The sequence below is a fragment of the Narcine bancroftii genome, chromosome 2 (assembly GCF_036971445.1).
Source record: "Narcine bancroftii isolate sNarBan1 chromosome 2, sNarBan1.hap1, whole genome shotgun sequence".
Classification (NCBI taxonomy): domain Eukaryota; kingdom Metazoa; phylum Chordata; class Chondrichthyes; order Torpediniformes; family Narcinidae; genus Narcine; species Narcine bancroftii.
Window position 1 is genome coordinate 76,621,072 of NC_091470.1, and position 144,179 is coordinate 76,765,250.

The 144,179-nt window shown below is 43.7% G+C and overlaps 1 protein-coding gene across 1 annotated transcript; it reads right to left on the reverse strand.

The window, feature by feature from the left end:
* Positions 1-5,891: 5,891 nt before the first annotated feature.
* Positions 5,892-102,327, reverse strand: ltk (leukocyte receptor tyrosine kinase). Its single transcript, XM_069915493.1, has 21 exons — positions 102,150-102,327; positions 101,692-101,802; positions 95,796-95,885; positions 84,724-84,898; positions 83,830-83,980; positions 80,937-81,068; positions 79,663-79,819; positions 74,997-75,179; positions 73,640-73,738; positions 71,904-72,056; positions 67,700-67,810; positions 39,954-40,140; positions 22,201-22,291; positions 20,509-20,573; positions 19,321-19,450; positions 18,313-18,410; positions 17,743-17,835; positions 15,803-15,904; positions 14,017-14,151; positions 8,564-8,654; positions 5,892-6,674 (listed from the first exon to the last, which is right to left on the reverse strand). The coding sequence occupies exons 1-21, from the start codon at positions 102,325-102,327 to the stop codon at positions 5,892-5,894; spliced, it is 3,315 nt and encodes a 1,104-aa protein (XP_069771594.1).
* Between the last annotated feature and the right edge of the window lie 41,852 nt (positions 102,328-144,179).

Genomic DNA, 144,179 nt, shown 5'->3' on the forward strand with positions numbered 1-144,179 from the left:
TTCAGATTTACCTGCCATAATATCTACCATCCACTAACTTCCTCTCCTGCTGCTCCAGTTCCCACTCCCTCTGCCATTCACAACAGTCCAGAGTAGAACTTCCCCGAGAAGGTATTGGTTCTTCTCCAGTTTAGATGTAACCTGACCGTCTTGTAAAAGTGCCCTGGAAGAGAGCTCAATGACCTGAAGCTCTCTCTCCTGCAACAGCCTTAGCCATATATTGAACTGCACCGTCTTCCTATTTCTTGCCTCACTAGCTTATGTAGTAATCCTGAGATCACAACCATGAAACACATTGCCTTTAACTTGCCCCCTGAACTCAATCTGAAGGACCACATCTCCCTTCCTACCTTTGCTATTAATATGGACCACAACCTCTAGCTGCTCTCCTTCCCATCTCAGAATGTTCTCTACCCGCTCACAGACACCCTTGACCCTGACAGCAGGGTGGCAACACATAATTCTGGAGTCTTGCTTGCAGCCGCATATTGCCTGTCTGTGTCCCTAATAATGGAATCTCCTCCTAGTATCACTCCATTCTTCCCTGCTGATGATCCGAACCAGTTGCGGTGCCACTGACCTGGCGGCTACTGCCTTCTGACAGGTCATGCCCGAGAGTACCCAAAGCAGTTTCTTTGTAACTGAGTGGAATGGCCACAGGGGAATTCTGCACTGTCTGCCTTCTTCCTTTACTTTTCCTAGTGGTTACCCACCTACCCGTGCAAGGACTTTACATGTGGCTGTAACTGCAATCTATGATTCTCTCAGCTTCACGAATGACCCTGAGTTTGTCCATCTCCAGCTCCAATTGCTGGACAAGTTCAGTAAGGGTCCACAACTGGATGCCCTTCCCACTAGGATAGTCACCAGGGGCGCTGCAAGTCTCCCTGATTTTGCACATCATGCAGGAGGAGCATTCCTGACGGACATCCTGATTACACTGTCTGACAAGTAAAACAAAAGACCTAACCTGCCCCTTAATGAACCTCTGCTCAGTCTTGAGCCAAAGATCCAGCAATTACCCTCAGTCACTGCCCTTCGACCTCAGACAGAGCTACTCCAACATTGCTACTCCTTATTCAGTGCCCTGAAGGAGGCAAGTGTGCCAAACATATTCTTCACCATCTTGTCTACCTGCATTGTACATGCAAGTTTCTTCGTTTGACAAAACTCCCCAGGGCCCCCCATTCACTGTGTCAGTCTTTCCCTCATTTAATCCACCAAAGTGCAACAGCTTACACTTGCCCGAATTAAATTTCACTTGGCTCATTTTCCCAGCTCATTTGTGATGATTTATAACTTTCTTCAGTGACCATATGCCATCAATTTTAGTGTCAGCCGCAAACTTACTAATCATGCTTAATGACTTTGTCTTCTAAGTTGTTGATATAGATGACTAAGGGCAGAAGGCAAAGGCCACAGCATTGATCCATGAGGCACACCAATGGCCACATGCCTATGACGATAACAACCCTCCATTACACCCGCTGGCTCCTACAGTCAAAGCCAATTTGTGTCCAATTGGCCACCACGCCCTGGATCCCATTCGATCTCACCTTTCAGACCAGCTTACAAAGCCAAAACTCTTGTTAAAGTCCAAACAGACAAATTCGAATTATACTTGGCCATCCAAGTTCCAATTTCTCAGAATCTCCTCCAGTCACTCAACCTTGGCTTGCATCAAGTTCACTGACTTTTACTTCCCTGGCTTATCCTTGCATGCTAATTCAATGCCTGGGTACTATGCTGCCATGAGCTTTGTTCCTTGGATGCTGGAACTGATGGCAAGCTCAGTGTTCACCATTCTTTCCTGGCCAACCGTGCAACATCGATGGTCTTGAACTCCAGCAGTCCATGTGGTAAAGATGCTCCCGCTCTGGTGTCAGGTGGAAGAATCAGGATCCTGATCAAGCGATAATGAAAGAATAGAATCTAATATCAAAATTAGAATGATTGTGTGAGGTGGAAGGGTAAAGAGAATCCCAGTGTGCCTATGTACCTTCCTCCTTTCTATCAAGACTGTGAAAATAATACTTTATTGGTATAGTTGCACTATTAAATTCTGTAAATATCGAAACTCCCCTCAAGTCTTTATACTATGAACTCAAATCAGAATAGTCCGGGTAAGTAAATAGATTGTACTCTCCAGTGTTATGTTCTCTCTGTTCCAATTATCTTTTGATGTACCATGTTACTCCTGTGTTAACCCTCACACTTCAAGAGTGTCTTAAACTTTGAACTGATGTAGGAATGCTGAATTTTGCTTATTGTTTATCTGGGCTTGTGATGCTGAGGTCAATTGGATAAGTACCCGCTACTATTCTGACTCACTCCAGTGGGGTAAGTTGAGCAGATCTGCCACCCTATAGTCCCAACCTGTGCTATAAAATCAGTTGTCAAGAAGCTTTCAAAGGAATTTGTGGTTTCTTGCTATTAAGCTTTAATAAAATTTCTACTTGTAAATTAAAACAATGCAGTTTTTGAAACATTCTGTCTAGAGATTATCAAGAAGAAATACATACCTCAAATAAACCAGCTTGTGTTAATACTGTACAGCGATTGTGACTTCTTTTTGCAAAATAAGCACTTGGACAGTAGCATAGACTACTGTATTCATAATAACATGGAAACATAACATGGAAAATACATTGTGTGGGTGAGGCCATTCACACGCTACAATACATTTATTTTGACCAATCAGAATCCAGCTCTGGCTGCACATCATGCTTGCATTCTGGGCCCCCATCTCGCATTTCAGACTAACCAGTAACCCAGATTCCAGACAACTTGGCTTGGCTGGACAATCAGATGGCAAATTATTGATGTTTTACAGTATTTTAGGCCAATTTTGCAAATATTTTCATGATAGTGGAGTGGGGATTAGCACCCTATGCAGCATGTTAAGCATGCCAAAGGAGGGTGAACACCAATTTGTTTGGCATTGTTTTATGCTACAAGAATAACTTAATCCAACTACAACTTTTAACACTAAGCATGTTGGTTATCTAGTAAACTCTATCAGTGACAAGATTCTTATAAATTGTAACCATAACTATTATTTTAAAAGCACTTCACAGTGTTTCAACTACCTCACACATGTCAAACTCAGGCCCGCGAGCCAAATTTGGCCCGTGATATAATTATATTTGGCCCGCAAGATCATATCAAATATGTATTAGAGCTGGCCCGCGCCAGTATAGCGCATGCACAGCTAATATTACAAATCCCAGAATGCTTTGCAAAGGCATTGGTGCCGGCTCGTCAGCCCGCTAGTCGCCCCCACCTCCTCTGTTTATTTTCACTAGCATCTGTGACCTGTCGCCTAACTCACATGTAATAAACCCCTTATGAAAAATGGCCAAACGAAAGACAGAAAACAGGACCTTTCAAGACAGGTGGGAGGCAGAATATATGTTCATCATTTAAAAAGACAAACCTGTTTGTCATTGAAGCACGTTGTTATTTTTTTGACTTGTTGGCTTGTGAAAAAAAAATACATTTAAAAGGAGCTTAAAGGCTATAGAGAAATATTATTTATTGAATATTTTATTTCTCATTTGTTAATGCTTCTTCTGGAAAGAGTTTAACCAAAACTATTATTAAACATTTATTTTAATAAGAAAAAGTTTAACATTACATATGTTGAAAGAAGAGAAAACATGCAGATGTTGTTGAAAATTTTCAATAAATATTTAGTTTGGCCCACGACTTAGTCCAAGTTTTTAATTTTGGCCCTCTGTGAATTTGAGTTTGACACCCCTGAACTACCTAATACAGCTTTTAGAGATTCTATTATTAGCATCCAAGATACATATGAGCAACACAGTTTTTATTGAATTCTCAGCAGTGATTTCCCCTCCTACCTACCCTCTTCAGTCTAATCTAAAAGCCATTCAAGGCCCAAGGAACAAATGTGATAGAAAACATGGTGTTAACTCACCAGAGCTGTTCCAAATTCAGAACTATGAGCAAACATTATCGAGCAATTAAAATAAAACTTGCTCAATGCTTTCATCTTTGTTTTAATTGGTTACAAAAGGGCTGGAAATGGAAAAGGATGGCTGCTTGATGCAGGTTGCAATTTTGGGTACAACTCACTTTGCCCATTGTCGGTCAGCCACGGAACATTTCCTTCACCCCTGGTAGAAGCCAAAGCTTCTGGAAAGAATCTGCCATCTTTGCTTCCAACTCAGAAGAAGACAACAGAAGGATCTCAGGAATGGCAATTAAAGGGTCTGCAGTGTCACCATAATGTCCTGCAATCTTCATCGCTACAGTTCACAAGCTTAGCTGAATGCATTTCTGAACTTAATCTACCACAAAAGATACACAAGTCGGCCAATCCATCCTCCTCTTTAATTAGCTGAAACATATTCTATTTTACATATTCACCAATTCTCCTTTTATTATTTTTCCACTTACCCAGAGGTAACTTACATTGTCCATGAACCTACTTGTACAACTTGGGGATGTGACGATCTGATTCAAACACTTCCATTGCCCATGAGCCTACTTGCACAACTTGGGGATGTGACGATCCGATTCAAACACTTCCATTGCCCATGAGCCTACTTGCACAACTTGGGGATGTGACGATCCGATTCAAACACTTCCATTGCCCATGAGCCTACTTGCACAACTTGGGGATGTGACGATCCAATTCAAACACTTTGGGTAGGAATTCTTTATTCTGTAAGAAGCCTCAATCAGAGCCATCATGCTTTAATCTCCTGTTCTAACATTGGCATCTCTGGAAGAGATTAATCTTTCCTCTTTAAGCAATTTCTTTAGTTAGCTTTAGTTACCAGGAGCATGTCTCATACAAGGCATTGATCATGTCCTCCAATTACTCTCGACCAAACTGGCACATTGTGTCAGCTAAAACTGACCAACCTAAAACAATGTCCTTCTCCTCAACATAGACCTCTGGTGGGAGGTGCTCCTGTCCCGATGTTGGCTCAGCTTTCACTGGCACGTGGCAAAAGAAGATGAAGCTAACAAACTAAGTTAGTGCCCCCAATGCTGAGTCAAATAGTTCCCAGATGTTAACTTCTCAGAAAGGGAGTCTTCAACCAAAAATTAGAAAATAGTCAAAGTTCTCGACCTTGAGAGAACAAGAAGCAAATTACATTTCTTTCAGAGAAGGTATAATGTTTGTTTCCATTCCTGATTCAATTCGCTTAAACCATCTTTTCGTTTCACTTCTGTTCTTAAATGACTGATGATTATATGAGCGTTTACCATGGTGCTCTAACTGCATTTAATGCAAGCTTCAGATTCATGCGCCTCACAAAGACCTTAAGGACACTATTTTAAAATTGGTCTTTGCCATTGGGAATGATTTGGATTATATGATTGCTGATTGGGATGTTGATCTGAAATTGCAGTCTGGATGAGTAAGTGATTAGGTTTCTCCCAAAAATGTGGGTTTTAGGAATTCAATCATCAGTTCTTGCCCCCAATCTTGGGAGATGGCTAGAGATTTCTGTCATTTTAAATTTCATCCCCAGCATGGATTTGAATTATGCGAGATGGATTCTTTGAAGGGAACTTGCAGAGGGGGGGAGGGGGGGTGGGTTGGGGAGGGGATGGGGTTGGTTAGTGGGGTGGGGATCAGGGTGGTGGTGAGTTGGGGGGACTCAGGGTTGCCAGGCAAGAATGATTTCAAAGTCCATAATGTTCTCAGTAGCCAAAATAAAAATCAATATGGTGATAATTATCTGACTGGGATCAAATGGCCTTTCAATCTACCTTGAGCTCAATCAAATTTAGGGACCTGAGTGAGTGGCTATTGTACAATTTGGATGCAGTGACCAATATAAAGGGTATCTTTTACTTCTGTGTTCTGACAGAACTTGGTCAGTGAATGCGATGTTGTACATGAGTAGCTTTTACACCGGGGTGATGCTGAGGTCTTCAGACAGCGAGAGACCAGAGTCGCGATCCCTTATCACCTTCACTGGATTGTGGGGGCATTGCATTTCCTTATCCAAAGGGAGAATTTTCTGTCTGGGATCACCCTCATTCATCACATCCACTGACAGCTGCTCCCCATCCACGTCGCTGGCCACACCGTCGTAAGCGTAGTTGATGTTCCCACATGGGAAGCTTTGAAGTTTGGCCAGTGACAGCCCTCCTATTTCCAATGGTGGGTAGTGACTTACAGGGGAAGGGGTCTCCCTGGAGCTCGGAGGGGAACTGCCGTTGCAATCCAGTCCTGAATCCTCATGCTCAAATGTGGCTGAACACTTCTCCTCACCCTCTACCTCTGTGGCAGATGTGCTGAAGCTCTCAGAGATCCAGGAGCCGTAAGTAGGGTTCCACAATGTTTTGGAGTGCTTTCGCAACCTCTGCCCCAGTTGAGGCTCAGCCTGGGGACAGCCATCAGCCTCAGGATCTTGACGAAGCCAACGTTTGCCGAACGGGTCCGCTTGAAAACTGGCCTCCACGTCACCCACCAACCTGTCTCTCTTCAATAACTCCCGAGGGCGATGAAGCTTTGGCCTAGAGTGCAGAAATTCGGGCATCAGAATGGGAATTTGGGGTGCAAGGCTTGGGCTGACCTTCAGGGCTGTCAAACCATTGGAGCTGTTAGGTTGATTCACTGTAATTCCATCTTCTTCAGTGCAGGGACCATGTTCAATAGGGAGGAGTGTGTTCACAATGTCCGGATCCTAAATCCAACACACAATGCAACAGAACTCAATACATCTTTTAAACTCCATTCTCCCCTCCTCTGAAAATCCTATACCCCCACCTTCCAGAAGAAACATTAAATGCAGTTCCCAAAGCAATGTAAAATACAGTATCGCACAGGCGCTATTTTATAGCAGAGAAGGGTGGAAGGAAACCAGAGTGCCCAGAGTAAACTCGCATAGACACAGGGGAATGTACAAACTCCTTACAGACAGTGCTGGTCGCTGATGCTGTAGCAGCATTCTACTAACCGCTACGCTCAAGATGCCTTATTGTGGGATAGTTGCTGGGTAGGTTTGCACAAAACCAGCCAAGAGTGAATGGGTTATCTCAGCATTATCAGTATTATCTCAGTGGAGCATTGGTGGAAATACGATGACATTATTGTTAAGCCGATGAATTCATATATCACTAACATACTAAATGGATTTTGAATCTTCTCAAACCATACACCAATGATTGGATATAATACCATTACTGGTGCATGGTGGTTCCATTAATGACTTTACTTCATTAGAGAGAAGAGAATGTTGTTGGAAGAGACCGATCAAGTTAGTACCACTGACTCATTCTGTATTAACCACCAAACTATTCTTTTTCTTATGGGATGCTCAGGCTACCAATAAATGTTAATCCAACTCAGCAAGCAAACTGCAGCAGATGCTGGACATCTAAAATAAAACAGAACGATGGAACTACTCAACAGGCTGGCAATATCTGTGGAGAGAGAAAAATCACAGTCTACATTCAGATCAATGGCCTTTCACACACAGCCACTCACCCAATGGAAGGTCATTGAGTTGAACCCCTTTTGATCCTCAGAGATGCTTCCTGACTCAAGAGGATTTCCTGCTTACCTTTCTATCCAAGACTCTTATTCAGGCCTGAAAGGTCAGCCAAGTTCTGTTTCTATGCCCTGCAGGTTTTAAGAATTTCTTGTATGAACAGAAACCATTATTCAGTAAGGTGCCTAGGCTGTGGTTACCTGAACCAGTATCCACCTAGTCACAGCTCCTATTCTAGCAAGGATTCAGACTCTGATCCTTTTGCTAATTCCTTTTCCACTTTGAATTTGCTGTCTTTGGAACAAATGTGTTTTTTTAAAAATTGTTCTCAAAGAATATTACATCCCAGACTTATCAACCAGGCCAAGGAATAAGACACTAATGTCCAGATCCCCAACAAATTTAACAATTCCTTTCTCTGAGCAAAGCCTAGTCCTGACAAGTTCATTCTTCATCTATAAATAACAACAATTACAGCGCGGAAACAGGCCATCTCGACCCTTCTAGTCCATACCGAACCAAGTACTCTCCTCTAGTCCCACCTATCTGCACCCTGCCCATAACCCTCCATTCCCCACCCATCCATATACCTATCTAATTTTTCCGTAAATGACAAAATGGACCGTTACCACTAATTCTCCCGGAAGCTCCCCCCTCATGTGAAGAAGTTCCCCCCTCATGTTACTTCTAAACATTTTCCCCTTAACTCTTAATTCATGACCTCTTATTTCAATCTCTCCAACCATCAAGGGAAAAAGCCTATCCACAACAACTCTCTCTATACCCTTCATAATCTTGATCAACAATCCACTTTAATCACCCGTTTCCACCAAGGCCAGCTCAAGGCTGGCTTTTCTTGGTTAGATGGTTGCAGTCTGGATCAGTCTGTAGAAGAAGGCCCTGTGATACATTTTTGCAAAAGGGAAGTTCGATGACTATTTGAGAAAGAGTGGAAGAGCTTTATCAGTCTGCTTCCTGTGGTAATGGAGGAGCTACTGCAGTCATTTTGGACACAGATGCTTCTTCCCCTACAGCCAAAGTTTCTTTGAAAGTCTCCATTAAATACATCCACAGCTCCTTACCTGGGTGCAGTAGTTAATTCTTTCCAAAATGGTGGAAAAATCAGGGCGGTGTTCAGGTTTATGTTGCCAGCACTGGGTCATGATACGATATCTAAAGGAAGGTCACTAAATTAGTTCATCCAATCTCCACTTGCTTTTCACCAAAAATCGCGTGCAAAGAAGACCTGCAATTTTTAACAGTACCTTTCACGACGTCACAGTAACTGGGAGTGGTTAACACCAATGAAATACTTTTGAAGTGGATTTTACATTGAGTAGAGGAGTAAGGACTTTTTACTGTAATTATATTGACCCTTGGGAGATCACATCTGGAGAACGTGTACAGTTTAGTCTCCTGAGGGAGAGAAATAAGTACACGCTGCAGAGGGTGCACAACGACGATTTCATCAAGCAGTTCCAAGGATGGTGGGTTTGGCACACTAGGAGAAGTCAAGTAGGTTCTGGAGACACACAAGAGCCCGCAGATGCTGGAATACACAGCAAAAAACATTCTGCTGGAGGTACACAGGATCGAGCAGCTCCAGTGGTGTAAAAAGAACAGTCAATGTTTTTGGGCCAGAATCCTTGAGAAAAATGAGATGTGACCACATTGAAATTTAGAAAATTCTTACAGACCTCGATAGGCTGGGTGGAGGAAGGGGGTCCCCTTTAGCTGAGGAATCTACAACTGGGGTATCACAGTGATGGGAAAATCTAGCACTACCTGTGTGTTCTCCCCATGCCTACATGAGTATACTCCACTTTCCTCTCACCACCCAAAACATACCAGGTCGTAGGTTCATTCGGGTGTAATTGGGAGTCATGGGTTGAAATGACTGGAATCAACTTAGTCTACTGTGAATAAAACTTTTTAAAATGACATCTTAAAAAGTTAGAGAAAGACTGGGATGATGAGAAAATCCAAGAGGGAACCTCTGGAATTCTCAATCCTGAAGAGCTGTGGAGTATCATTCATTGAGCTCACTCAAAATGTCACTGGATAGATCCAAAAATATTATGTGGGGGCAGTCTGTGAAAATGGTGTTGAGGCAGAAGATCAGCTATGATCTTGATGTGTGGTGGAGCAGGCTTGAATGCCCATTTAGGATATAATGTAGAAAATACAACGGACAAATCTTACACAGCTGCTTTCCACACACACCAATGCGGTAATACCGTTTCAGTGATAAATCTCTTGGTGCCTGCCACATTGACCACCGCCAGTGGGCTGATAACGCCTCAAACCGTGCATCTTGGCGCCTCACAGTTTGGCGGGCAGCAACCTCCTTTGAAGAAGACCGCAGAGCCCACCTCACTGACAAAAGGCAAAGGAGGAAAAACCCAACACCCAACCCCAACCAACCAATTTTCCCTTGCAACCGCTGCAATCGTGTCTGCCTGTCCCGCATCGGACTTGTCAGCCACAAACGAGCCTGCAGCTGACGTGGACTTTTTACCCCCTCCATAAATCTTCGTCCGCGAAGCCAAGCCAAAGATAATACTGGAAAGGTAAATCTTGGCCAAATCACTTCAGTCAGCTTCTCTGCTAATTTTTGTTTCGTGACCTTCTACCATTTAGTTCTCCTGAAGACAAAGATTGCACTTTAGTTAACCTTCATCCAAAAGCTAACACACCCAACAATCCAGCAGTCCCTTGGTCCTGTAATGTCTGTTTTTGTTAAGAGTACTGTCAATAAAATCTGTGGACTCAGAGGAAATGGAGTGGCCAATGAAACATTCTAATACTGTGTCGGTTTTGTTTTCTGTCCTCGTCTCCAGACTCTTGACATTTCCATTTCCTCAGCTCAAGTGACCATTTTTCACCCATAAATGTCTGTGTTATCCTTGAGAGGAAGCATCATTCAGCTTCTGCAGTATCCCACAGAGGTCACTAGGCAAATTCAAAAGCTGAAATTCCTCATTTTTTTAAATCAGCGAAGATTGCAGTGGGACCTTTAACATTTACTTAAGGGAGAGAAGAAGGTCATTTGGCTCACTGGGTCTATGCTGGCTCACAGAGCAATCCTATTCCCCCACTAATTTTCCCTGTAATGTATTCTCTCAGATTCCCATTAACTCCCCCCATATTCTACCATTCATATACACTAGGAGAAATTTACAAATTAACCCAGAAAGCCCATATGCCATTGAAATGTTGGAGGAACCTGGAACATACAAAGTAATACTACAGTCACATAGAGAACATACAAACTCCACAGAGAAGAACCATGGGTAACAAAGACGGTGACAATGACAGGCCTCAATGACTACCTCTCTGTAGCACTGATCCCCACCATTATGAAATGTGTCGAGCGTTGGGTGATGGAACGCATCAAAGCACACCCCCCATCGACCCATTTCAATTCCATTCCACTGACAATGTTATAGCCCTGTTCCTTCACTCTGTCCTGACCCATCAATAGGTGAGGCTGCTGTTCACTGACTTCAGCTCAGCATTTAATACAATCATTCCCCAGAGGTTGGTGGAAAGCTGTCTTTACTGAGACTCAACACCCATCTCTGTACCTGGATTTTTGACTTCCTAATGGACACAGTCTGCCCGAGTCGGTGGCAGAAGGTCGAGCACCATCCTGCTGAGCACTGGCACACCTCAGGGCTAAGTACTCAGTTCACTCCAGTTCACGCGACTGACCCATGACTGCATAGCCAGATCCATCTCCACCAGAGACATCAAGTTTGCAGATGACGCAACAGTCATTGGCCTCGTCAACAACAACGAGTCGCTGGAAAATCTCGTGATACGGTCCGAGAGTAATAACCTGAGTCGCAACGTGGACAAGATGAGGGAGATGATCACGGACTTCAGGAGGATCAGGATCACTTCCACTGCACAATAATAACTCAGTAATAGAGAGCATCAAGTTCCTTGGAGTCCACTTAACTAGTGACCCATCATGGACACACATCTCACTTGTCAGGATGGCACCATAGCAACTCCATTTCCTGAGAAGACTGAAGTGGGCAAGGCTACCGGCCACCATCATGTCACCCTTCTGCTGAAGAGCATCCGGGCTGGCTGCATCACAGTGTGGTGTGGTTCTGCTGTGAAATGGATCGGAAGTCATCCTCAGGACCATAAGGGTGGCATAAGGCAGTCTCCCTCCCTCCCATCGACAAGAACTACCAGGCTCGTAGTCTGAAGAGGACCCATACACAGCATCTTTCAGCTACTCCCATCAGGAAAAAGATACAGGAGTATCAAACCCAGCACCACCAGGCTGAGAAACAATTACTTCTCACTGACGGTGATAATGCTGAACCATCAAAAAAAAGAGAAAATGCTGAACGACCAAAGGAACTGCTCACACTAACCATCCGAGACTCTCATATTTACAAAACAATGTTTATTTATTTGCATGGACACTTGCTCTGTATATGTATTGTTTGTCTGTGTGTGTGTTATGCCTGCTTGGGCGTCTGCATCTTTTGCACTGAGGACCAGAGTACTGTTTCATCGGGTTGTACTTGTGCAATTGGATGATAATAAACTTGACATAACGCAGTTAGCTTAAACTGAATGGCCTCTGACCCATGTGTGCCCCTGTCCTGCCCTATATTCATCCTGTTGTAATCAGCTCATCTTCCATTTTAAACTGTTGCATATCTTCTTGGAGAAAGCTGGCAGTGAGTTGGAGGTGCTGGGCCAAGAAATATCATTGGGCATCAGTAAAAAGCATCAGGAAACACTAGATATGGGTCCACAGTTCGGCAGCAGAGTGCGAAGGGTTCAAGTTCCAGTTGTATTGGGAAAGGAGAGTTGCACACAGGCAGGGTAAGGTAAGTGATTGCATTTTGCCCAGGGTTCCCAGGCAACTTACAAAGGGAATTTGTGATCATGTTGCATGATCCATGATTGTCGGAAGAGTCTGTGGGTCCCCTGGAGGGGTTGGCATCATGGAGTACAGGGATGGGTGGCATCAGCTTTCTTTTCTGGGGTCTGTCTGGTTTAGTGATGTTCGGGATACTGTGACTGACACTGATGCAGTAGCTTGGAATCAACCCTTCTGCACTCCCTTCGGTCATTTTCTTACCCTCCTCAGCCTACTCAGCAGCTCATCGATGCCTTTAAATTCCTATCTTCCAACGTGCAGGGAAAACTGATGAAGCACAAGAGCTATGGAAGCTGGAATCTTGAGTGAATAAAGAAAACCTGGAGGGATTCGCCAGGTCAGTCAGCATCTGAGGATAGAAATAGATGCTGAGTGACCTGTTGAGTTCCCCAGACCTTTCTTGGGTCACACAGGGAAAGCCTTGCTGAGGAGCATCTGTTGCAAGTCGTATCTCTGGCTTGATGATCATGGGCTCAACTGACAAGGAATGCAGTCCACACTGAATTAGGTCGCACAGGCTTGTGGGCCAAAAGGGCCTGTTACCCTCCTGCATTTCTACATTCAATGAAGTTTAGCAGGTAGCATAATAATCAACAAATAAACAACAGCATAGGGATAATGTTGCAAGAAGTCAAATTGTGCAGGGAACAGAGAAAAGTACATGGGCATTATCTTCTGCCAGTAAGTGATCCATTTAAGAATTTATCCATATCTAGTATTTTTCTTTTGTATGACTTGGGCATTGCAGCCCATCGAGTATATGTCAACTCACACAGGGACTCCATTCACTTACTATAATTCCTATTCTCCCCACAATCCCATAAACTCCCCCCAAATGCTACCACCTATGGTCGGTTTATAGACGCCAAGCCACAAACAACACAACATTTATGGTCCATTTTGCCCCTATGAGCTCTGTCAGTGTTTCAGGAACATAGGTTTACATATTTGAGGATTACTAACTCTCCGTTTACTGGTGTTTACTGATCATTGACGGAGTTCCTGGTTTACAAACCGCTTTCATTTGCTGACAGGATGAGAAGGACTTTAGTACACGTTGGTGATCAGAAAAATCTGAGTGTGTGAATGACATTATGAAAATTCTTTACATGATAATATTGATTCATAATCATCATTGATTTGGTATTAAATATCATTCAGCAATATTCCTCATCTCATTTCATCCATGTTTTTAAAATAATGTAGACATACAGTACGGTAACAGGTCATTTCGGCCCACGAGTCCATGCCGCTCAATTTACACCCAATTAACCTACACCCCGGTACGTTTTTGTACAATGAGAGAAAACCAGAGACCCTGGAGAAAACACACGCAGACACAGGGAAAACATACAAACTCCTTATAGACAATGTGGGGCATGAACCCTGGCCCAGTCCCAATCGCTGGCGCTGTAAAGGCGTTGTGCTAACCGCTACTCGAACTGTGCCACCATTTCTTTTGCATTGATCCTGGATTAAATGACATTACCTTTTTGATTCTGGTTTCATACACATCAATTGTCTTTCAAGGACAGTTTCTGATGACTGATTGGAAATGTTGCTGTATTTAATGTTGGACATCATCCAAATCTGCCATCGCTCGGCTTCATTTGGATTACTTACACTGGTCCAGGACAGTTCTTAGGGGGATCCATTCTTCCTCCATTTGTCACAAACTCTAAAACTTCCTGATTGCTCTTGCATGGATACGGCATGTATCCAAGTGACAAAATCTCCCATAGCAACACTCCGAATGACCTTAAGGGACATTTACAAGCAAAAAAGAATTTGCATTGATATAACATAACTCAATGTGTTTCACAACCAATTCATTGCCAATAAGAAATAAATGCTGGAAATACTCAGCAAGTTGGACAGGATTTGTGAGAAAGGGGCAGATTTAAGATCACAAGTCAAAGTTAACACTGTCTATTTTTTTCGAGCCAGACCTTTCAGGTGAGTGGGTTGTCATTTTGTAAAAGAATCAAATTCTCGGAAGGAATTCAGATCAAGGATGTGGGGGGTGGGGAGAATAGATGAGCTGGGGGAGTGGGGCTTACTGGAGGTCAGGGAGAAAGATGGTTTGGTAGATCGGATGGGGATAATGTGAGAGTTCGATGATACTAGAGATGTTTTGAAAAAGGTTGAGGCTGCACTGATGAAAAACTGGGCACTTAGAATTAAAAATGGAATGAATTCAAAAGAAGGTCGGCAGCCTCATTGTAAGTGTTACCTCATTCCTGGAAGTTGATTGGCTTCTTCACTCACATCTCACCTCCTTGAAAATCAAAGAACTGATCTGTTCTTGCACATTCGTTGAGTTTTGGCCTCCAACATAACCCCAAACAAACCTACATTTTTGGAGGTTAGATTTGGCATTCAACATGTGACAGTGCTAATGTGTGATATGCCCATTTTAACATAACACCTAGCATTCTGTGGACAAAAGAATTACCCCGTTCAACTCTATTAAACCTCTCCCCCACACCTTAAATGCGTGTCCTCTTGACCCGTGGTTCTCAACCTTTTTCTTTCCACTCACACACCACTTTAAGTAATCTCTAAGCCATCGGTGCTCTGTGATTAGTCAGGGGTTGCTTAAGGAGGTATTTGAGTGGAGAGACCTAATTGTTACTGAAATATTTTGCTGGAGAAAAATTGTCATTGGCCCATTTCCCTTAGAGTTATGAAACTGTCCACGTAATGAGTCAATGAGGTACTATTAAAACAATGGTTCTCAACCTTTTTCTTTCCACCCACAGACCACCTTAAACAATCCCTTACTAATCACAGAGCACTGGTGACATGGAAATACTTAAAGTGGTCTGTGAATGGAAAGAAAAAGGTTGAGAACCACAGTTCTCTGACATTTTTTTTACGTCAGAAAAAGATTCTGAATGTCTACCCAATCAATACCTCTCATATCGTTATAAGCTCCTATCAGGCCACCCTTCAGCCTCCAGTACTCCAGAGAAAACAACCCATTGGTCCAACCTCTCTTAGAGCCTGTAGTATCTAATGCAGCTAGTATCCTGATAATGACTGTATGCATCTAGTTATTGGTTGCCTGTCCATTACTTGTGCTTAGAAATGTAACTGCATCTAATAAAGTTATAGGATGAAGCAGAATGAGCAATAAACATTCCTACTGACATACTAGAGAGACAATGTTAAGTTGTTGCGGACAATATTTTGCAGTGAGAGAGGTAAACCTTCAGTGTTCGTTGAGCTACTATTGGTTTTCTTTTTATTTTGGGAGGTGCAAGAACTTGAGTGTGTCCGACCAACTTGAAGGCATCTTTAACCTTTCAGGAGTGAGAATTTCTGCAAAGAACCCACTCTATTTCTGCCTCAGCTGGTTAGATGCTGAGCAACCTGCCATGAGCGTTACCAGAGTCTGCTGCATTACCAGGTGTCCGTCTTTGAAGTGAAGATTCCTTCAAGGAAAGCTTCAGGTGGCATCCACTTGACTGGCAACATGGCACGTCCACCTTTCCTGTAGTAACTCGCCCTAGAGAGAGAAAAATATTGAGTTCAAGATCATGTAAGAAGACTTACATCTGGATATTAGGCTGAGCTTTGTGAGTTAACTGCTTTTTACAACAATCACTGCTCTACCTCCTAGGGAAAGCAGTCAACATGTTAAAGATTCATCCCACTTTGGTCACACTCTCTTTTCCCACCTCCTGTTGGACAGAAGATGCAGACTCTCCAGGACATTGCCTGATTGGAAAGATGTTAAGCTGTGGATATTTTCCCAGCAGGCTGAAGGGTAACCTGGCAGAAGTATTCACGGCTATGAGAAGAGCCAGTATTCACTCCATCAATGACATCCACATGAGGTGGTGTCTTAAGAAAGCAGCCTCTATCCACAAGGACCCCCACCATCCAGGCCATGCCCTCTTCACTCAGCTACCACTGGGAAAAAGGTACAGGAGCCCGAAGATGAGCTCTCAGTGGCACAAGAACAGCTTCTTCACTGCTGCCATCAGATTCCTGAATAATCAATAAACCACAGACACTGCCTCACTTTGACTTTTTCTTGCACTTATTTATTTATTTTGTAAGGTGATTTATATAAATGGCGAGGCCAAATTTGGAATATTCTGTGCAGTTTTTGTCACCTACCTACAGGAAACATCAATAAGAGAGAAAGAGTCCAGAGATTTACAGGTTAGGACTTTATTTCGTGGAGCATAAAAGAATGAGGGGAGATTTGATCGAGGCATTTAAAAGAGCTGCCCTAGTTTTCTCCCTCCAAACCAGCCTTGGAACCGGGACAGCAGCATGTGAAAATGTTCCTGTGTTTTTGGTGATTAAAGCCTTTAATCACTCACTTCAAGTCTGCTTGTGGTTATTGATCGCACCACATGTAGATAGGCTTTTTCCACTGAGGGAAGGTGAGATACAAACCAGAGAGCATGGGTTAAGAGTTAAAATGGAAAAGTTTAAGGGGAACGTGAGGGGGAATGTCTTCACGCAGAGAGTGGTGGGAGTGTGGAATGAGATGCCAGCTGAGGAGGTGAATGTGGGCTCAATTTGCTGCTTCGTTATAACTTGCTGAGCTTTTAGATAAGATTGAATGTATAGAGGGAAGGCCAGTCAGTGCTTTGTAATATATGTACTTAAAGTATGTCTAAAGTAATAAAGGTTTCAGCAGTTGAACGAAGAAGGGAATCAGGCAATAATACTGAGCTGGAGATAGACTGCCTTAGCTACAGCATGGATTTGTGACCATCAGGGTTACACTCCTCTGACTGTTGCCTGGGACATAGGATCGAATCAGTAGCTAGAGAATGGAGTATGCGGGAAAAGGAATGAATGGTGCTCCTGAGGAAATTTCTGCTCATGCAGAATATTGGACGAGATTGACAAGTTGAAGAGAGCAGAGTGGCGGGGCACAAAGCCAACTACATCCGAGTCTGAGTTTCAGATAGTACTACCAGTGACAATCCGAAAAGGCCATGGATGAATGCTCCAGCCAGATCACAGACAATGGTTCCTATGTGGGAAGCAAAGCCATTACATAAAATTATTTGACTACAACTGGATAGATATTAGCATAAACCAGTAAATATGTTCCCAGGCCAAAAGAAAGTGTAGAAGGAGAATGATTTGATCAACCATGTCAAAGTCTAACACTGTCACATTGTGAGTGATTGTCAGTTGGGTTTGTACATAAAAAGGGAAATGACACAATGATGTGGTGCCCAATCATAGGGTGCCAGTAGTTACACTGTAATATCAAGGTATGACTATATTAACATTATAGGGTGGGCTGGGCTCGCAGTCATCTAACTCAGAACTAATTCAGTTCGTGTCACACACAAGAGAAAGTCAATGATGTACCTGTAAATGTCTCGAGCCATCCCAAAGTCTCCAATTTTAGCAGCTCGCATGGGTCCGATGCAGGTTAATAAACAATTCCTTGCTGCAATGTCCCTGAAAGGAACCAGTTGCAAAACAAGAGCTAGTTAAATCTGACACCAACATTTGTGTGTAATCACTGCAATATCAATAACTAAAGGACAGATAAAGATCACAGACATAACAAACATAATGAGGAAAATGTGGATTAATGGCAGAAGTACAACAATAATTACAGACTCAACAACCATAAATATTAAAAGTTAGACATCATTGCCAAAGGACCAAGAAGGAATCACTCCAGCATAAGCAATGAACACAGCGGTCACAATGATGTGAATCGTTACATCCACAGCACAAACAATGATCTTCTTTTAAGTTGTTTCTCTCTTCCAGGCTGGTCTTTTGGGATTTGAGGTGGCAATATTGAAATTGTGAACTGTTCACAGATGTGCAAGTGGTGACTGTTGGGATGGGCGTTGCATTCCTTCCACCGCTTATGTCGAGCAGTCCAGTGCAAGGAACTGACTTCAAGCTGACTTCATTACCAACCTGTGAATGAAATGGTTGTCTTCCAGATATTTGCAACCACAGGCTATATCCTTAGCCATGCTCAGAAGATCCAGCATTGTCAATGTGGATGTGTGTGCCTGAAATGCAAACATGAATGGCACTGGTGTGAGATGGTTCACAGTTTGGGTTGGCTGAGGATTAAAAAAAACTTTTAAATATTTCCCAGCATGTCAACCATGAACTGTTTAGGAATTTAGACAAATTTATTTGTAGCAACAACTAGGAATCGATTAACTGTACAACGATTTGAGGAAATAATGATGCATTAGTTACATAGATACTTGATTCATTTCTAAAGAAATAGAAAATGAAAATCAGGGAAGGATGTTTATGTTCAGAACACATTCACAAAAGGATAGAAGGCATTGGAGAAGGTGCAAATAAAATTGACAAGGAATAGTTCGAAAGACGAGAACATCTGAACAGGCTGGGTCCATTGAAAGGAAAAGATACAGAGACCTGCCCCATGACTTCACAGTGACGAAAGGGGGTTGACTGAATAGAAATACAGATGTTTACTTTTGTGGAGGAGGTCAAAACCAGATTAATGGAAGTGTTATGTAACAGCAACTGCAACGTGTACACTGCTTGTGAAGAACAAACTGCTATTTAGTGTGTTAATTGTGTGGATTGGTTTTGAAACTGATTTTTGTTCAGTGATTGTAAAGCATCACTGAATAGTGTGTAGAGTTGAAGGTCATCTTCCTGTTTCTGTATTCCTTTGGTGATCCAATGCATCATTGCTAACGAAATCCTTGTCAAAGCTTGATCTTAATACATTGGCTTACTATTATAGAGAAAGTAATTTACCTTGATTGATGATGTCACATGAGGCATTGGGGGTAGGGGAGAAATGGTTTTTATGTATTAACTGGCCACATTTGTGTTTGTCTGTCTGCTGCTCTTGCCTGGATGAAATCTGTCACCTTTTCAGCCTTGAGTAGGAACCACATATGAAACATTATGAACATTAGTTTTTGTGCTTACTGCTTTAGGCCTGTTTTCTCTCAGAAACGTCTTCATGTCTCCCCCGGACATGAGTTCCAGTAGGATAAATCGAGGCAGGGCTTGGAGACTCACACCAATACACTGGACAATGTTCTGATGGTTAAACTTGCTATTAAGGAGCATAAGGAAATAACATAAAAATACAAAAGGCATTAAAATATAAAAGGAATATGAGAAGAGATAAAGTGTCTCAGGAACTAGCTATAAGGTACTGTTAATGAAGGGGAAGAATTAAAGATTCAATGGAATTTATAACTATTATTTCTGTATAAAATGCTGATAGATAGCTTATGAATACATCCATATAAGTCCTTTCTTGCCATTGATATGCAATAAAAAGATTGAAATTTACAGTTATTAGCAAAAGAAATTGGCATGGTTGACGTAGCAGTTAGCGCAATGCCTTTGCAGCGCCAGCGATCAGGTTCAGACTGGGGTTCGAGTCCCGCGCTGTTGGTAAGGAATTGGTACATTCTCCTCATGTCCAGATGGGTTTTCTCCGAAGTCTCCAGTTTCCTCCCACCGCTCAAAACGTATCGAGAGTGTCGGTTAATGGAGTGCAAATTTGGCGCACGGACTTGTAGGCCGAAATGGCCTGTCATTGTGCTGTATGCCTAAATTTTTTTAAAAATTAATTTTACAAATTTAACCAGATGGAAGACGAGAACCACAACAGGCAGTGATGTTTGGGTCTACTTTGCTTTTTAAAGATGTTGGAGCCTGATTCTCAAAAAGGGAACTTGGTATCAGTCTAAAAAAAGGAAACAAATTGAGAGAACAGGAAGATGAGAGACTTTCTGTCAAGGCAGAAAGTGTTGGGGAGAAAATTGAGTAAACAGTCCAGTCTGAGTTATGGAACAAACTAAATTTGGGAGGGAAGTTAATAGTCTGTGAGGAATGGCATTCCCGATATGATATTCTTAAATAGAGGGTGCGTTTAGTGAAGCTTCACTCACAATCCCCAGTCTGACTGGATGAAAGAGACCAGGCTGAACAAGAGGGAAGCAGGGCTGAATGTTTACCCTCCTCTTTATACTTACCCTTTCATCCAATTTACCTTTTACTTATTAATGATAGTCACCGACTAAAATGTGAAATGTGCTACTTCTGACCTGGCTTAAACATCCAAGGGATCAGTATGTACCCAAGAAAGTTTGTCACTGTTACCTGATAATTAAAGCCTCCATTAAGAAATCCATTTCATCTTGTTCGGAGCAGATTTCCGGAAGAGTCTGTGATTGGTGTAGGAATATATCACCATTTAAATATTGTGAGTACAAGAACTTAATGACAGCACATGCCCCATTTGCATCCCTTTCTTAGATTTGTTGATTTCTTTAGTTTGCAAAAACCTACTATGATCAACCTTGAATACAATGAAGCATCTATATTCACTGCATGGAATAATTTCAAAGGGGTCAGTAAATATCTAAATCCTAAATTTGTTCGTTGAGATTAGTACACACCAATACTAGACCCGTTCACTTGCATCTGTCCCACGTCTTGGCCATTCAAGTGCTTGATAAGATGCTTCTTAAATGTTGCAAGAGGACCAACTTCCACTACCTCCTCAGTCAACACTTCCCCGATTCCACCACCCTCTTTGTGAAAAAAATCCCCCTCATCTTCCCTCTGAACCTCCATCTCATCTTAAGCCTATGCCTTCTGGTGTTAGATGCCCCAACCAGACAAGGAAATAAAATATATACTGGCTACCTATCAGCCTCATAATGATTTATATTTATTTCTACTCTTTAGTTGAAGAAAACATCCTTCCAGCACCCACCCTGATCAGCGCACATAGAATCTGTAACAAACAGATCATCTCATTTAAAAAAATGTTAAAGTATATACTTTCATTCTCCTCATTCTCTCCTCAAAGGACAGGCCTCTCATTCTTAGAATTAATCTTATAAATCTTCTTTGTGGTGTATCCAAAAAAAGTATAACCCTAAATAAGAACGCAAACCCAATAGCCAGCAATACCACACGTCGTCTCACCAAGGCAACATTCTCCCCTTGCCACATGGATCACTTACCTTGCTGAGCTTGATGTTTGTGCACAAAACAACATACAAATTCCTTTGATTATTAAAATTTATGAAAAAAAATCTCTCCTTCTTGCTGTGGGAGGAGGTAGGGGGACAGGTACATGGATAGGAAAAGTGTGAAGGGTTACAGGTCTAATGGGGGCAAATGGGATTCGTGTCAATCAGAGACGAGGGGTGGCGAGAGGGTTCCAATCTATGTACATTTATTTGATTTTATGTTATGGGCTGTAAATAGCTAACTTAATAGTCCTTGTAATGTTCAGTTAGATCAGTGGTTCTCAACCTTTCTCTTTCCACTCACATACCACTTTAAGTATTCCCTATGCCATCAGTGTCCTGTGATTAGTAAGGGATTGCTTAAGGTAGTATGTGGGTAGAAAGAAAAAGTTTGAAAACCACCGTTTTAATCGTACCTCATTGACTCATTATGAGCACAGTTTCATAATTCCAAAGGAAATGGGCCAGTGACAATTTTTCTCAAACAAAATATTTAAGTAACAATTGAGTCTAGAGCAGTGATTCTCAACCTTCCCTTCCCACTCAGATTCCACCTTAAGCAATCCCTTACTGATCACGGAGTACCGATGGCATAGGGAATACTTAAAGTGGTTTGTGAGAAGAAAAAGTTTGAGAACCACTGGGTTGGATCCTACTAATCCAAAAATGAATTTCTTACTAATTTTCATTAACCAACCCCCAATCCATTCAAAAGTATTACCCATAATCTGATTAATCCCAATCCTGTTTTTAAAACCCGATTGCCCATCCTTCAATCAAAAAATAGAAATTGGAAAGGCCCATCACTAACCTTAATCGCCACTTGTAAAGGGACAGATTCACCACCAATTCCAACCACGTGGCCCTCATAAACTTCACCAAAAGCACCATGACCAAGAGCCCTAAGATACAGAATGTGAACAAATGCTGGCTGTTGTAAAATGGACCATGTTATCAAGTTGCATTTCACCTTTATTGTTCAACACTTCTCAGAATGGATAACAAAACGTTGATGACCATGGATGCTGACCATGGTCTTTCAGCGGCTCATTGTTTGCTGAGTATTTTGGGAGGTGATCGATCAATTCTGGTCTTGCAGAGTCCATCAAAGGATTCTCAGGGCTCAGTCATCCTCTACAACTGAAATGATGTCCAAGTGACTTGAAAGGTGGTCACATAAGATGAGTTGTTAACAGATGTAGTAAGTGCTTTTGAGAAGAGTTTATACTAATTGCAGCAAGAAATGTATTGCCTATCATAAAACCAACTTTAATTTCTGCCTTTGCAATTTTTAATTTATTTGTGCATTCAATTTCCCTTAACATGAATTTAAATTTTGTACAAAATATTTGGGGCATCCAACTGAACTTTTGCTGAAGGCACCTGGCATTGTTCTCCTGTGAAATGAAAAGGGTTTAAGTTCATGAAGGTTTCTGATGGTGGGAGAAGGGAGAAACTGTTTCTGCTCTTAGGTTGATAGGACAGTTAAGAAGGCCTATGGGATGCTGGGCTTCATTAATAGGGGGATTGAGTTCAGGACTAGAGAGGGCAAATTGCAACTCTACAAATCTACACTTATGATCAGTTCTGGTCACCTCATTAAAGCAAGGATGTGGAAGCTACAGAGAGGGTGCAGAGGAGATTTACTAGGATGCTGCCTGGATTGGGAAACAAGTCTTATGAAGCAAGGTTAGCAGAGCTGGTGCTTTGGAGGGTAGAAGGATGAGAAGAGACTTGATAGAGGTCTACATGATTATGAGAGGCAAAGATAAGGTGGACAGCCAGCACTTGTTTCCCAAGGCAAGATCACCAAACATGAGAGGACATGGGTACTAAATGAAGGGAGGAAAGTTTAAGGGAGACATCAGGGGCAAGTTTTTTTTTTACACACAGAGAGTTGTAGGTACATGGAATGCCTTGCCAGGGATGCTGGGGAAGCTGAAACACTGGGGCATGTAAGAGACTCATAGACAGACACATAGATGGAAAGAAAATAGAGGGTTATGGGGTAGGGAGGGTTTAGATTTTTTTTAGAATATATGGGTAGGCAACACATTGAGGGCTGAAGGGCCTGTACTGTGCTGTATTGTTTAATGTTCTATGTATATGAATGGGAAGGCTATGGTCTGGGTGCAGGTCATTGGGTCAAAGCAGAATAATAGTTCAGCACAGTCTAGATGGGCTGAAGGGCCTGTTTCTATGCAGTAGTGTTCTATAGTTCTTTTGTTTTATGGATCTGGTAATGAGTAGTCAAAGGCTGAATGTAAGTTGCACTGGTTTGGGGTTTGGGGAAAGGGAGTTGCACTGGTTTGGGGGTCATGGGGGAAGGGAGTTGCCATGGTTTGAGGACTGGGGAAGGGAGTGGAAGTGGTATGAGGTTAATGTAAAGGTGAGTTGAACTGGTTTGGGAGTTGGGGAAGGGGGTTGCAGTGGTTTTGGGAGTTGGGGAAGAGGGTTGCACTGGAATTAGGATTAATGAGAAGGTGAGATGCACTGGTTTGGGAGATGGGGAAGGGGGTTTCAGTGGTTTGGGAGTTGGGGAAGGGAGTTGTGCTGGTTTGGGAGTTGGGAAAGGGGGGTTGCAGTGGTTTTGGGAGTTGGGGAAAGGGGCTTCACAGGTTTGAGAGTTAGGGAAGGGGGTTTCAGTGGTTTGGGAGTTGGGGAAGGGAGTTGCGCTGGTTTGGGAGTTGGGAAAGGGGGGTTGCAGTGGTTTTGGGAGTTGGGGAATGGGGCTGCACTGGTTTGGGGATTGGGGAAGGGGCTGCAATAGTTTGGGAGTTGGGGAAGGGAACTGCACTGGTTTGGGAGTTGGGGAAGGGGGCTGCAATGGTTTGGGAGTTGGGGAAGGGGGCTGCAATGGTTTTGGAGTTTGGGAAGGGGGCTGCATTGATTTGGGAGTTGGGGAAGGGGGCTGCACTGGTTTGGGATTGGGGAAGGGGTTGCACTAGTTTGGGAGTTGGGGAAAAGGCTGCACTGGTTTGGGAGTTAGGGAAGGGGCTGCACTGGTTTGGGGGTTGGGGAAGGGGGCTGCACTGGATTGGGAGTTGGGGAAGGGGGCTGCACTGGTTTGGGTGTTGGGGAAGGGGGTTGCACACGTATGGGGGTTAATGTGAAGGTCAGTTGCACTGGTTTGGGAGATGGGGAAGGGGGTTGCAGTGGTTTGGGGAGTTAGTACGAAGTGGGCTGCACTGGTTTGGGAGCTGGGGAAGGGAACTGCACTGGTTTGGGAGATGGGGAATGGAGCTGCACTGGTTTGGGTGTTGGGGAAGGGGGCTGCACTGTTTTGGGAGTTGGAGAAGGGGGCTGCACTGGTGTGGGAGTTGGGGAAGGGGGCTTCACTGGTTTGGGAGTTGGGTAGGGAGCTACTCTGGCCTGGGAGTTGGGGAAGGGGCTACACTAGTTTGGGAGTTGGGGAAAGGGGCTGCACTGGTTTGGGAGTTAGGGAAGGGGGTTGCACTGGTATGGGGGTTAATGTGAAGGTGAGTGGCACTGGTTTGGGGGGTGGGGCAGGGGGTTGCAGTGGTTTGGGGAATGGGGAAGGGGCTCCACTGGTTTGAGGGTTGGGGAAGGGGGCTGCACTGGTTTGGGAGTAGGGGAAGGGGCTGCACTGGTTTGGGAGTTGGGGAAAGGGGCTGCACTGGTTTCGGAGTTGGGGAAGGGGGCAGCAAAGGATTGGGAGTTGGGGAAGGGAGTTGCATTGGTTTGGGAGTTGGGGAAGGGAGTTGAACTGGTTTGGGTGTTGGGAAGGGAGTTGCACTGGTTTGGGAGTTGGGGAAGGGAGTTGCACTGGTTTGAGGGTTAAGGTGAAGGTGATTTTCACTGGTTTGAAGGTTAGTGTGAAGGTGAGTTGCATTCGTTTGGTGGTTAGTGTGAAGATGAATTGCACTGTTTTGAGGGTTGGGGAAGGGGGTTGCACTGGTTTGGGAGTTGGGGAAGGGGGTTGCACAGGTATGGGGGTTAATGTGAAGGTGAGTGGCACTGGTTTGGGGCGTGGGGCAGGGAGTTGTAGTGGTTTGGGGAATGGGGAAGGGGCTCCACTGGTTTGAGGGTTGGGGAAGGAGGTTGCACTGGTTGGGAGTTGGGGGAGGGAGCTGTACTGTTTTGGCAGTTGGGGAAGGGGGTTGCACAGGTTTGGAGGATAGTGTGAAGGGGGCTGCACTGGTTTAGGAGTTGGGGAAGGAGGTTGCAGTGGTTTTGGGAGTTGGGGAAGGGGGTTGAACTGGTATGGGGGTGAATGAGAAGGTGAGTTGCACTGGTTTGGGAGATGGGGAAGGGGTTTCAGTGGTTTGGGAGTTGGGGAAGGGGGTTGCACTGGTTTGGGAGTTGGAGAAGGGGCTGCACTGGTTTGGGAGTTGGGGAATGGGGCTGCACTGGTTTGGGAGTTGGGGAAGGGGCTGCATTGGATTGGGAGTTGGGGAAGGGAGCTGCACTGGTTTGGGAGTTGGGGAATGGGGCTGCTCTGGTTTGGGGGTTGGGGAAGGGGCTGCAATAGTTTGGGAGTTGGGGAAGGGGGCTGCACTGGTTTGGGAGTTGGGGAAGGGGGTTGCACACATATGGGGGTTAATGTGAAGGTCAGTTGCACTGGTTTGGGAGATGGGGAAGGGGGTGGCAGTGGTTTGGGGAGTTAGTATGAAGTGGGCTGCACTGGTTTGGGAGCTGTGGTAGGGAACTGCACTGGTTTGGGAGTTGGGGAAGGGAGCTGCAATGGTTTGGGTGTTGGAGAAGGGGGCTGCACTGGTGTGGGAGTTGGGGAAGTGGGCTGCACTGGTTTGGGAGCTGGGGAAGGGTGCTGCACTGATTTGGGAGTTGGGGATGGGGCTGCACTGGTTTGGGGATTGGGGAAAGGGCTGCACTGGTTTGGGGGTTGGGGAAGGGGCTACACTGGTTTGGGAGTTGGGGAAGGGGGTTGCACAGGTATGGGGGTTAATTTGAAGGTGAGTTGCATTGGTTTGAGAGATGGGGAAGGGTGTTTCAGTGTTTTGGGGAGTTAGTATGAAGTGGGCTGCACTGGTTTGGGAGTTGGGGAAGGGAGCTGCACTGGATTGGGAGTTGGGGAAGGGGGCTGCACTGGTTTGGGAGTTGGGGAAGGGGGTTGCACACGTATGGGGTTAATGTGAAGGTCAGTTGCACTGGTTTGGGAGATGGGGAAGGGGGTTGCTGTGGTTTGGGGAGTTAGTACGAATTGGGCTGCACTGGTTTGGGAGCTGGGGAAGGGAACTGCACTGGTTTGGGAGTTGGGGAAGGGAGCTGCACTGGTTTGGGTGTTGAGGAAGGGGGCTGCACTGTTTTGGGAGTTGGAGAAGGGGGCTGCACTGGTGTGGGAGCTGGGGAAGGGGGCTTCACTGGTTTGGGAGTTGGGGAAGGGAGCTACACTGGCCTGGGAGTTGGGGAAGGGGCTACACTAGTTTGGGAGTTGGGGAAAGGGGCTGCACTGGTTTGGGAGTTAGGGAAGGGGGTTGCACTGGTATGGGGGTTAATGTGAAGGTGAGTGGCACTGGTCTGGGGGGTGGGGCAGGGGGTTGCAGTGGTTTGGTTAATGGGGAAGGGGCTCCACTGGTTTGAGGGTTGGGGAAGAGGGCTGCACTGGTTTGGGAGTAGGGGAAGGGGCTGCACTGGTTTGGGAGTTGGGGAAAGGGGCTGCACTGGTTTCGGAGTTGGGGAAGGGGGCAGCAAAGGATTGGGAGTTGGGGTAGGGAGTTGCATTGGTTTGGGAGTTGGGGAAGGGAGTTGAACTGGTTTGGGTGTTGGGAAGGGAGTTGCACTGGTTTGAGGGTTAAGGTGAAGGTGATTTTCACTGGTTTGAAGGTTAGTGTGAAGGTGAGTTGCATTCGTTTGGCGGTTAGTGTGAAGATGAATTGCACTGTTTTGAGGGTTGGGGAAGGGGGTTGCACTGGTTTGGGAGTTGGGGAAGGGGGTTGCACAGGTATGGGGGTTAATGTGAAGGTGAGTGGCACTGGTTTGGGGGGTGGGGCAGGGGGTTGTAATGGTTTGGGGAATGGGGAAGGGGCTCCACTGGTTTGAGGGTTGGGGAAGGGGGTTGCACTGGTTGGGAGTTGGGGAAGGGAGCTGTACTGTTTTGGCAGTTGGGGAAGGGGGTTGCACAGGTTTGGAGGTTAGTGTGAAGGGGGCTGCACTGGTTTAGGAGTTGGGGAAGGAGGTTGCAGTGGTTTTGGGAGTTGAGGAAGGGGGTAGAACTGGTATGGGGGTGAATGAGAAGGTGAGTTGCACTGGTTTGGGAGATGGGGAAGGGGTTTCAGTGGTTTGGGAGTTGGGGAAGGGGGTTGCACTGGTTTGGGAGTTGGAGAAGGAGCTGCACTGGTTTGGGAGTTGGGGAAGGGGGCTGCACTGGTTTGGGAGTTGGGGAAGGGGCTGCATTGGATTGGGAGTTGGGGAAGGGAGCTGCATTGGTTTGGGAGTTGGGGAATGGGGCTGCACTGGTTTGGGGGTTGGGGAAGGGGCTGCAATAGTTTGGGAGTTGGGGAAGGGGGCTGCACTGGTTTGGGGGTTGGGGAAGGGGGTTGCACACATATGGGGGTTAATGTGAAGGTCAGTTGCACTGGTTTGGGAGATGGGGAAGGGGGTGGCAGTGGTTTGGGGAGTTAGTATGAAGTGGGCTGCACTGGTTTGGGAGCTGGGGTAGGGAACTGCACTGGTTTGGGAGTTGGGGAAGGGAGCTGCAATGGTTTGGGTGTTGGAGAAGGGGGCTGCACTGGTGTGGGAGTTGGGGAAGTGGGCTGCACTGGTTTGGGAGCTGGGGAAGGGTGCTGCACTGATTTGGGAGTTGGGGAAGGGGATTGAACTGGTATGGGGGTGAATGAGAAGGTGAGTTGCACTGGTTTGGGAGATGGGGAAGGGGTTTCAGTGGTTTGGGAGTTGGGGAAGGGGGTTGCACTGGTTTGGGAGTTGGAGAAGGGGCTGCACTGGTTTGGGAGTTGGGGAAGGGGGCTGCACTGGTTTGGGAGTTGGGGAAGGGGCTGCATTGGATTGGGAGTTGGGGAAGGGAGCTGCACTGGTTTGGGAGTTGGGGAATGGGGCTGCACTGGTTTGGGGGTTGGGGAAGGGGCTGCAATAGTTTGGGAGTTGGGGAAGGGGGCTGCACTGGTTTGGGAGTTGGGGAAGGGGGTTGCACACATATGGGGGTTAATGTGAAGGTCAGTAGCACTGGTTTGGGAGATGGGGAAGGGGGTGGCAGTGGTTTGGGGAGTTAGTATGAAGTGGGCTGCACTGGTTTGGGAGCTGGGGTAGGGAACTGCACTGGTTTGGGAGTTGGGGAAGGGAGCTGCAATGGTTTGGGTGTTGGAGAAGGGGGCTGCACTGGTGTGGGAGTTGGGGAAGTGGGCTGCACTGGTTTGGGAGCTGGGGAAAGGTGCTGCACTGATTTGGGAGTTGGGGATGGGGCTGCACTGGTTTGGGGATTGGGGAAAGGGCTGCACTGGTTTGGGGGTTGGGGAAGGGGCTACACTGGTTTGGGAGTTGGGGAAGGGGGTTGCACAGGTATGGGGGTTAATTTGAAGGTGAGTTGCATTGGTTTGGGAGATGGGGAAGGGTGTTTCAGTGTTTTGGGGAGTTAGTATGAAGTGTGCTGCACGGGTTTGGGAGTTGGGGAAGGGAGCTGCACTGGTTTGGGAGTTGGGGAAGGGAGCTGCACTGGTTTGGGAGTTGGGGAAGTGGGTGCACTGGTTTTGGAGTTGGGGAAGGGGGCTGGACTGGTTTGCGAGTCGGAGAAGGGGGCTGCACTGGTTTGGTAGTTGGGGAAGGGGGCTGCACTGGTGTGGGAGTTGGAGAAGGGGGCTGCACTGGTTTGTCCAATTGGAGGCCGGTGACCAGTGGAGTTCCTCAAGGTTCGGTCCTGGGTCCACTATTATTTGTTATATATATTAATGATCTCGATGTAGGGGTAGAGAATTGGATAAGCAAGTTTCCGGATGACACAAAGATTGGTGGTGTTGTGGACAGTGAGGTAGATTACCGTAGATTAAAAGGTGATTTAGGAAGGCTGGAGGTGTGGGCTGAGAAATGGCTGATGGAATTTAATACAAATAAATGTGAGGTGCTACTTTGGAAAGGCAAATTTAAATAGGTCATATACATTGAATGGTAGACAGTTGAGGAATGCAGAGCAACAAAGGGATTTAGGAGTTATGGTAAATAGTACCCTCAAGGCTGATACTCAGGTAGATGGTGTGGTGAAGAAATTTGGAATGTTGGCCTTCATAAATCGGAGTATTGAATTCAAGAGTAGGGAGGTTATGATGAAATTGGTGAGATCAAATTTGGAGTACTGTGTACAGTTTTGGTCACCAAATTATAGGAAAGATATAAACAAAATAGAGAGAGTGCAGAGAAGGTTCACGAGAATGTTGAGAGGATTTCAGGGTCTGAGTTACAGGGAAAGGTTGTGCAGACTGGGGCTTTTTTCTCTGGAGCGTAGAAGATTGAGAGGGGACTTGATAGAGGTGTTTAAGATTTTAAAAGGGACAGAGAGAGTAAATGTGGATAGGCTTTTTCAATTAAGAAAGGGGGAGATTCAAACTAGAGGACATGGTTTAAGATTGAAGGGGGAAAATTATAAGGGGAACATGATGGGAAATTTCTTGACGCAGAGGGTGGTAGGGATGTGGAATGAAGTTCCGGCAGACGTGGTCGAGGCGGGATCATTGGTAACATTTAAGGAAAGACTGGATCGTTACATGGATAGGAGGGGACTAGAGGGGTATGGACCGGGTGCTGGTCAGTGGAACTAGGAGGGTGGGGATTTGCAACGGCATGGACTAGTAGGGCCGAACTGGCCTGTTCTGTGCTGTAAGTGGTTATATGGTTATATGGTTTGGGAGTTGGGGAAGGGAGTTGCACTTTTTGGGAGCTGGGGAAGGGAGTTGCACTGGTTTGGTAGTTGGGGAAGGGAGTTGCACTGGGAAGGGGGGGCACTGGTTTGGGAGATGGGGAAGGTGTTTCAGTGGTTTTGGATTTGGGGAAGGGGGTTGCACTGGTTTGGGAGTTGGAGAAGGGGCTGCACTGGTTTGGGAGTTGGGGAAGGGGGCTGCACTGGTTTGGGAGTTGGGGAAGGGGGCTGCACTGGTTTGGGAGCTGGGGAAGGGAGTTGCACTGGTTTGGGAGTTGGGGAAGGGAGTTGCACTGGGAAGGGGGGTGCACTGGTTTGGGAGATGGGGAAGGTGTTTCAGTGGTTTTGGACTTGGGGAAGGGGGTTGCACTGGTTTGGGAGTTGGAGAAGGGGCTGCACTGGTTTGAGCATTTGGGGAAAGGAGTTGCACTGGTTTGAAAGTTGGGGAAGGGAGTTGCACTGTTTTGGGAGTTGTGGAAGGGAGTTGCACGGGTTTGGGAGTTGGGGAAGGGGGCTGCACTGGTTTGGGAGCTGGGGAAGGGAGTTGCACTGGTTTGGGAGTTGGGGAAGGGAGTTGCACTGGGAAGGGGGGGGTGCACTGGTTTGGGAGATGGGGAAGGTGTTTCAGTGGTTTTGGACTTGGGGAAGGGGGTTGCACTGGTTTGGGAGTTGGAGAAGGGGCTGCACTGGTTTGAGCATTTGGGGAAAGGAGTTGCACTGGTTTGAAAGTTGGGGAAGGGAGTTGCACTGTTTTGGGAGTTGTGGAAGGGAGTTGCACGGGTTTGGGAGTTGGGGAAGGGGGCTGCACTGGTTTGGGAGTTGGGGAAGGTGCTGCATTGGATTGGGAGTTGGGGAAGGGAGCTGCACTGGTTTGGGAGTTGGGGAATGGGGCTGCACTGGTTTGGGGGTTGGGGAAGGGACTGCAATAGTTTTGGAGTTGGGGAAGGGGCTGCACTGGTTTGGGAGTTGGGGAAGGGAGTTGCACACGTATGGGGGTTAATGTGAAGGTCAGTTGCACTGGTTTGGGAGATGGGGAATGGGGTGGGAGTGGTTTGGGGAGTTAGTATGAAGTGGGCTGCACTGGTTTGGGAGCTGGGGTAGGGAACTGCACTGGTTTGGGAGTTGGGGAAGGGAGCTGCAATGGTTTGGGTGTTGGAGAAGGGGGCTGCACTGGTGTGGGAGTTGGGGAAGTGGGCTGCACTGGTTTGGGAGCTGGGGAAGGGTGCTACACTGATTTGGGAGTTGGGGAAGGGGATTGAACTGGTATGGGGGTGAATGAGAAGGTGAGTTGCACTGGTTTGGGAGATGGGGAAGGGGTTTCAGTGGTTTGGGAGTTGGGGAAGGGGGTTGCACTGGTTTGGGAGTTGGAGAAGGGGCTGCACTGGTTTGGGAGTTGGGGAAGGGGGCTGCACTGGTTTGGGAGTTGGGGAAGGGGCTGCATTGGATTGGGAGTTGGGGAAGGGAGCTGCACTGGTTTGGGAGTTGGGGAATGGGGCTGCACTGGTTTGGGGGTTGGGGAAGGGGCTGCAATAGTTTGGGAGTTGGGGAAGGGGGCTGCACTGGTTTGGGAGTTGGGGAAGGGGGTTGCACACATATGGGGGTTAATGTGAAGGTCAGTAGCACTGGTTTGGGAGATGGGGAAGGGGGTGGCAGTGGTTTGGGGAGTTAGTATGAAGTGGGCTGCACTGGTTTGGGAGCTGGGGTAGGGAACTGCACTGGTTTGGGAGTTGGGGAAGGGAGCTGCAATGGTTTGGGTGTTGGAGAAGGGGGCTGCACTGGTGTGGGAGTTGGGGAAGTGGGCTGCACTGGTTTGGGAGCTGGGGAAAGGTGCTGCACTGATTTGGGAGTTGGGGATGGGGCTGCACTGGTTTGGGGATTGGGGAAAGGGCTGCACTGGTTTGGGGGTTGGGGAAGGGGCTACACTGGTTTGGGAGTTGGGGAAGGGGGTTGCACAGGTATGGGGGTTAATTTGAAGGTGAGTTGCATTGGTTTGGGAGATGGGGAAGGGTGTTTCAGTGTTTTGGGGAGTTAGTATGAAGTGTGCTGCACGGGTTTGGGAGTTGGGGAAGGGAGCTGCACTGGTTTGGGAGTTGGGGAAGTGGGTGCACTGGTTTTGGAGTTGGGGAAGGGGGCTGGACTGGTTTGCGAGTCGGAGAAGGGGGCTGCACTGGTTTGGTAGTTGGGGAAGGGGGCTGCACTGGTGTGGGAGTTGGAGAAGGGGGCTGCACTGGTTTGTCCAATTGGAGGCCGGTGACCAGTGGAGTTCCTCAAGGTTCGGTCCTGGGTCCACTATTATTTGTTATATATATTAATGATCTCGATGTAGGGGTAGAGAATTGGATAAGCAAGTTTCCGGATGACACAAAGATTGGTGGTGTTGTGGACAGTGAGGTAGATTACCGTAGATTAAAAGGTGATTTAGGAAGGCTGGAGGTGTGGGCTGAGAAATGGCTGATGGAATTTAATACAAATAAATGTGAGGTGCTACTTTGGAAAGGCAAATTTAAATAGGTCATATACATTGAATGGTAGACAGTTGAGGAATGCAGAGCAACAAAGGGATTTAGGAGTTATGGTAAATAGTACCCTCAAGGCTGATACTCAGGTAGATGGTGTGGTGAAGAAATTTGGAATGTTGGCCTTCATAAATCGGAGTATTGAATTCAAGAGTAGGGAGGTTATGATGAAATTGGTGAGATCAAATTTGGAGTACTGTGTACAGTTTTGGTCACCAAATTATAGGAAAGATATAAACAAAATAGAGAGAGTGCAGAGAAGGTTCACGAGAATGTTGAGAGGATTTCAGGGTCTGAGTTACAGGGAAAGGTTGTGCAGACTGGGGCTTTTTTCTCTGGAGCGTAGAAGATTGAGAGGGGACTTGATAGAGGTGTTTAAGATTTTAAAAGGGACAGAGAGAGTAAATGTGGATAGGCTTTTTCAATTAAGAAAGGGGGAGATTCAAACTAGAGGACATGGTTTAAGATTGAAGGGGGAAAATTATAAGGGGAACATGATGGGAAATTTCTTGACGCAGAGGGTGGTAGGGATGTGGAATGAAGTTCCGGCAGACGTGGTCGAGGCGGGATCATTGGTAACATTTAAGGAAAGACTGGATCGTTACATGGATAGGAGGGGACTAGAGGGGTATGGACCGGGTGCTGGTCAGTGGAACTAGGAGGGTGGGGATTTGCAACGGCATGGACTAGTAGGGCCGAACTGGCCTGTTCTGTGCTGTAAGTGGTTATATGGTTATATGGTTTGGGAGTTGGGGAAGGGAGTTGCACTTTTTGGGAGCTGGGGAAGGGAGTTGCACTGGTTTGGTAGTTGGGGAAGGGAGTTGCACTGGGAAGGGGGGGGCACTGGTTTGGGAGATGGGGAAGGTGTTTCAGTGGTTTTGGATTTGGGGAAGGGGGTTGCACTGGTTTGGGAGTTGGAGAAGGGGCTGCACTGGTTTGGGAGTTGGGGAAGGGGGCTGCACTGGTTTGGGAGTTGGGGAAGGGGGCTGCACTGGTTTGGGAGCTGGGGAAGGGAGTTGCACTGGTTTGGGAGTTGGGGAAGGGAGTTGCACTGGGAAGGGGGGTGCACTGGTTTGGGAGATGGGGAAGGTGTTTCAGTGGTTTTGGACTTGGGGAAGGGGGTTGCACTGGTTTGGGAGTTGGAGAAGGGGCTGCACTGGTTTGAGCATTTGGGGAAAGGAGTTGCACTGGTTTGAAAGTTGGGGAAGGGAGTTGCACTGTTTTGGGAGTTGTGGAAGGGAGTTGCACGGGTTTGGGAGTTGGGGAAGGGGGCTGCACTGGTTTGGGAGTTGGGGAAGGTGCTGCATTGGATTGGGAGTTGGGGAAGGGAGCTGCACTGGTTTGGGAGTTGGGGAATGGGGCTGCACTGGTTTGGAGGTTGGGGAAGGGGCTGCAATAGTTTTGGAGTTGGGGAAGGGGGCTGCACTGGTTTGGGAGTTGGGGAAGGGAGTTGCACACGTATGGGGGTTAATGTGAAGGTCAGTTGCACTGGTTTGGGAGATGGGGAAGGGGGTGGGAGTGGTTTGGGGAGTTAGTATGAAGTGGGCTGCACTGGTTTGGTAGCTGGGGTAGGGAACTGCACTGGTTTGGGAGTTGGGGAAGGGAGCTGCACTGTTTTGGGTGTTGGAGAAGGGGGCTGCACTGGTGTGGGAGTTGGGGAAGTGGGCTGCACTGGTTTGGGAGCTGGGGAAGGGTGCTGCACTGATTTGGGAGTTGGGGATGGGGCTGCACTGGTTTGGGGATTGGCGAAAGGGCTGCACTGGTTTGGGGGTTGGGGAAGGGTCTACACTGGTTTGGGAGTTGGGGAAGGGAGCTACACTGGTTTGGGAGTTAGGGAAGGGGGTTGCACTGGTTTGGGAGTTGGTGAAGGGGTCTGCACTGGTTTGGGAGTTAGGGAAGGGGGTTGCACAGGTATGGGGGTTAATGTGAAGGTGAGTTGCACTGGTTTGGGGATTAGTGTGAAGGTGAGTTGCACTGGTTTGAGGGCTGGGGAAGGGGTTTGCACTGGTTTGAGCATTTGGGGAAGGGGGCTGCACTGGTTTGGGAGTTGGGGTAGGGGGTTTCACAGGTATGGGGGTTAATGTGAAGGTGAGTTGCACTGGTTTGGGGATTAGTGTGAAGGTGAGTTGCACTGGTTTGAGGGTTGGGGAAGGGGTTTGCACTGGTTTGAGCATTTGGGGAAGGGGGCTGCACTGGTTTGGGAGTTGGGGTAGGGGGTTTCACAGGTATGGGGGTTAATGTGAAGGTGAGTTGCACTGGTTTGGGAGATGGGGAAGGGGGTTGCAGTCATTTGGGGAATTAGTATGAAGTGGGTTGCACTGGTTTGGGAGCTGGGGAAGGGTGCTGCACTGGTTTGGGAGTAGGGGAAGGGGGCTGCACTGGATTGGGAATTGGGGAAGGGGCTGTACTGGATTAGGAGTTGGGGAAGGGTGCTGCACGGGTTTGGGAGTTGGGGAAAGGGGCTGCACTGGATTGGGAGTTGGGGAAAGGGGCTGCACTGGTTTGGGAGTTGGGGAAACAGGCTGCACTGGTTTGGGAGTTGGGGAAGGGGCTGCACTGGTTTGGGAGTTGGGAAAGGGGGCTACACTGGTTTGGGTGTTGGGGAAGGGAGTTGCACTGGTTTGGCAGTTGGGGAAGTGGGTTGCACAGGTTTGGAGGTTAGTGTGAAGGGGGCTGCACTGGTTTGGGAGTTGGGGAAGGGGGCTGCATTGGTTTGGAGTTGGGGAAGGGGGCTGTACTAGTTTGGGAGTTGGAGAAGGGGTCTGCACTGGATTGGGAGTTAGGGAAGGGGGCTGCTTTGGTTTGTTAGTTGGGGATGGGGGCTGCACTGGTTTGGGAGTTGGGGAAGTGGGTGCACTGGTTTTGGAGTTGGGGAAGAGGGCTGCACTTGTTTGCGAGTCGGGGAAGGGGGCTGCATTGGTTTGGAATTGGGGAAGGGGGCTGTACTAGTTTGGGAGTTGGAGAAGCGGGCTGCACTGGATTGGGAGTTAGGGAAGGGGCTGCACTGGTTTGGGAGTTGGGGAAGGGGGCTACACTGGTTTGGGTGTTGGGGAAGGGAGTTGCACTGGTTGGGAGTTGGGGAAGGGAGCTGCACTGGTTTGGCAGTTGAGGAAGTGGGTTGCACAGGTTTGGAGGTTAGTGTGAAGGGTGCTGCACTGGTTTGGGAGTTGGGGAAGGGGGCTGCATTGGTTTGGAGTTGGGGAAGGGGGCTGTACTAGTTTGGGAGTTGGAGAAGGGGTCTGCACTGGATTGGGTGTTAGGGAAGGGGGTTGCTTTGGTTTGTAATTTGGGGAAGGGGGCTGCACTGGTTTGGGAGTTGGGGAAGAGGGCTGCACTGGTTTGCGAGTCGGGGAAGGGGGCTGCATTGGTTTGGAGTTGGGGAAGGGGGCTGTACTAGTTTGGGAGTTGGAGAAGCGGGCTGCACTGGATTGGGAGTTAGGGAAGGGGGCTGCTTTGGTTTGGAAGTTGGGGAAGGGGGCTGCACTGGTTTGGGAGTTGGGGAAGTGGGTGCACTGGTTTTGGAGTCGGGGAAGGGGGCTGCACTGGTTTGCGAGTCGGAGAAGGGGGCTGCACTGGTTTGTCCAATTGGAGGCCGGTGACCAGTGGAGTTCCTCAGGGTTCGGTCCTGGGTCCACTATTATTTGTTATATATATTAATGATCTGGATGTAGGGGTAGAGAATTGGATAAGCAAGTTTCCGGATGACACAAAGATTGGTGGTGTTGTGGACAGTGAGGTAGATTACCGTAGATTAAAAGGTGATTTAGGAAGGCTGGAGGTGTGGGCTGAGAAATGGCTGATGGAATTTAATACAAATAAATGTGAGGTGCTACTTTGGAAAGGCAAATTTAAATAGGTCATATACATTGAATGGTAGACAATTGAGGAGTGCAGAGCAACAAAGGGATTTAGGAGTTATGGTAAATAGTACCCTCAAGGCTGATACTCAGGTAGATGGTGTGGTGAAGAAATTTGGAATGTTGGCCTTCATAAATCGGAGTATTGAATTCAAGAGTAGGGAGGTTATGATGAAATTGGTGAGATCAAATTTGGAGTACTGTGTACAGTTTTGGTCACCAAATTATAGGAAAGATATAAACAAAATAGAGAGAGTGCAGAGAAGGTTCACGAGAATGTTGAGAGGATTTCAGGGTCTGAGTTACAGGGAAAGGTTGTGCAGACTGGGGCTTTTTTCTCTGGAGCGTAGAAGATTGAGAGGGGACTTGATAGAGGTGTTTAAGATTTTAAAAGGGACAGACAGAGTAAATGTGGATAGGCTTTTTCAATTAAGAAAGGGGGAGATTCAAACTAGAGGACATGGTTTAAGATTGAAGGGGGAAAATTATAAGGGGAACATGAGGGGAAATTTCTTGACGCAGAGGGTGGTAGGGATGTGGAATGAAGTTCCGGCAGACGTGGTCGAGGCGGGATCATTGGTAACATTTAAGGAAAGACTGGATCGTTACATGGATAGGAGGGGACTAGAGGGGTATGGACCGGGTGCTGGTCAGTGGAACTAGGAGGGTAGGGATTTGCTACGGCATGGACTAGTAGGGCCGAACTGGCCTGTTCTGTGCTGTAAGTGGTTATATGGTTATATGGTTTGGGAGTTGGGGAAGGGAGTTGCACTGGTTTGGGAGTTGGGGAAGGGAGTTGCACTGGGAAGGGAGTTGCACTGGCTTGGGAGCTGGGGAAGGGAGTTGCACTGGTTTGGGAGTTGGGGAAGGGAGTTGCACTGGGAAGGGGGTTGCACTGGTTTGGGAGTTGGGGAAGGGAGTTGCACTGGTTTGGGAGTCGGGGAAGGGAGTTGCACTGGTTTGGGAGTTGGGGAAGGGAGTTGCACTGGTTTGAGGGTTAATGTGAAGGTGATTTGCATTGGTTTGAAGGTTAGTGTGAAGGTGAGCTGCACTGGTTTGGGGGTTAGTGTGAAGATGAATTGCACTGGTTTGGGGATTACTGTGAAGGTGAATTGCACTGTTTTGAGGGTTGAGGAAGGGCGTTGCACTGGTTTGAGCATTTGGGGAAAGGAGTTGCACTGGTTTGAAAGTTGGGGAAGGGAGTTGCACTGTTTTGGGAGTTGTGGAAGGGAGTTGCACGGGTTTGGGAGTTGGGGAAGGGGCTGCACTGGTTTGGGAGTTGGGGAAAGGGGGTTGCACTGGTTAGGGAAGGGAGTTGCACTGGTTTAGAGTTGGGGAAGGGAGTTGCACTGGTTTGGTAGTTGGGGAAGGTGAGTTACAGTGGGTTGGGTTGTGTATAAGGGAGAAGCGGAACTGAAACTGGGTTGTGGGAAAACGTTAGATCCACTGGGTTAGGGAAAGGTGAGTAGTGGTCGGATGCGGGCTATAGGGAAGGTAAGTAGCACTGGGTTGGGGGTGAGAGGAAAGGTATTTTGCAGTGGGTTTAGGATTGGGGCAAAGTAGAGTTTCACTGGGATGTCAAAGGGATGGTTTGGAGGAATATAAATTATAGTGGTTTGGGAGTTGGTGGAAGGATAGTTGAACTGGGTTGGGAGAATGTGAGTTGCACTGGGTTGAGGGTCAAGGAGAAGGTGATTTGCAATGTGTTTGGGATTGGGGCAAGGCGATGTACTGGGTTGGGGAAGGAGAGTTGCACTGGTTTGGAGGTTGTGGCATGTCTGGTGCCAAGGGGAAGCATTAACGGGCATTGCCCATCCACATTAGTTCTTGTGTCCCCCTCCCGCAGTACAAGCATTGCTAGTATCATGTGCTTTCATCTCCACATGATGTAATCATGCACATTTGTCTGTTACATTGGAGGAAGGGGGAAAGTATGTTGGTGGCACACGGAGGAGGCTCATGGCAGATGTGGTACACTCCTCCCCCACCCCCGAGTGAGTTTTCGAATGGCAGATTGTGCCCTCCTCCCTCGCAGTTACCTTAATGCCCTGCAATTAGACTTGTTCTGATCTCACCTCTGGGTTGTGGGGTGGTGAGTGGCACTAGGTTCTGCATTGGGATTAAGTGGAAGGTAGTTTTCACTGTGATGGGGGTTGGGGAAGGGAGTTGCACTGGGGTGGAGAAGGGAAGGGACGTATCTATGCAAAATAGTGCCTATGGCAGGGGAGTCCAAAATAATCACCGACAAGGAAGACTCACGAGACCTGGCCTTGGTGGAAGCCATGTTGTATTTGGCATTGTATAATTGAGAGTGAACGCTAGGATGAGGAAGGAGGATGAGTGAACTGATCATAGAAGAAACGGAGGTGTTCCTTGTATGTCTAGGGTAGAGGCGCTAGGGGGTGGGGCCTCCTTCAAGTGCTGGCCCAGGCATGTGCCATGCCTGCCGTAGATATGCCACTGGGAAAGGGGAGTTGCACTGGGTTGGGGAGGGGAAGGGAGGTGGTTGCACTGGACTGGGTTAGTTGGAAGGTAGGTTTTACTGGGTTAATGGTTGAGTGAGGGGAAGGGGAGTTGTACTGGGCTTGGGGTTAGTTGGTAGGTACGTTTCACTGGGTTAGGGGTTGAGGGAGTGGAAGGGGAGATGCACTGGGTTGGGGGTTGGGAAAGTGGAGTTGATTGGGGTTGGGGCAAGGAGAGTTGGACTGGGTTGGGAATTATGGGAAGAGGAGTGGCACTGGATCAGGGGTAGGGGAAGGTAAGTTGCAGTGGGTTAGGGGTGGGGCAAGGAGCATTGCACTGGGTTGGGGATTGAGGGGAGTTGCACTGGACTTGTGGTTAGTTGGTAGGTTTCACTTGCCCTTTTTCCACTGGCATCCCAGTTAATTGGCCATGCAGTGCCCCAGGATAGGAAGCCATTTGTGCTATTTCCAGTGCGTCACCTTTAATTGGGTCACTGACTGCTTTTCCACTGAACACACACATCCCCGGGGATCAGAGTGTTCTACCTTCAACTGGAAATGGGTCACTTTCTGCTGTCCCTTTTTCACTGGTTTTGTCAGCCGAGCAAGGGTCGAGGCCATCATTTGGACCCTATTCCAGTTAATTCCCTGTTCATTCCTGGGACAATATGCCAGTGGAAACAAAGGGGGTGAGGTGGGGGGATGTGCTGCTGTGATCAGTTGTGCAATGCCTGACAGATGGAGGAAATAGGTTAAATGACTTCCAACAAGAATGAAAACGAAAGTCTATGAAGAAAGCACTAGATGGGATGAGCCCCATTGGACATGGGTCAGATGGGGTGGTGCTGGAGAAGTTGGTGATTCGTGGCAGGTCTTGTGTCACCCACCTCAGCAAGGAGATGTTTCTCCTGGGCACCTCCCTGAGCTCATTGAGCGATGCCACCTTGCCAGCGAAGCAGTAGTTCGGGTTGTAGTCGGTCATGATGGTCGAAGTCCTGATCTTGCTCAGCTTGTACTCTGAGGTCTGCAGCTTCACCCTCACTGCCGCCAACCTGTTGTTCGTGCGGTAGTAAACTGCCATGGAAACAACAGAACGACCAATCAGGTATTCCACCGCTGTGACGTGCACAGTGAGCAGCTCACACAGGCCAATTGGTAGACTCAATTCTTACACGCATGATGTGAGCCATACAGTGGGCAAGGGTTGCAGGATGCATTGCCCATGTGCTGCAGTGCTGGGCATGTGTCCACGTTTAATATATAACAGTGACTTCGCTTCAAACCAGCTTCACTGGCTCGAAGAACTCTTGGATATCTCTTTCAACACAAATAAGAACAGATCCCTGAATCCTCTCCTCTGTGAACCCAGCAACGCACTGGTTGAAATTGTCCGTGGACATCAGGGCCTCTGATTCAGACTCCATCAACCAACATCACAAGAGAAGAAAACTGACTCTGTGAGTATTGGTTATTGTTATTTTCTGGGACCCATGAATGTTGCACTCCCTTCACAACAGCAGTGGATATACTTCAAATGCACTTCATGAAAATGAGATGATTTGAGCAAATCTGAGATGGTCATTGCTGTTGTTCTTGCAAGCATTTTTCTTTAACTTTTCATCTCAATGTTTAGTAACAATATTATGATAAACTGATAAAGATCTAAATTAATAAAAATCATTGTGGCTGAAGCACAAGAACAAAACTTATCAAAATAAAAGAAGACCCCCTTTGTCCCTCATGGCATTCAGCAAGATCTTAAAAATCTGCCTAGCCTTGTAAGGAAAAATCACTGAGATAACTTCTCCTTGATCTCTCAAGTGCACAGACCCAGTTTGTTATCTGCCCCAGAATCATAAACGGAGCTCCAGTTTGGTTGATCAAAGTTCTTACAAATAAACGAATGCTGTGCATCCATTATTGGAGGTGGCCTGAATACCCAGATAAACACAATTTATTGGGAAAAAAAATAATTTCCATTTTCTCTTGCAACATTTTTTGTTTCCACTTGAATTTAGGAGAGGCAGCTCCAACAAGTGGGCCAGACAGAGCTCCAAAAGAGGCCCAATATCAGTAGGAAAGAGGAGAGAAAGCCAGCGTTTGGTCCACAAGAGGAGAGGGGAAACAGTGATGGGTGAGCATTAGAGCGGATGTGTTCCGAGTTCTGCTCTGCTCTTCATTCCAGACTTGACGTTATAGTGAGGATTTTGGAAACTGATTGCTTGCACATTTCTTTATGACAATAAGAGGGCATTGAGCTTAAACTGGCTCTCAGATCAATTCCCCCATTTACCTCTCTGCTCTCTGCTCTTTTTTTCTTGCCCATCCATCCACCCCTTTGATTCTCCTGCCACTTACCTCCATTGATGGGAACTTAAAGTAGCCATTGAAATCGTGCCTTTGGAACACGAGGGCACCCAACATCACAGAGAGAACAGGCCAACTCCATGCAGAAGCCACTCGATTAGCTCTAGGTTGTGGGGTGGTGAGTAGCAGATGTTGAACACCATTCAGCACCTCTGGAATTGGTCTGAAATACTTGGACATTGCTCAGTGTCTGAGTGAGTGCTCAAGCCATGTACTTTTTTTTTTAAGAGGGATAGAGGCGGTGAAAGAGAGCATGAGAGAGGGAGGAAGAGAGAAAAGGAGATAGAGGGAGGTTGATGGAGGAAATAGAGTGAGAGGGAGAGCAGAAGAGGGAAAGAGTAAGAAAAGTAGAAAAATAGAGTCGTTAGGCACTACCAGTAACCACCAAGACTAGGTTGAGGGAATGATAGGCTTTAATATACAGAAGAACCTTGCTAGCCCAGATCTAGGTATAGGAATGGAGGGAAGGGAGAGATGGCTCGACCTTTATGGCCCAGGACCATGGGGGAGGAGTCATAGGGTATGAGTCATCAGTGGGCGGACCAGCTCCATATATACAGTAGTCAACCATAACTATATACAATGGAGGAAACACATCACCACAGGAGTGTATTCAAACTCTACCCCATGCTCAATCTCGAGAGCATTAGTGGGCCATGGTCCATACCGAAAATGGAATTTCTGCAGTTTCTCAATTCAACTCTGGTCAACTCATGGCAAGATGGCGTAGGAAGAAGACATGTGAAACCACCACTCCCCAGCTGAATAATTAATACCCAAAAAATAGAGTCATTTAAAACATTTAAAATTTTTTCTGAAAAAGTTTAAGAGTTAAGCACAGCAATAATGAAGGGAACAAAAGCACAACCTTGGAAGATATATTATAAAAGAGTTGAAAGTGCAGAAGAACTGAGGCCTACCTTTCGGAAGAAAGTCTGATCAGCTCATTTAATTTTAATTTAGAGTTACAGCACAGTAACAGGCCCTTCTGGCCCACGAGTCTGTGCTGCCCAAATACACCAATTAACCTACAAACCCCGTACATCTTTGGAGGCTGGGCAGAAATTGGAGCCACCGGAAGAAATCCACTCGGGCACGAGAACAAACCAACTCCTTTCAAACAATGCCGGATCGGAGCAAGGGTTACTCGTGCTGTAATTGCTCAGCTAAACATGTCACCCATAAACTTGTGAACTTGAGAAAAGTCAAGTCAATGCTCCACATCATTATTAACGTTGGTGGATACCAACTTAAATTCTGTGTCTTAATCCTACACATTTGTGGGTTAACTGCGTGGCCCGTGAATTGTTCTTTCCATAATTTACATCCTCAATCTTGGTTGCTTTCTCTGTGGAAAGTATCGAGGACGGGAATTAAACTGAAGATTCATCGTGAGTTGGCTGAAGAGGAAGACTTCAGGAGGAGGTAACAAGTTGAACTGCAGGAATCACCAAGACACCTTGCTCCAAGAATTAATTGGTTGGATAGACAAGAGATTGGATTCCTTTATTATCATGTAATAAAAAGTGTAATATTACACTGATTTTACTTTTGCCTGCTGTAAGGCAGACAGATTCGCCATCGACAGAAATTGCCTGAAGCACCGCTTGCGTTCAGAGAAAAAGCAAGAGAGTCTCCCCAGAGTCACCGAGTGTCCGTAGATTCGCCTCCAGCACTGCTGCAGCCCTCGCAGCCACACAGAGCCCAGTCCAAACCATCAGCAGCCTGAGGTCTAGATCAGAATCTCCGACACAATCAGGAAACCATCTGGGCCCTCGGCACCTCCTCGCATCCTGGTTTCAATACCAAGTCTCGAGCAAATCTGCTGCCTGCTGTGAATCCCTTGATCACAGTCACCAGCAGCCCATAGCCTGTGCGGGTTTCTTGCCTTGAGTTGCCCACAGGCCGCCCCCTGTGTTCTTCTGCCGCATCTAGGTAAATAGCTCACTGGTCTGCCGGCATGGATCGTTTTCTTTGCTTCTCCTTCTCAAATGGCGGGGGATGGGGGTGTGTGTTCTCCCTGTTTTTTAGTGCCCCGTGCCAGACCTCCACTTCCTGGAGTCTGCAACCCCTTGTGGCTGCTGCTAGTCACAGGCGCATACTCAGCGGTCACAGAATTTTTAAATAAAATCACTGTGGGCTCCATTACCAAGCCATTTAAAGCCTGAACAGAGCTGATGGCTTTCAGACTGGGTGGTGGGACCCAGCAGGAGCACTGTGCCTCTGCCCCCTGATCTTCGAAGGTCCACACCAGTTACACAGATAGCACAGAGTACCCCATTTAGCCCTGAGAACCTCTTCTGCCAGCTAATTTGTCCTTGAACCTGTGTGGTGTGGACTGAGATGATGCATTTACCTGTATCACACCTTGCAATGGTGACCATTTTAAAAAATTCTTGCATTATCTGATGTACTATTCAGAGGTTGACTCGCCTGGATAGCTTTTTTTAAAGCTGTATCTCAGCATAGATGAGAATAAACAAATCAATTCAAATGTTTTCTGCCCTCACTTTTCCCAACCCTCACAAAAGAAATCAACTCCCTGATGAAGGATATTTGGCCCATCATGACCACTTTGACCAAAATTGGTGCAACTCAGATTGCTCAAACATGCCCATTCAGGAACACAAAGTATGTTGATGGCTGATGGTGATGAAGCAGTTTTAGGGGGTGTAGCCATGCAAAGGACTTAGATGGGCGTGTTTTGTTTGAGCTCTCCGTGAAGATTACTAAATAGATGGTCAAAACTTGAAAATCAAGAATTTCTTCATCAAAAATGGATAAAACTAGTTCGAAGAAGCCAAGGCAGCTGAGAACAAAGATTGAAGAAACTCCTATTCAACGGGTAATATTGGGTGAAAAGTCCGAGAGGGAGCGGTGCAAAAATGGCAACAGGACTGGAAGAACCAGGTAAAACTGGGGAGTCGGGTCAAGAGCTGAGCATCATACTGGAAAAAATGGAGAATTTGAGTAATTGATTCTTGATGAGAGACATGATGGAGAAAATGACCAAAATAAAAGAGATTGCTGAAGACCTAATGGAGAGAATAGGTCGAGCAGAAGTTGAATTGATGAAAACACATAAAAACCTTGAGGCTTTGGGAAAAAAAAGCCAAAGAATGGGAGTTGGATAAACAAGGACTTCTGGACAAAACTGACCATATGGGGAACTTCAGTCGATGGAACAATGTCCGAATTATAAGATTAAAGGAAGGAATCAAGGGAAGAGACCCCGTGAACCAGTTTGGAAAATGGATCCCTCAAGTGTTGGAGAAGACAAATTTTGAGAAAAACTACATATCGAGTGAGATCATTGGAACCAGAAGAGCTGGCGACCAGAGATCAAGACCAGTTCTGGTGAGACTTTCAAGCTACCAAGAATGGGAGATAATTCTGGGAGCAGCATATGACTACTCTAAGCAGAATAATGGCCTGCCCGAGGTTGATCACGAAAAGGTATTATTTTTTCAAGACTTTAGCCTATCCTTGAAGAAACAGAGAAAAGAATTTGAAGATGTGGAAAGACAACTACGTGCTTAAAAACCTGAAATACTCAATGAGAAAAGTCAAGTCAATGCTCCACATCATTATTAACGTTGGTGGATACCAACTTAAATTCAAACCCTACGAGTTTGAGGGTCGAAGTAGCCAAAGGGAACTAGCGATTTTTCAAGTCCAAGAACAAGGTGGAAGAATTTCTGCAAAGTTTGTAAAAAAGATTATGTTTCCATTTTTAATGGAACTAAGTAAAAGTAGTAACTTTTAAAAATTTTTGTTAAACCTTGTATTTATTGTTTTAAAGTAAAGTGTATGGAAATATTCACGGAGAACTCAGTAAAGAAAAAAAATCTGGGAAAAGTGGAAGCAGGGTGGAGACTCTGATCTAAAGGGGAGAATGGCACCTGGAGAGGAGCATCAAAAAAAATGGTGCTAAAGGGAGGGATTCCTCCCTTGAAAGATTCCGCAGCTCCATGTATAACTGCTATAATTACAATGCTACTGCAGAAAGGTAGAGACCCATTAAAAACCTCATCATACAGACCAATATCACTTCTGAATGCAGACTATAAAATTATAGCAAAGGCACTAGCCAATAGACTGGGTGAGTATTTACCAAAATTAATACAGCCAGATCAGGTGGGATTTGTTAAGGAAGACATTGTACAAACAGCTTGGGTGGATTATTCAATACAATACATATGGCAAAATCAAAGTTGAATCCAAACATAGCTATTTACCTAGATGCAGAAAAGGCATCTGATCAATTAGAATTGTCTTTCTAATTTAAAACTTCGAAAAAATTTAGTGTAGGTAGAAAATTTATAAAGTGGATAAAAACTCTATCATAGGCCACAAGCTAAAATTATAACTAATAACCATCTATTTTTCCCTTGAGTAGATCGAGTAGACAGCGGTGTCCCCTATAATCAGCATTATACATCCCAGCTATTGAACCCCTGGAAGAGATTATAAGAAGAGATTTGGATATTAAGGGCTTCACAGTTGGTCAGGAAGAACATAAAATTAGTTTATTTGCTGATGATGTTATTATAAATGTCTGACCCGGCTGAATCGCTGATAAGACTTCAAACATTATTTGAAAAATATGGAAGAATATCAGGATATAAAATAAATATGGATAAAAGTGAGATAATGCCATTGGAGAACTTTGATTATGAAAGATATCAAAAAGATGGTAGATTTAAATAGAAGAAAGATGGAATTAATTATTTTGGAATAATGACAGATAATAATTTACAGAACTTATATAAGATTAATCATACCCCACTATTATAAAAAGTAGACAAAATCTATAGAAATGGAAAGATCTGTCAATTACATTAACAGGAAGAGTAAATTGCATAAAAATGAAGGTAATGCCAAGACTACATTATCCCTTTCAATTGTTGCCCATTGTACTAACTAAAATTTTCTTTTAAATTATTACATATTCCTATGGAATAACAAAGTACCAAGAATTTCACTGGAAAAGTTAACATGAGACTATAAACTCAGAGGACTTAGACTTCCAGTTTTTAAGTATTATCTATCAGCACCAAGCAAGATTCTATCATCTTTCTTCTAGAAGAGTCCCCCTTCATGGATTCAAATGGGACTGAATTCAGCAAAAGAGGAGAGAATCAATGATTTTATTTATAAATGGAATGATAAGCCAATAACAAAAAAAATGGACAATCCTATATTAATATAGGATGATTAGAATATGGCAAGAAATAAATGAATGTATCAGGAAAAAAAAACAGGTACATCACTGAGGACACTCACGTCTCCAGAATGGAGGACCATCGCCTTCCCAAGATCGTGTTATATGGCGAGCTCTCCACTGGCCACCGTGACAGAGGTGCACCAAAGAAAAGGTACAAGGACTGCCTAAAGAAATCTCTTGGTGCCTGCCACATTGACCACCGCCAGTGGGCTGATAACGCCTCAAACCGTGCCTCTTGGCGCCTCACAGTTTGGCGGGCAGCAACCTCCTTTGAAGAAGACCGCAGAGCCCACCTCACTGACAAAAGGCAAAGGAGGAAAAACCCAACACCCAACCCCAACCAACCAATTTTCCCCTGCAACTGCTGCAATCGTGTCTGCCTGTCCCGCATCGGACTTGTCAGCCACAAACGAGCCTGCAGCTGAAGTGGACTTTTTACCCCCTCCATAAATCTTCGTCCGCGAAGCCAAAGACAAAGACTACTGCTGATAAATCTGGGTAACAAAATATTGAATGCATGGTATGATAAAGGAATAAGATATGTCGATGATTGTTATATGGAAAGATCTTTTATGTCTTTTGAACAATTAAGAAATAAGTATGGAGTAGCTAATGGGAGGGACATCCTTTTGCTTTCTCCAGTTAAGATCATTCTTAAGAGAAAGATGGGGACCAAACTTGGCCCCACCTGAAATTAGTGAGATGGAATGAATGATTTGGCTGGAGAACACACCTAAATTTATATCTAGGATGTACTTTGCTCTCCAAAATTAAAACGTGAAACCAGATTTACAGAGATCGAGAGAGAGAGAGAGATGGGAGTTGGATTTAGGAGTTGCAATAATGGAAAGATGCTGGTCTGATGTGTGGATAGCATGACGACAATTATAAATGCAAGGTACGGATTAGTGCAACATAATTTTTAACATCAATTGAACCTCACACCACAGAAATTACATAAATCAAAATCTAAAATATTGGAGATGTGTTTTAGATGTGGAATAGAAATAGGAACATTTGTATGTGCTAGGTGGTTGTGTGTGAAGGTGAGTCCTTTCTGGCAGGAAACTATTTTAACAAATGAAATTTGGAATTTGGAATTCCAACAAGGATAACGGGTGGGCTTCGCGGATGACCTGGAGCTTCATCTTTTGGGCAAATTCATTGAAATAAGTAATAAACTAAGTAAATTCCAAATTTCATTTGTTAAAATAGTTTTAGCTGTGGCTAAGAAATATGTTGGGATAATCTGGAAATTTGACTCCCCTCTACAGATAGAATGATGAAAGACAGAGATGAACATTTGAATACTTATGGAAAAAAAACATACATAATATAAAGAACAAATATGATGAACTTATAAAAATATGGCAACATTATTTGGATTACATAGGAGCCCAAATATAATTTTTTTTAAAAAGCGCTATTATTAGAAAAATAAGTGATCTCCCCAATGGAGGCATTCCTTTTTTAAACCCAACTGTAAGCCCTGACGGTGTACGGATTTATACTGTGAAGAGGATGTGGGGAGGGTGGTGGAAGGGATTGTTTGAAAATGGAAAAATATGATATGTATATTTATGGGAAAAAACAAAATTAAAATATAAAAAAAAGAAGCAGTATTATTTCATGTAAACCTGCACCTCAGTTCCATTTACATGCCCTTGGAAGTTTTACCAGAAAAATCCATTGACCATGGGCATGAAGGCTCTAACTCCAGCTTGACTTCAGAGGAGAAAATTTTAGTACAGCATTGTCCAGAATGTTAAAAATGCTGGCTGAATTTGCTCCTGAACATATTGTTCATTATTTCTTTTGTTCTTGGCACCATCATGTTGATTTAATCACTAATTCCCCTGACCAAAACGAAAGCACATGATATTAATGACAGGATTCCTGAAGCCGACATGATTAGAATGCGCAATCTGCTCTCGGTATCTCTGCATCCCGGTAGAATTGGAATAACTTTTCCAAAGTAAAATCACATGAGCCTACTTATCTCTAATGCCTCTCTCTTACCACCCCGCCCTCTCCTGCCACTGCCCTAATTGGTGCTGCTAGGACCTAGGTCAAGTATGTTTAGGCCATTCTTGTCATGCCAGAGGTCTGCAAATAGGATTAAAACAGACAAGTTCCGAGTCAATGCAAAAGGCACAACAAATATTGAAGGCATCAGTTGGTCTGAGACTCGGGAACAGCTCTGAGAGAGTCTTGATCCCTTGTATGAGATTAAAGCAAAGTCCCGGCTGTCTCGCTGGTGAAAGATCCCCATACTGGTTTCGAAGTAAGTTCATTCTCCCTAAATATCCTGAACAATATTTATCACTCAAGCAACAGTTGAAAGGAAAGTTATTATAACATTATCAGGTGGTAAACCTTGTGCACAATTGGATGTGCTAATTTCTCCATAAAACTATTTCTATACTTTAAAAGAGTGCATTTTACTCACTGTAAAAAGTGCTCTGAAAAGTGACAAGAGCGAGTAATGAGATATGAACCATCACACTCATGAACAGTGAGGTATCATACTAAAGAAAAATCTAAAGGTATGTACTGAAACATAAATCATCCTTTTCAACCTGTCAGTGGGTAACAAGGATCAAGTTTAAGAGGCCTATCCTTCACACTCAACTCACCCATTTTAAGAGACAACCGGAGTCTTCTAATTTCTATTAGGTGGCCAATGAATATTTTGATCTGGAAGGGAGGACCAACTCCTGATCCACAAGTCTCTGGCAGGTAAACTTGAGTTGATATTAGAAAATGTTTTAAAAAAAAGTAGAGGGAAATGAGATCAACTGACGGAGGTTTACTCATGGTAATTTATGCATTTTTAGCAAAAATAAATGACTGAGCATAGTGATATGGATAGAGGCTTATTTATTAAGAACACAGAAGATTATTCAGCCCATTGTGTTAATATTGGCCCCTGCAGTGCAGAGCATCAATTCCATTTTCCTTCTGGTTTCCCCCCGTTGCCCTGATTTATTCTCTCTTACACATGGCTGTCAGCTCCACGTGATTCTTCTTCCAACCACTTACCTACACTAGGGTGACATTTACAATAGCCTGCAAATCTTTGAGATCTGGGAGTAAAAATGATGTACCTGGTGAAAAACCCACATGATCGCAGGGAAAATGTGAAAACTCCAAAAAGACATATTTCTAAACATATTCCCACCTCCCCCAGCCTTGGCCTACCCATTGCAATCTGATTGGTTCTTCAACCCCTGACCATCCACAACCTGGCTTCTAAAGTTCCGGTTCTAAAGTTCAGAGTCAATAATGAACACACTGAGTACGTTTTCCCCCATGTCCAAACAACTGTGGTTTGCACTGAGGGACAGAAGAATGCTGGTGCCTGCTTCCATGTCCACCAGAATTTCGATGCGCACATCTCCTTTGCCCACTGTGCCTCATTAGTATCGTGGCGAGAGAGCAAATAATCAACTCATTATTGTGAACAAGTTGCTTGGTGGTACAGTATAGTACCCTGTATCCGAAACGCTTGAGATTAGATGTTTTTTGTTTTTTTGGTCGGTTTTCGGAACGAACAAAGCAGCAGAGTAGCATCAGCAGAATATCTGTACCAGCAGTTAAACAGCAGCAATAAACAACAGCAGGCTTTTTGAGCGCCAACATGACGCCACAAGTGTAAAATTTACATGAAATCATGTTTCACACCTACATCGCTGTCCAGTTTTGCCAACAGCTTGACTTTCTGTCCTATAGATAAGCAGAAACACTTCACCTCTTTTTCATATTGCTGTCATCCATAGTGGTATCTGTAGGCCTTTTTGCCATTTTCAACTATATCTTTGGACATCAGAGCTCTGTTGTTATCAAAATGGCACCAACAGAGCCCCATAAGGGCAAGTCAAGTGTTGAATTTTTTTCAACTTGTGACATCACGTCAGTGCTATAAGTTTTTTTTTCCGGTTTTTTTGATCTTTCCTGTTTTCGGATCTTCGGATACAGGGTACTCGACCTGTATTACCCTGCATCCTCCTCTTCCTCCTGTCATCCTCCAGTTGTTCATCCCAATTAAATTAGGTCAAAACACTGGACCTCCCTGCACCTCCCTCCCTTTGCCTCTTCACTTTTCTTCTCCAAACATGGCTTGACCCACCCTAACTATTCCTTATGTGGCTCAGGATCACATTTGGACCTTTACACTGTGATGATCACCTGATCCCAATTCCCTCCAACTCCAGCATTTGCAAATAGACTGCAGAGATATGGTGGCTTAATAAACAATCAGAGATGGTGAAAGGCATTGTGTAGAGAAATAATCACTGTATTTGAGTGGAGAGCTCCAGCTACTGCAAATGGATTAGGTAAAGAGATGGATGTAGTTTTTGGATGGGGAGATAATTATGTCCCCATTTTTATTGCAGGTAAATGTATGGTTCTGCTCACTGGGTAAATACTATTTTTTTTGTGTGTTTTCCCATCCAAATGAACAATATACACAGATTAATTTATTGTGAATACATCTTTTACCTCATTCATTCATTAAGTCTTCTTGCCATGGATAATATTTTAAATATCTCAGTAATAACACTGTAGCATCTAATTAATTAACAAAGGTTCCAAATGCTCCACTCCAAAAGCTTTTTGTATCTGGCATCTAAATGAATTGAATTCGAGTGCTTATTCTAGTTTGGCTGCAAAGAACGACCCTGATGATAGATTGAGCTTGCAGGTTTATATAGGAATTGAACAAATTCTTTTTTTATTTTTACAAATCATCGATGAAATTGCACAAACTCCCTTCAGTCGAGGAGGAACAGAGCTCGTGCCTTCACCCAGAAACATCCTCTCTGAATTTTGCAGGTTGCTTTATACGTATTGAGTTTTTACTTCTTAATAATTGATTGTTTAAATGTCCTTGGATGTTAATGTAGGAGGTGCAATTAGTAAGTATGCAGATGACATGGAGGTTGGTGGTGTTGTGGATAGTAATGAAAGTTGTCGTATGTAGGATTTAGATCAGACGGGAAGTTGGGCAGAGTGTTGCAGATGGAATTTAATTGTGACACAAGTGAGGCGATCCATTTTGGGAAATCAAATAAGGGTAGAGCAAAAACAGTAAATGGTAGGGCACTATAGAAAGTTGATGGACAGTTGGACCTTGGGCCTCAAGATCATAGTTCAATGAAAGTGGCGACAGAGGGATAGGATGTTAAGGATTGCCTTGATAGATTGTAGCAGAGAATTTAAAAGTTGGAATGGTAAGTTTCAACTTTATAAAACATGGTTAAACAACATTTAAAATATTATCTAGAATTCTGGATGCCACACTACAAGAAGGATGTGGGTCCATTAGAGAGAGTGCAGAGGAGATTCACCAAGATGTTGCTTGATTTAGAGGACATTAGTTATGGGTAGAGGTTGAATAAGATGAGCTTGTTTTCCCTGATCGAGGTATATTAAATGATTATGAGGCATAGACAGGATAGAGATAGTTAGAATGAGTTTTTTAAACCCTTGAAAAGAGTATCAAAAAGAACAGGGCATAAGTCTAGGAAGGAGTTGTAAAGGGGATTAGAGGGGAAAGTTCTTGTACAATGACTGATACCTGGAATTTGCAGCCAGAGGAGGTGATGGAGACCAATACAATCACTACATTCAAGAGACAGTTGACAGACACGTAAATAGCAAGGCTTAAAAGAATACAGATCTAGTTAGGAAAATGGGGTTTGCAATAGATGGGCAAAAGGCTTGGCATGGACTTGATGGGCCAAAGGGTCTAGTGCTGTGCTCTGCAGCTCTATGGCTGTTACTCCACTTCATATTTTCCCTTGAACTTGCCAAGAGTACCCATGGCTTTTAAGGAATTTGGATAAGGTGTTGATTGAGTGGACAAAATATCCTGGGTGTCGAGCTCATGTTGTTGGAGCTGCGCTCATCCAAATAGAAGGAGTTACCAAAACCATGGAGAGAGGTAAAAGGGCTTTTCAAATGTATAGCAAACTTCAACAATCCCTTCAGAGCTAATTTTTCTTCTGAAGTATATTTATCATTCTAATTCAGGAAACACATCAGCTGTTTTGAACTCAAGAGGATCTCATAATTAGCATTGAAGTAAGGGCCTGGATGATCCAATCATGTTAACCTTTTTACACTCACAGACCACCCTATATAACCATTTTCTGACTACAGACCACCAATAATAAACCCATGGCCTGACAATGGAGCTGGGGAGGGGAGGTGGCGAGAAGTGGTGAGTTTGAGCCTCTTTCAAAACCAGCGGAGGGAAAATTTTTGCTTTGATGGTCAGTTACTTTAAAATTTTTCATTTCTTTTTAAAAAAAAATCAAATTTACAACTTTGCTGTACACATTACTTGTTTATATTTGTCCTTGCTGCATCACCACGGCCCACCTTAAACAAATCCACACACTACCAGAGGTCTGCAGACCAAAGGTTGAGAAATTCTGCCAAAATGCAATGAGTTGAAGAATAAATATGTGGCTGGACATTGAAAGATTTCCACTGCTCATCAAATATAATCTAAGATGTCTCCTAAAAGGGCAGACCAAGTTAACAATAATGAAGAAAAGAGCTGGAATTTACAACAGAGCACCTCTTCCTCTGTACTGCATTAAATCGTTAATGGTGGCAAGGGAACTAGAACCCTCAATGTCCTGACTGAGGTGGTAACACGAGCTGACACCAGTACAGCCTCAGGAGAAATCCTGTCATATTCATTTTCTCCCTGGCTAGCAAGAGTCATTGTTGCTTATGGACATTTCATCGACCAGCAACTAAACCTGTTGTGTAGGATTCATACTTTTCCAGGTCATCCAGAGAAGAGAATTCAAACGAATCTTTGCCTTTCTCCACAGTTATTAACCTGGCGACCATTTATTCAATATTTTCATTTGTGGTGAGTTGAACTGGCTCTGTTTTCTTTCTATGATTATGTATGATAATTGGGCTGTAAGATGAGATCGGAGTGATCGGCGTGGTTTAGCTATATCTGTAGGTTTTTTTTTAAGTTTTTTTTAATTCAGATTTGTTTTTTCTTCTTTTTTGGGGTTTTTTTTTCTCTTTTTTCATATATTGTTATTAATTATATCTTTTTTTTTAGAGATAGTTCACACCCTAAACTGATCAAAATTTTTTTTTATGATATATTTTTATTCTGTAATATTATTGTTTAATATCTCTGTATTAATTCATTACTTACTATGTATTTTTTTTATATCTCTTTGAACTGTATGTGTTTATAAATTATAATAATAATAAAAAGATTGAAAAAGAAAAAAAGAAAGCCTTTCTCCACAGTTATTAGGATGCTCAGGAAAGGCACTTGTCTCACTTCCCCTGAACATCATCAGGAGATGCTTGGGTTCAGAAAGTCTCCAGGAGAGAGAGAGGGGTCGGCGATGGCATATTAAATCAGCCGAAAGCAGCAATACTAATGAGGAAAAAAATTGCAGCTTTATCTTACCTGGTTGCCATGGAGATCCTCTTTCTAAGATTCTAAAGAGTATCACCCTACCAGATCTCCTTAACATGATTCAGGGAAAGGTTTAGATTTCTTTTTAAAAATTGCACTTTGGAGATCTGTTTACAGCTTCAATGGACCTGAGCCACCTTCGCTTATTTGTTTCACCGCAAGAATATTTTCTATTTGTTGATTGGCAGGCCTCCCACCAAATCACAGGCGCTGATGGCTGAGAGGAAATGGGACCAGAAGCTGAGCAGATGCGTTGGCAGCAGGCATCTGGTTACAGGGGCAGTGGAGGCAGCTGCATCGAAGGAGGAGGCATGATCCTCGACAACTCTCTGTGTCTGAAGGAACCTTGCTTTCTTTTCTCCTTTAATTTTGGTTTTTTGGAAAATGGCACCTGGACAACTCTTTGCTTGCTTTCAAATGGCATGCAGGAGAAAACTTCTCATTGTATCTCAGTATGCATGACAATAATTAATAAATATCTGGATCAATTTGGAATGTACTTTTGGATAAAAGCCATAAAGTGTTTTTAATTTGATTTCTTTCAGATGTACCAAAAAAATAGTTTTACTGCTTCTCAACTATATTTCAATCCAGTAACAGTTCTGGAAGCAGTAAAATTCCATGATATTTTTGAACAAGACATTTTAAAGGTCAACGCACAGAAATACTGGAGGAATTCAGTCAGTCTTGCAGCATCTACAGGAAGATCCTGATGTTTTAGGCCTGAGCCCTTCCTTCAAGGTATAAGCAAAAAGCAGGCAGGTGTCTGAATGAAGGCTGGGGTAAGAAAGGAGGGGGGGGTGGTGAAGGAGTCCAGACCAGCAGGAGTTCATTGAATTAGAGGAAAGGTGCGAATTAATCTTGGTTCTGTGAAAGGAGACAGAGGGAACAAGGAAGAGAGAGAGAGACAAAACTAGAGGAAAGGAGACAGGGGACAAAGATGGTGGTGGGGGGGGAGGTGGTTTAATGGAAACCAGAGAAGTCTATGTTAATACCATCCAGTTGGAGGGGGACCAGACAGAATTTGCTGTCCCTCTTATTTGAAGGGTAGCCTCAGTCTGGCAGTGCATGGGACCATGGACAGACATATCAGCAGGGAAATGGGATGGGAAATTGAAATGGGTGGCCACCCTCCAAAAACAGATGTCATTAACATCGGCCTCCACTTTCCACCCCACCCGGCACCACACCATCTCTCTCCTTTCCTCTAGTTCTCTCTCTCTCTCTTCCCTGTCTCCTTTCACGAAGCCAAAAATCAATTTTCACCTCTCCTCTTATCATATCCAATTAACACCTTTTGCCCAAACACCTCCACCCCCCACTTCTCCCCCCCTTTCTTTCTCAGTCTTTATTGAGACACCTGCTTCCTTTTTGCTTAAGCCTTGAAGAAGGGCTCAGGCCCGAAACATCAGTAATTTATCTTTACCTCCTCTGGACACTGAGAGACCAGCCGGTTTGTTTATACTACAATCACAGCATCTGTGGACTTCCGTGTTTCACTCCACTTTTAAAGATCCAAACCAATTCAGAGAAATAGCAGCTGCTGAAACAATGGTGCAGTAGATGGTGTGGCTTTTTCTCAGTTCCAGTTACCTGGGCACCAACCTGACTTCTGGTACTATCTGTTGTGAAGTTTGCATGTTCTCCCTGTTTCCCCGAGGTGCACAAGTTTCATCCCACATTCGGAAAGCATTGTGCATGTCAGCAGGTTAATCAGTTACTGTAAATTAGCTGTCATGGCAGAGAGCTGGACTGGAGTTGGTGGAGAATAGGCTTCAGGAAAATATGTGGGGGATTGGGATTGATGCGAGTGCTCTGTGAGTTAACAGAGATTAAAATGAGCCGAATGGCCTCCTTCTATCCAATAGGAGAAAGCAAAGGGTCATATTATCAGCTCTCAGAATGCTGGTTGACCTCGGGTTAGGGAAGCACCTGGGATACTGAGATGCCTGGAATAAACCTGCCAATCAAGAAAACTATGACCACTATCCAGTGTACACAGGAAATAACAATCTACAGTTCCTCTGGGAATACCAGTGCAAACAACAGGAAGGCCATCAGACAAGTACAGTGAGAATTCTGTGGCCCCTCCAGTGGGGTTCACCGAAACTCACTTCCAATTGCTAACCATTCTTCTTTCTTTGGCTTGGCTTCGCGGATGAAGATTTATGGAGGGGGTAAATGTCCACGTCAGCTGCAGGCTCGTTTGTGGCTGACAAGTCCGATGCGGGACAGGCAGACACGGTTGCAGGGGAAAATTGGTGGGTTGGGGTTGGGTGTTGGGTTTTTCCTCCTTTGCCTTTTGTCAGTGAGGTGTGCTCTGTGGTCTTCTTCAAAGGAGGTTGCTGCCCGCCGAACTGTGAGGCGCCAAGATGCACGGTTTGAGGCGATATCAGCCCACTGGCGATGGTCAATATGGCAGGCACCAAGAGATTTCTTTAGGCAGTCCTTGTACCTCTTCTTTGGTGCACCTCTGTCACGGTGGCCAGTGGAGAGCTCGCCATATAACACAATCTTGGGAAGGCGATGGTCCTCCATTCTGGAGACGTAACCCACCCAGCGCAGCTGGATCTTCAGCAGCGTGGACTCAATGCTGTCGACCTCAGCCATCTCGAGTATTCCGACGTTAGGGATGAAAGCGCTCCAATGAATGTTGAGGATGGAGCGGAGACAATGCTGGTGGAAGCGTTCTAGGAGCCGTAGGTGATGCCGGTAGAGGACCCATGATTCGGAGCCGAACAGGAGTGTGGGTATGACAACGGCTCTGTATACGCTAATCTTTGTGAGGTTTTTCAGTTGGTTGTTTTTCCAGACTCTTTTGTGTAGTCTTCCAAAGGCGCTATTTGCCTTGGCGAGTCTGTTGTCTATCTTGTTGTCGATCCTTGCATCTGATGAAATGGTGCAGCCGAGATGGGTAAACTGGTTGACCGTTTTGAGTTTTGTGTGCCCGATGGAGATGTGGGGGGGCTGGTAGTCATGGTGGGGAGCTGGCTGATGGAGGACCTCAGTTTTCTTCAGGCTGACTTCCAGGCCAAACATTTTGGCAGTTTCCGCAAAACAGGACGTCAAGCGCTGAAGAGCTGGCTCTGAATGGGCAACTAAAGCGGCATCATCTGCAAAGAGTAGTTCACGGACAAGTTTCTCTTGTGTCTTGGTGTGAGCTGGCAGGCGCCTCAGATTGAAGAGACTGCCATCCGTGCGGTACCGGATGTAAACAGCGTCTTCATTGTTGAGGTCTTTCCATTACACCACCAGTTACAGTCCAGCTCACAGCTAGTCAAAAAAATGCAAATAAATAAAATGCATCTCAGCGAAGACAAGGAATAGAAAACAAAATGAACCCAGATGAAACTGACCTCACTTCCAGTTGTCTGAAAACTTCTAAAGGCAGATTTCCATGATGAATTTCACCTACTCCATCAGTTCCAATTCAAAGTGGCATCCTGATCTAGGGCGTCAAGGCTATGGGCTTTCAGTTAAAGTTTAGAGTATAACGTTGCATTAATGGAAATAAAATAATTTATCCACCTCACTGTGAGCTGGGAGGCACAAACATTAAACTTAGTCTTGGCTGGAACTTCTTTACATTAATGAGTTGCCAGTCCTTGAGATATCACTGAACATTTCAACGATCCAAAGGACAGTAAAATTGCATTTAATTTTCACATGTTTGCCACAGCATAGCATGCTATTAAATTTCTAGTTGCACTTCAGTTGAATTCAAGAGATTGACACACACCCAGAATAGCCTTATCTCAAAGGGAAAACTAGTCTAATGCAATACAAGATGGTTTAAGAGCTGATCCAATCAATTAGAGCAATTCCCCAATATATAGCAGTAAACAGGAGAAATGCTGACCCCCAGGCTAGATATTATGTGTATAGTAAGTTATCTGACTGCTAAGTGAGGCAGAGCTCAGTACCACATTGTTTTCATGTTAAAGAAACATGCTGAGAAGAGTTGTGGGAGGGTAATGGGATTGTTAATCTACTGGGAATCAACAATGCTAATAAGTATTTAGTATTCATGTCTGAATCAGAAGAGGTTTGACTGAACTGCAAGATTCTTCACGGTCAAATGGACTGCCAGCACTTGACTGGAGGCCAAGCGTAACATTACAAGTTTATTGAGAGTTAACATCTTCCAGGCAAGTTGGATAGAAAATTGTGGCACAAATTTACAAAAGTCCATTTCATGTCAGGCCTCTAGCTACGGAGCAGATTGAAAAATGGGGAACTTACCTTTCAGACAGCAGCCCTAAAAGGTTGCTCCAGCATGCCATTCACATCCAGAGGCACCTCATAGTGTCCTCCAGATCCGATGGAGTCGGGGCGACTGGTGCCATAGCACCACCATCATAAATACGTGGCAGAGCAATGGTTGTCTTCCCAAGCCATAATCCCCCAGGCAGCTGGAACCACTCAATGGTTCCCAGAACAGTTCCAGCTGCTTGGGGGATTATGGGTAGGAAAGACGGCTATTACTCTGACACATTTTGAGCCAAAAGCGGCCCAGTGTGGCTGTCCCAGACTATACTGGCCACCTCCTGATGGCATCCAGTGTCCTGCCAGCCCCCGTTGCCCCATCAGTCCCTGCTGACAGCTCCCACTGCCCCTGACTTGGAGGGAGAGGGGTGCATGGGGAAATGGGTCATGGGCTGAAAGCACCATCAGCCCGCCCCTAAACAGCTATTTAGCGTGGCTGTACATTCAGATTGATCGGCAGAGGGCTGTTCTGCAGAGATTATCCCTCTCGAAGAGGGGTTGGAATATACGGCATGGAGACCATCTCTCCACATTTGGAAAGGATGGGTATCTGAATAGGCTTAAAGTCTCTGTCCAAACAAGTGTACTAAATGGTAGAGCTGGCTACAATTATGGCATTTAAAGGACAGTATGTGGATGGAAAGTGTAAGAGGGATATGAGCCAAGCACAGCATTTAGGACCTATTCAGATGAACAACTTGGTGGCATGGACAAGTTGGGCCAAAGGCCTTGTATTGCTCTATGACTCTAAGAATCTGCAACACCACCACCAAACTCTGATGCCATGAAAAGTACTTTAACAATTAAATCCCCTTAAATATGATTGAATTTATTGGAAGGTGAATCTTGAAATATGATAGTGTGACTCAGCAAAGTTGTTTCTATAACCCTTGCAGTTTGATTCTCCCCTCACTCATTAAATTTCTGCACTTTTCTAGCCTGGCTCAGGAAAACTTAGAAATCTACCCTTGGCCTTTCACCTCCATCTGACATTGTCACTTCCTGATTTTTGAATCCGACCCTTCAGATCAAAACTATATGTCTTGCATGAAAGTTTGACCTGGTAACAATGGAGCCTGCTTCCTGAAGTTCACAGATTTAAACAAAATTAAGCCAGTGCGCAGCACACGGATGTAAGAAAAATAAACCCATCCAGTTCTTGCACCAGAAACAAGCAGGATAGGATAGCTTTTAGGTAAAAAGGACAAAGCTTGTTGAAAGATCTGCTACATTCAGGAATAAAAGGCTACAATGTGGTTGAACTGTGTAAAGGAGTCATTTAAAGCTACAATGACTGAGGTAAAATATTGACACCATACTTACCTGAATCTAGGGCTGAGAGGAGCAGAGACATCCAAGGTGGGGATTCTGACCCATTCCCTTCCCAAATGAAGCCTACTAAACCACATTCCCCACTCAACACAACTTAGTACTGGTACATTAGAATTTAAATAATTGCACCAGACACAAGGAACATTTTCTAGTGAACCTTTATTTGCCTCATCTAATAGGCACAATGCACACTTGACAATGTATCACAGGCTCTGTAGGAATTCACTGCAGATTAAAATTTCTAAAGCCAGCTGAATGAAGTTCAGATTTACATATTGTGGAGCCAAAGTTTAAACAGGCCAAAGAATTAGTATTGAACTATAAAAGATGGTTTACCTTGGTTTAAAAACTTAAAGAATTGATCAGTCAGGATAAATGGCTAATTCAATTGAATCCTTTTACATTGAGGTGGAAGGTGTAAGGATGTTTTAGTAGGCAGTTAATAGTATTGATTTCAAATAGAACAGCAAAATTGTTAAAGATGATAAAAATTGTGATGGAAAAGACAATGATGTTGATGAAAAAATCACTGTGGTGATGCCAAAGGCAGTAGTGATGATGTCAAAGGCAGTAGTGATGATGTCAAAGGCAGTAGTGATGATGCCAAAGGCAGTAGTGATGATGTCAAAGGCAGTAGTGATGATGTCAAAAGCAGTAGTGATGATGTCAAAGGCAGTAGTGATGATATCAAAGGCAGTAGTGATGATGTCAAAAGCAGTAGTGATGATATCAAAGGCAGTAGTGATGATGTCAAAAGCAGTAGTGATGATATCAAAGGCAGTAGTGATGATGTCAAAGGCAGTAGTGATGATATCAAAGGCAGTAGTGATGATGTCAAAAGCAGTAGTGATGATATCAAAGGCAGTAGTGATGATATCAAAGGCAGTAGTGATGATGTCAAAAGCAGTAGTGATGATATCAAAGGCAGTAGTGATGATGTCAAAAGCAGTAGTGATGATATCAAAGGCAGTAGTGATGATGTCAAAGGCAGTAGTGATGATATCAAAGGCAGTAGTGATGATATCAAAGGCAGTAGTGATGATGTCAAAGGCAGTAGTGATGATGTCAAAGGCAGTAGTGATGATGTCAAAAGCAGTAGTGATGATGTCAAAGGCAGTAGTGATGATGTCAAAGGCAGTAGTGATGATATCAAAGGCAGTAGTGATGATGTCAAAGGCAGTAGTGATGATGTCAAAGGCAGTAGTGATGATATCAAAGGCAGTAGTGATGATAAAAGCAGTAGTGATGATGTCAAAGGCAGTAGTGATGATGTCAAAGGCAGTAGTGATGATGTCAAAGGCAGTAGTGATGATGTCAAAGGCAGTAGTGATGATGTCAAAGGCAGTAGTGATGATGTCAAAAGCAGTAGTGATGATATCAAAGGCAGTAGTGATGATGTCAAAGGCAGTAGTGATGATGTAAAAGGCAGTAGTGATGATGTCAAAAGCAGTAGTGATGATATCAAAGGCAGTAGTGATGATGTCAAAGGCAGTAGTGATGACATCAAAGGCAGTAGTGATGATGTCAAAGGCAGTAGTGATGATGTCAAAAGCAGTAGTGATGATATCAAAGGCAGTAGTGATGATGTCAAAGGCAGTAGTGATGATGTAAAAGGCAGTAGTGATGATGTCAAAAGCAGTAGTGATGATATCAAAGGCAGTAGTGATGATGTCAAAGGCAGTAGTGATGACATCAAAGGCAGTAGTGATGATGTGAAAGGCAGTAGTGATGATGTCAAAAGCAGTAGTGATGATATCAAAAGCAGTAGTGATGATGTCAAAAGCAGTAGTGATGATCTCAAAGGCAGTAGTGATGATGTCAAAGGCAGTAGTGATGATGTCAAAGGCAGTAGTGATGATGTCAAAGGCAGTAGTGATAATGTCAAAGGCAGTAGTGATGATGTCAAAGGAAGTAGTGATGATGTCAAAGGCAGTAGTGATGATGTCAAAGGCAGTAGTGATGATGTCAAAAGCAGTAGTGATGATGTCAAAGGCAGTAGTGATGATGTCAAAGGCAGTAGTGATGATGTCAAAGGCAGTAGTGATAATGTCAAAGGCAGTAGTGATGATGTCAAAGGAAGTAGTGATGATGTCAAAGGCAGTAGTGATGATGTCAAAGGCAGTAGTGATGATGTCAAAAGCAGTAGTGATGATGGCAAAAGCAATGTAACAATAGGGTACTGTCATGTTCTGGCTGCAAACACTCCATGATGACAAACCAGAAAAAAACCATTAGCTGAAGCAATAGGGGCCACAATGTGGTCAGTAATACTTCCTGCCTTGTTCTCGCACATTCTCAATGTTTTAAGTCAATGACCACTGAGGTGTATGACAATTAAATGGTAAATTAGCATTTAATAATGCTAAGAGACCAGAGCAATATGAAGGATCGGGCTAGAAGTGAAGAGTAATAATAGTTAAATAGAACATATTTGTGTTCATTTTGTTTATATATTATAAATGGGGATATTTTACATGGAGATTATATCAGAATATTAATTTCTATTGTATGTTATAATTCTGTTGAAGCTTCTGCAAAAGGAGGCCATTCAGGCATGTAGACTACCACATCTGGCCTGGCTCACTTCGCCCCATTCCTCTGCTTCTTCCCTGGAATTTTTTTTTCCTTTAATACATCAACTTTCCTTTTGACAGATGGTACATTAACAAATGCCCAGTTGGCTCGGAGTGCTGTTAATGTGAGGTTGGTTCTCTCCAAGACTCGAGCATATATCTTGGACCACATTTCAATGGACCACTGAGGATGTTAAGTGAAGATCCCATCCATTGTTCCTGTGATTCAAATTTAGCCACAAGTTTCTTCAACTATTACTTGAGGAATATTTGGAACATGGCAAGGATAAGATCAGCCCATTCATTGTTAGCGTCATGTTGTGCAGGAATGGATTATCATATCTAACAGTACCCATAACACTCAGGCAGTCTCTTGGCTACTCAGTGCTTAAAGCTTCCATTCATACTTGAAGTACCATTACAAAATGTTAAAGATTACTTACTACAAGGAGAACAACAACTTGCATTTTTAGTGTGTTTTAAATGCCAGAAAATATCCTGAGGCACTTCACAGGAATATTATTAAACATTTAAGGAGAAAATGACATAGATGATCAAAAGCTTGGGCAGAACAGTGGAAATGTTAAAGGAGGACATTTCAGAGCTCAGCACCTTCAGAGCCACTGGCATGGCCATCAGTAATGGAATAGATAAACTTGGAGATGCCCAGAAATAGAGGAGCATTGAGGACTGTAGGGCTGAAAATGGTTGGAGAGGATGGGAGTAGGGTGAAATCAAGGATCTGAATTTTAAAACAGAGGTTAATCAAGGGCCAGTGTTGGTGATCTGATCTCTTTGAGAGGAGACAGGCATTTGAATGCAAAGGGCACAAAATACTTTGAGGCATCCCTTAACTACGTCAGCCAAGGAGAATGGGCATCGGATCACTGGATCAGAAATGAGGTGACAGAGCTATGATCTTGAGCTGTTGAGACAGGGATGGAAGAAGGCACTGTTTTGGAGGTGGAGAGATGAAGGTAAATGAGCAGATGGGGAATTAGAGTTTCAACCTGTCCAAGTCTGTTGCAAGAGTGATATGGAGGCAGTGAATGGAAAATGGAGTTTGTTGAACAATATAAATCATAGAATCATTTGAAATGATTCACATTAAAATGAAACACAGGAGGCTAATCAGTTCATCCTGCCTGGTCTAGTCAAATACAACCATCTAACCTAATCCCACTTCCCAGCTCTAGGTCATTGACCCAGCAGGACACGACTCTTCAAGTTCATATCCAAGTGCTGTGTAAATTAGTTGTGTGTTTCTGCCACAACCTCCCTTTCAGAGATTCAGATGTTAGCACCTTCACCATCCCTGTAATCTCTTCCTATTGATCTGATCCTTGACCCCTGTAAAATGATCCCCCTTTGCCTCTCTGTTGCATTTTGTGAAGTGGAACCAAAGTTGAAGGCTTCATTCTCCAACTCTGCCATTTCCGGGTCTGACCAATTAAAGACAGTGGTGAGAGGAAGTGGTGAGTTGAAGCTGGTTGAGGAAAACAATGTGTTTCTGGTTGAGGGGCAGCATGCAAATGTGAAAAGGAAGGAAGATAATGTAGGAGAAGAAAGAGTTGCCATTAAAGGTGACTCTCTGCCTACAAGAAGATCATTAGGAATAGAACCAGCCAAGGCTGGTCCACTGCAGCTAAGAAACAATATGCTGGAGAAAAAGAGCATAGTCAACCAAGGTAGATCAAAAAGAACAGGGAGAGAGAAGCAACTCTATTCTGACACAGCCATTGCCCATGAATACCCTTAGATTTCAACTGCAGTAGAGTGTAGTTTCCCTTCTCCCTCTCACTCAAGGTAAATTCCCTTTATACCTACAGGAGAAAATTACCAAAGAATTCAATTGAGAATTTGTTATTTTGAACTCTCTGGAACAAGTGTGTTATGTTTTGCACAAGTCACTCAAGTCATATTGAAGCCAAGTTAGCATGGTTATAAAATTCAGGAGACTCTTTCAGGATCAAATGGTGCTCGTTTTCAGTGTTCATTCAGTGTTCAAGTTGCTTGAAAGGGGGTCTCTTTGTTCAGAATCATTGTTTCTGATAAGTTTGCAACCTGCCTCTTTTAAGTCTTGCTGGTGATATTTTGACATTGGTTACAAACTCAATGGCTGTTCTAATTAGCCACTAATATGTTCAATGGCTCCAAAGTTCTGCACCAGAATGTGATAGTTCCAGACAGTTGATTTAATATCATATAAAGTTGAAAGAAGTTAAACTGCTATGTTTAAAAGCATTCTTTGACAAAGTCAATCCAATGCCACAGATCAAAGGATGAAGCAAATGCCAATCCTTAGGAACCCATTAAGGAATTCTTTTGGAGTCATGGTTGGATCGGGAGAAAGGAGCAGCATATCATCCTCACTCCCCTTTTGAAAGCTTGTGCCAATCTGCAGGATCTGGGAAGGGACATGAGATCATGGACAAGGACAGTTATGTGGTTGTAGGAAGAATGTAGTGATGGGCAGAGGCAAGATTCTCTGGTAGTTCAGCAAAGGTTGCAATTCAGAGGGAAATACAATAGAAGGATTCATTCCAACCATCATCTTGCTACTGTGTGGATCATAGGAGCTTTTAATCAAGAGGAATCATACAGGAGAAAAGAAAAGAGAAAGGCACATTCTTCATAGTTATGGAATGTCTCAAATTTTGCACCCTTTGCACCATATTTGAAATGTAACCTCAGATGTAATGTAGAAATACCTGTGCTTACCTCTGCATTCACTAGATTTCCTGGTGTGAGAGAAGGGCTAACTTCCCAGTCTAAGGTGACAGGAATCTGCAACCTTAAAGCTCCAAGCACAAAGTCCAAAATGAAAAATGTCAGGTTGCAACTCTCGTCCAATAAACTGAGCCAAAGATAGATCTTGCTGGAACAAAGAGGCACAACTCAAGCTGACACTTTTGGGCAATAGATGAAGAAACAAACATGCAAAGCTCTGCATTGCAGCTGATACAGGGCAGCGACTCCTTGCAATGTAACAGCCATGTTAGTTTACAGGGATTCAAGAGTAAATATTCTACAGCATCTCCATATATTCAAATAATATCGACACAAGCTATGAAATGAAAGAGCTACAGAAATAGCATCATGAGTAACAAATGTTGATTCATAATCAACTGCACAAAGAATGAAATGCAAGATTCAATGTTGCTCACATATATTTATAGCAATTCAATAGTGAAGGGATATCTCAGTGAATTTAATCATGAAATAGGTAGGCCGTGAAGACCAGGCAAGTCCTGTGCTCTATTATTAATCTGTGCTGATATTATGTATTTTAAAGTTAAAGAAGTTAGAGGGTGGAAAGTGATAGTTTCATCTCATGTTGACTTTGAAGTTATCCCTGTTGGGCCACTCTTAAGGAGAATGAGATCAGAGTTAAGTCCCAGCTGGGACCTCAGTTTTTCACGGTGTTTGTTGCTATTGAACAGATGGTGTGAACTTGGCTTTCCATATACAGGGAGTTATGGGCAGCCGTACGTGGGTCTCAGTTGAATAACACCCAAATGGGAAGTCAACATGGGCACCAGAGGAGAAGGGTAGGTATTACACAAAGGAGGAAATAAATGCAAGCTCTGGGAAGCAGGCAGAAAGATTACACTTGAAGGATCCTAGCAAAACTGATGTTGAGTGGAATAAAGAAGCCACCATTAAGAATTAGTTGGAAGGTAGGGGGGAAAGGACAAGATAACTGCTGAAATGTGACTAATAATGCACCTCAGGTTGAGGCATCTTACTGGATTTTTTGAATGACTTGAAAGAATAGAGTTTTATCCGAGAATGCTGAAAACACAAAGCTCAATGGCAGAAAGTTACACAGGGGCCTTGAAAGATCAAGGTAGTGGGGAAAACAGATGAGTTTCAATGCATGGGTAGTCTCACTGGACCACAGAGGATCTGATCCGCACATATTCAAAATGACAAGGACCCTGAAATCGTGGAAGACCAGAGATCAAGAGGTCCTGTGCAAAAGCTGGCGGCCTGCATAAAAAATACAGGATAACAGAATGATGTCAAGAGGATTGGGACCGAAAGAAGGAATGGTAGTCTTCAAATTACAACTGAGCTATTTAGAACGCTGTCTGATGTCACACAAAAACCGTTGACATCACCCTCCCTCCCCTCCCACCCCCCAAATAGTTCAACTATCCTTCAAAACTAGGTATGATAGATTCATGATGGGGAAACATTAAGCATTATGCAACCAAGATTAGATTGAATTAAGGTGCAGATGAGCCATTATCCAATGATTTCATGGCTACACATAACTGAGGCGCAGAACCACTTTGTCCTATCCCTATATCCTACAATAGATCAAGTACTTTATACTTTAATAAGAGTCATTTTTAAGGAATTTTTCTGGGATACATATTCAAAATCTTAAATGGAAAAGTCAGATTATTGTTTTAAAATAAATCAAGTAAGTGTAATCAGCAAGGACAAAGTTTGTGAAAGTTAAGTTTAAAATGACCACAACATGCTTGTATTGATCAACCAGGCAGAGTAGAATGAGCAAATACATGATATTTAATTTTTCAGATGGATGGTATGAAAAATATAGAGGGATAAGTTTCATTGTACCCGTCATCCTATCCTGGGTCAGTTCTTGTCTGAGCACCATTTTTGTCCATCACCTCTCTGCTCACTGACCCTGGTTCATCAGTGCCTACACATCAGCATCTTCAAAGCTGCAACAGCCAAGACCACGGCACTCCTCCAATTGTGGTCTCTTGTCCTCTAGTAGCAGTGCAGGAAGTTGTCAGGACCCAATTCCTCGTATCGCTTGCTTAAGTCTCTCCTCCTCTCTGCCTCTCCCTCCCTTTTATACTCAAAACCAATTTCTTTGATGGAGTATTTGATTACATCTAAAGCAGTCCCCTTTGTTTCAGTGAGGCTTAACTGACACATGCCTGTGAAAACTACAGGGATAATTCAGCATGTTAAAGGTGCTTTGTTAAGCAAGTTGTTGTCCTACTTGCTGCTGAGCTAGCATTTTATAAACTTCGAGAAATACAGACTGGGTTTGCCAAGACTGCAATATTTAGGAAACCAACACAGATATAGATAAGTATATGGTTGCAGAACTGCAGAACAAGCAGTGAACGGTTTTATAGGCAGGACCACACAACACTGATATTCACACTGATACAACTGGCATTATTGAGTTTCTTCACTAGTTTGTTTCAGATATGGAGGGGCAAATGGAGGCAGTAAATTTGGTAATTAGATGTTTTCAAAGAAGAATTAATGACACACCATGAGGCACTATTGGGAAAAGCAACTATAGATAGCAATATTAACAACAAAAAATGTTCTCCTGAGCTTATAGCTTGTGAAATGTCGGTTGAGAAGGAAGCTGTGCAGTACAAAGTTTAATGAAATTCTTACTGAGAGCAAGTCCAGCACAGGTTAGAACTACTCCAGTAATAATGGTGGACGTAACCACAGCAATTATGAAGGAGGAAGGAAGACGGCCTGCTGGGATGACACTTCCAGGAACTGTGAATAAAGAAACAGAAAGCAATTAAGACTTGATTCACTTACAACCCTTCTCATTTAGTTTAGTGCACAGACACTCTGTTTATAGTGTAAAGGCAGGAGAGAGCAAATTGCAATCTGCTGGAGGAACTTAACAGGTCGAATAGCATCATTGGAAGAAAAAAAGAATGGTCAACATTTCGGGCTGGAACGAATCATCAAGGCTGATTCTTTTTCTCCCACTGATGCTGTTCGACCCATTAAGTTCCTCCAGAAGAATGTGCTTTGCTCCAGATTCCAGCAGCTGCAGTCTTCATGTATGTCTAAGGATGGCTAGAAACTGTCAATTAATTGTCAAATGCCTTAGGTCAATGGTGCATCACTTCCTCAGAACTGATCATCTCCTCTAAAAAGCCCTGACTTCAGGGAGACAATCTGGTAATCCGAGAGTAAATTGGAGTGGAACTGAATGGTCACACAGGAGAGAGGCCCAGTGTTACACTAATGGACGGGGTGGGGGGGGGGGGGAGAGAGGGAGAAGGTGATAATATGATATCAGCAGCATTAGGAAGAGGTTAGATTGCTTGTTGTGGAGTTGGGGGTGAATCTCAGTAGCTAGTGAGTGAGGGGGGCATAGAACTTGTGGACAGGCAAAAGAATGTGGTAGTCATGGTAGAGGGTTGAGGGTCCAAAGAAGTGTTAATTACCTTAAAGAGGTACCCAAATTAGATTCACAGCACCCACTCCCCTCAAGTCGCCAAGACCACCTGCATGAATGGCTGGTGAACAGCACATGACATACATGTGCAATTAAAAAAGATAGGCAAGTATGTATGCATTGGATGTGACTACACTTATCTGAGACCATTGCATTGGTAGCAGAGAGGACTTTATGCATTACACTGACCACACTGAACATCCTGCCCACCATGCTGAGCCTACAGAACATCTACTGATTTCACTAACATTGCAAAGCACCTCATCTACATCTAACCACCATCAGTACTCATCTATCTTCAACTATGTCCAGAGCACTGCATGCATTTCACTTACTCTACAATTCCTTTCATGACAATGTCTTTGTAGAGAGCACCATCCATTGAAGAAAATTGCTTTCATTGTAATGGCCACATCGAGAACATCCTTTCTAGTACACCAAACATACAGAAATTTTCACCATTACTCTGACCAGATGGAACATGCTACCCATAACATTGTCCATTCAAACATAACATTCAGAACACGCCATCCATTACCCTGACCAGACACAACTTGCCATCCACTAAAGTGACCATTAAAGTGACTTTTACCATGCAACTCGCAAAAATAAAATGGGACCATACTGTTGAAAAAAGGTTTAACCTGCAGTCAGGGACAACGGTGTATCAGGCCTCTTGACCTCTGACTTTCAGGTTGGATGCTTATAACCAAAAGAAACTTGATTCCCAGTGTAAAACCACAGTAAATGATGTCAACAGTAATGTATGAATTTCAACCTCACTGAACAACTCACTTTTGCTCACCCTGTTTTTTTAAATATTCCCTTGAAATTGCGCTATCCAAAGGACTGTCTGCACTCCTTGTTGCTCACAGATCAGTGACCTCCTTCAACCTGAAACACTGCCTCACCTGTGCACCTGCTCATGGAAGTCAAGGCTGCAAGTCACCCTCAGTTTTTTAAGTCTCAGAATTCTCCAGGATGCCATTACTGTCCTTTGCCATACCCCACTGCTCTGTGAGGAAGATTACCCAGCTCAAAGAAAGAAGACTTAATTTCAATTTGCGGCTTTTATTTCCAAGGTCTGTCATTAATGCAGGTTCAGCATAAGATCAGTTGTAGTACTGACCCAGAGAAGTCCACTGTACATTCCTTTCCAATTGAGCAAAGTAACCTTTCACTTTGTTACCTGTTACCGAGTCAATTTTCTCTCCACCCAGTCATACAGCTGTCTATCCTTGCAGCTCATGTTAATCTTTGGCCTTCAGTTTTGTTGACAAGTCTATCATAAGGCATGTTATCAATTGCCTTTTGGAAGTCCACATCTTCCATATTAATCACACATTTTTTTTCCAATAATACAGCATGGTAGAAGGTCCTTTCAGCCCATGCCACCCAATTAACCAACCAAACCCTGTACAATTGTGCAGGATGGAAGAAAACCCATGCAAGGCACAGGGAGAATGTACAAACCCCTTACAATGGCAGATTAGAACCCAGATCACTGGTGTTATAATCACATTGCGGTAACCTCTACGCTAACCGTGCCACCCGTCAATCTTCATCATCAATTTTCTCTGTTACTTCAGAGAAAATAAAACCTCATCAAGATCTTTCACAGAATGATGCTGACTGGTTTTCCCTACTCAATCCACAGGTCCAAGTGACTGTTAATCTTGTTCTTGACTACAGTTTCGAGAACTTTCTCCACCATTGGTCTGTACTTACTAATTTAGGCTTCCACCCCTTTTTGTACAACTGTGTAACATGGGCAATTTTCCGTCCTCAGTAACCATCAATGAGTTTGGAAGGTTTCACTGGACAATGAAGATTTTGCTTCCTGAATATTTTTGACTGTATTTCATGGACTTTGGAATGATGATCATGAAAATCACTTTTAAAATTTCCTATTGCATACCATTTTTTTAGAATTAAAAAAAAAATTCCAGTCATATTTTAAGTCGACTACGACCATATGAAACCATTAAGTTAAACGTCATTGAAAATTCATTTTCTGCATTGGCATTTGGACTTCTTCCCTGCCGATCTTGGTGCAGTCACTGATGAACATGGTGAGAAGTTACACCAGGACATTGCAACTATGGAAAAGTGGTATCGGGGCAACTGGAATCTATCAATGCTGGCCAACTATTGTTGAACACTGACATGAGAGGCATCAGATGCTGAGTACAAATGAAAATCAGCAGCAAAACATTTTTAGGTCAGTTGAACTAATGCAATGTGTCAGCATCATTATGGGATTAAACATGCTAAATTCAATAAAAGTTAATTTAATGTTTCTCCAACTTCCTACGTGATACAGCAGATCTGAAGTTACCTTTGTGTTCAGCATGAAGTTGTCTAGCATAATCCCTAACATTTTTTTCAAAAGCAAACCTATTTAAAAATTTGTTGTCCAGTGTTATCGACAGATCCTCTTTTACAAGAACACAAGAAAATAGTAGAAGGAGTCGACCTCTTGACCGCTCAAAACCTGCCCCACCATTTACTATGATCATGGCTGATCTATGCGGGTCTCAATTCTTCTTTTGTGTCAGATATGCAATACCCTTCATTCCACATTCTTTCGAATATTTATCTCACTCCTCTTGAAATATATTAAAATGATTTAGCCACCACCATCATTGACAGCAGAGAATTTGCAAAGATTCACTACCCCTCAAGAGAGAAAAATATTTCTGCCAACCTCAGTTTTAAATGACTGGACCCTCATTTTGTAGGTTTGTCCCCTTCTTCCTGCCTCTCCTACATTTTTAAAAATCTTCTGAACAGGTGATTTGACCTTTTAAAGTCTAACTAGTTTTTTCTATTTTCTCCTTATGTCAATTTTTATTCCATCCAGAATCTACCACATCCTCCCTGGTCCCTAATCCCTAGTTTATGGGCACCTTGATTAATTCTTCCACAAATTTTCTCCTCGGCATCTAAATTCACAAGGAAAGTTGAAGCATTTCTGGAAAGCTTACAGTGTCTTTAGTGAACATTAAAAAAAGAGAGTAGGGAAGATATAATGTATTTTAAAAATTAAATTAAATTGCGATAAACATCATGGTAACAGGCCATTTTAGCCCACGAGTCCAATTTACACCGAATTAAGGAGGAAACCGGTGCCCCCAGGGAAAACCCACGCAGGCACAGACAGAATGTACCAAGCCCTTCCAGAGAGTGCGGGATTCAAACCCTGGTCCTGATCGCTGGCGTTGTAAAGGCATTGCGCTAACCGCTACGCCGACTGTGCCATCCCTAACAGCAAGAAAGCAACTTCTGGCCTCCAACATCACTCATAGGCCTTCAAAATGGACAAGTGAGGACTACATTAATTACACTAATCATACACATTTCTGCAAGACACCAGACTCCATGATCCATTCCTACCTGTGCAGCTAATGTCATCTTGGGCTAAAGTTTTGCCCCCCGGACACAGGCACAATATTTTCTTGGAGTCTTTATCACGTATGCAGTTGTCTGACTCACAATGACTGCAGTTGATATGGGTACGTATTTCAGCCTCTCCATGACTTTCCATTGCTGTAACCACAGAAGGGGAACATTAATTGTGGCTTTTGGCAGGACATTACATTGAAGGGAAAAAAAGAAAATTACCATATTTGACAGCAAATAAGACCCACTTTTTTCCCCTAAAAATATCCCTCAGGTCTTGTATGTGAAGTTGAAATTACCAGTAGCATGTTCACCGGCCACAGTTCCCCAGCAGACCCTGTGCACAGCTCCTGTTCGCCGGCCGCAGTTTCTCGGTGGGTCCTGTGCACAGTTCCTGTTCGCTGGCCACAGTATCCCGGAGGACCCTGCGTGCAGTGGGCACTGGGCATTGAACATTGCTGGGGAGAAGTGGTGGCAGATGAGCCGGTCACGATACTGGGTGGTGTGTGCTGTGTCTGGAGGCATGGACAGCACTGTGGCCGCACTGCTGCTTTAGCAGAGAGGGAAGGAGTCTTGGGTGACCAAAGGAGCATGGTTGCTGTGAAAAGCACAGCGTTTGCTACTGGGAGAGGGTCCATGTGATATTAAGAGTGAAAACTACGATTCTGATCTACTGTGTGAAATTAAACTGCTTTATTTTGAAGTGTTTTACAGTGGCTTGAACAAGTGGGTCGAGGAATTGAGAGACATTTATCCATAAATACACTAAAAAAAAATTAATATTCCCTGCTGAAATGGGGGGTCTTATATGCCATCAAATATGGTATTTAAATTGCATTGAAAATCCAGCTGTGGTAAAAAAAAACCTTAGATAGAGCAAGTTATACTGAGCCTTTGTTTTGGAGGAATACAGTGGCACTGAGGGTAGAGCTGCTGCTTCACAGCGCAGGAGATCTGGATTGAATCCTGACCTGGGGTGATGTCAGTGTGGAGTTTTCTCCAGATGCTCAAGATTTATGCCCCCCCCCCCCCCCCGAGATGTGTGGGTTTGTAGGTTTATTTGCAACTTTCAACCACCCCTTGTGCAGATGTGTAGTCAGAGAATCTGGTTGGAATAAATGGGCAGGAGAAAGAGAATTGGTTAACAGGACAAATAAGTAGGTTTGGTAAGAATGGTCTGCAACCTGCATAGACTTGAAGGGGCAAAATCAATGTTAGCGTATATGAACATTATCTTCACAAAAAAGCACAAAGGGCCAAAAGTGTTTTCAATATTCTATACAAATTTGTCATTCCTGAGTGAACTAGCAAACTGGAAAGTCTCCTCTTGGGAGGCCGAGATGTAAACTATCCTCAAAATTAGAATCATTCCATTTGGAAAAAAATTCGAGGGGGGGGGGGGTTTCTTGGTACAAATAAGAAGAAGTCTCTTTTAAAATTAATTTAAAACCTCTAATCAAGATCTTTGATGTAGGATGGTGAATAGAATGACGCTATCAATCAACCATGAACTGCAGTTTTGAAATCAGTAGTGGGCCCACTCCCTTTGATTCAACCATTGGGTTTGAATTTTTCTTTAGTCTCTGAATTATAATCACTCTTCAGGTCAAATCCTTGAATGCTGATACCAAGCCAACGTGAAAGATGCCAAATAAGTTATTTTTACAAGTGCAAGGCCATTGAAAGAAATGCTTGTTCCAACACAATGGCAACCCATCTTTTCACTTCACCTGCTAATGGATGGAGGTAAATCTCTCCCACTTGATTCACAAATGAAATGCCATCCTTCCCGTCGGCAGTAATATGATCAATTTTTGATGCATCCCCACCTGAAAGAGGACACAGAAATCATGAGCTCATGTTTATTGTTTACTCAACTGTGCAAGTACACCTTACATTAAAGGGGATTGTTTATAATGTTTCAGGCTTGGCAGGAGTGTTCTGGTTAGAATATCATGGGCGAGGTCCCATTTTCCGAGATATTGCCTCCTTGCGGGAGTGCTGCACCATCAGAGATTCCATCATTTCGAAGAGATGTTGGAATGAGACTTGGCCAAGGGAAAAGATTTTCACTGCACCATTTTCAAGAAGAAACAAGTTCTGTCTGATGCTCTGGTCAATATTTATCTCTCAATCAACATTGTTAAATAAAGGGTCACGTGATTATTTCACTGGTGACTGTGGAAATCTCATCAACCCATTTATTCCATTACACTTGAAAACATTTAAAATATTTATATGTACAACACTGAAAGGACATCTTGAGCATTAACAATTTTGATGATGTCAGTTTCAGGTTTTATTGAAGTTACCCAGTTTATGTAAACGATACATGGGAAGAATCAAATCCAGAAAAGCAAAGCTCTGTACAGAATTACAGGCAAACAAGCAGGAGATTATATGTTTCAAAATCAATACGAGACCAAGGGACCAATTATGCAATTTTTCTCACAGCTAGAGATCCAGTCACTTCTCTGTATTGGAGCAGCTGCTCTGAAACAGACACAGGAACTGGACAAAATAGTGCAGCGACCCGTCATTTAATTATAATAATGAGGGAGAAAGGATTATTTATCTCAGCTGGAAATAAGGAAGTCGTTTGAATGGAAATGTCCTTGAAATTTCTACGTGGCTGTAACATTACACATGAAACTTAAATCATTATCTTGTCACTTAACAAATGCAGGCATCAAGGAACCCAACTTGCAGATTTGTGTTACAAGGGTGTGAAATTAATTTCAGTTTAGTTTGTTTTGTGCGTCAGTGATGTTGTTTATGAAACCACACTGCACAGAAGTAAATTAAATGGCTTTTAACCGAGCTTCTGATCCAAAGTGTTCTACAGAAATGAGGATAAAGGCAGTTTCTTTCATATGTTGCAACCCCCTTCCACAGTAACATTGGGTTTACAAGGTAGGCAGGATGGGCTCATGAAAAAGATGTGTTAAATCTCAGCAGAGAGAAAAATGAATATTTAAAATAAAAGCGAGCAGAGTTCGAAGAATATTGACTTCATCTGAGATGTTAATGCATAATCTTGTGCTATCCTAAACAATTCATGAACAAAACATGGGTGGGATGGCTTACCTGTGTATCCACCACCTCCTCCTCCAGATGTACAAGCACCACCACCCCCTCCAAATCCACCATGTGTGGCCCACCCCAGCTTTTCCAGGGCCTGGGGACATGCACTGCCACCGCTAGCACCTTCCATGAGAGATTTTCCTGCCCAGGAAAACTTGGTGATGCCATTCCAACCTCCGCCTCCACCTGCAAGACAGAAGGAATTAGACCGAGGAGAAAGAGTACATCCACTCAGGATCATCTGCGAGATGGTCGCTTATCCTGATGTGACCTGCAAATTAGGTGTTGGAACTACTACCTTCTTTCCAAACTCGGAGTGCAGAATGTGGCTAACTTGGAGGGGAGACCATTCCAGGTCGACGGCGATGCCATCTCCAGCATCAAGCCTCACTCAAACCATTGGTTCTCAGAGGAGCAGAAAATGTAAAGCATAAAATGGCCATTCAGCCCAATTACACCTGCATAAATGCAGAAAATCCAGAAACAACTCAGCAATTTAGGGTGCAGTAACAACATAATGCTGGAGAAACTCAACAGGTCCAAAAGAGCAAAGATTAAGATATATAACCAACATTTCCAGCTTGAGCCCCTCATCACGATAAGTTAGACGGTATCTGTGGAAAGAGAAATAATAATTTTGGATTTATGACCCATCTGTACCTACAGTTCGAATGATAGATTGCAGACCTAAATCCTTGTCTGCTTCTCTTTCTACAGATGCTGTCTGATATGATAAATTTTTGCAGCATCTTCTGCTTTTGTTACAAATTTTCAGCATTTCCAGCTTTTTAAAAAAATTACACTGATGTTCATACACCAAGGGAGACCCTGCCCTCTCCATTTCATCTCACCTATCAAATAAAACATTTTCTTCAATGTTTCATATACACGTTGAGCTTTCCCTTAAACCCACCCATGATATATCATTCAACTGTGGTGGCTAATTCCACATTTTAACCCCTCTCTGTATAAGGAATGTTCTCTTGAACTATATTCACCAGTATTGTCCCCACTGTGTTACAGTAACTGGATTGTCCTAATCAGTACTGACCCCCTGTATTTACAATGACAGACCTTTCCCCATCAGTATTTCCCTGCTGTTTTATACTGATGGACCCTTCTGCACCAGTAATATCCCAGGTGTTTTACACTGACAGAACCTTCCCGTCAGTACCGTCCCCTGATGTTTTAAGCTGACAGACATGTCCCCACCAGCATTTCCCCCCAGTATTTTACACTAACAGACATGTCCCCACCAGTACTGTCCCCCAGCATTTTACACTGACAGACCTGTCCCCACCAGTACTGCCCCCCAGCATTTTACACTGACAGACATGTCCCCACCAGTACTGTCCCCCAACATTTTACACTGACAGACATGCCCCCACCAGTACTGTCCCCCAGCATTTTACACTGACAGACATGTCCCCACCAGTACTGTCCCCCAGCATTTTACACTGACAGAAATGTCCCCACCAGTACTGTCCCCCAGCATTTTACACAGACAGACATGTCCCCACCAGTACTGTCCCCCAGCATTTTACACTGACAGACATGTCCCCACCAGTACTGTCCCCCAGCATTTTACACTGACAGACCTGTCCCCACCAGTACTGTCCCCCAGCATTTTACACTGACAGACATGTCCCCACCAGTACTGTCCCCCAGCATTTTACACTGACAGACCTGTCCCCACCAGTACTGTCCCCCAGCATTTTACACTGACAGACATGTCCCCACCAGTACTGTCCCCCAGCATTTTACACTGACAGACCTGTCCCCACCAGTACTGTCCCCCAGCATTTTACACTGACAGACCTGTCCCCACCAGTACTGTCCCCCAGCATTTTACACTGACAGACCTGTCCCCACCAGTACTGTCCCCCAGCATTTTACACTGACAGACATGTCCCCACCAGTACTGTCCCCCAGCATTTTACAGACAGACATGTCCCCACCAGTACTGTCCCCCAGCATTTTACACTGACAGACCTGTCCCCACCAGTACTGTCCCCCAGCATTTTACACTGACAGACCTGTCCCCACCAGTACTGTCCCCCAGCATTTTACACTGACAGACCTGTCCCCACCAGTACTGTCCCCCAGCATTTTACACTGACAGACCTGTCCCCACCAGTACTGTCCCCCAGCATTTTACACTGACAGACCTGTCCCCACCAGTACTGTCCCCCAGCATTTTACACTGACAGACCTGTCCCCACCAGTACTGTCCCCCAGCATTTTACACTGACAGACATGTCCCCACCAGTACTGTCCCCCAGCATTTTACACTGACAGACATGTCCCCACCAGTACTGTCCCCCAGAATTTTACACTGACAGACCTGTAATGGAAGATTTAAACTGTGTTTTTTTACTTTTGTAGCCTTTGCTCCTGCAAGGATGAGAACCTGCTTGTTTTTTAGAATCAGCAGACATTAAATTCCACCAAGGGGCCAGAGATGCAGTTATCTGACGAAAGGACAGCTGTGTACCAAGTACATTTAATCTTCCTGCTTGTTTTGGTCAAAGACTGTCAGAGGCCTAGCCTTGATGCAAAATAAACCATTGTATTCAAAGTGATAAGCTGAAAATTACGTTATTCGATAGAAACCTAGCATGCTAGCTTACTCGCTTATCTTTCTTGCTGTGCTGGGAATAGGTGCTTGGGTAAGCAGTTTTTGGGTAATATAAGCCATGGTCCCGCTGCTGAAGTTTGAGACTCTCCGAGAGGTGGCAATGTCTCTCGGCAGGAAGAAGAACTTCTGGAGTCCAGCCAACGTCCCGGTTGGGGGAGGTGGAGAAGCTGCTACCTGCGCCCTGACAACCTACTACAAGTGTGCAGTCGTTGCCTCGCTTTGGCAGTTGGGACCAGTCCAGGCATTGATAAGTATAGTTGAGAAGGGCTTGCATATTGTAGTTTGAAATCAGCTTTTGAATTTGTAATAAACATTTGTATAAACTGAACTGCTCTCGGTGTGTGTGTCTATTTTCTTTCGGTAGGTCAAACACTGTGACCAATCTAAAACGAACAAAGTGAGAGGTATAAGTTTACCCAAGACAAGACCCCTCCCAACCAATGCTGTCCCCCAGCATTTTACTCTGACAGACCCCTCCCCACCAGTACTGTCCCCCAGAGTTTTACACAGGTTGACCCTTCCTCACCAGTACTGTCCCCCCAGTGTTTTACATGGACAGATCCTTCCCAAAGAGTATAGACCCCTAGTGTTTTATACGGACAGACCATTCCCCACCAGTACTGTCCCTCAGTGTTTTACACAGACAGACTGTTCCCAACCAGTACTGTACCCCACCCACCAGTACTGTCCCTCAGAGTTTTACACAGGTTGACCCTTCCTCACCAGTACTGTCCCCCAGTGTTTTACACGGACAGATCCTTCCCAAACAGTTTAGACCCCTAGTGTTTTATACGGACAGACCATTCCCCACCAGTACTGTCCCTTAGTGTTTTACACAGACAGACTGTTCCCAACCAGTACTGTCCCTCGGAGTTTTACACAGACAGACTGTTCCCAACCAGTACTGTACCCCAGTGTTTTACATCGACAGACTGTTTCCAACCAGCATTGCCCCCAGTGTCTTAACATAACATAACATAACATAACAATTACAGCACGGAAACAGGCCATTAGGCCCTTCTAGTCCGCACCGAACCAAACACCCCTTTCTAGTCCCACCTCCCTGCACAATGCCCATAACCCTCCATCTTCTTCTCATCCATATACCTGTCCAACCTTTTCTTAAATAATACAATTGACTCCGCCGCCACTATTTCTCCCGGAAGATCATTCCACACAGCTACCACTCTCTGAGTAAAGAAGTTCCCCCTCATGTTACCTCTAAACCTCTGCCCCTTAATTCTTAACCCATGTCCTCTTGTTTTAATCTTTCCTCCTCTTAACGGAAATAGTCTATCCACATCCATTCTGTCTATCCCTTTCATAATCTTAAATACTTCTATCAAATCCCCTCTCAACCTTCTACGCTCCAAAGAATAAAGACCCAATCTGTCCAATCTCTCCCCATACTCCAGATGCTTAAACCCAGGCAACATTCTGGTAAACCTTCTCTGCACTCTCTCCACTCTGTTTATATCCTTCCTATAATTAGGTGACCAGAACTGCACACGGAACTCCAAATTAGGCCGCACCAACGTCTTATACAATCTCAACATCACCTCCCAACTCCTATATTCCATGCAATGATTGATAAAGGCCAGCATACTAAAAGCCTTCTTCACCACCCTATTCACGTGGGTTTCTACCTTCAGGGAACGATGTACCGTTACTCCTAAATCTTTCTGCTCTTCTGTATTCCTCAATGCTCTCCCATTTACCACATATGTCCTATTCTGATTCTTCTTACTAATACCTTTACCTAAAATAAAATCGGTGTGTTGATGCTGTTCACATTTAACCTTCCATGAGTGCCAGGTTGACAATTCATTGAACCAGAGACTGATCAACAAAAATTGACAAAGTTCAATAGATTAATCACAACAAAAGGGCAAAGTCAGACTTCTCTAGAGTGCTATGGTTGAAAAGCATGCGATAAAACCTCAGGCAGAGATTTACTGAACAATATAGTAACAATGCATTAATGAGAAGGTTCACTTGTGGAGAAGCCACTATTTTTTTTGTCTCACTCACCTGCTGCCCCTATTTGTCCATTGATTCCATGCACTGAAGTATCATTTTCATATTGTTCCAACACCAGGTCATCCATCAAGGCATCTGGGTCTTCCATGTAGGCTTTCCCTCCCCCACCTGCGGCAACGAGCAGTGGGACTTGAACATTGTCCTCCATCTGAATGGACCAATAGAGTACAATGCCTTCAAATAACTTTTACTTGGACTGCAGAAGTGAGAGGGTAATGGGTGTCAGGTGGGGAACATTGTGTGTTGTAGGGTATATCAGTCGGCACAGCATCATGGGCTGAAGGGCCTGTACTGGACTGTGATGCTTTATTTTCCACTTGACTAAGCTTAAAAAAAAACCATTGACCACAGAGGAACTTTCAAAAAGAGGATGGGGAGTTCTCTTCAATGTCCTGAGCAATGCTTATTCAGTGGGCAACATCATTGAGAAAAACAAATTGAATGGTTATGGTCACAGTATGGACTGAGTTACCTGGTGGTGTTATCAGCGAACAGTAGAGCACAGGAAAAGGCCCTTTGGCCCATGATGTCTGCACAAAATGAGGCGCCAAACTAGATTAAATCTCTTCTGCTTGTACATGATACATACACCTCCATTCGCTGTATATTCATGCATCTATCAACCACAGTCATTCTCCCTGGGGACCACAGCACATTTAAGTGGGGGGGGGCACAGACTAAATGCATACATTTTTAATGTTTTTGTTATGTAGTTGGTAGGAGAGAAGAACAGAAGAAACCAACTAAATGACTGCTTCACAGGGAAGGGGGCCCATAAACTTTGAGTAATGTCCTAAGGAGGTCATAGCCAAAAAAGGTTAAGAATGATTGCTCTATCATATCTTCTTCCACCACTACCTATTCCAGGCACCTACCACACTCTCTGTAAAGAAACTGCCCCCATTCATCTCTTTTAAACTCCCCACTCCTTAAAAGCATGTCCTCTTGTATGTTACAGTCTCCCCTCAACCTCCAACATTACAAAAGAAAGTCACACACCCTCTAATACAGGCAGCACTCGAGTAAATCTGTATAATTTCCAAAGCATCCACGTTCTTCCCATAATGGGGCACCCAGAATTGTGCTCAATAGTCCAAGTGCAACTGAACCAAAATTTTATTTCACTGACACAGTATATCTTGTGTAGCATCAGAACACCTTTCACTCTGTTGTAAAATAGAATTAAAGACTTTATTTTGCAGTAGTTACTGACCTTCATTTAAAAACAAAACTGCATGTCTGTCTTCTCAAAGGAGTTTATTTACCTTAAAAATAAATGTTGCTCCACCACCGCCTCCTCCACCTCCTGCCCATTCTAACATGGCTTTATTATTATTGAAATCATCTTCAATGATAGAAGATTCTCCCAAGCAGATCTTCTGTGTCATGATGTCTTTCTAAGGAGAGAAGCAGAGATGCTATTAAGGCCTCGCCGAACATGCACAGCTAATCTATTAACTGTAGCTTGTTACTCTCAAGTTATAGTCTGGAGTGGAAGTCTCGTAGGTTGGAGGGAATTAAAAACTGAAGGATGTGCTAATAGGTGGCCAAGTGTAACAGAAGAATACGTCCCCCTATTCACAGAAAACTGTGCAGATCTCTGATCAAACTCTGTACACATACTTTTCTCCCCATTCCCCCAATACATCCATTATCAAAAATCTTAGACATAAAAATAACTGATGGAGCATCAATTGCAGCTTACAGGAGAAATTTATATATTTATATCCTGAGAATAGAAGCATTTCTCTGACTTTATGTGGAATAAAAACCATTCAAAAATTGCTGATAACTTGCTGTTTTGGCAGGTCTGTATAAGGTAATCCATCTCTTATACTGACTGCCTCACTCTTTCCACAATGTCCAATCTTCTGGTCATCCTCAACATTCTCCTTTTGATTTCAGTCACAATTCTGGACTGCATTTTACATTTATATGCCTTTTTGTTTTCTATCTCTCGAACTAACTTCATTTATTAACCAGATGAGCTAGGTAAAAATTCGGATCACCTATCAACACCTGGCCTCACCCTATCAGAGCTATTTGTTTTGTCCTATCCATAACTCCCTTTCCCTCTTTACAACTATCTCACAGCTACAGTAACCCGGGTTCCATCCTGACCTTTGGAACTGTTTGTGTGGAGTTTGCATGTTCTCCCTGTGACTGGGTAGATTTTACTCAGGTATTCCGACTTACTCTCACATTCCAAAGACATGCCTACTAAGGTTGATAGGTCTGCTGTGGATGGCCTCGAGTGATAGAATCAAGGGGAATGGGATTGAAGGGAATGATTTGAAAGCCAGTATAGACTTAATGGCCTCCTATATTGTAAAGGTGAAAAATAAGAAAAATAAAACTACTTAATTTTGCTTAATCTTTCCAGACAGAATGCAAAACCTGCCATCTAAAGCTTCTGCATTGCAGTGTGCAGACAGAGAAAAAAAAGCACTTGGGGCCAATGACATCTACACCGAACGTGATGCCAAATTAAACTAAATTTCTTCTGCTTGCACATGATTCATATTCCTCCATTCCCTGCATATGTCTGTCTCAAAGCCTCCTGTATGCAAGTATGGTATCTGCTTTCACTACTATCCCTGGCAGTCTATTTCAGGCACCAACCACTCTTTGTGGAAAAACATGCCTTGTACATTGCCTTTAAAAAAACCCCTCCCCCCCACCTTAAATACATGTCCTTTGTTGCTTGATATATTTACTTTGGGAACAAGATCCTGACTGTCCGCCCCATCTATACCTCACATAATTTCATGAAAGTCTATCAAATCTATCAGGCTCCGACACTCCAGAGCAAACAACCCAAGTTTATCTACCATGCTCCCATAGCACATTCCTTCCAAACCAGGCAGCATCCTGTCAAAGTGCCTCCAATTGGAAACGTTAACTGTTTTCCCCTCTCTCTGCATGGATTTCTGCCTGATGTTCTGAGCATTTCCTGCTTTTATTTCCTCATTTCACTCTGAACCTCAATGACAAGGATCCTTGTGCACAACACATGCACTGTGGGCCACAGCTGGCCCCATAGCTTGGATCAGTCCAGTACCACTTGGTATCCTCCCTTTGGTTCCTCTTGCCCCACACCAGGCTGCTGTCCCACACCCAGTCTTGCCAGCAGTCACAGGGTCTCCTCAGGACAGTACCATCCCGTGAAATCATCAGGTATAGAATGCAGAGACCAGGAGGAGCATGGCAGAGGCTGTGGATAGATTCAAAGTAAGGCTCAAATTCCCTCTGCTGAGAATCACCTAACTTCATCGGCTGTGCAGTCAATGCACGTCACTGTGCACCCACTTCCAGTGGGTTTTGATGGAGCAGCCAGAATGAATAAAAACAAGGACAAACAGGGCCACAGAAGGCAAGGTGATTTATCATAGAGTAAGCCCATTAAAGGATACAAAATCAGGGGTGAGGTTTTTAAGACCTCAGGATCTTCAAGCACTCCTCTTGAATGATCACAACTCTATCATTGGACACACATTATATCCCAATATTTAATACACTCAAGGAACTGAGATCACACTGGATTGGATGGGTCCACTTTCAGTCATGTCACAGAAAAAGAGCAGTGCACCCCAGAGCAGGAATGCCAGGCTCGGGCTTGAACTCTTGCCTTGAATGACTGATCCTTCTTCAGCAGCATCACATGGATCCAAAGCTGGAGCTCGATTAACCTGATGATGCTGCAGTAATGATCCACTTCAATCTTTGGCCAGGGGTGTTGGGGAACCCAAATCTCCCCATCGACATGTCCCAGCAATAGATCAAAGCATGGTGCCATCTCCTGCCTTAGCATCGACATGATCCAGCAATAGATCAAGGCATGGTGCCATCTCCTGCCTTAGATAATACCCCTCCTGATTGAAGCGGGGTCTTTTTTACCAGAACCAGAGAAGCTGGAAGAACTCAGCCAGTTGAGCAGATTCAGGAAGAGGAAACCTGTTCCCGTTTTGAGACCATGATCTTCCTCAGAATTGGCTGAGTCATTCCAGCATTCCTGTTTCAGATTCCAACCTGTGCAGTTTTACATGCTTTCCATGGATCTTTTTGAAGCACCTTTCCAGTGTCCTTCATTTTCCTGCCCTTGCTGTGCACCTTCTGTGAATAAAACAGCCACTTGTGTATGAAAGACAATTCACTTACGCCTGGGCAAGCATCCTCTCCTTGTTGTCCCACCAGGATATAAAGAAGTTCGCCCTTCTTCAAATGAAAGATGGCTGAAATGAAGATTCCATGTGACCTCTTGTTGCTGTTCCGAGCTCCTTTTCCTCCAGCTGCTCCATAAGCGGACACTCTGGAGAAGAGGGATACATGAAGCACATCTGACATCAAGGTCCAGGGACTCAAAATTAGGGATGTCTGAAATCAGTGGACTGGCACTCATAGTAAAGAGATGCCTGAGATTGGGAGGTGGGGGGTTGGATTCATAGTCTGGGATCGGAGGGGCTGAGACTAATGGTGAGGGATGACTGGGATTAACAGTGAGGGGTGGTGGGATTGGGGGACTGGGACTAATGGTGAGGGACAACTGGGATTGGGAGGACTAAGACGAATAGTAAGGGGCAGCAGGGATCAGGGTCTGGGACTAACAGTGAGGGGTAGCTGGGATCAGGGGTCTGGGATTAATGATTAGGGAAGGCTGGGATTAGGGGGACTGGGACTAATGGTGAGGGACAGCTGGGAATGGGGGGGATTGGGACTAATGGTGAGGGACAGCTGGGATTGAGGGGACTGGGACTAATGATGAGAGTTGACTGGGATTGGGACTAATAGTGAGGGTCAGCTGGGATTGGGGAACTGGAACTAATGGTGAGGGATGGCTCGGATCAGGACCTCGAATTTTATTGGATTTAGATTTGGAAGAAAACAGAGAAATGAAAGCAAGAACTAAAAATTGAGGGATCAACGTTGGGATTTTCAAAGCCCTAGAAATATTCATTTAGACATTTCATGGCGACTTGTCCCAGATTAGTTCAGCCCAATATTGATTCAATATCCCCGCACTCCTGTACTGACATTAAAGACTGTTGTGCTTACATATATTTGTTAGTTGCTGGGACCTCCCATATCTGGATGCTCTTGAGAGGCCCGTCTGGTTCTACCTCCACAGAGACATTTGTGTGGCGGTAGGCATTGGTGCACTGTGCCTGGGTGGGGCCATTTGGACCACTTGCTCCACATGATGTAAACAGCCAAGCCACATCAGAGTAGTCTGCAATGGAAAGAAGTACATTATTTTACACAAAGCTATCCCTAAACATGTGCATTTCTAGATTGACCAAACAAATGCAATCCAGACTCTTCATGAAATTCAATCAATGGACAGGACCCAGATGTATATTCACCATCCTTCAATGGCACTACTTTTCACCCTCTCACAAAAGGTATCTTCCGTCTGTCCTGACTGCGAAACCTCTCTGCTTTCTGCTGCAATTGCCTTCTCCTTCTCGCCATTCACCTGCAAGGGAACTCAATGGCGAAATGTTGCTTCATGACACCTTGCACAAGAATGTCAATGGCATAGACGTCTGTGAGCAGCGATATCAGAGTCATGCCTTCTGACAGCCTGGATTCGATCCTGACCTCCAGTTCTGTCCATAATGAGTTTTCACATTCTCCCTGAGGACTATGTTGGTGTCTCCCAGCTGCTCGAGTTTTCCTCTACATCCCAAAGACGTGCAAGGAGTTTAATTAGCTGCTGGACTCAACTCTTGTTTTTGGTGGGTAGTGGAGAATAAGGATAAGAGTTGATGAGCATGTGAGAGGGAATAATCCTAATATGGCAATGGAAAACATTCAGAAACCATTACCAATCTTAATGAATGGGTATATTTCACAAAATCCTGCAGGCTTTGGAGTTTGACTGTGAGCTGACAGCAGACAGGCTGAGGACAGTGTGTTCCTAAATTGGATACATCTGAAAAGAGAGGAGTGGCCCTGGAAAACCAAGGAACAGACACCATGTGATGTCTGTTCAAGACACAGAACACAGTTGTTTGGGGGCCATTTTAAGGAAGCAGTGCTGTGGAGCAGAGCTCTTGGATGTAATATAGTACTGAAGTGGCCTTGTGTGTAGATAAACTATAAAAGCTGTTATATGATTGTTAATTAATAATTAAAATATTATTTTAAATATAACACTGTCTGGGCTCATTTCTATAGCTGTTGTGTAGTAAGTAACACAATTGGAGCTCATCGTCTGGGATCACACCAAATTGGGAGCTGAACAATTGATTAATTTTCAATTTGATTTGATTGACTGGAGTTTTTTTTTAAAAAGCCAAATAAAAAGGCTTGTGTGTGGAACGACAGCAGTGATGTACTTTGATAGATTTTTGGCTTCGCCCCCTTTTTCAGATTTGCAGAGGGCGAGAAAGGGTGGGTTGTTGACCATCGCACAAAAGTTGGAACTTGTGGTGGTCAAACAATCGATGAAAAAGGCAGAGATCCAGAAAATTATCAGGCACTATTTTGTAACTGAAGGGAAGTTTGGAGAGGAGGAGGTAAAACAATTTCTCCAGAATGAATCCCATGAGCAGCACTCACCATGGGGAACAAATTGAATTAGAAGAACAATTTGAATTAGAAAAAACTTTGATTGGAGTTTGAAAGAGAAAAACTGAGATTGGCAGATGCAGAGAGGAGAGGGAAGAAACAAAAGCAGTTTGAGCTAGAATTAGAAAAACTTAGAAGGGAGAAAGCCGAGAGGCAAAGACAGTTTGAGGGAGAAATGGAAATTTGACAGGAATTTGCTGAACTAGCGGATGAGTATGTGCTTTAACCCACAGAGTTAAGTTTGTGTCAAGTTGAGTCTTCCAGGGAGTTAAATGTGTGCCAAGTAAAGCCTTCCAAATGGGTAATGTGGAATAGCCATGCAAGTTAGAAAACAAATTGGGAAATGTCCTTGCAGAGGGTAAACCTGTGGTAAGGTTGACTGCCAAGCCAGCCTGTGCAATGACTTGAGTTATGTTCAAGAAGCTTGTCAGTGCAGACAGTTTGGACCAGAGCTCCGGTAGTAAACCTGAGGGAAAGGAATTGCCGTTGTTCCAAAAAGAGTTTATGGCGGGACAGAAGAGAAATCCTGATCTTACTGAGGTAAGGGATAAAGGCTGATGGGTATTATTTAAAGGAAGGTGTTAATGAGGAAGTAGAGACCACCTGACATCCCTGCCAATGAAGAATGGGCAATTGTTCACTAGGTGGGAGTTCCTAAGGCCTATAAGGATGAAATTTTAAGCTTGGCCCAAAATACACCCTTGGGTGGTCATCTTGGTATAAAGAAAACTATATACAAGATCATGAAATAATGGTACTGGCCTAGCCTGAGAAAAGAGGTTGGGTCATTTTGTCAGACCTGTAATATACCAGGTTGTGGGGAAACCTAATCAGGGTCCCCCAGTAGCTCCTTTAAAACCTATTCCTGCTTTTGGCGAACCTTTTTCCAAAGTTATTGTGGATTGCGTTGGCCTATTGCCCAAGACAAAAGCTGGGAATCAGTATTTACTAACTGTCATGTGTACAGCCTCCAGGTTTCCAGAAGCAATATCATTTAAAAATATTAAAGCTAAGACTGTGTCGAGAGCTCTCGTTAGATTTTTCACTTTAGTTGGGTTGTCTAAAGCAATCCAATCAGGCCAGGAAAGTACTTTTATGCCGAGATTGTTTCAGCAGATAGTTTATGAATTGGGAGCCAATCAAATCACATCATCTGCATATCATCCAGAATCTCAAGGTGCCTTGGAGAGGTTCTATTCCACTCTCAAAACCATGATGAGGACCTATTGTGTTGGGAATGAGAATTATTGGAATGAGGGTATCCATTTGCTCTTGTTTGCAGAGAAAAAGTCTGTGCAAGAATCATTGGGCTTTAGTCCTTTCGAGTTGCTGCTTGGACATCAAATTAGAGGACCTTTAGCTTTATTGAAGGAAAAATGGGTTAATAAGGATGTGCATTTGAATTTGTAGGATTGTCTTGAAATTTAAAGATCATTTGCAAATAGTCTGTGAATTGGCCTAAGAGAATTTGAAAACAGCTCAAGGGAAAGTGAAGGTCTGGTATGATAAAAAGAACTTTTGAACCGAGGATGAAGTGTTCATCCTGCTCCCAACAAATATTAATCCCATTCACTTTAGTGCAAAATTTTCAGGACCTTATGAGATAGAGACAAAGTTACAACACCTGACCAGAGATGTAAAATGCAGCGTTGCCATGTTAACATGTTAAAACATTACTCTGAGAACTTGGCTTTTAACCTGGAATAGCCTTCACCAGAGGTATTGGTTGTGGATAGGACTGAGGAGTTTAGGGACCTGAGACAGCACAAGCTGACTCTTGTGAAGGTCTCTTCAAACAAAACATTATCCCAGTTCATCTGTCTAATTCAAGTATTTTGCAGAATTTAGCTGCTAAGTTTCTAATGAAGATGGACTTATTAAGTGTGTTCTCTTCACAGAGAGAAGTAGAGAAATTTCTGCATTTCTGACCTCGTCAGGGTCATACAAATATTACATTTTGCCATTTGGACTGAAGAAAGCTCCAGGGTCATTCCAAAGAATGATTAATTCTGTAACTCACGGTTTAGAGCATACAGATGCTAATATTGATGATTTGGTTACAGAGAATGACACTGGGAAGCCCATATCTCTGAGTAAGAGAGATTGTTTGACAAGCTTTCAAAAGCAAACCTTACTGTTAATTGAGCCAAAAGGGGACTTCCCTTGGTTATGCTGTTGGTCAAGGCAAATTGGCACCTATTCAAGCAAAAATTCAGATGATTTCAGAGTTTCCCATATGCACAGGTAAGAAAGCTATTAAGAAGGTTTTGGGAATGGTTGGGTATTATAAAAAGTTCCATAAAGTTTTGCTGATATTGCCTTTCCTTTGATTAACCTTGTGAAGAAGGGTGAAAAGTTTATTTGGACAGAATTTTGTCAGGAGGTATTTGATAAACGAAAAGCCATTGTATCTCATCATCTTGTGCTGACATCACCTGACTGAGAAGCCATGTTAATGATGAAGCTGTGGGAGCAGTGTTATCACAAAGGAATGGTTGTGGTGATATTGACCATCTATTGACTTACTTCTCCAAGTTCAATAAACATCAAAAGAATTATTTCACTATAGAGAAAGAATTATTGGCCCTTGTACTAGCTTTTCAGCATTTCAATGTCGACATCCGCACAGTTCAGGAACCAATTATTGTGTATACTGACCATAATCCCTTAGTTTTCTTGAATAAAATGAAAAACAAAAATAGATGATGGTTAAACTGGAGTCTAATTCTACAGGAATATGATTTAATGAAAACTTATATTAATGGCAAGGATAATGTAATTGCTGATAGCCTTTTAAGGTGTTAAGTTTACAACGTTATTGAAGAATATTGTATTTGTCTGTATTATGTCATTTAAACAGTGAATGTATTATTTCAAACCTTGTGGGTTAGAATTTAAAAAAAAATCTTACAGCTCAAAATTTTCTGTTGACTGGGACTGTCACTTGAAGTGAACAAATTTTACAAAAACCCTGCAGGCTTTGGAGTTTGACTGTGATCCGACCGACAGGCTTAGGACAACAGGTTCCTAAATTGGATATATCTGAAGAGAGAGGAAATGGCCCTGGAAAACCCAGGAGCAGAGACTATCTGACCAACAGATTCAAGACAGTACACAGTTTGCTTATGGACCATTTTATGGAAACAGTGCTGTGGAGCAGAGCTATTGCAAGTAAGACTGTACTGAAGTGCCTTGTGTGTGGTTATAGATAATCTGTCTGATTTCCCCATGTTATATGGGAATAAGTAGTGGTCATTTTAAGGAGACAGCACTTGGAGAAGCATACTGTTTTGAATGTGGCCTCATGTGGTGATAGACAATTTGTCTGATTTCTCTAAGTTATAGGGGAATGGGTATACCACTCTGTGTCCATTGTGAGGGTCACTTGGAATGACTGACCCACAAAAGGGTGAAGGAAGCAGAAAAAATACTGCAATTCAGCTGACCCATGAAAGGGTTTGTGAAAACTTTGGAAAAACAAAATCACTTGCTTCGTGTCCCCTATGTTAAGGTCACTTTTTAATGAACTTTCATCTACTGGAGCATGATTAGTGTGATGCTATTTCAGTGGCCAGCGACCTGGGCTTGAATCTGGCACTGTCTGTAAGAAGTTTCGACATTCTCCCTGTGACTGAATGCATTTCTTTTGGGTTCTCCAGTTTCCTCCCAACCTTCAAAAATGCACAGGTTTTGTAGGTTAATTGGTGTATTTGGGTGCCAAAGGACCTGTTTCCATGCTCTATCTCTAATTCTTCTAAAAAAATTTAGACCTTGTCCAATCATACAACTTGGGCCCAATTCATCCAATCAACCAAGATGTTTCTCAAAGAGCCTCATTTGCTTGCAATTGGCCAATATCCCTCTAAACCTTTCCTATCCACACACTTATCCAAATGCCATTTAAACATTGCAATTTTTTTCCAATTGAAATTTGTTAAATTAGTTTTAGTAATAGCAAGGAAATGTATCGCTGTCATGTGGAAATCAGATGTTTCATTGGAAAGATAGCAGACAGAGATTCAAAGTTGTATCCCTTTAGAAAAAAATATATAATGTAAGGAGTAAATATTCTGTATTTTTACAAATTTGGAGCCCGTATGCTAGAATAATGAGATTAAAATTATAATTTATTTTATTGTTTTGAATTCTCCAAACCAGTGAAGTTTTCCCAAAATGAGTAATAATTTCTGGAAAACTGTAATTTTGGGGATACTTGAGTGTTATCTGAGGCATCCAAATGAATATATAATTGTGTTATTATGTATTTTATAATTCAATTTTAGTTATTGGGATTAGTTTTGGTGGGGGGGTAGGGTTTTTTTTTAGTTTTCAGTGTTAGTAGTATCTTAGTTTTCTTTTTTATATATTATCAACACATTGCAATTTGATATTAATTGTCATTAATCATCTTGTGTTGATTTAAATAATATCTTACAAAAATAATTGTAATTGTACCTGCCTTGACCACTTGCTCTGGTAGGTCATCCCTGTACCCGAGGACCTCTTGTGGAAAAACTTGCCCCTCAGATCCTCTTTAAATCTTCCCCCAATCACCTTAAACCGATGCTCTTTTGGTTTAGACTCCTCTACCCTGGGAACAAGATTGTGCTATCTCGCCAATCTATGCCCTTCACAAGGTTATAAACTTCTTTAAGGTCATCGCTTAGCCTCCTAAGCCACAGGGAAAACAGTCCCAGCCTATCCAATTTTTCCTTTGATCTCAAGCCCTCCAGTTCCAACAACATTCACTGTTTCCAGCTTCACCTTACTCTTTATATCACCTGGCAACTACAACTGCACACAATTCTCTGCTATTCTAACCAACATCCCATGCATTCTGCATAGCTAAAACATAATTCCCCTGATCTTATACTTAATGCCATGCTGATGACAGCATATGTGACATTTGCCTTCTTCACTGCTCTGCACGCCTGTGTTCCAATTTCAGGGAATTATCCACTCAGACCCTTAGGTGACTCTGTTCTACAACATTCCCCAAGGCCCTACTTTTCACTGTATATACTGTCACGTGGTTTAACTTCCAAAACAGCATCACTTCCCTCTTGTCTGGATTACCTTTTATCTGCCATTAGTAAATCACAAAAATCTGTAAACACTGTGGTTAAAGTAAAAACACAAAATGCTGGAGAAGTTCAGCGAAGATACATAATTGATGTTTCAGGCTTGAGCCCTTCATCAAAGTAACTGAAAATGCTGGCAGGCATCTGAACAAAAGTTTGGGGTTGGGGTGGGGGGTAAGGGGAGTGGCAAAGGCAGGAGATGATAGGTGAAGAAGGAAGCGAATAGTAGCAATGAGGGGAGAAGGGATGGCTGGATGGAAAAACAGGAAAAGGGGGAGGGTTAAGAAAAGGCAACCAGGTTTAATGGAATGCAGAGAAGTCAATGTTAATGCCATCTGGCTAGTGAGTGCCCAGACAGGGTGTTGTTCCTCCAATTTGTGGGTGGTCTGAGTGGGATAGTACACAAGGCCATGGTCAGACATATGAGCTTGGGAGTGTGACTTGGAATTGAAGTGGTTGGCCACTGGCAAGACGCTGTGGTTGCAAATGGAGCTGAGGTGCTGAGCGAAGTGATCTCCCAGTCTGTGACTGGTCTCTCCGATGTTGAGAATGCCATAAAGAAATCCCAGCCTCACCATCAAACCTCCAGTCAAGCGTGGTGCAGTCGTGGTCCAGCGCACTCTCCTATACCTTGCCGAGACCAGTTGACAGCTCTCAGACACCTCCTCCTATCGACCCCTCCTATTTGACCCCACCACTGCACATCAAACCACCGTCTCCAACAGCATCTCCAACCTCATCATCTCTAGTCACCTCCCCTCCATGACCGTGAACTTCATTCTCTCTCACCTCCGCACTGTCTGTTTCTACCTTCTACCCAGGATACACAAACCCTACCATCTGGGCAGACCCATTGTTTCTCTCTGCTCCTGTCCAACGAACAAATTTAATCTTACCTTAACTCTCTCCCCTGGTCCAATCCCTCCCCACCAACATCCACCACACATCACCTGCCTTCCATCTCCTCGATGATTCCCTGAACCGGACCACCTCATCTTCACAATAAATGTCCAATCCCTTTATACCTCTATCCCCCACACAAAGGCCTGAAAGCACTTAGCTTCTTCTTGGACCAAAGACCCAACCAGTCACCCTCTACCACCACCCTCCTCCACCTGGCAGAACTCATCCTCACTCTAAGTAACTTCTCCTTTAACCCATCTCACTTCCCTCAAATCAAAGGAGCAGCGATGGGTACCCGCATGGGTCCCAACTACACCCGTCTGTTTGTGGGCTTTGTGGAGCAATCCATGCTGCAAACCTACACAGTCAAGATCCCTAATTCTTCCTCCTGTTTATCGACGACTATATCAGGGCTGCTTCATGTACCCACGATGTCCGTGTCAACTTCATCCACTTCGCAGCCAACATCCACCTTGATCTAAAACTCACGTGGTCCATCTCCGATAATACTCTCCCCTTCCTGGATCTCTCTGTCTCTATCTTGGGAGACAAGCTTTCCACCGACATATACTACAACCATTCAACTCCCACAACTACCTGGACTACACTTTCTCACACACCATCCCCTGCAAATATTCCATCCCCTTCTCTCAATTTCTCCATCTCTGCCACATCTGTTCCCAAGATGAGGTCTTCCAGTTCAGATCTTCTGAAACGTCTGACTTCTTCCACAAACGTGGCTTCCCTCCACTGCTATCCATTCAGCCCTCACCTGCATCTCCTCCTTTTCCTGGTCATCTGCCCTGGCCTCCTCTGCCTCTAGATGCAACAAACAGAGAATCCCCCTTATCCTCACATACCACCCCACCAGCCTCCATATCCAACACATTATACACCAGAATTTCTGGCACTAACTACAGGATCCCACCTCAAGACACATTTTTTCCTTCTCCTCCCATCTTGGCCTTCCACAGGATCCTCTCCCTCTGCAATTCCCTCATGCCCTCATCCCACCCCACCCATCACACCCCTGGCACCTTCCCCTATGCCTACAGGAAATGCATCACTTACTACACTCCAAAGAGGCCTTTCACATGAAGCAAACTTGCACATTCAGAGGACTTATCTACTGTATCTTGTGACATTCTCTACATCGGAGAGACTGGTTACTAACTGGGAGATCACTTCTCTCAGTACCTCCACTCTGTTCGCATCCACAGCGACCTCCCAAATGCCAACCTTTTCAATTCCAGGTCACACTCGTGCACTCACATGTCTGTCCATGGCCTTATGTACTATCCCACCCTGACCACCTGCAGATTGGAGGGACATTTTCTGTCTGGGCTCTCTCCAGTCACATGTCATTAACATTGACAACTGTTCACCTTTTCTTTCCCCCTCCCTCTTTTCCTGTCTTTCCAGTTCTTCCACCCTCCCAGCCACCTCTCCTCTCCTTCATTGTTATTGTCCTCTCTCTCCCTTCTCCACCTATCATCTCACCAACCCCACCTCCACCCCCCAACTCTTTTGTTCAGACGCCTGACGGCATTTTCTCATACAGTACAACTATGATCATCCAAAATCTGATCCTCCAAAGTCCTCATTTATCAGGTCTTTTCAGAGTCGAACTGACCAGGGGCGTTAGGCCTCTGGCACCGGCAGCAGAGCAGCAGACCTTGGGCTCCCAGCAGCAGTGGGAACCTTAAGCTTCCAGACAAGAGAGGGGCCCTAGGGGTCCTGGCATGAGAGGGGCCTCGGTGTCGGTGATGGCTAGCATTTTTTTTTTGTGAGAATTGAACATTACTTTAGTGTTTAAAAAAACCTTCCCTTGTTGTTTGTTGTTGTTTCAACACTGTTACAAATGATTTGCTACTGGGCTGTTTTAAAAAATGACCAGTTCTCCAAAAAAAATTGTTTATCTGAAATGGGCCCGGTCCCGACCATTTTGTATAATCGAAGATGTAGAGCATGAAACGTTGGTTCTGTATCTTTACCTTTGCTACATAAAGGACACCGTTTGACCTGTTGAGCGTCTCCTGCATTTAGTGTTTCTGTGTTGTAGAACTCCATGAGCCAATGACCTAGTGATCGTTTTGAGAGGGCAGGTGCCGTACATTCGAACAAGTGTGTTGCTTTCAAGAATCGTTGAAGTAAAAAAAAGGAAAGGTGGAAGTGGATAGATAAAGGAAGGAAACTCCAAATTTTGGCCTGAACAAGATGGTAAGGTGATGGAAACAGCAATTTCACAAGAGCCTGGTGACCAAAATTTTGGAGGATTAAGATGATAGCTTTAAAGAATTGACTCATAGCAGACCACAAAAAGGAAGTAGAGTTATGGAATGGTGAGATTGTACAAGGATTTGAAGGTATAGGGGTGAATTTTAAATAGCATTGGGATAATAGGTAAATGGGACAAAGATGGAAGGAAGGGTTTATTGCCATCCACTTAAGTGCAATGAAAGTCTTAATTGTTTCAGCTTCCCAGAAACAGAACTGTATTAACAACAATTTAAGTAATACATAAGATGCCATGAGGAGAAAAATATTTATTTACTTTATTCTTCTCATTTTAAAATGTTCACAGTTGAATAAGTAAATAATTTGTCAGTTTATTATCAGATGCCAGTGAGGACACAGATAGCAGAGCTTAGGCTAAATAGAGCTCAGAAAATTATAGACGACCTTTTCCATCCAGTGCACAATATCTTTGACCCACTACCAATAAAATGGAGCTACTGGAGCATCAAATTCAGGACTGCCAGGCCGAGAAATAGCTTCTTCCTGCAGGCGCGAGATTGACTAACGGGGCAGCATGGTTAGTGTAGTGGTTGGCACAATGCGGTTATAGCACCAGCATTTGTGACCGGAGTTTGAATCCTGAGCTGTCTGTAAGGAGTTTATACGTTCTTCCCATGTTTGCATGGGTTTCTTCAGGGGGCTCCAGTTTCCTCCCATTGTTCAAAATGTACCGAGGTGGAGGTTAATTGATTGTAATTGGGCGGCACGGGCTGGTGGGCTGAAATGGCCTGTTACTGTGTTGTGAATTTAAATTTTAAAAATGATCTTGTAATCAAATAAATCTCAACATACATTATATATTAAATTATATCTTTATGTAGATATGTGGTTATTATATACTGTACATGCATGTGTATGCTCAGTGAACCACAGAAAAGCTGTTTTGTTGGATTGTAGATGTACAGTAAGATCATAATGAATTTGAACACAAGCATTAACTCGATAAACCAGGTAAATATGGTAATATAATACCATGTGGCCCAGGTACATTCCCAACACAGCGCTAATTTCAGATGATGTGATGGTTACAAAAGTGTGGCACACATTCTGGTCTGGAAATTGCACAATACATCATGGTGTCTAAATAATGTCCAAAGTAATGGACATGATAGCTGGCCAGAAACTCTTGCTGATCACCGCAAAACTCTGCAGCTCTGTTATGAGGTTCACTGAAAAGGCACGTTCAGCTCCTCTCACGTTCGTAAGGTTGCTATGTTTGTGCATTAAATCCACCCCAGAAGGTGGTGGTGCCTTTTTCAATAACATCATTACCTGATGGAGCAACATCTGGCATTGGGTAGAGAAATGGCAGATCTTCAAGATGGTGTACTGATTCACCCTCCAGGGTCACCGATTCTGCATCTGGGAAGGTAACAGATAGACTGAAACAGAATAATAGAGTACTTTAAAGAATTGACCCATAGCAGCCATACAATGCTGATGAATGGGATTGATAACCATAGCAAAGTACGTTGAACCTCTAACATATTGAAAGTACATCAGCACCGGAATGTGAGATTATCGAAAGAAAGCAGGCAATTCAGCCGTTTAACCCTGTTCTCCCTTCAGTTTCAATTACATTATAGCTGTTCTAATCTTGGGTCCAGATTATTGAACTCATAGCTTTGATGGACTTCACAAACCAAAAATAGAAAATGGGACTTGCTTTAATATCAGAGGGAATTGGGTCAGCACCAAAGGGTTTGCACTGCTGACTAGACTGTAGGTTTGGTTACTGGTTGCAATGACATGAGATTGTTATTCTTACAACAACTTACTTAGAATTTACAGCAACATTTTCTTTAACCTTTCTATTCTATATTGATGTTTTTTCTCAACTCAAACCCCTATCTTCCCTTTGTTTATTGAATCTTTTCAGCATTGATTTCTATTTCTTTCCTCCTTGTAATATCCATCCAGATCCCCGTTAACAACATCTCTACTATTCCCTTCAGGGACTTCTCCGAACCCACTGCTGAAGTCCGTGGATACGGTCTTCTACAAATGGTCCCTAGGTCAAGATCCCAACAAGTAAAGAGCTATCTCTAAATATTTACTTTCAGAATCTTCTAGTATGGCAATATGACAAAGGTTTACCAGCGAATCTTTTCCAGAGAACAGAAGCTGAACCAGAGAGAAAATTGGAACAGGAGATGATGGCTATGAATGAAGAAAGGCATACCTTATTTACTTGGCATTTTGCAGCATATTTAAAATTGTCAAATATTTCCAAAGTTAATTCAGAGGAAGATATTCAAATCAAATTTATGAACCCATTTAAGAAAAGCTGATTGCTTGGTCAATGTGTTAGGCTTCATTGCGTATCTGAAAGGAATAAAGAGGTTAAAATGCTTAAGGAATGGCAATGGCCAGGGTTTTGGTAGCCGAAGAAATGGCCTGCCTCTGGCGGACCAACTAAACCCAAGGGTGCACAAGAGGCCAGGTTTCAAAGGTTGCTGGCCTCAAGAAGACTACAGAGGTAGAGAGGAAACCAAATTGGACTTGAAATCAATTAATTTAAATGTCCTTTGGGGGGTGGGGGGAGATAATAGATGAAAGTTGCTGTGTATAAAATAGACCACAGGGTAGATTTAGAAAATATGAAGGTGGAGATTTCAGCTGCAGATACGATGAGGTTGTTACAGAGGTGGAAATAGAGCTTTAGTGACAGCTCAAGTGAAAACATGTCACTATCTACACTATCATGCCTCCTTTGGATCTTGTACATTTGAATGAGGACACCCCCCATGTTTTTAAATGCCACAAGATAAAGACTCAAACTGTCCAACCTTTCTTGTTGGGATTATTCATCACAACAATTAATCTGATGAATCTCCTTTGGATATCTTTGTTTCGGGAAGGTCTGGCCTCACTCACATTCTGTTTCTTTCTTTGGCTTGGCTTCGCGGACGAAGATTTATGAAGGGGTATGTCCACGTCTGCTAATGCATGTTCACATTCTGTACAATGGGATGAAACCTCCCTATTTTTAAACTCCTAGTCCTTGGCAGCAAAAGTTGATTCATTTACCAGGAAGGTGGACGGAGCAGGGGTAGTAGCTTCTGTCTGAGTTTAAAGTCGATAGCTTTAGATTTCCTAGAATTGTGGGTCTCTCGGTTAAAGCAAAGCCATTATAGCTCCAGCAGGTTTTATTCTATCCCTGCGTGTAAGGAGTTTTTACATTCACCCCAAGGCTGCGAGGGTTTCCTCCGCATGCTCTGGTTTCCTCTCATGTTCCAAAGATATTCAGGGTTAGCAGGTTAATTGGTTAAATGAGTGTGACTGGGCGGCTCATGCTCGTGGGCGGCTCATGCTCGTGGGCGGCTCATGCTCGTGGGCGGCTCATGCTCGTGGGCGGCTCATGCTCGTGGGCGGCTCATGCTCGTGGGCGGCTCATGCTCGTGGGCGGTTCATGCTCGTGGGCGGCTCATGCTCGTGGGCGGCTCATGCTCGTGGGCGGCTCATGCTCGTGGGCGGCTCATGCTCGTGGGCCAGTAGGGCCTATTACTAGAGCGCATCGGATGCCCCCCAAAGTTCCTCAACATGGTTATCCAACTGCACGAAAACCAACAAGGTCGGGTCAGATACAGCAATGAGCTCTCTGAACCCTTCTCCATTAACAATGGCGTGAAGCAAGGCTGTGTTCTCGCACCAACCCTCTTTTCAATCTTCTTCAGCTTGATGCTGAACCAAGCCATGAAAGACCTCAACAATGAAGACGCTGTTTACATCCGGTACCGCACGGATGGCAGTCTCTTCAATCTGAGGCGCCTGCAAGCTCACACCAAGACACAAGAGAAACTTGTCCGCGAACTACTCTTTGCAGACGATGCCGTTTTAGTTGCCCATTCAGAGCCAGCTCTTCAGCGCTTGACGTCCTGTTTTGCGGAAACTGCCAAAATGTTTGGACTGGAAGTCAGCCTCAAGAAAACTGAGGTCCTCCATCAGCCAGCTCCCCACCATGACTACCAGCCCCCCCACATCTCCATCGGGCACACAAAACTCAAAACGGTCAATCAGTTTACCTATCTCGGCTGCACCATTTCATCAGATGCAAGGATAAACAACGAGATAGACAACAGACTCGCCAAGGCAAATAGCGCCTTTGGAAGACTACACAAAAGAGTCTGGAAAAACAACCAACTGAAAAACCTCACAAAGATAAGCGTATACAGAGCCATTGTCATACCCACACTCCTGTTCGGCTCCGAATCATGGGTCCTCTACCGGCATCACCTACGGCTCCTAGAACGCTTCCACCAGCGTTGTCTCCGCTCCATCCTCAACATTCATTGGAGCGCTTTCATCCCTAACGTCGAAGTACTCGAGATGGCTGAGGTCGACAGCATCGAGTCCACGCTGCTGAAGATCCAGCTGCGCTGGGTGGGTCACGTCTCCAGAATGGAGGACCATCGCCTTCCCAAGATCGTGTTATATGGCGAGCTCTCCACTGGCAACCGTGACAGAGGTGCACCAAAGAAGCGGTACAAGGACTGCCTAAAGAAATCTCTTGGTGCCTGCCACATTGACCATCGCCAGTGTGCTGATATCGCCTCAAACCGTGCATCTTGGCGCCTCACAGTTCAGCGGGCAGCAACCTCCTTTGAAGAAGACCGCAGAGCCCACCTCACTGACAAAAGGCAAAGGAAGAAAAACCCAACACCCAACCCCAACCAACCAATTTTCCCCTGCAACCGCTGCAACCGTGTCTGCCTGTCCAGCATCGGATTTGTCAGCCACAAACGAGCCTGCAGCTGACATGGACATTTACCCCCTCCATAAATTTTCGTCTGCGAAGCCAAGCCAAAGAGAAATCTGTTACTTGGCAAGCAGTCCAATAATGAATAAAAACACAGGAAACTGCAGATGTTGGAATCTTGAGCAAATAAAGAGAAGCTGAAGAATGGAGTCAAGGCAACAAACAGATCATTTCTGCAGGTGGGGGATGCAGAGCAAGATGACAACAGATATTGATTGGATAAAGCCAGCTGTCATCAGTCTCCTTATAGACTCTAATATTACATTTTCACATGGAATTAAATCTTAGGGTGTCATTACTTCTTGTTCAATGAGGGCTGACAAGTGTAAGGACAGCAAGCACCTTGTGTCCTTGTTTGGACACTGTGTCTGAAAGATGTTGCATTTTTTAACAGGACTCTTGAGTAATATTCAGGGAATTGGAGTGGATAGATGTGGTGTGCTTGTCAGTTATTCTTCTCCCTGTGCAGCTTCCATCAATCATGAAGGTTCTGACTAATGGCTTTACCCTCTCTTATGCCTCCTTAGCACAAGCAAGTCCTGTCGGAACTCCTTCGTTCAGCTAATTTGGAGTTATTTTAAGAAATGGTTTGATAGAAACCTCTTTAAAATTTACCCTTAAGGAAGTTTAACTTGCAAAAAATTTTTAAAGTTCATCGATATGACACCTGAAGATGCCCCCGTATACCACAGATCAAAGTGCTTTTGAAGCAAGAGTCTTGTTCTTGCACAGACAGTCATGCTGGCAATATTGTAGCATTAATTGATCCAGTAAATGGCAAATAAACAGTCCATCTGATGGTTGATGTGAGTATTGCTCAGAACTTTGGCAAAACTCCCTGATTTCCTTCAAAATACTGCCCTGGATGTTCTGTGCCCATGTGAGTGCTCAAGCCATGTTCTGATTTAACTTTCCTTTTGATAGCCCTCCCCAGTACAGCAGTGTTAGCCTGAGATCTCGTCCTCCGATATCATTCATCCCTTGAGTTCATACTGTTACGAGCCCAGAGGACCCTAAAACCCAGCAGCAATAGAGACTCACCAAGACAAATGGTTACTTCAACAAAAGTTGCTTTTAATTATCTTTAAACATGAAAACAGAATCAAACTTTAACTTATCACTATTGACTTACTTAACCTGACTTAACCCCCATCTAATTCTAAATGCACGTGTGTGTAATGTGTTTGTAAGTTCAGAAAAGTTCTTTGGTTCACAGTCCAATCTCACTTCACTCCTCCAAGTTCACTGGTTGCAGGCAATTCTTATACTGTGTACAGAATTTAACATTTATAAAGTTCACCAGGCTTTGATGCTTGAAAGGTAAATGGTTACCGCTCAGGAAGGTTCTTGTCGGTTTTCAGAGAGAGATTTGTTGTTCACTGGACATCCACAAGTGATTCCTTTTAATCACCCACATCAGTGTCATGCCAAAGAAACTTGCCCCATCAGGGTTTTCAGGTCACCAAAGAGTTCCTTTTTGTCTCTCTTATTTCAAGTGAAACATTAGGCAGCCAGTCCTCTCCTCTTGTATGGACCACAAGGGCTTTGACCAAGCTGAATTAAGCACTCACAACCTGTCTTCAAAATGGGGTTTCCACAAGATTTCCAGCTTGTCCTGTTCCAGTCCCAGCTGCTGCTGCTGAACTCAAACTGCAGAACTAGATTTTCTCTCTCTCACTCACTCACTCACTCACTCACTCACTCACTCACTCACTCACTCACTCACTCACTCACACAGAGAAAATCCTGTTTTTCTCTCTCTGCTTGCAAAACCGCATGACCCTCTTAGAACAGCAACCTCCACTCAGACAGACTGCGGCTCCAAATCTAATCTTCCGAGTTATTTCATTTGTTCCTTTTCCAAACAACAATCCATTAGTGAAGTCCATTGGGCACTCCTCAATGCTTTTGCAAAGGCATTCGGAGTCAGCCTGTCTGGCTTGCTTCAGTATTTTAAAGGAGATCTGTTTTAAAGTGTTTGCATGTGACTTACACTAAAAAAAACCTGCCACACTTTACCTCCCAAAATCATATCTAAATACAATATAAAACACAACATATTCTGTCACAGTGGGACTGTCAGAATGAGTGAGAAAGAGAGAGACAGGAAAAAAGGAGTCAAGCACACAAATGGACGGAGGAAGGATATGAAACTTTCAGTCCCAAAACCTGCTACATGCCACCCTGAAAAACCCAGCTGTCTGCTGCTCTTGGAAAGCTAATAGAGATGACCCATCATTTCACCTGAGGGTGTGCATGAAAGTATTTTTATCAGCTGTTCTGTGAGATGAAATGACACTTCAATTGACTACCTCCCCAAAAGATTTCTGCATGGATTCCTTTGTGGACAAAGCTTTTCTCTGTCAGCTCCTCCTGCCTTGTGCCTGATCCCCGACCCCAGTCACTTACCGTCGGCAGCAATCCCTCCTGATGGGTGAGTTTCCAACTGGCTTCGTGCACCGAGGTCAGTCTGCCCTGTTGCAGTAGATCCCTTGCTGGAATGACTCCCAAAGCCTGCCACTGGAAGAGAATTTACACAACTGTGTGAGACTTCAGAGCTTTGCCAAATCCTTTCACCCACCGCACTTTGGCAGTACATCACGCAGCGTACGAAAGGCTGATCTGGTTTACGTGCTTTGGCCAACAGACACTATCAAACAGAAAACGAGCACTGACGTCAGACATAAGGGCAATGTTCATTCATTTTCAGCATCAGGCCTCATGCCCAGTCCAACTGAAAGGGATCGGTCTTGGGAACCAGATGATGGATTTCATCACCTTATATACTTAACTGCTGTCAACCTTAATGCTGTTTCGCATAAAAGTGTAAGCAAAGGAACCAAATGTGTCAGCTATTTTCCTCTCACTTCTATCTATGTAACCTTTGACGTTTCTCATTGGCCGCCCACTGTTCTGATTTCCAATGTTTACTTTGCTCGATGATTTTGGGTTCAAATCCCCTTCGGAGTACAAATCTAGTGAAAATTTTGTATTTATCCTATCCTTATTATGACACAAGGGAGTCAGATGTCTCGTTGTCTCCATGCCAGCTCCCAGCTCCTATCAATCCCATTCTCTCTTTCCCCAAACATGTATATGTATACAACATAAATGTGTAGTCCTGCAACTTGCTTTCTCTCGCATGATCATCAACCAAGCCAGGACCAGCACTTTACAGTAGCCAATTGATCCGAGCACCGAAATGAGATCAATGTGGTCTCAGGGAAGCTGTGCACAGTCAGCACTCAAGGTCAGGATTGAACCCAACTTTTGGGAGTGCATGGCAGCTGCACTAACTGCTGCAGCATCCTGTTGACTGAGTGCTCCAGTTGAGGATGGGATGTTATGCAAAGGTTAAAAGTGACGGATTCTAAGCAAAATTTTGGAGACAATTAAGTGGGCCGTCCTTGATGTCTTGCAATAGTATATCCCTCAATCAATAATGGTCACAAACACACCTTGCTAAACAAATTGTCTATTGCAGTTTCTGCATTAGAAACAAGTGAGGGAACTTCAGTGTTTCAGGACATCCTCAGCTTGAAAATTCTCGTCACAGAGTTATGCTGACGTCCATGTGAGTATTTCTTCAACAGGAGTGGAAAGCCAGGAGATGGAGACACGTTCTCTGTGCTCTTATGAAGCAACCAAAGCTCTAATCATAATTGGGCCATTTAAAAAGTTGTCTGAGAAAAGTTCCAAAGCTCAGCTTGGGACCTCATCTTTATGCCTCCAGCTTTTTTCATTCAAAGAGGTTGACTGCATGCCCTCTTCATCAAATATCCTCATTATATTGGTAAAATGCCTCGGTGAATGCCGCTTCAACATAAATTGGCTCCCTGTCACCTCTCCAAGGGGTCCCCCGCCAGCTTTCCCATGGAACAGTTTCTTCCTCGTTGCACCACGTGACCAAGACAGAATCCTGGCTTGAGTAATGCTATTCAAAGAGCTGGATGACTTTTACAACTCACTACTTGGGATTTTAATTAACAATCTAAAGTAGAAAAAAAGTAGAATCCATTGCCAGAGATTGGCTCTGCAATCTTACAAACTGCAACCCCCCCCACAACCAAACCCAACACCCACTGCGATTCCTGAAAGCTTTAGCATGCCAACATGGCGCAGTGCCAGGCCCATGTTCTTATGCCTCTTGGAGCCTCACACAACACCTTACATTTACTTAGCCTGACTGCCAGATTCAGCAAGGTTCTGGTGGGGGGTGGGGGAGAGTGGGGGGCAGAATTCAGTCCAGGTGTTGGATTTTCTTTTCTTGGACACACAGATTCCTCTCTCAACTACAAGCTCCTTTCCGGCTGAGGCTACATTTTAATAGTGCTTTCAAGGTTGATTAATGTGGAGTCTGGTTATGATACAATCACTGCTAGTAAAAGAGGAGTGTTTTGTGTTTTGTACTCGCTGCATGTATGTACATAAATCCTTGACGGTGAGTGACTGAGAGGAACACACAGAAGGAAGCGAGAAAGTGGTGGGGGTGGGTGGAGTTGGGGGTGAGAGAAAGAACCTTTTGTTGGGGCTCCTTCTGAATAACTGACAACATGATGAATTAACCTCACAAAATGTAACAAAAGGAGAGGACATTCAACATTAAACTGCCTGCATCTGTCCACTGACCAGCACAAGCAGATCTGTCAGATTAATCCCAACCCTTCATCCTTTTCGAACTGAATGTTTAAACTCTGTGAGATGCAAACAGATTCCACATCTGGATGCCTGGAAGGCGTAATGTGAGGAACCCTGACCCTAACTTCAAGAATTCCGAAGCATAAATCCAGCTGGATCAAGTCCAGTTTTGCAGTTGCAGGTTCATTCTTGCATCCCAAGTACCTGGGTAGCCAAGGTGGAGCAAATCAACATCACAGATTATTCCAACAGGAAGCTCAAGTACCTCCACAAGTGAATCAGGAATCAAGAGCAAGTTGCACTCTTTCCAATCTTAAGTCCCCCAGTATTCAAATGAAAAGCAATGACTTCCATTTGTCTACTTCCATTTTCTTTCTACTCCTTTCAAAAAGGCCATTCAAACTCAAGCACAGGGCAACACCTCACTGAACTACAGCTGAAACCTTGGCCACGGGTAATTTGAATTTTCAGCGAACCGAAGATGCAGTCATCATTATCAGTGTTGAGGTATTGTGTGTCCACTGTGGAATTTGCCGGATCTTTAGAGTCATGGAATCATACCACATGCAAGTTGGGCCAAAGGACCTGCTTCCCCACACTGACCAAAATGTCCCAGCCATGCTCATCCCACCCCCTATCTGCTTATAATCCATATCCCCCTGAAGCCCCCCTATCCATATATCTGTCTGAAGGTTTCTTGACGTGGCAATAGTACCTATCTCAACTAGCTCTTCTAGAAACTGGTTCCATACACCCTCCACCCTCCGTGTAATCAAAGTTGCCCTTCAGGTTCTTGTTAAATTTTACCCCCTCATCTTAAACCTCTGTCCTCTGCTTATCGATTCCCCTATTCTGGGTGACTAATTCTGCATTCGCCTGATCAATTTCTCTCATGACTTGCAAAGATTTACAGCATTATCAATCCAAATCAAATAGATGGAAATACTAGAGAAATGGGCAGCAAGTTGAAAATTCGACCATGACACAGACCGGAGTTGTACCAAGGTGAAATTCATCGTGGTGCAATAGTCATGGAGAGATACCACATGAAAACGGGCCTTTCAGCCCGCCTCGTCTGTGCCAACTATCAAGACTCATGTTTTCACTAATCCTGCCTCAATCTATTTCATTCTCTTCACATCTTCGGCAACTCCCTGTCAATTCTACCACTCACTTCCACACCGTGCTTTTGCCAACGAGCATACCAACTCACAGTTCTGGGACATGGGAGGAAAACCAGACCAGATGGAGGAAACCCATGGGGATGCAAAGAGAACATGCAAACTCCCCAGACAGCACGGGAGGTCAGGCTTGAACTCTAATTACTAGAGCCGTGAGACAGGACTTCTGCTAGACGTGCCAGCCTGCACTTTATGCTTGGTCTGTCATGGACATGAAGATGTCGAGCTTACATCTTTGGTGTCCTTTGCTCCATCATCGACAGCTGTGCCACCAAGACTCTAAACTCTGGACTTCTCTACGAAAAACTGACTAGGCCCTTTCAAACTGCAGCACTCGGGTAGCCCTCCTGGGACCCGGGCGAGATTACTGGGTCGTGGGTGCAGGATGTACCTTTCAAATCAAAGGCTTACCTACTGCTAAACCAACAACCTGCCGATTTAAAGGGGATCCCTCCCCCACAATGAAAAGGTGAGTGACACATCACGCACTCACAGGAACTATTGGCCGTCAGTCTCCCCCCCCAACCGGCCATCAGTTGCCACCCATTCCCCACCCACCCAGCGACATGCCGCTGCAGTGAGTGGGGTGGGGGGTGGGGTGGGGGAAGGTTGCTTCTGCAACATGCCACTCCTGCTCGTGATGATGACTCAATGCAGGAGTGCGGGAGCAACAGCCATCTTCCTTACCCATAATCCCCCAGCACCAGAGCTTTTCCAGGCAAGCTAGACAGCCATTGCTCCCACTCTCCCATATTGAGCTGTCGCCATGAACCAGAACAGCGTTCGCAGCACATCACACCCCCCATCACAGCAGCGACCCCTCTCTCTCCCCCTGTTCACAGCCCCTTTCTCTCGCCCGCATAAGAGTGAACACTCTCCCTCCCATCACCACCCCTACCAATCGCAGCAGTGACCTCTCTCCCTCCCCCGATCACAGCCTTGCCCACTCTCCCCCCAATCTTGGCAGTGGCACCGCAGCCAGGGGTTTCCCTGTGATGCAAGCCCTGACATCACCAGATTAACCGGGTCAGCCATTTCCCCTTTCAAATCACTGGTCCAGGACTCCCGGGTAAGTTTTACTGGGTTCCCTGAGCCCCCCCCCCTCAAACATAGATCAGAGACCTGGTTAGGTTCTGACCGGGTTGACCCGGTTGAACCCTTTGAAATAGCCATGTATGACACAATAACTCACCACAGTTCACTACAGTCACACATAGCCAACATCGCTAGTCACATTACAGTCAGTCAGCTCAGAAAACTTCCTGACGGCCACAGGCATTGGGCCATTAATTATACCTTTGATCCTACAGTCACACGATTCACATGCAACCATTTCACCTCACCGGAGTTGTCCTGCTCACAGATCTCAGAACCCCAATTACACGGTGGCACACATTGGATCACAACAAACTACTAACGATTGTCCCCTTCAGATCCCACTGGCCACATTTGTTCACTTCCGATTACAATAGCAACAACAGACCCACACCATTCATTACAGACCACCACACTCAGCACAAGGATCGAGCTCTGATTGCAACACACACAATATCAACCATTGTTCACTTCCAATGACTAGTCACATCACCAAAAACTGCCTGGATCACGCCACCAGTCAGTGGTCACCATTTGGTTTACTCCCGCCACTCTCCCATAGTCACGCAACACAGAAAGGTTGACACGCTACCTGCAAATATTCACCACAGATCACTCCAATAAGGCTTCCAACATCAACCACCTCACATCACTGTGGACACAATAAATACCCTCTTATCACAGAGCCTGCACAGATTCACCTCCCACCGTCACCACCATAATCTGCAGATTTCACATTCAAGGAGATAATGTTGGCTCATGTGGTGAGAGGTAATCATTGAATGAGTTTGGAGTTTGTTAGGGTATGAAGCATTGAGTTCTGATTGAGCTCAGTTATACCAAGTGTTTAGCTTTTGTGTGCTGGAGTGAAGTGGGTTGGACAAGAAAGACCAACAGACAAAATCATGATTATGTGCTGTCATACATGAAGGGAACTAATGAATAGATAATTTTGACTAATTGCTGTGAACATTTTAACAAACTGGAAATTAAAATCAGCTGATTCCTGTTAAACAGTTAGCTTTTCAACTAATGTCTTTTGACTTCAGGGTAACTTTAGTTCACCAGATAATTATTTGTAAACATCTGGACATATAATAAGTAATCTAGTGGTTATTACATTTAATGAACAATTCAAAGACTGTTAATTCAGAGACGGGCTCTATAATTATCTTCCCATGACATTCAATCACATTATCATTGTCCTGAAGGGTCATGTGGATTGGAAATTCAATTTGCACTAGTCCCATAAACACTATGGCCAGGTTGGAGAAAGAATGTTATGTGGCAATTTTCTCTTTGTTGGGAGATACCGCAAAGAAGCAGGCCCTTTTGACCGATGAGCTCACCCCGCCAAGTTACACCCCAATGACCAATGAACCTACTAACTCCATTCCTATGCCAACATGCCCGTCCATGGTCTCATGCGCTGCCAAACTGAGACCACTTCGTATTCCACCTGGGCACCTTCCACCACCTCATTATTCAGGCGCCTGCCTGCTTATTGGTCATACCTTGATGGAGGGTTCAGGCCTGAAGCATTTTGATTATAGATCTTTGCCTCCTACGGATGCTGAGGGACCTGCAGGGTTCTTCCAGCACTTTTATTAACCCGCTAACTCCTACACGGGAGGAATGCGGGAGGAAACTAGAGCACCCAGAGGAAACCACATGGACACGGGAAGCATGTACAAACATCTTACAGTCAGTGGCAGGCTCAAACCCAGGTTGATGGTGCTGTACTGGCATTGCGACATCTGCTACACGAACCGTGACATCCACATTTGCTCACTTCTTCCCTCCCCAACATATTTTAAGATTCCATTCAGGAGTGGGATGAGTATTTTCTGCTCACTTGGGCAACTGCAGTTCCAACACGACAGCAATAAACTCATCTCCGTTCACGTAAGGGGGAAGCAATGGGCTGCAGATTCAGGGAATATGAACTGAGAACAGAAGCTAGTGTAGATACTCAGTCAGCATCTGTGGAAGAGAAAGAGTTAATGTTTCAGGTCCACAATGTTAAAAGTTTCTCTCTCCACTGATGCTGCCTGTCCTGCTGAGGATTTCCAGCACTGCTGGTTTATCCATACAAGAAGAAACCGTCTGCTTGCTCAGAATCTCAATGATCACCTGCAACTATCCATTCTGTCCAGTAGCAGCAGTCCCAGCATCACACCCACAATTGTCCTGCAGAAACACTTCTTCACCAGTATCTCTCAAACTCACAAGGTCTACCACCTGGAAACAGAACCGCAATAGGTGCGTGGAAATACCATCAACACATTTGTCCCTCCTGTCTAATACTCCCGTCACTTCACTGCCACTGAGCCAATGTCCTGAAACAGAGGAATACACAGGAGAATGCAGGAGCTGGAGTCTGAGGGAAGCAGAGAAGTGGGCAGTGCAGTGGTTACCTGTTGTTCGGGTTCATGTGGGTCCCACAGGTTAAGAACCAGACCAAAGTGCAGGTACAAAGCACACGTTTATGGAATTGAGACAACAGGGTCGATATGTTAAACAAACTTGTACACATAAACAATATGCAGGGGGTAAATATACACTTTTGGATGACGAGGGGGAATCTGACAGAAACTGGGGAAATTACAAGAGCATGCACATTCAATGATCAGATCAAGATGATATATGTGCCCCCACCCTTTGACCGGTATGGAAACGACTCTTGCTACCTAGCCTCGAGACTCACCCCAATCCAGTGTGGAAGGTGCTATTTACATGCCATGAGGAGTCCAAAGAGGCAGAACAAAGGGGCACACGGTCCTTTATAGTTCTGGGGGCAAAGCTGGGGGGGGCCAATCGTAAGCTGTGGCCAATGGCTCGAAGCCAAGTGCAGGTGTTCAGCGGGGTGAATGGAGGGAATTCACCTGGGCCAAATGGGTGAAGGTCAGAGCTGAGGCTGGGCGGGCTGCCTGGACTGCAGCACCTGGTGATTTAGGCCAATCGTAAGGGTCACCTTGATGGCTTGGGGTGAGTCTTTTGACCTTTATTGGCAGGTAGTGTGTCCTCTGAACAGGAGCGGAGCAGCACCACTCAGTGGTGGACGTTGCCTCTCCATTACACTACCTCAACGTGCCAGAGTCGCTGCATTCAATCCTGACTTCAGGTGCTGTCTGTGTGGAGTTTGTGTGACCTCCCAGTGACTGCGTGGGTTTCCTTCGGGTGCTTCAGTTTCCTCTCACGTCCCAAAGGCGTGGGATTGGGGGAATCATTAGGCTAATCGGCCATGGCAAGTTTCCCGTGGTGCGCAGGTGAGGGTTGATTCCACATCAGTTACTGCAAGTGACGTTGCACCCATGGTCACAGTTCCAGTGGGTGGACCCACTGTAAGTGAATTTCCCAAATGGGGTCCTGGGATATGTCCTGAGCATCTAGGCAGGTCAACTGGTAGATGTCTTTAATACCTCCCAGCTTAAGGCCATAATCCCCACTTGCTTCATATCAGCTTTGAAGAAAAACATAATAATGGGCCTAAATGACTATTGACCAGTGGATCTAACATCCATCATCAGGAAGTGCATTGAGAGTCTGGTCGTGGCTCATATTGACATTGGTCTCCCCAGCCAGGATTGGCCAACTTCAATTTATCTCTTGGTCAAACAGATCCACAACAGATGCCATCTTCCTAGTTCTCCGCTTCACGCTGGAACATCTGGTTGGCTGCCCATAGATAGAGCTCTTCCTTCAATACCAACTTAAGGATCCAGGTCTTGGTGCTTCCTCTCTGCAACTGGAATTAGTGAAGATGGATAACAGCGTCTTCTCAATCACTCTCAATCATTCCTCAAGGATGTGTATTCAGTGCACAAATGCTCTCTCTCTGTACCTACGACTATTCAGCCAAGTACTGTTCCAACTCTGTCCAAATTTTCTGATGACACCACAGTTGAGGGCTGGAGGAATACAGGGTGATAGAATACAGAAAATAGCGTTAAAGTATAATGGCCTAGTGTCAAGATAACAAACATTCCCTCAACGTCAATAAGATGAAGGAGATGGTCAGAGATCGATCATTGTCTTCAGAAGAAGGGGTAAAGTCCACACTCCTGTGCTTAAGTGGAAAGAGTGTATAGCTTCAAGTTCTCAGGAATAAATACAGTACAACTCCAACTACCCGAAATGGTCAGAACCTGGCCTATGTTGGATAAACTTTTTTTTTGGAGAACTGGTCAAGTTTTAAAATCAGCCCAGTGACAACAGCAAATCACTTGTAATAGTGTTTAAAATGCAACAAGCAACAAGGGAAGGATTTTTAACCCTTAAAATAATGTTTCATTCTCACGAAAAATTGCCAGCTGCCACCGATCACTGGCACATCCCCACCGAGGCCCCGGTCCTGCCAGGAGCCCAAGGTCCCCGGTCCTGCCTGGCAGCCCGACGCCCCTGGTCAGTTCAGCTCTGAAAAAAATTTCGGATAAATGAGGATTTCGGAGAATCCACTTCCGGATAATCGGAGTTGTACTGTATCTTCGATGACTTGACCTGGGACAAACACATGAGGCAATGATATAGAATGTGCAACAATACCCTCTACTTTCTTAAAGGACAAAGGAAACTCAGCATGCCCTCCCTTATCCCTCAACAACTTCTACAGCGGACCATCGAAAGCATTCTTGCTGGATGCATCACAGTGTACTCCAGGAACTCCTCTGCTCAAGATCAAAATGTAGCTCAGAACATAACACAAACTCCCCTCTCTTCCATGGACTCCACTACCTAGGAAAGGCAACTAACATACGGTCAGATCCAATACCCCCAGACACATTCTTTTCTCCCTCCTACCATCAGGAAGGTTTCAGAGCGTGACAGCATACACACCAACAGGCTTTAAGGCAGTTTCTTCCCCAGAGTCATCAGGCCTTGAATCCACCCCATAACAATGCAACCTTCTGATTTCCATGTTGACATAATACATTTTTTTGCTACAGCTAAGGCTATCAGAAGATAGCTTGAGAATACAGCAATGGTACATAGAAATGAATAAATGTATTCCATTGGAAAAAATAACATATAATTTAAGAAATAACATCACAGTTTTCGAACAAATTTGGGCACCGTACATGGAACACAACAGAAAGGGCCTACTGCGGACCTCCACCCCCAAAAATGACAGAATGAGAAGACGGAATGGATTGACCCAGTGTGTAAAAGTAGATGACACAATTTTCTTGTTTATTTTCATTGTGTGATGACATTGTTTAATGGGTTTAATGTATCATATATGTTGAACATTGAGTGGGTGGGGAGGGGGAGTGGGAAGGAGGGAGGGAAGGGAGGGGGGAAAAAGACACTGTGTATATTCAAGAGGGAAAGGTTTATGTGTATTTTGGTCAATATGGTTCATAGTGTTAAAAATAAAATTTTAAAAAAACAATGCAACCTTGCTCGGTTCTAAATTAATCTTCCTTTTCATTGTAATCCTGCACTCTGTAAATTATAGTCTTTATGATGGTGTATAAACGTTAGAGATAACCTGTTGGATGAATGGCAGAAAACCCATGTCATTGTACTGAGTATTTTGTGACAAATAACTGAAGAGTCAATGAGAATGTGGAGAGAATAAATAAAAGATTAATGTTGGATGAGTTGCTTGATAGTTGGCATGGACTTAATGGGCTGAAGTTTGTGTATCTCTGTTGTATCTCTCTGTGATGAAAGAGAAGTAGGAATGAAGAAACACCCTGTGGTTTTCAGGTAAGGTGGGATTATTGCAGAAATAATTTGACACCAATGCATAAAAGTCCCCATTTTAAATTCGGACACTCTCTTCTTTCTAATTCATTATATAACTCAATTACCTGATTTAAAATGAAACCTTCCTGGATAAACTTTTGATGTTGTTATTACATTTGTCTGAAGCCCTTCTCAACCACGCACTTATCCTTTTTACCAATTCAACTCCTTGGAGGAATATTGCAGCACTTTCCTTACCATGCCCCAACTGTTGAATTACGTGCTTAGTTTTCAAGTATTGATCGAATTACGTTTTGAAAGTTACAATTGAGTCCATAGAATTAGTTTCACAGGCAGTTCTAGGTAGAGCTCTAAGGTTGTGGAAGGTGCTATTTAAATGCAAATTGCTCTCAAGAATCTCAGACAGCATTACCTTCAAAGTTTAGTCACTATTGTGTGGCAATTGCCAAAATACACACATCACAATCCCACAAAGAGCAATGGGGTAAAACAATTTGGCGAAGTTGGCTGAGACACGTTGGCTGCTTCTAAATAGGTATTTACATTCAAACAAACAAAAAACCTGGCCCTGATTTCACGCCCTGTTTCAGGCCTGGCTCTGATTTCACGCCCCATTTCAGACCTGGTACTTTTGTCTGTTCAGTGCAAAATTGTATCAGGGACTGATTTGTCATCGGAACCATCCACCTTCGAACTTAGTGGCAGATGTTTCTCCAATGATGGTTAGAGGTTTGATCTGTAGCAAGATGATGGGATGAAGGCTGGCTTCCTCAACAAGCCAGCGTGGCTGCTACAAGTAAACAATAGGAGCTCTGTCACTTGAGATGCAAAACAGAAATGATTGAAAAGAATTGAAAGGCACAGCAAACAACCAAGAGGAGAAAATGAATTACAAGTTGGAAAACAAAACTGTCCTGACTTGCCAATAGCCACAAAATTCCAACTACCTTGGCTCAATGAAAACCAAACAGACTTCAGAAGTAAAATTGAAAATATTATGATTTGCTTTTTTGTATTATCAGACTTTGCGTTTGAGTTGGAAACGTCACCTCCCTTGGTTCTTTATGTCAGAGGCTCAGGTACAAATACATTCTAGCCCATAACTCCTGAGCATCCATTTACACTATTTGAACATCTGGATTAAGCCCAACCTTTAACTCTTAAGTATCTATTAATCTTATAAATATCACTTCCAAATATCTATTAATCTATCTGAAACTTTCAAATTAGATTTCAGTCCTAATACACACTGTAGTATCAAAAATTATATAAACTATTTGAATCTCTCAATACATAAAACATGGGATGTCCATGTGGAGTTTAGATGTTCTCCTTGCGAACGTGTGTTTCTCCCACATCCCAAAGATAGTTTGATCAGTAGGTTAATTGGCAATCATAAATGACCCATTGTGAAGGTGCATGGCTGAGAATAGGTGGTCATGTGAGAAAGTGTAGGATATAGGAGAAATAATTTCAGGAGGAAGATTAATGGAAGCGATCTAAGAGTTAGCATAGATTCAATGGTCTGAATGGCTGAAGGGCCTATTTCTGTGAAGTGTTTTCTCAATCTTGAGGCAGCACCTCGTGTGGATGTCATCAATGGATGGGAGGTTGATGCTCCTGATGGATGTAGCTAGGGTTGCCACTTTCTATAGCTTTGTGTGTTTCTGGATACTTGAGTTAAGAAACCAGGCCAAGATGCAACTTGTCAGTATGCTTTCCACAGTCCACCTGTGGAAGTCCAATCGAGTGAACAACATGCCAAATCTCCTCAGATTTCTTAGAAAGTAGGGGCATTGGTGTGCCCTCTTCGTGGGTGCCTTGCTCCAGGAGGTCCACCATTGGTGACTAACAGGATGTTTAAGGTACACGGCTGTCCCATCAATAAAGTCCATCACCCCCCCACCCCCCCTCACCCTTTCTTAAACCCTTAATAGTCTTTTTGGTCTTGCTGATGTAAAGAGCAAGAATGTTGTTCTGGCATCTTACAACCAGATTCTTGATCTCTATCCTATATTCTGACTCCTCTTTTCCCATTATTCAACTAACAATAATGGTGTCTTCAGCCATCTTATAGATTGCATTGGAAACTTTCAACTTAGCTACACAATCATGAGGATGGAGGAACAGAACATGGGATGAAGCACTAAGAGTCTCAAGGAGGAGGGAATGTTGCTAATCGGAACTGATCGAGTCTATTGTTGATGAAGTCAAAGATCCAGTTGCAAAGGGGTGAACCATCCCAGATGTCAACTTTGATCATTAATTTTGTTTGAATGCAGAACTTTAGTCAATGAATAACTGTCTGATGTAGATGTTCTTGTGGTCCAGGAGATCTAATGCAGATTGGAGAGCCAGTGTGATGGCACCCACTGTTGACCTGTTATGACAGTAGGTGAAATGAAGCATCCTTCCTGAGACAGGAATTAATTTTCTCTGTAACTAATCTCCTAAAGCACTTCACCCCACTAAATGCAAATGTCACTGGTTGGTAGTCATTGAGGTTGTCCATCTTGGGCACAGGTTTGAAGCAAATGGAGACATCAAGAGGTGATGATATCTCTGCTTTCCCTTGTGAGAAAGTTGGCCAAGGAAGATGCAGGCTTGGACCATGAGACTGATGTCAATCAAGGCCATTGCTGGTTGCAATATTTTAGACCAAAGCAAGGACAGTGTTGATACAAATGATCCTAGTTGGAAAGTAGGCATGACATTGGAAACATTTGATCCCCGTTTTCATACATGGCAGGGCTGAGAAGAGTGTATTTTTCTTATTGAAATAATTAATTATGAATGCATAATTATGTAAGGCATACAAAATAAACTTATCCTGAATTGATATTTGAGCAGTTGGTCAGACTGACAAAACTCATGTGACCTGAGACTTTATCTCTGTTCCTCAGATACGGCCTGTTGTAGTTAGTGTGTGTTTGTGTGTGTGTGTGTGTGTGTGTGTGTGTGTGTGTGTGTGTGTTGCGCTGCATGTAGTCAGTTACTTCAAAATATGCCAGAGATGAGTTGATTTGAAGGTTAATTGGCTATTACTAACTTGCAGCTAGTTTCAGTGGTTGGCAGAGAATTGGCAAAGGGATGGGACTGGGAGTTGAGGGGGGTGCAAGAGACAAAATGGGATCAGATTAGTGTAGGATTATCATAAATGGGTATTTCAAGGCCAGTGCAGAAGCAATGGGCTAAAGGGCGTGGTTCCATTTTCTATGGCTTTATTATGTGAGTGTGTGTCCCTTCAAAGCTGACACATTTATCATTCTATCTGGAACTGATAGTCAGTCTCAGAATAAGGAGTCGACATTTAGAACTGCAATTTGAAAGACAGTCTTTGGAATTCCTGTCAAGCGCTTCAGATGCTCTATCACAGAGCATCATCAAGATAAAATATAAAATTCTGGACCATAGGGGAATCATGGTCCATGGATATAGAAGGGTGAGGTAGAATTGAAAAGATCAGCCATGATTTTATTGATACCTGGAGCAGGATCAAAGTGCCAAGAAACCTGACATAGCTTTTCAGGAAACTCTATAATTTATACACATTCTGCCTTAGCCTTAGGCATTAACCTGAAGAAATTACCATAACTAGGAACTGCTCAAAAGAAGCTTTGACCATATACCATGACTAAACAAATGCTGAACTAAAGCCCCAGACACGATCACATCAAGGCCACTTTGCGTTCTAAAGAATTCTCTCTAATCTTGTTGCGAAATTGGGGAACAGCAGGATTTTCATTTTTTGATTTAATTACACATGGACTGTGTGATTCTGGTCGCGATGAGAACATGGGCCTCATGAACAGTTGGCCACTGTTCCCATTACTTTGATAACAAATACAATTACATGGCCATACACTGCACATGTACATTCGGTGAAAATGCAATTCTGAAGAGGAATTATCTGCATGTGTACTCAATTTTCCGCCTTTGATTATAATTCTCACTGGTGAAAGCCCAACTAAAATAGTCAACTGATGCTAATTAGGTTTTACAATATCCATTGAAACAACGTGGATCTGATTAAGTAAAAGGGCAGCATCATATATAATTTTCAAGCTACAGGCAACATGCCATCCTTTGAACACTGACTCACAGTACCCACTATTCATTCTTAAAATCCTTTCAATAGTTCCCACAATGTAATTGAGGTAAGAGATGTAATAGAGGTGTGATTGTGTTAGATAGTGTAATGTAGAATGCCACCCCTTTTGCTTCGGTCAAGGAGCAACAAAAAAAAATTCAGGCCACATTTCTGCCTATTGAACCTGTGACATGTGTTGTCCCAACCTTTTTTTGTGAAAATAGCCTAAAACATTATTCAACGTACATGTTCACAGCAGAACAGTACTGGCTCTCCTTGTGTAAATAACCTTGATTCAGAATGGTATTCTCTCACGATTTGCTGCAAGTTCTCACATCTCCCTCTCTCAGCATTAGCCCACCAGCTGCCACATTTGCAACCATCTGTTAAAGGGACACACCGTAACAAGTGCATCTTTCATCGAGAACTGTTTTCCTCTTCTCCACGTTTTCCCTCACCTCTCTAGCAGACTACTAGGTAGCTGGTCTGTAGTCCCTGTGTTCTTCAGACAGCGTAATACCCATTTTAGTCGTCAGCTGTGCAATGGGCGCTGTTTGGTGCAGAATTCAGCATTAGGGCCATCTCATGGAGTTAATGCTACTTTAAAGCTTGATTTTTACATGGAAAATAGGCGCTAATTGATCCAATTTCAAAAGTAATGATTGCACACCTATTCTCTTTTGGGAATAAGTTGTTCCCAGCATCGCCCTTGCATCTGATATTCTACATCCAAATTGCCGTCATGTCATCTTCAATGTACTTTGACCAATATTAGGTTATTTTCTGTGCAACTTTATTGAATTATATCATTACATGCAGCACGTTAAAAAGTAAAAGTCAATTTCTAAGCAATTACTTGTTAGGATAGGGAAAAGAATTAATCTAGATTCTTTCCATTCACATACCTCTAAGTCATTCCTCTGCCATCGGTGCTCTGTGATTAGTAAGGGATTCTTAAGGTGGTATGTGAGTGGAAATGGAAGGATGAGAATCACTGCTCTAGACCCAATTGTACCTGAAATATTTTGCTTGAAAAAAATTGTTATTGGAGTTATGAAACAGTGCACATATCGAGTCAATGAGGTACAATTAACACAGTAGTTTTCAAACTTTTTCTTTCCACCCACATACTACTTTAAGCAATCCCTAACTAATCACAGAGCACGGAGGACCTGGATTTTCATAAGGAAATCGGTGGAAAAATAATTTTCATAGCAATAGGGAAAGATCAAGAGAGTATGGTTGATGGAATTGCCCAAGCAGCAGCTCGCACATTCTCAACGGGCTGAATGGCCACCTTCTCCTATGGTGGCTTTGCTTGTTGGTTTTAAATGGACAGCACATCAGCCATCCAATTACTCAAAGGTTTGGTAACATGCTGTTCAAGAAAACTATCGTGCATGCATTCTATGAACTCCTACTCAATATAAATGGTTTTAAAGAAGCAAATAACCATGTGTGTTTTTGCTGAAAGCTTCTTGTCTCCTTGATACTGGACAAACCCAAATTTTACATTTAAAAAAAATGGATTTTGTTTATTCTTTCCCCAAAGTACTCTTTACACACAAGAATTAGCATCTGAAATGTTCTCATTATTCTCCCCACATTACAAGAGTTACTCTGCTTCAAGTATACTTTCTTTGTTTTAAAGTGCCTTGGGTCTTCTTGCGATTATAAGAGGAATTATATAAATATATTATAATTTTCTGAAAATCTGGAGGAGGGGAATGCAATTCATGTTGTCAATGGAGAAGATTGGAGAAAAAGAATGAAATTGAGTTGGAGAGAGAGTTTGGATTTTACTGTCTCTGGTCAATAAGAGGCTTTTAAAACTGGCATCATTGGACATGTGGAAAGAAGATTATGAACAAGAAGATCCTTCCAACTGCAATGAGATGCATTACCCACACCATCTGCTTTGGGCTTCTCAATTGAGGAACAAATAGTCGCCCAGAAATGGATTCCTTCAAATGTGCTAGGATTTGTTTTGGTGTCCAACTGATTGGGCAGATGGGACTCAAGTTTAACATCTCACTTGGAAGACATCATCTGGGACAATGCAGCAGACCTTCCACAATGCACCAGAGCATCAGCATGGATTTTGATTTTAGATCTCTGGAGTGGAAGTTGAAGGAGATGACATGATCACAAATATAAACCTAGCAAAAATGACTTGATCTGAAGTGCTCAATTTGTGATGATGAGATTTGAGGACAAAAGCAGAGACTCATGCTGAACATTTGTAAAAAATTGGTCTAACATCAACTGGAGTATTGTGTTCAGTTCTGGTTCATTTCATAATAGGAATGTATTAGAGAGGGTTCAGAAAAGATTTAGAAAAATGGATCCAGGGAACTAGTGGAGTTTCATGTAAATCGGTGCGGACTAGAAGGGCCAATATGGCCTGTTTCCGTACTGTAAATTGTTATATGGTTATATGGATGAGGCTCTACAATGAGGATAGATTAGAGAGGCATGGATTGTTTATTTTGGAGAAGACTGAGAGGAGATCAGTGAGAAGTATATAAATAGTCAGAGAGGAGAGTGGGAGGCTGCTCTTGGTGGAGGAGAAGGGGACCAGAACCATAAACAGAAAATACAGGGAGGAGGATTCCTGGAGACATGAGGAAGTTGATATTTGGAATGCCATGAAAGCAGGCAAGTGGAAATTGGATAAATATATGGCAAGGAAATATCTATAATGATATGGAGAAGGGGCCAGGGGAAGGAGGGATTGTGGAAACAGTGAATTTCCCTAGTAGGGAACCAGCACAGATGCAGTGGGTTAAACAGCCTGTTCCATGATATTTGGTTCTGTGCTGGTACCAATTTGTTATTAACCAGGTACTCCCCAACTGTTACCTATGTGATCTACATTTAAAAAAAAAATGATTACAGTGAAAATCGGGCCCATCTACGGAAAGTAAATGCCTCTCACGAGAGCTGGGCGCTACGTTGAGATATTTTAGCTCTTCATATCCCATTTTCTGATTCTGTTGCTCAATATTGTAATGGTCAGACAGATTTTTAAGAGGCCAGTAGAGTCCACGGGGTGCTCAGGGTCTGCGGCAACAGAGAGAATGAGAAGGATTTGCACAGAGAGAGAGAGAGAGAGAGAGAGAGAGAGAGAGAGAGAGAGAGAGAGAATGGAAGGAAATTTATCGTTTACTCTTTAGTATCACAAGTAGGGCATTTCTGACATATGTCCATTCTAAGATACAACCCATCATCCAGAATGGTACACTGATGTAGGTCAGGAGTAACTGTACACAGTTTGGAAACTGAATTTTATTGCATTGGCCCGGATGAGCTGCAGTAAGTAAACAAATAGATGTGCTCTATTTGCAGACATTCAGATGAGAAAAAAATGAAAGCACCTTGGGACTTGACCTGGTTCGCTGTGTCTTTTGCACTGTTATTTTAGAGGTATCTTTCCAAAACACTGAATTAAGATGAGGGGAACTGGATTTGTACCACGGAGCTATGTTACTGTGCCAAATATTCAAATTCAACATCAATGTTGCTCAGTTGAATGGTGTAGCGTATATTAATTTAATGGGGCAAAATTCAGAAGACATGACATTATTCCAATTTAATGCATCATTTTAATTAATTTAAACTGAATAGTCCCATAGTTTAAATTCGGGTGAAACAAATACAAATTTGTCCAGTTATGAATTCAGGATGCAGAGGGACTCAACCTTTTAAGATAGGTCTATGAAAAAGTTCTCAAACAATCCAGTAGATACATAGTTTAAATATTATTTAATTTGCAGTGAAGCTGTTTTGGACATCATTCATATCCTCTCAGGTCCACTGAAATCCTTGCACTCCAGACATCATTCTGATGAACACAACCTGTGGTGCCTCGAAGGCCAAAGTTTCCTTCCTGAGATTGGGTTCCATTTCTGCCTCCTTCAGAGATCGCCAGCATCTGAGACACCAGAAATCAGCCATTCAGTTCTCTCCACAAATCACAAAATACATGTCTTGCACCCAAGAGTAATGGATTTGAACTACCCAAGAGATGGTCATTCAAATTCCACCATATAACTAATGTAATAGGTTTAAAAAACATCTGGAATTACAGACCACCCTCAACTATTCGCCAAATGATTTAAAATGTTGACTGATGTCCTTAACCTAATAAATTTAAGAGATGAGATGAGAAATGATCACTGGGGTGCAAGCAGATTTGATTTCAGGTGATGTCAAAATTGCTGGCAAAATTGGGGGGAAATCTTTCCACTGATTAGAATCATGTGTTGTGCATAGGTAGAAGGCTGTGGGAGCTACTCAGCCCCTGAACATTGCTTCAGCTTTTCCTCAGGTTTCATCAAGAACCTTCTCTTCATCACAAGGTCAGGAGTTGGGATGCTCACTGAATTTGGTTCCAGTTCTCAGATAATTAAGAAACGCAAGCCTGGACAATACATAGATTTGAGTTTTCGGTAATATTTCAGCCCATATGCAGTAAGTGGGTGTCTAATCAAAAAGCCTTGAAACCCAACAGTACCAATCTTGAATTCTGACAAGTCTACAGAGCAGAAAGAGGAGCCTTCAATTCACTGAGTCTGCGCCAACCATCAAGTGTTTTATTCCCCCTTCCTCTGCCCATAGTCCTATCAGTTTATCCCAGATCCTACCACTCCACTGCTCACCTATGATTTATTTGCCTGGCAGAGCAGACTCAATGGGCTAAATGGCCTAACTCTGCCCCAGAGTATTATGGTTTGACGTCCCTCAACAACTTCTGCAGGAGCACCATCAAAAGCGCCCCAGTTGACAAAAGTGCTGCTCTGTCCAAGGTCAGAACCTGCAGAAGGAGGTGGGTGCAGCTCAGAACATCACACAAGCCTCCTTTCTCTCCAACTCCTTCCACATTTCAGCCAAGGGAAGGTAGCCAACATGCTGAAGGGCCCATCCCACCCAGCCAGACTCTTCTCGCCCCTTCCATCAGAGAGAAGGTTCAAGGACAGGAGATCTCACATAAAGAGCCTGAGGGCAACAATAACAGGCTGCAGTGACCACCACCCTGTGATATGCTTGTGAAATCCTTTGACCGTCTGGCGATGGAGTGCATCAAAGCACCCCTCCCAGAGGCGTTGGTGCCATTTCAGTTAGCCTTTGGAAGAAACCGTCTAACAGATGATGCCTTGTCCCTTCACTCCATCCTGACCCACCTTATTCATCAGGCTGCTGTTCATTGACTTCAGCTTAGTATTTAATATGATCATTCCGCAGAGGCTGGTGGAGAAACTGTCCTCACTGGGACTCAACACCTCTCTCTGTAAATGGATTCTGGACTTCCTAATAGAAAGGCCACAGTCTGTCCAGGACAGTAGCAGAATGTCATGCACCAACACACTGAGCACTGATGCACCTCAGGGCTATTTGTTCAGCCCACTCCTGTTCACACCACTGATCCATGACTGCATCACCAGATCCAGCTCCAACAGTGTCATCAAGTTTGCAGATGACTCATCAGTAGCTGGTCTCATCAGCAACAACGATGAGTCATGCTACAGAGAAGAGAAAATCAACGTGAGTCCGAATGTGGACAAGATGAAGGAGATTATCATGGACTTCAGGAGGAGAGAGTATGACCACCCGCCACTACACATTAATAACTCTGTAGTGGAGAGAGTAGAGAGTACCAAGTTCCATGGAGTTCACTTAACTAGTGACCTATTGTGGACACACATCTCATTTGTCAGGAAGGCACAACAGCAACTGCACTTCCTGAGAAAACTGAAGTGACCAAGGCTACTGGCCACCATCAAGTCAATCTTCTCTAGGAGCTCTATCGAGAGTGTCCTGGCCAGCTGCATCAATGTCGTTCAGTTGCTGCAGGGAAATACACATGACAATAAGAAAGGCAGAGAGGATCACTCGAGTCTCCCTCCCCCCAACTCGACATGATCTACAATGATCATTGTCCGAAGAGGGTGCGCAAAATAGTTAAGGACCTGTAATACCCCGCACACAGCAACTTTCAGCTGCTCTCGTCTGGAAATACAAGAGTATCACACCCAACACCACCAGGCTGAGGAACAGCTTCTTCCAAAGGTAGTGAAAATGCTGAACCACCAAAGGGAACTGCTCACATTAACCATTTGAGACTTTCATATGTATAAAACAATATTTTCTTGTACACATGAATACTTGTCCTGCACATGTATTTTTGTCTGTGTGAGTGTTACATCAAGTTGTGTGCTTCGCAGAAAGCTGTTTTGTTGGGTTGTACTTGTGCAATCAGTTGACAATAAACTTGATTTGACTTCCCAGTCATCAGGCTCGTGACAGAATCTCATATTGCTGTGTACCAATCGATCCTTTCACTGGAACTCCACACTCTAATGTGCTCTTAGCTCTCCAACTTTCTACTACTATATGTTTGTTCAAGTTGACGTGCAGGATTGCTCACGAAATGAACCCTTCTCCATGTGCCAGGAATAATATAATAACAAACTTGAATCTCATTGAAGAGTAACCAGAGACAACCAAAAGGAGTAATCTTCCAGTGGAAAAACCTAGCTGGGTAGAAAACTAGTCCAGGTTATTGGAAATCCACACAAATTGAGTGAAGGAATTCCTCTCTCTCACTCTGTTTACTGTATGTATTTAAGAGTTGACATTCGATCAGGGCAGCAGCCTTTGAAGGACACGAGTCTAACGGAACAAATGGCTGCCCATGTAGAAAACACTGGTTCAAGTGGCAGGTCTTTCTTATCCAAGTCAGACGATGACAAATTCAAGTTACAAATTCTAGTCCCACTCCAGTAGTTAATGTAAACTCTACTAGAATTCCTGAAGAAGTACTTCACTATCAGAGGACTGTAAGTGTTCAAACGGAGGTCACAGATTATCTTTCACTTCGATATTAAAGATCCAAGCATAATTTTGAGGAAACGCCCCAAAATTTTAAGAAAATTAATATCTAACTGTTTTTGGTGGAAGCTTGCGTTATAATATTTAAACATGCCGAAAAAAATGCCATCTGGGATGTTCCAGGACACCTCATCGCTGCAGATTTCACCACAGTGCAGCTAAAGATCAGGTGGTGCACGTGAACTCTGGAACACACACAATTCAGACCACTAGGTGGGTGCAAGCAGCACCGATTAAACAGACAATGCCAAATTTTGTCACAAGCGCCTTTGTACAGATTCAAAACCAGCCATTCAAAAGTGGTTTTGGCTAGAAATAGAATCAGATTATTCTTTTATTGAATAAAAGTGAATTTCCAATTGTCCTGGTTATAGAGATGCAGTGAAAGCATAGTTTTGTGTGCTAAGCTGGCAGCTTGCAAAAAAAAAAATCAATCTACATTTTAGTCCAGCAGTAGGTACAAAGTATTTTCTTTTGGGTATTTTGCACATATGATGGCATTGACCCCCTCCACCCTGGTCACAACCTCTTCTCACTGCTACTTTTGAACAGAAGGCACTGAAGCCTGAAGAGCAGCACCTCTGTTTCATGAACAGTTTCTTTGCATCAGTCCTCGTTATAGTGATCAGGGACTGCTCCATCACCACAAAAGGACTGTCTGCTCTATTGCAAGGTCCCTTTCTTTGCCCGAGGATAACAGACTCTTTATTATCTAGCTGTTCTTCATCTTTTTTTATTTGCATTTATTGTCTTTTTAATTCGATTAAGTGTGTATAATTGTATTATTTTTAAAAAGTATCAGTCAGACTGAAGCAAGATAGAATTTCAGTGCATGTGCACAATGAACAAAGTATACGACAATAAACTCTATCAATATTATGATCATCCACCTTAATGCCCTTAAGGGACACAGCAACATCTCTTTCTTGATGCCAAGATGCCCAAATACCCTTTGCTCCCTATCACTATCCCTCCATGTCCTTTTCCTTGACAAAAACCGATGCAAAGTATTCATTTACTGTAGTACCTCGCCCACTTGCTCTGATTTCAAAGATAAATTCTCCCCTAAACGTCTGTGGAATTGGGGAATATTTACCTCTGGCAAACACAAATCATTGGTGTGGATTTCTGACGGTCTGCTGTATCATTTAACAACACAGCTGTGTGGAGAAACTGCAGCTGGCGTGCCATTGCTGCCAGGAGGCACGGGAAGTGAACTGTGGCCCTTGAAAAAATAGGATTGCTTTTTTTTGGCAGCCAAGTTAACAATCGCTTGAGAGGCTGCCATCAAGGTGGGGGAAACACAGGGGCAGGGAGGAAGCATTTCCAAATGCTCTCCGCTTTCCCCCAGTACCCCATCCCCTCTGAGTGCACTTGCCAGCACAAATGATGCTCCTTGCAACCAATGGCTCCAAGACGCTGCAAGGCATTGGGTCGTCATTCTGCAGATCTTTCTGAATGCATCTCTGCTCTTCATCGCTGCAGAAAGCACTGAAAAACTGAACCAAGTGAGAGAGAGATGGGAGGCGTTAAATATTCAGGTGGGCTTTTGCAAAGCTTCCAGTGTTATGGTTTTGGTGCCCTGAGATACCAACTGTGTGGACTCAGCACATTGCCCCACAATCCAATCTGGCGGCTGTAAATGAATCCTTGTTGTAGGGAAGTGGCAAAAGAATCAAAAGGGAAGTTGGTGGGCATGTGAGAGAGAATAAATTACAGGTGTACAAGAGAATAAAAAAACCAAGGGAGAAAGGGATTGCTTCACTGGGAGCAGGAATAAACAATGAGCTCCTGCATGGCAATAAATAATTATCTCCAGTATTGCACTTGGCCAGGACAAATTTCTCCAAGCAACACTACCAAAAATATTGGTCATTACCTTATAAAACCGTGCACTTTAAAAGAGCATCTACCACATATGTTGCATTTTGTAGCTTAATTATTTTGTTTGTTGCATTTCCAAAATCATTGCAAGGCTGTAAAAATGCAATTCTTTCCTGACAAATACATTTCTTTCCTTTGTTTTATATTTTGTGTACACAAGCTTTACAAATGTAAATACTATGTAGGCAGTGGTTACAATCAGGGTAGAAGACATCTGCATGTGTGTTGGTCAAGGATTTATAAGCGAGTTTCATGCTGAGACCAGTGAGGATTTTGCAGCTGATGGCAGATTTTAGAACCCAGGAGGTGACTAGATGGCTGGAAGTGATTCAAATAGTTTTAACATTAAAACAGAAAATGCTTGAGATACTCAATGGACCAAGTAGTTTCTATGGAGAGGGAAGCAAACCCATCTCCATCTCCTATCGGCCAGGAGCTCTTAATGACCCTCCAGATGCCTTATCCAGAGGAAGCTGTGCCTCTGTACACATCGGCCAACTGTGGTCTATGCATAATGAGCTCTGACATCCAGGGATCCCTACTCCATGGAAAATGTCAGGGAAATGACCAGGTTTTGCCAGGTCTGTGTGGAGTGCCAGCCACACTTCCACCGCCCCACAAAGGCGCACCTGATCAAGTCATCCAGGCCCTTCAAACAGCTCAGTGTCCATTTTAAGGGACCTCTCCCCTCCACGAATGGGAACACCTTCTTCCTCTCTATTTGCCATTCCATGTCCAGATACATCCACTTCATCAGTCATGAAGGCCCAAAACACCATTTTCACCATTTTTGGGTATCCCAGCTATATTCATAGCAACTGGGGCTCATCCTTTATGAGTGATGAGCTACGTCAGTATCAGCTGGCGAAGGGCATCTCATCCAGCAGGACTACTAGCTACAACCCCCCCAGATGATCCAATAGTTTGAAAAGGAGAATGCCACAATCTAGAAGGCTGTCAAACTGGCCCTGAAGTCAAAAGGTCTTCTGGACATATGCTGACAGGAATTCCTCCCTAGGGCACTCCGTTCCATCCAGTCACTACATTGGTACTGCGACCAATGCTACTCCTTCACTTTTGAAAGAAGGTCAGCATCGGGAACTACACTCCCAATCTAGCTCACCACTTCTGGTTCAGTCCTTCTCAAGAAGCACGTGAGGAGAAGCAAGACTGACCCCCTGGTGGAAAGGGTGGGGCTGCTCCATGCCAATCCCACGTAGGCCTACGTGGAGTATCAGGATGTCAGGGAGGACACTATCTCCATCAGGGACCTAGCACCCGTCGGATCCGAGGGTCTGTTGCCTCAGGTGCCCTGCGAGCCACAGAGCTAATTCTCACCACCCCCAGTCTCGGGTGATCCAGTTCAGGAGGAAAGTGCATCCCCCTTGGAGCTGGAGACCCAGCCTGCCTCTCCTCCCTCACAAGGGGACCAGGAGACCAAGGCCCCTCGATGCTAAAGCACTCCACCAAGATATCCAGACCCCCAGACCATTTAAATCTGTAAATTTGTAAATTACTGCATATTTTTCAACCATTTTTTAAAAAAAAACGAACCCATGTTCTCTGTCTTCATTCACAAACCCTAAATTCTACAGGAAGGGGTGAATACAGTGAACTGGATTCACTGGTAGTGTGCTGTGGCCCCACCTCCCAGCTCCACCCCCAAATGTTCACATATAACCCTGGTTTCCCGCCTAAACCCTGAAGACGACTGTGAACCCTACCCATAGTTAAAAGCGAATAAAAGTGTTTGTTCTCCCTCCAGTCGTAAGAGCTTTTATAAAATACTTATCTCGTGGGCAACCATGATGTGCTTATCTCAATGAGGCAAGTGGAATGAACTGGTGTTTTATTTATCCAATTGTTTTAAGAGAAACTGCAGTGGGTGAAGTTTAGTCATCATTTGAGTCTCAGGGAGACACGGCAGGGGAACAGGCCTTTCAGCCCACTGCACGCCAACCATCAACTTGCTATCTACACTCATCTCACTTTACTCTCCACACATTCTCATCTACTTTCCCCCCCCCCCACCCCTCCACCCCACCTCCCCCTTCAGATTCTACCACCACCTGACAATCAGGTCATTTTACAGCTGCCAATCAACTTTCCAACCCACGCAGCTTTGGGACATGGGAGGAAATCAACGTGGTCACAGGGAGAATGTGCAATACACTGTGAGGTAGGAGCTCGATGGGTTGTGGGACATGCTGAAATGTGTCATAATGAGAAAGGAGTATCAGAAGTAACTACGGTGAAGAATAGCAGAGTACAATATTAGTGTTGCACGAAGAGATAATGGCTACATCTGAATTTTAAGGCAGAACTGTGTATTGACAAAGAATCATCTTACCCTTAGGCAAATGTAAGCATAACATGGCAGAATTTTTAATCAGGATGGGAAGTGAGAGAATGGATTCTGACACTCAGATTCTGAATTAAATAAAGGAAGCTATAAAGGTATGCACAAGTTGTCTCTGCTGTATTGGGGGGGGGGCTTCAACGGAAGGATTGACAGTGGCGAAGCAATGGTAAGCACTGTAGAGGCACACAATGAATCATGTTCATTGTTCACAGGTGTCTGGCATAAAAAAATAAAATGGAAAAGGTAGCTCAACCCAAGCCGACAAAAGAAACTGGTCTAAGAAGGAGAAATCTAAAAGACCGGCATAAGCAGTGGAGGCGACAGAGAGTGGATCAGGATTCAGCAAAGGGAGAGATTACAAAGGAGAAAACAGAGAAAGGAAGTGTAAAGCTCGTCGAAAGAACCAAAGACTTGTTGATCCAAACCAAGGCTTTTATTAGCAAAAGACCGGAGCTCTTCACAGGTGGCCGACCAGTCCGGAATGATCCGACCTGGCTAGGGACACAACCCTTTAAGGCCCAGTAGGCGTGGCTAAGCTCTCAGCCAATCGCTGTAAGCACAGTCTAGATACAGTAACTATATACACTATGTACATTGGTGATAGATCTGTACTATCACAGGGAGTAAGCTTGCAAAGAACATCAAAACTGGCAGCAGAGGCTCCCACAGACATGTGAAGAGAAACAAATTAGTGGAGATAAAATTAGTCCCATACCGTCAGAAAATGTATAGTGGGCAGGAAAACAAGTGCCAGACCAATTAAATGGATACTTTAGCTCTGTATTCACAAGGAAAGGTACAAATAACCTGCCAGAAGTGTTGAGTGACATAGGATCTAGTGGGAGGGAAGAACTTAAGGAAATCATCAGTACGAGTAGGGGAAGAGATGTTACGGGGTGGCACGGTTGGCGTAATGCCTTGACAGTACCAGCAATCTGGACCAGGGTTCGAATCCAGCACTCTCTGTAAGGAGTTTGTACGTCCTCCCTGTGTCTGTGTGGGTTTTCTCCTGGAGTTCCGGATTCCTCCCACCATTTGAAACGTACTGGGGGTTGTAAATTGGACAGCATGGACTTGTGGGCCAAAATGGCCTGTTACTGTGCTGTATGTCTAAATTTAAACATTTAAATTTAAAATGAAGGGACTAATAAAGACCCAGCACCTGATCATTTGTATTCTTGAATACTTAAGCAGTATTAAGGCCTACGAAATAGCGGACACATTGGTAATCATTTACCCCCATCTTTACACTCTGGAACCATCCAATGAGATAAACATGGCCAATGCAACCTTAATGAAAAAAAGTTGAAGTGCAAAGAAAATGGGGAAAAGCACCCCAGTTAATGGGGAATTGTGTCCCAGTTAGCTTGAGATGGTTGGTGGGGGAAAAAGCCAGAACCTATGGTAAAATATTTTATCGCAGAGCATATTGAGAAGGGTGACAGGATTGGGCAATGTCAAAAATTGATTTGAGCAAGGGAATGCACACTGGAATTTTCAGAAGTTTTAGCTCTCAGTGGATTTAGGACACACATGTCAAACTCAGGCCCGTGATGTAATTATATTTGGCCCGCAAGATCATATCAAATATGTATTAGAGCTGGCCCGCTGGCCGCCGCGCCAGTATAGCGCATGCACAGCTAATACTACAAATCCCAGAATGCTTTGCAAATGCGTTGGCGCCGGCCCGTCAGCCCACTAATCACCCCCACCTCCTCTCTTTACTTTCATTAGCATCTGTGACCTGTCGCCGAACTCACATGTAATAAACCCCTTACGAAAAATGGCCAAACGAAAGACAGAAAACAGGACCTTTCAAGACAGGTGGGAGGTAAACTCTGACCCCAGAGTTTGATGAACTTGCATCTAAGAAGAGATGCCAAGTATCTGGTTTAGACCCAGGTGCATCAGAGTAAATCACAGTGTAGCGAACTAAGCTTGGATTAATATTTTCTTTGGTTAACTTTGGACTGTTCATAGTTAAAAGATTGGATTTTCATTGAAGCAAGTTGTTATTTTTTTGACTTGTTGGTTTGTGAAAAAAATACATTTAAAAGGAGCTTAAAGGCTATAGAGAAATATTATTTATTGAATATTTTCTTTCTCATTTGTTAATGCTTCTTCTGGAAAGAGTTTAACCAAAACTATTATTAAACATTTATTTTAATAAGAAAAAGTTTAACATTACATATGTTGAAAGAAGAGAAAACATGCAGATGTTGTTGAAAATTTTCAATAAATATTTAGTTTGGCCCACGACTTAGTCCAAGTTTTTAATTTTGGCCCTCTGTGAATTTGAGTTTGACACCCCTGATTTAGGATATTTAGTCTTTCACAAAGCTTTTGATAAGATTCGTATTAAGAGACTGGTATGCAAAATTAAAGTACATTTAGTGAAATGGATAAAGAAATGGTGAGGTGAAAATAAGAGTTGGAATAAATGGATCTTTTTCCAAATGGTAGGCAGTGTCGAGTGGGATATCACTGTGTGTGGCTGAGTGGTGCAATCTGGGGAAGGTTGATGAGAACATGGGAAGGATAGATTACAGTGAAAATTAGTGTTGGTGGGACAAATGCTCGTGTGATGATCTGGTTGGCTTCCAAAATCATAGATTTGGAGCTAAACAGCAATGCATTGGTCCAAAGCATCCATGCCAACCATGATGCCAACAGAAGACCCATTTGCCTGTATTTGGCCCTTGTCCCTTAGAATCTTTCCTATTCAGTAACATAGGGCATATGGAATTCACTCAACTGATTGTGGTAAACATTTCACTGTGTTACAAGAAGAAGACAAGAGTCCCCAATAATAGTGGCTGTAATTAAGTGTTCCATCAATTGTGCTCACCTCATGACAGATTAGAAAGGGAAGTGTTCAGACCCCATGCCAGTGATAAAGGTAATTACGGACATAACGGCAAATTCCAGTAAGCCTGAAATGGAATCTTAGCTCACATCTTATATGCTGAATAAGTGCCCATAAATACAAGCTTAAGCACATTGCCAGGACTCAACAGACTAAGGTGATTTTTCAATCCTAGGCAGTCCCAAAGTACTTTACAGCCATTAAATGTTATAATTATTGTGCTTGAGTAGGAAGAACGCTTACTTTTTAGCAGCACGTCATCCTTCAGACACCAAGGTACAACAACCAGATAACCTGCTTTGGAGACATTGGACATCAGCAAGGACTATTACTGACCTTCACTCAGTTTATTTATTTATTTGCTGACCAGATGTGACTGGCATGAACAAAGCCTGCATTCATTGTCCATCCAGAATTGGCTAGAGTGGCATCACTAGGGTTGGTGTCACCCAGTGTGCTAACTCCTGGGGTCACCATCCCCCACCCCATGAACCTCCTCCTGTATCAGACCACACAGAATCCGTTACTCTTAAGTCGTAATTTGCGTATATCACTGAATGTAATGGCAACAGTAGTGAGATAAACAACTAGCAAAATTTAAATTACAACATTATTAGTAACTGAGAGGAAGCCTTTTTAAATTTTTCTCCTTTTCCTTTAATTACCACTTCATTCTCAAAAAAGTTATTGATCTCGGTTCACAAATGCTAAATTATCACAATATTGTAGCTAAAAATTCAGAAAATTTGACAAAAGCAGCGACTTTAAAAACTTCAGCAACAACAAGAGCAACGGTCCGTGCAGACAAAACCATGTGATTCGAAGCGTCATTGTAATTGGGTGATAATGACAGCATTAAAAGGTTCAAAAATTGAATTACTATCGAGTTTTATCCTTGTAGGTATGTTGAAAAATATAGGCTGGGCTTAAGAATTTTTTTTGCCTTATGACTAATTACAGAGATACTTTTATAAAAAAATAAATTTCTGCTGAAACACTCCACAAACATTTTATAGACAATCATTTTGGTGTCACCCCCTCTGATAGTGTCACATGGTACAGTCTGCACCCCCCAAGTGACACCAGTGACTGGTCGTTAATCAAGGAGACACTTGAGTAAACCACATTGTGGGATTTGAAGTCATACACAACAGAAACTGATGCACTTTTTAAAAATCATTTGAAAGATTACTGGCCAAGATAGGCTCTTACAACACAACATGGTCAGCACCATTGACACAAACTTAGTGACAGATTCATTAAATTAATTTGAACCTAGTCTCCCAACTCATATCCCCAAATGGGCCTGGCCTCAGAATATGCTACTGTCCACGATAGTTCAATTAGATCTATTTAATCCAATAAAGAGGAGATGCTGGAAAGACATTGCCAACACTCCAGTACTGTTTTAATAAATGCAGAAAATGCTCAGCTAGTCAAGCAGCATCCATGGACAGAGCAAGCTGGAGAATTCAATATCGAGTCTGGGAGAGCTTCTGCTAACCCCCTCTCTGCTTTTAACAGTTATTTTATCAGTTATTTTGGAAGCAAATGATCAATTTGCTCTCCACCTTCTGTGACGACATTCCCTCCGTGACTCCCTCATCCACTCTCCCCATTAATCGTCCCCTTGGCACCTTCCCCCGAGGCCACAGGAAGTGCCACCCTTGCGCCCACACTTCCTCGCTCACCACCACTCAGGGCCCCAAACAGTCCCTCCAAGTAAAGCAATACTTCACTTGTGAATCTGTGGAAACGCCTACTTCATCCAGTGCTCCCTTTGATGCCTTCTCTCCATTAGATGCAGACTGAAAGATCAATTTGATGAACATCGTCTTTCTGTCTGCATCAATGGCGGGGATCTCCCATTGGCTAACCATTTTAATCCTGCACCCCACTTCCACTGCTCATATGTCTATCCATGGCCTCATGCACACTGCCAAACCAGTCCTACCCGTAAATTGGAGGATCAACACCTAATATTCCGTCTGACCACTCTCCAGCTGGATGGTATTAACATCGACCTACGATTTCTGCTAGACCACTCCCTGGCGCCACAACAGCATTGTGTTAACTTCTACACTAACCATGCCACCCATCTCTCTTCAACTTCCACTGAAGTTATTTTTCACTCCATGGTTCTTAAACCTGACAAATTAGCTCTCACTTGCTGTCTACCGATGCTGCCTGACCTGCTGTTTGCAGATTTCTTTTGTTGTTATTCTTTCACATGTCCAGTATCTACAGCTTTTTTAAAAATAAAATCATCACCCTTCAGTTCTATACTGTAGGGACAAAATGGATTATACCCCCAAGACTCCTGAAGCCCAAACCTCACGACTCCAGTACAAGAATCCAAGGAGTAACCAATGTACATACATGGGGGAATTAAGAGTGCAAGGGAATGATATCCATCAACTCCTTCACTATAATGGAAATTCAATTTGGATATACAGCACTGTAACAGGCCCTTCTGCCCCACAAACCTACATCCATGTGACCAATCAACCTACAAATCCATAGGTCTTTGGAACATGGAAAGAAACCAGATCACCCGGAGGAAACCCATGCAGTCACAGGGAGGATGTACAAACTCATGACAGACAGCATCAGATTCCAACCCAGGTCATTGCCACTGTCATCACATCACTGCAGACCCCTTATAACAAGGCCATGGACTGCCAGAGGCTGACAGACAGCAGGTTGAGGAATAGAGGCTTAGAGAACACAGTGAGGCCAAAGGAGATTCATTGCAATTTAACAATAGGATTAAAGTTATGAAGGTTTTGGATGGAGAAGGAAAAAGATTAATGATGGGGCAAAAAATATAAAATAAATTTGAGGAATTAATGTTGTATAAACTGAAAGGGTGGCAGTAGCACCTTTCAAAAGCCAATAAGTGCTCGAAGCATTGGATAAGGAAAGAGATGGGAGAAGTAGGAGGAAAGAGTAAGGGATCGGGATGAACCAGAGAGCTTTTCTAAGATTGACCAAAATTGCTGAAAATAATGAATAATAATTTTTAAAAAGCCTTGGATCAACTACTGTGCAAGTCTCAAAGTGCAAAAAACTTCATAAATAGATCAACCGCTATTATTGGGAAGTTTTAAAAACTTATAGAAGGTCATTAAAAACCTCATAAGGATGGAAAAGATGAAGTATGAAAGCAGGCAAGTAAATAAAGTCAAAGATGATATGAAGTAAAAGAGAGGTGAGAGTAATTATAGTACCACAAGAAAATTACGCTGGAGAAATAATAATTGGAGTCGAGGAGATGGTAGAGAAACTAAATGAGTATTTTGCATCAGTCTTCACTGTGGAAGGCACTAGAAGGGTGTCAGGGAAGGGAAGTGAGCGCAGTTACTCTTTCAAGGGAGAAGGTGCTCAGAAAGCTGAATGGCCAAAGAGTGGATAAGTCTCCCGGACCAGATGGATTGCACCCTTGGGTCCTGAAAGAGGTAGCGGTCGAGTTTGTGGTGGCATTGGCAATGATCTTTCAGGAATCAATAGATTCTGACATGGCCCCAGAGGAATGGTAAAAAAGAAATTTGCAAATGTCTCCCCACTATTCAAAAAGGGAGTGAGGCAATGGAAAGAGAGAGTTATACACCGGTTAGCCTAATGTTTGTGGTTGGGAAGATGTTGGAGTTGATTGTAAAGGATGAGGTTACAGAGTACTTGGAGACACATGACAGGATAGGCCAAAGCCAGAATAGTTTCCTTATGGAAAAATCTTTTTTGACAAACCTATTGGAATTAAGGAAGTGACAGGTCAGCTGGATAAAGGAGATGCAGTGAATGTGGTGTATTTGGATTTTTAGGAGGCATTTGGACAAGGTGCTGCACATGAGGCTACTTAACAAGATCAAAGCCCATGGTATAACTGGAAACATACGAGCCTGGGTAGACCCATGACTGTGCAGCTGAACACAGCTCAAACCACATCATCAAGTTTGCTGACAAGTCAACGTACAGAGATGAAGGCAATCGCTAACTGACTGGTGCAGAGCCAACAACCTGTATCTGAACATTAAAAAAACACAAGAGATGGTCGTCGACTTTAGGAAGGCCTCGGTTTGGGGGGGGTGGGTAAAACCATAATCTGCTGACCATTGAGGTCATCAAGCGTATCAAGTTCCTTGGAGTCCACTTGTTGGAGAACCTCACATGGCCCTTTATCACCAGCTCCATGGCCAAGAAAGACCAGCAGTGCCTCTACTTCCTCCAAAGGCTGAGGAAAGTTCATCTCCCACCCTCCATCCTCACTATGTTCGACAGAGGATGCATTGAGAGCATTCTGTGCAACTGCATCACCACCTGGTCTGGAAGCTGCACCTCCTCGGACCACAAAACCCTGCAGAGGATAATGAAGTCAGCAGAAAAGATAATTGAGGGCTCTCTTCCTCCCATAAAGAACATCTACGACACTCGATGCAGGCGAAAGGCAATAAACATTGTGAAGGACTCCACACACCCCTCATGTAAATTGTTCTCCTTTCTGCCATCTGATAGGGGTACTGTAGCACTCGGGCATTATGCCAAGATTGGGCAACAGGTTTTTCACGAAGGCCATTAGACTCCTGAATTTCCAGAAACATGTGGATAGAGTACTGTGGTCTTACAGTATACATCTTAATATTTTAATGTGTTTAACTTCTATTTATGTAAATATGCTCCATGGTTCTGGAGAAACCCCATCTCATCTTAACAATAAATTAAGTTAACTTTGCTGGAGAGCACTGGTTGATTGGCAGGAAGCAGAGATTTGGAATACAAGGATCATATTCTGATTGGCTGCCAGTTCCTAGTGGGGTTCCACAGGGGTCAGTGTTTGGGCCACTTCTTTTTAATGTTGTTTATTAATGTTATTTGCCTTGTGGCCAAATTTGCTGATGGATACAATGGTCAGTGGAAGAGCAGGCAGTGTAAATGAAATATGGAAGATGCAGAAGGACTTGGAAGATAAGAAGAATGGTAAATGAAATATAATGTTGGAAGGTGTCAGGTCATGCACTTTGGTTTTAAAAAAAAGACTATTGAAAATACCAAGATGCAAAAGGACCTGGGAGTCCTCATGCAAGATAGCTTTAAAGGTAAACTTGGACATTGAGTGGGTGATTAAGAAGGCAAACACAATGCCAGCATTCATTTCAAAAGGAACAGAATACAAGAGCAGGGATGTGACGTTGGGGTTTTATATGGCATTGGTGAGTTTTGAGCTCCTTGTTTAAGATGTGCTGTCGTTGGAGAGTGTTCAAAAGAGGTTAACTGGATGATTCCAGGAATGAAAAGAGGAGAGTTTGACCACTCTTGGCTATATTCATTGGAATTGAGCAGAATAAGGGTGATCTCACTGAAACATTTTGAATGTTGAAAGGCATGGATGGAGTAGATGCAGGAAGGTTGTTTTCCATGGTGGGAGAGAATAGGACAAGAGGGCACACATTCAGGATTAAATGGAATCTACTTAAAACAGAGATCCATAAGAATTTCTTCAGCCAAGGGGTGGTGATAAATCTGTAGAATTTGTTGCCTTAGGAGGCCAGGTCATTAGGTGTATTTAAGACAGGTTGATAGGTTCTTGATCAGCCAGGGCATCAGGTGAAGTCCAGGCTGTGGGGCTGAGTGGGAAAATGGATCAGCTCATGATTAAATGGTGGGGCAGATCCGATGGGTTGAATGGCCTGTTTATGCTCCTTTGTCTTATGATCTTACAGTTTTATTATTTCAGTGATTAATGAAATCACGCCTCACATTCCATCCCAATGGTGAAACCTGAAACACAGGAATTTTCAATCCAGTAAAACACAATGTTACAGCCTCTTCACCCCATTTCATTTTTAATTATTTTCAATTCGAGAGTCATAGTCTCCACATTGGCTAAATAAATATAGATAATGTATAAATGCAAGGAAGATTCCCTGTTTGCAACCAGTCTTGAAAGAATATCTGACAAATGGCAGCTCTGCTCAGAATGGTTCAGTCAGTAAAACTTCAAATGACAATGCCCGAGAGGACCAAGTCCAACTGAATGCAACAATAATGCTCAGAAACCAGGACCTTATTTTCTTTGGTTCATGTACAAACGACATCGGATGAAGGTAATATACAACTGATTTATTTGGATTATTCTGGACTTCAAATCCTGTGAGTCTGTTTCAATCTGCACATTATAAAATAGCTTCTGAAATATTATTTAGCTGAAACAGGGATTGAAATAGAGTATTAGCTGTTAGCTTAAATTAATAACACGAACCAGAGAACTTAATTATTCCTTGAGGACCACAAGAATTGAACTTCCATTATGATGATACTACCCCACATAAAGAACATAACTTTGACCTGCTTTCACTTTAAGTAAGGAGGCAGCATCTCAGTCGTGCATTTCTGGGTTAGTCAGTCTTGAAGAACCGAGTGCCAAATCTGGTAAACTTTGAAGTCATTGTCATACTACACACTGCTTTTAGTTGACACTTAATGTCTTCAAAAAAGGATTTCTCTACTCATATTTTGACTTTGCAAGAGACGACACAGAGAAGCTGGCAAACACCACAACTGCCTGAGCCTTTTTGATTACATGCATCTATCCATGTCATTCCAGCAACCCATGTTCGTGGACCACTTAATCTCTTGGCATTGAAAATTAGAGATTGAAAACTTGGCTGAATGGCGCACTAACAACAACCTTGCATTCAACGTCACCAAAACTAAGGAGCTCATTGTGGACTTTACAAAGGAAAAAAAGAGGTGTATGTTCCAATAATCGTTGGGGGAAATCAGAGGTGGAGAGGCTCAGCAAATTTAAATTCCTGGGAGTCACCATTTTGGAGGACCTGTCCTGGACCCAACAGAAATATCCCATCCAACATGAAGAACGCATGTCAGGACCTCTACTTACTCAAGAGCTTGTGAAGGTTCAGTATGACATTGAACACCTTGACAAATGTCTACATAAGTGTAGTGGAAAGTGAGCTGACTGGCTGCATCACGGCCTGCTCTACTCTCACTGCTGCCATCCAGAAAGAGTAATAGATGCCACAAGGCTCGCACCACCAGTTCAGGAGTAGCCGCTACCCCTCCACCATTAGACTATTAAACAACAAACTCAAAAACTCATACTTTGCACATTATTTATTACCGAATAATTTTTCTTCTGAATCGCACAGTTTGTTTACATTTCTTTCTTTTGTCCATATATTTTCTTGAGTACAGTTTTTTCACAGCTAGTAAGTAGAAATTCTGCCTGGCCCACAGGATAAAGAATCTTAGGGTTGTATGTGATGTCATGTCACACAATCTGACAATAAATTTGAACTTTGAATTGTCAATTTTTCTCCCAATTCACAATTTATAAAACAGCATTCTTTCATTTTTAAATCGTATTTGCCGATTTAATTGTCATAGTTTTTCCTACTTGCTTAATAACTCATTGCAATCTAATGCTCTCATCTCTACTGCTATCTTTGAATTATCACCAACGAATATGTGTCTTTCTATTTCATTAGCTGAATTATTTGGAAAATATGTAGATCCATCTGGGACACTGTTCATATCCTACAATTTCTGGTTGTTATCTGCACCTACCTGCTGTCCTGGTGATGAACCAATTCTTTAAATGGGCAGACCATCTGATTCTTGCTCCAAATTCTAGCACATACAATCTATTGGAGGAGCTCAGTCGGCCGTGCAGCATCAGTGGGAGATAAATAATTGCTGATTTTCAGATTGAAGCAAGTCTTGATGAAGAATTTGGACCCGAAACGCTGATCATTGTTTCTCCCGGTGATGCTGCTCGACCCACTGAGTCAGCAATTTGTTTTCTGTTTCACTAGAATGTTACCTGGACCAGAGTAGGGGAAAAAGGCGGTGTGGGGTGGGGGTGGGGGAGGGGCAGAGTCTTACGTTATAAGCAGATAGGCTATTTTCCCTGGACTGAAAGGAGATCTTACAGAGGTTTGTAGCATTATACTTAGACTTCTTCCCAGGATAGGGAAGCCTGAAATTTGGGGGAAACAGTTTAAAAAGAGACGGGGAAGATTTAAAGGGGTTCTGAGAAGTAAAGGTGGTGGGTTTATGGGCAAGCTGCCACTGCAGGGGGAGGTAAAATTACAAGGTTTAAAATGTCTTTAGACAGGAACACGGAAAGGAAAGATTAAGAGAGAGAAAGGTCAAACACTGTCAAATGGAGCGAGCTCAGATAGGCACCTTGGTCAGGGTAAATGAGTTGGGCTTCAGACTGTCATTCTGTTGTGTATAACTCTCATGACAATCAATTGCTTTCTGATAACATGCAAATATTATCATTAAATTAAACTCAAAGTACTGCCGAAGCTGGAAACCTATAGTTGAAATAGAAATTCTGGACCTCTAAAGCAGCATCTGTGGAAAGAGAAACAGTGCTATTGTTTCTGGTCAAAGAACCTGAAACTTAGGTCTTTATTTCTCTTTGTACAGGGTGCTGCCTGACCTGCTGAGTGTTTCCAACATTTTCTGCTTTTGCTGTTCCTGTCGACCACTTCACTGTGTTCCAAAAGAGAAGTGGATCAAGAGTATGCGTCTTCTGAGAAGCTGATTTGAAACTGCCCATATTCTATCATCACTCTGGGGGGGGAAAAAAATCTACACCACAATGTAGAAAGCATTTCCATCATATCTTTATTAATTCGGATCTTTGTACATGAGACTTTAGGAGTGTTTGCTTTCCTGCAGAAATTACAGAGGAACTTGATTCTGGATCTCAACACAGCCAGCATTAAGTCAAAGCTCATTTGGGATTCTGCGCAGCCTTCTGTACATCATTAACCTAATCATTCAGATTGCACAGAACAGATGCTTTTAGAAAGTGCTTCAGTAACTTAACAATTTAAACTGAAAGCATTTTTGAGATGAAGGAATTTGTGATGAATTGATTTGAATGGATTGAGACATACACTTGGCCTGTGGAAAATTTAGCTTTCAGAATGTAAGCCATTTATTTGGAGCCTATAATTAATCATATGAACTATACCACTATGAATAACCAGCCAAAGAAGCCGGCAAGCAATGCGGTAATAAGTTGCCTGGGAGTGTCTTAACACGGCTCAATGGTACTGTCATAGGGTAGTGCAGCAGAGAAACGGGCCCTTCAGCCCAACTCATCCATGCTGGCTCAGATGCCCACCTGAGATTGTCCTATTTTTCTGCATTTGGCCTGTATCCATTTCCTATCTTTGTAGCTGTCAAACTGTTATTTAAATGTGGCAAATGATACCCGCTTCCACCACTTCCACTGGTAGCTCTTTTCATATACCCATCACCCTCTGTGAGGGAAAAGTTACCCATCAGGATTCCTTTAAACTATGCCCTTTAACTTTGGACTCCCTTCCTTATTCATGTCCATCCTCCTCCTATGTTCTAGGAATAAAAGCTTCATTCTATCTACTCTCTCCTTATAACTTAAATTGGTCCTGGGCAACTGATAGTTTAAGTGTTGATCTTTCACAAAGCCCTCCAGTCCCGCCAACACCCCCATGTATCTTTTCTGTACCTTTTCCAGCTAACTGGCATCCTTCTTACAGCTAAGTGACCTAAACTGCACGTGACACTCCAAATGTGCGGACTCCTGAAGAAGGGCTCAGGCCCGACACATCAACTGCCTTCAACTTTCTATGGATGCCGCATGACCTGCTGAGTTTCTACAGCACTTCTGGGCATTGCACGAGACCCCAGGTTTTCTCGTTTACCTCAATAACATCTTGTGCAGTTGTAATGTGAAATCTCATCTCTGTATTCAATGCCCTGACTGATGAGGGCAAGAGTGCCATCTGCCTTCTTTGCCACTCTGTCTACCTGTGTGCACACTTTCAAGCTACTGTTCCCAACTCTCTGTTCACCACTTTGCACTTTTCTGGGTTAAATTTCATCAGCCATTTGGTCCACTTTCCCAGTTAATCTAGATCCTATTGTAATCTTAGATCAACTTCTGGCACCTCCCTGGGGGAGAGTTTAAAGATAAAGTAACAAAATTAATTAATTGGTGCCTGACTCAGTATTAGTTCCACATACCATTGGGAAAGACCAACACTCAAAATATCAGAAGCCCCCAAGCCCAATTTGTAAAGAGTCAAAGAAGACAGCACGAGATCTCATTCCTGGGTCTCCCTTCCTGAAATTCTTCCTATAAATTCTTTTACCGCTCCTGTCACTTCGACCTTTTCCAAAACCCTCTATTAAATTCCATTTTTTCCAATCAGGCTTATTTATTATAACATACTCTTGGCATACAAGGTCAATTCCACCTCTCAGCAAAGTCCAATTATCCACTTCAAGAGTCCATGCCACCCAATTACATTCGACTGACCTACAACTCCTGGTACGTTTTGGAGGGTGGGAGGAAACCAGAACAGCCACACAGACTCACAGGATTTGAAGAACGAACAAACTCCTTACAGACAGCGCAGGATTCAAAGCCCCAGTCCCGATTGCTGGAGCTGTAACACCATTGTGCTAACTGCTACTCCAATCAAGCCACCCGCAAACTTATTCACTTTCATATGCTCATTAATTCAGCTTTTCATTGTTTTTTTCCCATCTTCCAACACAAAGGTTTATTTTACAGTGACTTGGGCATGTCGAAGGAAACCAGAGCACATCAGGGAAATCCAGGGAGTCAAGACTAGAACGTACAAACTTGGCAGCCATGATCAGGATTGAACCCTGGTCATTGGAGCTGTGAGTCAGCGGGCTCTACCAAATGCTTCACTTTTCCTCTTTTTAGCTCTTGCTCACTTCTTTAAATCTACCACCTTCATTCTTGGCATCCAACTTTAACACACTCATGCGAAAAGCCCCATTTTTGCATCAAATCTACGCAAATACAAAGTTTTGGCATTTGCTGGTAGCATTTTGAGTTAATATAACCAAGTCTGATGAAGCAAACGAGCCCTTCTTTAGAGATGGTGTCAGGTGCTAGGTATTTATGGCTCCTCTGTAGCTGTGCCCTGGATGCAAAGCAGCTCTGGTACTGAACCGAACCCATTATCAGATATCAATGTATTACCTTTATCACCCTTGAGGAGTAAATATTGCGAATGGAAATGTCATAGCACTCCAATCAATAAGTAAATGGAAACCATTTTAAATGTCCTTCAGGGTCAGAAAGAGGAAACATCTGATGTGAAGGGCATGCCAGAGGTGGCAAAGAACATCGATCAATTATGTTATGAGAACATACAGGTCTAGCAATGGGTAAAAGGATGAATGATGTGTTGGGAATTTATTTCGGACAAATTATTCAAAGACAATGAACACGCTCAAAGATAGAAAGAAAAAGGAAAGGACAACATGATCAACGAGAGGACAAAGATTATTACAAAATACAAGGTGAGCACGTAAATGTTCATAGACAATTACATCCCAAAAGGATAAAATAAAAATAAATTTGTGGTGCATTGAGAGATGTTAGCACAAAGGCAGGAGAATATATTTGTTCTCACTTAGACCCATGGGGCAGAAAAGTTTGAAAATATCCACCTTGAAACCCAAGGGCAGATTCTTTCTTGCTGTTATCAGACTGTTGAATGGACTCCACTAGTAAAAGATGATGCCTTACACTGTTCAATTGTACTTTTCTCTTTAACACTATAACTCTGCACTTTTGACTGAAGTCACTCTATACTCTGCACTGTTGACTGAAGTCACTCTATACTCTGCACTGTTGACTGAAGTCACTCTATACTCTGCACTGTTGACTGAAGTCACTCTATACTCTGCACTGTTGACTGAAGTCACTCTATACTCTGCACTGTTGACTGAAGTCACTCTATACTCTGCACTGTTGACTGAAGTCACTCTATACTCTGCACTGTTGACTGAAGTCACTCTATACCCTGCACTGTTGACTGAAGTCACTCTATACTCTGCACTGTTGACTGAAGTCACTCTATACTCTGCACTGTTGACTGAAGTCACTCTATACTCTGCACTGTTGACTGAAGTCACTCTATACTCTGCACTGTTGACTGAAGTCACTCTATACTCTGCACTATTGACTGAAGTCACTCTATACTCTGCACTGTTGACTGAAGTCACTCTATACTCTGCATTGTTGACTGAAGTCACTCTATACTCTGCACTGTTGACTGAAGTCAGCCTATACTCTGCACTGTTGACTGAAGTCAGCCTATACTCTGCACTGTTGACTGAAGACACTCTATACTCTGCACTGTTGACTGAAGTCACTCTATACTCTGCACTGTTGACTGAAGTCACTCTATACTCTGCACTGTTGACTGAAGTCACTCTATACTCTGCACTGTTGACTGAAGTCACTCTATACTCTGCACTGTTGACTGAAGTCACTCTATACTCTGCACTGTTGACTGAAGTCACTCTATACTCTGCACTGTTGACTGAAGTCACTCTATACTCTGCACTGTTGATTGAAGTCACTCTATACTCTGCACTGTTGACTGAAGTCACTCTATACTCTGCACTGTTGACTGAAGTCATTCTATACTCTGCACTGTTGGCTGAAGTCACTCTATACTCTGCACTTTTGGCTGAAGTCACTCTATACTCTGCACTGTTGACTGAAGTCACTCTATACCCTGCACTGTTGACTGAAGTCACTCTATACTCTGCACTGTTGACTGAAGTCACTCTATACTCTGCACTGTTGACTGAAGTCACTCTATACTCTGCACTGTTGACTGAAGTCACTCTATACTCTGCACTGTTGACTGAAGTCACTCTATACTCTGCACTGTTGACTGAAGTCACTCTATACTCTGCACTGTTGACTGAAGTCACTCTATACTCTGCACTGTTGACTGAAGTCACTCTATACTCTGCACTGTTGACTGAAGTCACTCTATACTCTGCACTGTTGACTGAAGTCACTCTATACTCTGCACTGTTGACTGAAGTCACTCTATACTCTGCACTGTTGACTGAAGTCACTCTATACTCTGCACTGTTGACTGAAGTCACTCTATACTCTGCACTGTTGACTGAAGTCACTCTATACTCTGCACTGTTGACTGAAGTCACTCTATACTCTGCACTGTTGACTGAAGTCACTCTATACTCTGCACTGTTGACTGAAGTCACTCTATACTCTGCACTTTTGACTGAAATCACTCTATACTCTGCACTGTTGACTGAAGTCACTCTATACTCTGCACTGTTGACTGAAGTCACTCTATACTCTGCACTGTTGACTGAAGTCACTCTATACTCTGCACTGTTGACTGAAGTCACTCTATACTCTGCACTGTTGACTGAAGTCACTCTATACTCTGCACTGTTGACTGAAGTCACTCTATACTCTGCACTGTTGACTGAAGTCACTCTATACTCTGCACTGTTGACTGAAGTCACTCTATACTCTGCACTGTTGACTGAAGTCACTCTATACTCTGCACTGTTGACTGAAGTCACTCTATACTCTGCACTGTTGAGTGAAGTCACTCTATACTCTGCACTGTTGACTGAAGTCACTCTATACTCTGCACTGTTGACTGAAGTCACTCTATACTCTGCACTTTTGGCTGAAGTCACTCTATACTCTGCACTGTTGACTGAAGTCACTCTATACTCTGCACTGTTGACTGAAGTCACTCTATACTCTGCACTGTTGACTGAAGTCACTCTATACTCTGCACTGTTGACTGAAGTCACTCTATACTCTGCACTGTTGACTGAAGTCACTCTATACTCTGCACTGTTGACTGAAGTCACTCTATACTCTGCACTGTTGACTGAAGTCACTCTATACTCTGCACTGTTGACTGAAGTCACTCTATACTCTGCACTGTTGACTGAAGTCACTCTATACTCTGCACTGTTGACTGAAGTCACTCTATACTCTGCACTGTTGACTGAAGTCACTCTATACTCTGCACTGTTGACTGAAGTCACTCTATACTCTGCACTGTTGACTGAAGTCACTCTATACTCTGAACTGTTGACTGAAGTCACTCTATGCTCTGCACTGTTGACTGAAGTCACTCTACGCTCTGCACTGTTGACTGAAGTCACTCTACACTCTGCACTTTTGACTGAAGTCACTCTATACTCTGCACTGTTGACTGAAGTCACTCTATACTCTGCACTGTTGACTGAAGTCACTCTATACTCTGCACTGTTGACTGAAGTCACTCTATACTCTGCACTGTTGACTGAAGTCACTCTATACTC

Coding starts and splice junctions, on each gene's coding strand:
- ltk (XM_069915493.1), bottom strand. CDS start 102,327: ATGGAGACAACGAGACATCTGACTCCCTTGTGTCATAATAAGGATAGG. Junction 101,803..102,149: donor CAAAGGTTACATAGATAGAA/GTGAGAGGAAAA, acceptor ATTCTCTTCCAG/TGGCAGGCTTTGGGAGTCAT. Junction 95,886..101,691: donor AGGAGGGATTGCTGCCGACG/GTAAGTGACTGG, acceptor TTACCTTCCCAG/ATGCAGAATCGGTGACCCTG.